We start from the raw sequence: 122,449 nt of genomic DNA, 5'->3' as shown, positions 1-122,449 counted from the left end.
GTTTACACTTTGCCTGAAACTTTCTGTGTCTCTCTCTCTCCCCCTCTCTCTCTCATCTACTTATCCATCTATATCTGCCTATATCTACATCTATCTATACCTATACCTAGTATCTAAATGTTTTCAAGCATCATATACACAAAAGATTGCAATCCCCCTCTCTCCCTCTCACCCATCTAGTTAGGCCTCATGTAGCTCTGTTCTGTTTAATGTTGCTTTGCAGCCCTCCTTCTAGGTAAAGGTAGCCCACCCTCTCCGACCCCATAAAAAAAAGAAAAAAACACGGGCCTTCCATTCGTAGCATTTTCTAAACAATGACAAGTGACAGAAAATATCTCCCATTGTGAGCACGGGGAGTGATGGAAGGCAGGTGGCACAGGTGAAACTACTTTCCATTTGCAGACCGGCTGCAGCGGGCTGAGGCCCAGTGCCGTAGCAGAGCGCAGGAGTGTGCGTGGCTGCACTCCCCAGCCAGGTCCCGTGTGACATCCCAAGGCAAGAGGCTCGGCTCCGCGCTCGGACGGCAGGCAGCGACCCGTCACGCCTTTTAGTGAAAGGATGGGGGAAAAGACGGCGAGAAGACAAGGAGAAAAAAGAAAAAAAAGGCGCAGCGCGTTATTTTCCAAAAGACCAAAAATAGCAGCGCGCTGCCGCGCAAGCCTCCTTATTATTCCTCCGGCGTCGGCATGCAACCGGGGATGCCGCACCTCGCAGGGCGCCGTGCGCTCCGCCACCGCCGACTTTAGCCGCCGCCGCTCGCTCTTCCACCCTCGCCTGCGCTGCCGCTGCCGCGAGTGCGGCTCCGGCGCAGCGGTAGCGCAGGCGAGGGAGGAAGAACGAGCGGCGGCGGCGGCAGCAGTTTCCCCTTTCCCCAGCCCTGGCTCGGCGGGCGCATGCTCACTTGTGCCCGCAGCCCTGGACCATATTTGTCAGGACCTACTCGAGAGCCGGAGAAAAAGAGAGAGAGAGAATTTGGGGGGGTAAGGAGCGGCGGGTTGCGAGCCGGAGCCGCCGGCCACGGACAGGGAACGGCGTCGGCGGCCGAAGGCCGGCGGTGGGGTCGGGTTCGGCCGTAGGTGAGGATGAAAGTTGGAGAGCGAGAGAAAGGCAGAGGCGCACCTCCTCGCCCTCCCTTACGAAACGCCGCCGGGGAAGGGAGGGGGCTTCTCCCCCCACCCGCGCGGCGGGGATGGAAGTTCGCGCCGGGGAAAGTGGGCAAGTGACTCGCAAGTGGCGGGGGAGCGGCCGGGGCAGGGGGTGCCTCCCCGCGCCCCAAGTGTGTGAGTGAGAAAGAGGAACAAAAGAAAGAGAGAGAGAGGTGCCTGCTATTTCTTTTTCTCTCCCCAAACACATGACGGGAGTACGCGCATCGAGCCGTGCCGCGTATCTCGGCGCAGCCACGGGCACGCACGTATGTGCATGTGCATAGAGCTCCGTATGGGGGAGGGAGCCGCCGAAACGCGCCGGGGGGGCCTTTTTTAGGGGGGGAGGGGGCTCCGCAGGGAGGGGGAAGGGAAGGGGAGAGACATTTTGCGGACTTGCCCCACCGCCGAGCCGCCGCTCGGCTCCATTTAACGCCGCTCGCGGGGCACCGCGGGGACAAACGCGATGGGGCCGGGGGGGGGGGGGGCGCGGGGCTGCGCGCTGGAGGGCGGGCAGCGGGGGGGATCCTGCGCTGCGCTCCCCCCCGGCCCCGGCTCTTTGTTCGCGCACGCCGAAGGACGGGGCGAGGTGCGGGCGCGGGGGGGCGAGGCGCGGCCGAGGGGGGGGGCGGTGCGAGAGCCCCGTTTTTTCGGTCGGAAGCGGCAGGCGGCGGCCGGGATGGACCGGTTGAATGTGCCGCGGATCCCCGTGCGCGAAGGCCGCGCTCAGCGCGCAGCGGAGAGTTTGGCGTTCCCGTCGCTCCCGCACTTTGTGTGCCTATGCGCGAGAGATATTTAAAATATAATCATCTCCCAATTTCCGCCATTTTGGGGAAAGTTTGCACACACATGCACATACCGAAAAAAAAAAAAAAAAAAAGCTAGCTTTTTTTTTTTTTTTTTTTTTTCAAGAGGCGAAAAAAAAAAAAGTCTTTAGCTCGAGTGCTCCGCGCCCGCCGCTGCCGTGCGGTGCGCGCTCCCGGGCCGCTGCGGCAGGCGGGGGGCGAGCGCGGGGCGGCCCCTGCCCGCTGCGGGCCGGCGGCTGTCACCCGCGGGCGGCGCCGGGGCTCCCGCGGGACGGCCCCGCGCTGCCCGCGCACGTGTGCGCCCGGACGGGGGGGGCGAGCGGCCGGCGCGCGGCTCTGCCCCGAGTTGCGCGCTCTCGGCCCGAGCGCCGCCGGGGGTGCGGCCCCGTCTCCCCCCATCGCTCTGTCTCCGCAGCCGGTGCATTAACAACAGGATATAGGCACACTTGTTCTCGCTAACGTGCGTGTGAGGCGGCGTTTTCGCGACGGGGGGAGGGGGAGCGGGATTTTTTTTATTATTATTATTGTGATTATTATTTTGGGTGGGAGCGGCCGCCCGGAGCGCGAGGCTGGAGGGAGCCGGGGGGTCGGGAGCCGCCGCCGCCCCCATTTTGTGGCCGCTTCGTCGGAGCGGCCGCACGCGACAGCGTGAGAGAAAAAGTTGGAGCGCGGGGCCGGGCTGCGGGCGGGCGGGGGGCGACGCGGCGCTGCCCTCCGCGGGAAGGGGCACCTCTCCGTCGGGCGATCTTCGCGTCGAGATTGGCTGCGAGCGGCCGAGGAGCAAATCCCGCAGCCCCCTCGGGAAAGAGAGCGCGCCCCCCTCCTCCTCCTCTTCCTCCTCCTCGCTGGGGGAGGGGAGGAGGGAGGAGAAGGTAAAATTTTCCCCTTCCACTCGGAGCCAGCCGCCCTTTCCCGGATCCCCGTCTCGGGGGGGAGGGTGGTGGTGAGGGGGGGGGGAAGGACCCGGTAAACAAGCGGAGTCCCTCTCTGGTTGTGCAACTTCCTCAGGAACCCTCGGCACCCAGTTCCTCTCCCACCCTCGCGCGCACCGCGCTCGCCCCCGCGCCGACCGGGGGTCCGTCTCCTCCCGCGCGCTCCCGTCGCTCCGGGCCGGGGGGAGGGGGGGGAAGAGAAAACAGCGGAGAGCGGCGCGGGGCGGCGGGAGAAGCGCGCTTCCCCCGCTCGAGCGCTGCCGGCTCGCGGCCGTCGGAGCGGGCGGCCGCTTTGTCTCGGCGCTCCTGCCCGAGCCCGGGCGAAACGCGGACCTGAGCACTCCGGGTTTTCTCCGCCAGAAAGTTTCAAGTGCGGCAAAACACGCCGCAAAACTGGCCAAGGAGGGACCTCTGGCGGTAGGCCGCGGGCAGCCGGCGGCCGCGCCCGGCGGGCCCCGCGCCGCTCCGCTCCGGCGGCCGCTCCGCGGCGCGGCTCCAGGCCGAGCGCGGCGGGGTGCGGGGCTCGGAGCGGCCCGGGCCGGCCCCGCGCACCGCCGTCGGCCGCCGCGTTCTTCGCAGCGCTCGGAGGCGCTGAGTAACGCTTCCTGGAAACGCGGCCCCGCGGGATGCGGCGGGGAAGGCCGTGACGCGCGGAGCCGTGCGGTGACCTGCGGGCAGCGGGACGGGCTGTGCGAGCCGTGAGCTGACACGGAGCGAGAGCCGCCTTCTCGTTGTTGTTCCGCTCGTTTTTGAGAGGCGCTGGGCTGAGCGCGTTCGCTTTTTTGTTTCTGCGCGTGAGTCAACGCTCTGCAGCGAGCGCTAACAATCAGGTGGAAAGTGTAAATACAACTCGAGAAGCGAACGCTCGACTTCACGCTGCTTTCGGAACGGCTCGCGTTCAGAATCAGAGCAGAACCTTCCCGCTGCGGCGTAAAGCCCCTTCGGGAAAGCGGTTCCTGCCCCCAGAAGTTCTCCCGTTCCCAGCAGCTCCGGTGAACATCCGCGCGGGCGGAGAGCTGCGGCTGGTGCGGTGCCGGTGCGATGCCGCCGCGCCGCCCGGGCGGCCCTTGCCGCGGGACCCCGCCGCTCCGCTGCGCTCCGCCGGTCCCAATGGACGCAGCGCGCCAGTGACGGCGGCTGCCGCAGCGCTCTCATTGGAGGGCGTTTCTTGTCAGCCGGGCAACTGTAGCGAACTTTGGGTTTGTTTGTTGCTGTGTATGGTTCTTATTAATTTCTTGAGTTTTTCTCCACTGTTGCTTTTAATAGTTCTGTTTTTCTAGAAAATGGTGGCGCGGTGAGCCCTTTCCCTCTGGCTGGTTCAGTGTTGTCGGGCATCACTCGGGTTGGCGTTTGTGGGTTATTCCCGTTACCCTTCATATTTTAATACCGCTGACAGGTAGGATTATGGAATGTAAGCAGTGGGTGTGAGGAACCAGGGATTACGTGGATGGGATTTACTGAAGACAGCAATGGTGTGCATGTAGCCACAGCTTATTATTGCTTCAGTAGTAGCGCTACTCATCACAATGGGAAATAGGGGCTCTTTGTGAACTGGAGATAAGGAGAAACGTAGCGACCAGTAATTAGGAGCTATGAAAAAAAAGTGAATTAATGGTTTAAGGATTGCAGACCCCGTGGAGGCTACTGAGAACAGGCAGAAGGGAGGAGAAGGGCATGAGCCAGGCGTGAGTGTGCAGAGGGGCTCACTGGGTGCTAACTTCTCTTCAGGACAATTTGACATACATCAGGTGATGCACAGTGTGAAGAACTGCATCGCAGTTCTTCCTGAGATGTCTGCAATGCAAATGGAAGGAGATGGTAGTTTTCTGTCACTCTGTGCCCAATTCAAGGAAATAGAAGAGGTTAACAAATGGGAGTAAATAAACTGGGAGTTGTATGCCAGTCTTAGTATCTGAGCGTCTTTAACCCCTATTCAGGACTGCACAGAGAAGGACGGAAACAAACAAGGTGTTGTAGAGGAGATCCTTCCTCAGAGCTCCTCAGGTACAACTTCTCTATAAACAAGTTGGAAGTTAGTGGTGAATTTCATTATTTGATGGAACAGTATCAGTATTGGTTATTGCAGTGTTCTGTGGATGTTTGAAAATGACAGAGTAGACAAAAGCTGTCTGTAACTGCAAATGTTGCCCAGTTCTGAGCATTGGTACCTGTGTTAGCTGCTGGCAGAGACCAGATTCAGATTCAGAACCCATTCTTAGTGCTGGTGCAGGCTCGCTCCTAACAGAGAACACAGTCTGCAGTTTGTAATGCCTGTGGCCAGGTTCCTTCTGTAAGGAAACAAATTTTAAGCCTATCTACGAGGAAGCAAGGCCAAACATACACTGTGTCCCTGGAGAGTGCAGCAGACAGAGAAGTAGCAAGAGATAAAACAAGAGGAAATAATAGTAAGGAGACAACATTGACAGGAAATCTGGTCCAATTCCTCTTATGAGTACTAAGGAGGGCAAAGAATTTTAAGCTTAGGTCCCCCTGTGAATATAATTCCTACCTACATATAGCTCATCTTTAAAGTAACTTATTTGTAATAAATTTCATGAGCAAAAGGCAAAGTAGTGGAATTGACACAAACAGTCCTTCAACACACAGAACAGTAGAGTAGTAGAACTGGTAAAGTCGTTTTTCAAGGATGAAAAATGAGATTTTGAAGGAAGTATCTGCAGATACTTATTTTAAGGCAACATCAAAAGAATTAGAACATTAAAAGAATTAAAACATTAAACAGATTTTAAAAGTGCATATTAAAATGTAGTGGGTACCCTCAAAATGTTTCATCGTTTCCTGCACTGTTCCTGTTGGGGTTGTTTTTGTTGAAGTACATAATCAAGAAGTGCAAGAAGTGGAAGGGTGAGAAGGAGACAAGTGTGTGGTGTGTCCTGCTTGAGCAGATAGTCATGAGAAGAAAAGTGGGCTCTCACTGGTTAGTTTATAGTGAATAGGAAGTAATTCTGGTTTCTCTGTGCTGCAGTTATGAGCAACTTTCCTTTGCTATAACTGTTGTTTTAAAGCTAGATTAAGCCTTAGTTTGCCTAAAATAAAAGGGGAGATGTGCTATGTGGGGTGGTTCTCTTGTGTTTGGCCTGAGTGTTATGATGATTCAGCCCTAGTAGTTTTCCCACACATATGTGATAAAGCAGATAAAGACAAATGTACCAGATCTGCAACCGCATCGGCTTCTAGGCAGTAGGGCATGGATATCTTTATCTGCTTTGATCATCTCCAAAGAGGAGGCAGTTCTGATACACACTGTCTCCTGCTGATCAGCTTCATTTCCCCTATGTACATCCCCTCCAGCCTGTGGATTCTCTGCCAAAAGTCTCCTCATTGGAGGTGACCAAAATAGTCATCTGTGGTATCTAGCTAAAAAGACTTGAGCCTTTGTTTCTGCATGTCTGTCAGGACTGGTGTTTTCAGCTCCATGCATGCCTATAAGGCATATGGGACATTGCTAGGGGCTGTAAGGATATCACCTCCTTTGATGTCTCTTTTTGTCTCTTGGACCTCACCCTCCTCACCTGCTGCTTCTTATAATCATGGAATCATGGAATGTCTTGGGTTTGAATGGACCTTAAAAACCATCCAATTCCAATCCCTTGCCATGGACAGGGTTGCCCCCCACAGGAGGTGCTCAAGGCCAGGTTGGATGGAGTATCTACAGCTTCTCTGGACAGCCTATTCCGGTGCCTCACCACCCACTGAGTAAAGAATTTCTTCCTCATGTTTAACCTAAACTTCCCCTCTTTTATTTTAAAGCCATTTCTCCTTGTCCTATCATTACCAGACTGAAAAAAGTTCATCCTTCTCATGCTTATAAGCTCCCTTCAAGTAGTGGAAGGCTGTAATGAGGTCTCCCCAGAGTCTTCTCCAAGCTAAACAAGTGCTACTCACTAAACCTTTCTTCTTAAAAGAGATGCTCCAGCCCTCTGATCACCTCTGTGGCCCTCTTCTGGACCTGCTTGCCCTGCTTGCCAACCTCTTTTGATGCAGCCCAGGATACTATCAGCTTTCTGGGCTGCAGTGGCACACTGCTGGCTCATGTCCAGCTTTTTGTCCATCAGGACCCCTCAGTCCACAGGGCTGCTCTCAGTACATCCTTCTCCCAGTCTGTCCTTATCTCTAGGATTGCTTCAACCCCAGTGTGACACTTTGCACTTGGCCTTGTTCATCCTCATTAGGTTCATGTGGGTGTACTTCTCAAGCCTGTGCAAGTCTCTCTGGATGGTGTCTCCCCCTTCTGTTCTGTCAGCTGCACCACTCAGCTTGGTATCATCAGCAAATGTGCTGAGGGTGCACTCCATCCCAAAGTCTATGTCATTGATGGATCTCTGAGGGACAGTACTCATGACCAGCCTCCACCACAGAGCCATTGACCACAATTGTCTGGCTGTGATCATCCGACCAATTCTTTATCCACTGAGTAGTTCAGCATTCAAATCCATAATTCTCCAGTTTAGAGACACGGGTGTGGTATAGGACCATGCTAAAGTCCTTGCACAAGTTTAAGTATCAGAAATACCAGCTGCCCTTCCTTTGTCCACTGATATCTTTGCTTATTCATAGAAGGTCATCAGACTGATCAGACATAATAGGGCCTTGGTGAAGCCATGCTGGCTGTTTAGGATCATCTCTACATCTTGCATGTGTCTTATTATCTCTTCCAGGAGGACCTGCTCCATGACCTTCCCAGGCACAGATGCAAAGCTCACTATCCTGTAGTTCACCTGGTCTTCCTTTCTCCCTTTCTTAAAAATGGGAGTAGTGTTTCCTTTTTTCCAGCCACCAGAGACTTGATCTGACAACCATGACTTTTTTTTTTTTTTTTTTTTTTTTTGCTCAGACCTCCTCTGGCTCTTTGTGTCTAATTTTACTTCTCCAAGAAAGAGCCATTAGCCTGGGGTGGGAGCTGGCATTAACCTCTCCTGGAGCAAAGCAACTCGACTGTCCCGGCGCCGTGTTTTCAGAATTCCTTAAAAGTAAAAATAAAAATACAAAGGAATGAGTAAATAGAATGGACGCACTGATCCAGATAGGTTATGCCAATCTGGTAATGCTGACTACTGGCTTTGCTTTTGAAAGCTCCTTTCTCTGCTGCCCAGTGACCTATACTGAATTGAGCCCGGTGGTTAGAAGTCACATGTGGTGCTTCCTTGTGTATTTCACAGGTGGCATCTTAGACTTTCAACATTTGGGTAGGTGTCGGTTAATTCTTTTAAGCACCGACTGAAATAAAAAAATCCTTCTATTATTACTTTCTGACGTACTCAGTACATAACCTGTAATTATTTCAAAAAATACTTGTAAGTTTAATTGGCATATTCTCTCCTATTTCTTTGCTTTAAGTCTTTAAATAGAGAATCTTTCACCAGGGGAATCTATCTCATTTTTAATGCTGTTATTCTCATTAGGTATCTTTTCTGTGAGCTACTCATTTGTTGCTGAACCAGTTGGTAAAATCTAAGGTTTTTTCTAAGGGATGTGTTTGATCTTATTTTACACACATGCTTATTTTAACGTTTTTCAGGGTTTTTTGTTTTTTTTTTTTCTTCACGTGTGTATATCTAGAGCAATGTCAATATTGAAATATTAAAATACAGTACGTTCCTCTCTAGATCTTGCAGCTTATGGCTCCTAGGACTAAACTGCAGTTGCATTCCTAACAGTGGATTTTGGAAAATGACTGTTTCAAGTTCGTACTAGGATGGCCTTACCTTCATGTCAGATGGCTCTTGGTGGCAGACGCAGGCACAGCCCTGTAGTTGCTTGGCCCTATAGTCATCTAGTATTTTAAAAACTTTCTGGAAGTGTTGTAGCAACAGAAATAATAGCAAATGAAATTATTATGGAGGGAGTTATACTAATTCAAAGAGCTACATCGGAGCTTTAAAAATGAAAATGAGTAGATAAGACATTCTGTAGTTCTCTTTCTAAAGGATTTCATCCTTTTTTAGTATCTCACCGCTGTAACAGTGTAATTGGTCTTTTTCTCCCTCTTTCTTATCAGCTTTAGATAGATGTAGACCAATCTTTCATCTGTGCAAGCTCAGTGAAGCCGGAAACAGATATTTTGTTAAGTGTAATTCCCTTTGTTAAATTCATTTCTATCTGCATTGCCCTGTGACCTTTTCATCCACATCACCAACATTTCTGAAAGCTGAAGAGGATCAGTATATAAAAGTACAGATTGTGCCCCTAATCTTAATTTTAAAAGGAAAACAATATCAAATACGTTATCGAACAATGGAATGTATTTTTATTGCTGATTGTTACCTGGGGTACTTTGTTAGGTGTAATTAATTAAAAATTGTTTTCTTGGGAGAAACATGTACCTTTCTGTTACAAAGATTTCACTTGGACTTGGTCTTTTTTTTCCCAACTGATTCTGTTCTGAAGCACGTCTGTAACACCAGTGGCACTATCAGAGGTGCCAGGACGTGCTGCAGTGCTTACTGTGGCCCACAGGTCAGCTGCCACTACGAGGAAGTGCTTCCCTGTTGCCTCCCTGGCCTCTTTCCACTTTTCATTATTCCTTCTGCAGGAACCTTTGGAATGTGTTTTCCACAATAAACAAACCACAGAGTGGCTGAGTAGAGCATCCACTAAATAGGGTTAGAAAATTGAGTTAATATAGAGCACAGCTTTGTCTGTGCCTAGGCAGGCCAGTTGTGGGGAGGATGTCATACCAGCAATCTTGGAGAAGTGTATTTTGTGTTCTATTTCATGGATTTCTGGGTAGATCAAATTTTCAGCTATTTCTTAGCAGCCTGGGTCTTGTGTTTTGAGAGAATTCTGGTGTCCCTGCCATTGTACTGCTTTTGAGTTTGGTGTCAGTGCACACGAGCTGCTTCCTTGCCTTGCTAAAGACTGGCTTCATGGTGGGCTTGGGATCTACAACATATCGTACTCTGGGCTCAGATCAAATTCAGTTTGTTTTGTGGGAGCTGCCCTGAGGTTTGCCTGGGAGAGTTTTTAAAAGGCAAGGTCTGGGGATTTAGGGAATTTCATAGTTCATAGTGGATTTGTTTGGTTTTGTTGGTATATTTTAATTTTTTTGTGCATTGATGATATGTTTTTCAGTATTTTCTCATAAAGGAAAACTACATTGAGTGATTGAAAAGACAAATTAAATGATTTAGTTCTTACTTCAGATGCATCACGTGGAATATGTGGCCTTTTGTCAGAGAGCCTTCTGTAGGCACACATTGTTGTTGGCCCATTGCTGAGACCTACCTGACCCATGGAGCAAAGGACAGTGTGGGCACTTTCAGTGTGAGCAGTGCTTACTGCTGAAGTCCATCTTTGTCCTCTTAATGTCATGTGGTAGTCATGGCAGTGAAAGTGCTCAGTGAGAGATATTATTCAAGGTGGTAAAAACTGCACAGTCCTGGAAACAAGGATGAAACCAAGGAGAAACACAGGGGAGGTCACACTGTTGACACAGTGCTGGAATAGTGGCTGGTTGTAGTGGTGTTCCACTGACTGATACAATTTTTCTAATGAAAAAAAAAAAAAAGAGTAAACTTAAATATTTTTCATACCACAAAGTTGATTAGCTAAGTGTTTTTCTCCTCACACTTTCAGTCAAAAGCTTCTGAAAGATCCACATTTACTTGTGCTTGGTTTGTATCTTTTTCTGTTGACTGAGAGGAAACAGATGTCACCCTCAGTCTTTTTGGATGTTCTAGATTTTCAGAGCTTTAATAGGTATTTGTGGAAATTAAATTTTGAGAGTAGGACCTATGTTAAATATTAAGATTTTGGAAAATAAGGTCAAAGAAACCTACCTGCCTATTTGAATTTCAAATACTGATACTTACAGGAAAAGTTTGTAGTCAGTCTGCAGATGGAAAATGAGGCTTAGAAAGTGTTAAAGGGTTCAAGGAGTGTTAATTTGAAAAGAAATAAGCTTTTGCTAATAGCTCACAACCTGAAGATATGACTCATTTTTGCCATAAATTGTTTCAATTGCTAGGCACAACGCTGAAGTCCCTTCATAGAGGGATTTGATGATTCAGATTCCACATCCAACAAATACTAAATGAGGTGCCAGGCCACAAAGTTAAAGATCACTGGATTGGTAAGAAGCAGAAAGGAGCAGTCAGTAAAGAAGCAGTAAGCTGGTGCCAGTCACAAATGGCCAATATTTCCATTTGCAGTTCAGTGCAACTGATGTCGACTTTGTGATAGAGAGAAGTGCTGGGCCAAAGCCAGGCACCAGTGGCAAGTGTGATGTGGTGGTGTTGCTTGTGTAGATAAACTTTTGCCACAGGGAAGAATGTCCAAATCCAGTATTTCTAAAGATAAGTATTTTCTCCTCTGCTTTCACTGTACTGAATCAGGGGGATCTGGTAAAATATGGTCTTGTGAAGCTGGAATATGCTTTCCTGTGCGTGTCTACATGTAAATGAATTTCACAAATATGAGCCAAATACGTGGTGAAACTCTGTGGAGACAGGCAAGGAATACCTGGGTCTCCTGAGTCAGAAAATGAAAATGAAAGATAGTTTTAAATTCATTTTGCAATTTTAATTTGAACTTGGGTAAAGCTTTCATATCATGTTATGAGTTATTCAGGAAAACGTAATATCTTCTTAACTTAATAAGCCCCTTTTAATAGTTCTTAATATATTTCTGTCTCATTCCCCAGAACAAATGTTTTTCTTAGGTATGCCTAATATATGTTTTCCCCATGCCAATTTGTTTGCAGTTTGAGATTTTGCTTTTCTTTCCAATTCAGCCTCATTACTAGCCTCCTGCTGTATAAAGGAGGGATTACTTTTTAATGTTTTCAGAAGATTTTCCCTTCCTTGTTGCTTTTACACTAGCTTATATTATCAGCATTGTCATCAGTTGTCCACGTTGTCTCTATGCCAAGAAGTGTTTAATACTAATCTATGAAGTGCGTTTAAAGAAATATCCAGTGGAATGAGCATTTTTAATATTTTCAGTTTAAAATCTTTTTTCTTTTTCCTTTTTTTCCTTAGTACATGCATCATGAATGAATCTGCCTCCAGCGGAAATGGCCAGGAGTTTGATGTATTTAGTGTTATGGACTGGAAGGATGGCATAGGTACATTGCCAGGAAGTGACCTGAAGGTAAGATTTGCAATTTTTGATAAGCAAAATACAAATTTTATGTGCCAGAGGAATGTATTTCACAAGCTGGTGTGTAGGTATCTGCTTCTATGAATAAAACATGAATCTGCAGCTCTGAGTTAAGAGACTGTAGCCTGTTAGCTTTTAGCTCCGGAGTCTCTTGATTCAGTTTCTGGTGCTGGCAAAGACAACAGTTATCCCTGTAGGAAGGCATAAATTAACACTGCCTCACTATACAGACAGAAGTAATCAAATGCACAAAATGCAAGAAATTTAAAATGTAAGTGTGAATATTCAGTCCATTTAGGGTATTATAGTGCTGTCTAACTAAGAATGCCTGTACTGTCACTGCTTTTCACAGTCTCATATTCTTAGTTCTTTTTATTTCTAAAAATATTTTATTTTTTCTGTGTTTTGTCATGTGGATGCCTAGCAAAATGAATAAAGTGAGTGCTTCTGAGATTGGTATAGTTTAGCGATTTGAATGGCATTGGAATAGTACTTCTAATTAAATTTTTCACACTGCATGTATTTACCCAAGTAAATTATAGCAGGGCGCTTTTTTGTTTTTGTTTTAATATTTAATGTATTAGTTTGGTTTTTTCTGGGGGGAGTGATACATTTTACTACGTCTTCAGGTTTCCCTGTCAGCATTAGCTAAAGGTGCAGCTTTGGTGTTAGAGGCTTCTTGCACTTTTTTTCCTGTTGATTATAGTGGATATTTTCCTATGATTCCATTTAGACAAACATTGATGATGTTTTCTAGAAGTCTGTTTTTTGAATCTCACTAATTTTTAGTTTCACAAATTGTTTTTAAAGTGTGTTTTTAAAGGCACTTTATATTCCTTGATGCCTAATACTATTTCTTGTGTTTGAAAGGGTAAAAATGTGTGAAACTCAGGATATGTATGTTGCAGGTGTTACTGTTTTCTTTGTGTTTTTGTTTGTTTTTAAAACACAGAATTTTAGAATAGAATCACAGATGAATTTTCTTTGGAAAAGACCTCAGGACTACCTTGTCTTGACCCCTCACTTTGAGCAAGATTAGGCTATTCCAGGCCTTTTCCAGGGCAGATTTGACTATTGTCAAGGCTAGAGATTCCAACATCTCTGGGCAGCTTGTCCAAGTATTTCACTGCCCTTATGGTGTTTGTTTGTTTGTTTGTTTGTTTTTTCCTTCTACTGATACTTAATTGCAGGTTCTTTCAGCTTTTCCTTACCTGTTATCTGTTGCAGCATCTGTGGGACTTGCTCCCATATCATAGAATCACAGAATCCCTAAGTTTGGAAAAGGCCTACAAGATCATCCAGCCCAACCATCCACCTATCACCAATCGTTCTCACTAAACCATGTCCCTCAACACAACATCTAAACATTCCTTGAACATGTTGATGTTTTTTCGATACGGGACACGGCAGACTATATCTGCTCTCACCAGAACTGTATAAAGGTGAATAACCAGATGCTTTGACCTGTGGGCTATCCTCTTGCTGAAACAGCTCTGGATGCTACTGGCTTTCATTGCTGCCACAACACTTAGCTGTCTTGTGTTCAGCTTGCCTGTGGGACCCACGTTTTTTTTCTGCAAAGCTGCATTCACACAGACAGCCTTGGGCTGTAGTGTTGCACAGTCATTCCACCCCAGGTGCAGGCTTTCATTCACTTCTGTAGTACTTCATGAGGTCCTGTTAGTCCCTTCTTTCAGCATGTAGAGCTTTTCTGAACAGCAGCCCAGCTCTCCAGTGTATTGACCCCTCTCTCCAATTTGGTGATTTGCTTTTGCTGCCTGTACACATATATACTTTTCTTGTTGTCTAATTGTGCTAGTTTGTTCTCCACCTGAACTTTCAGTTTCCAAATGCCATCATTGTATGCTTGGGCAGTGTCTCTGTATATCTTCTCTATGTCTCCTCAGTGTTACCTTCTACATATTTCCTCCCTTTGCATTTAAACTAAGTCAGAAGTTATCAGTTCTTTCCTTCTGGCCTTCATCCACATTTGCCTGACTTCTTGTGCATTGGCATGCATCTTGTGGTGTGAAAAGGTTGACCCTGGAGATATCTAAGTCTCCTGAGCCTGTTTACCCTTTAGAACTGTCTCCTATATGATCCTGCCAAGTAAATCTCTGAGCCAGCCAATATCTGCTCTCCTGAAATTCAGTGCTGTTATTTCAGGGTTCATTTTGCTCCCTTCAGACTTCACTGTCTCATGGTCACTGCTTTGAATGCTGGCATCAGCCTCTACATCCCTAACAAGTTCTGTATTTTTTTAATAAGATCAGAATTTTAAAATTCCTTTACTTTTTAATAAGCAAAGTTGTGTGAAAGGTAAACATAATACAAAAATGTTTGAGGAAGAATTACAAAAGGGTGAAAGTCAAGAAAATACAACTACATCTTATTATTCACCAGTACTTGCTTTGTTCTTTTTTCCCTGTGTTAAAAGAAACAAAACAGAAGCAAAAGTTGGCTCATTAATTAGTAGAGGAATAGGAAAGTTTTCATATGAAGCAAGCAAAAAAACTGAGAGATGTAATTGAGCATAATTTCAAGAAATCATGCAAGATACTACATTCTGAAAGAAAGTCTGGGCTTCATTTTGAGGTTGTTCTTATGGCCAACTAATTGTTAGACACAAACCAATAATTGATTTTTGGATAGAAACTCTTTCTTTTGTCCAGGCGTTGGAGAAAACACTGAGAAGTGAGGTGGTAATGTACAGAGAATAATGAAAGATTATTCTTCAGAGAGAACAGGGCAGGTAGCTATTTTTTTTAATAACATAAGATGAAGGGGATACTCAAAGAAATCTAAGTGGAACCATTCTAAAAGTGAGTGAAGGAAAAATATTTTCTAACAAGGCAGAATTACCCTGAGGAACTAAGTGGACTAGAGAACATCAAGACTCAGCAAAAGGCTAGACATTTATGTAGATAAGAAAACAGCTGGGAGTGTTAGAAAAGTCAGGATTTTAATCTTCTGAGAGAATTGTAACAACTAATCTTTTGGGAATTGCTTCAAATAATGATGGTTAAAAGGGTAACTAATCCCATGAAGCTGTAAATGTGATCATAAAAAAATATGTTATACTCTTTGTGGAATTCACAGAATAGGGTTGATTCAATTGTTTTTCCTGAACTGTCCTGATAAAAGACTATTTTAGTACTGTGTTCTGGACCTCAACAAAGTGGCCTTGTGTAGAAGTTGCTTCTTGTAAACTTGCATGTGTCTTCCAGAATTTACAGTAACCTCATTCCACTAAAGATATCAAATGATTGCCATTTATTTAGACTGAAATACAATTGAAAAATTCAGTGAGAACAGTGTAGTGGCAGTGTGTACAAATCCAAATATTGTGTTTTTCTATACTGGTAAAAAATTGGAGTTCTTGTTTTTTTATGTAATAAATAATATGCAATAGCTGAACTGTACAGTGAATTATATGTTGCTTACATCTAGCATATTTTTCTCTTTATAAAATATTGGAAAAAAATGTTGTAGGTTAAGCACACCAAATTTTGAAATGCTGCTTTTTAATATAGAGCTACTTGAACTCCTTATTTTTAGTCACAGGGTATTTACCTGTCTTTCTTGCTTGCATGAGGAAGTTTCATACTTACTTTTCCATACAGATATTCTAAGAGAACTCTTTCCTTGTGTGTCATATTAACACCCAACCTCATCAATAGAAATTATCAGGCAAGTATAACTGATGTAGCTGTAGTAAGAACAACTTTTTTTTTAGAACCACTTCAGTTTTGTGAATACAAGTTCTTCTGTGAATGAAGTGAGGTAAAAACCATTTTAAGTAATGCCAGTGCTTGAAACATTTACAAATCATTTTTCTCAATATTTTCTAAACTTTGTTTATTTAACTTTTCTAATGACACAACCAGAACAACCAGATATAGATAATAATTTATTCTTTTCTTTTTATTACGAAGTCCTGTGGCCAGTTTCATGCTAACTGAACTTCATGGAGAAATACTGCACCAGGGGGCAGTCGGTTCCCAGCTTAATGAACGTAAGAGAGCTGCATCAGACACCAAGCCTCTGTTCTCAACCAGCCCATGGTCTCTTATCTCTTTTAAAATTCATAAAATGCTAAAAATGTTTTCTTCAGTGATTTTCTGCAGTGTTAGTTGTTAGATTTTTGTCAGCTGTAATTGGAGGAAACTGTACAAACACGTTCTCATGACAAACTTCCTTAAAAGTTCTTAGTAAAAACAGTCTTAAAGTAGTTAATATTTCTTGAATGTTACTTTGAGCATGTGACAGATAAATAGTGAGTGTTTGTGGAAAATGCTAGAATTTCAAATTATTCAAGAGAAAAAGAATTATGATTGTACAATATGATGCACTGAGGACCGAGAACAAAAATTTTATGTTAGGAGTTCTTTCAAGATGTATAAACCAGAAAACTTGAATTCCAGTAGTGTTTAAAATAGTTTACAAATCACAAAATGCCTTCATGTGGCAGATTAAGTAATACATGCTCTTCTGAAAAATGTCAGTGCTTACCAGTTACTCTGCATGGTGTGAATGTGAAATACATTTTTTTCTTGAAGTCTGAGTGCTGAGTGCAGGCAGTAACACCATCACTTCAAGATTTAAATGTACTCATTAAATTGGAAAAGCTGTAATAATTTATAATTACATCCTACTGTACTGACAGAAGTTTATGAAGTACTTTGTAACGAGTTTGTTCTGCAGTGCTTGTGTTTTGAAAGTGAACTGTTACAAGCTGCATGGACAGAGTTTTGGTCATTGATTCCAGTTTGCAAATTGTGATTGAACTGAAAAAAAAAAGACAGTAATAAATTTGATGGTGAAGAAATTAACCTGTAAATAGATCTGAGCAGCTAATCTCATAGAAAACTGGCTATAACAGCAGAACAGGAATGGCAGAATTCTGGCCAGCTAAGCAATAGTGCTGGGTATTTTGAGCCGTGAAGTAAAGAAGGTGGCCATGACTCAGAGTGTTGTGTTTTGGACTGTGCAGATAGCCCAAAGCAGCAGCCTGCACCTTTTCACCTGCCTGTTCTGAAATCCACACACACTCGCTTGAGATAATTAACGTTTTGAAAGCAAGTTACTCTTCTTTCGTGTGATTATATGGCAGAAATACTAGTGCAGCACTTTCCTTGCATAAAGCCAGCTCTGCTTTCCTGCAGTGTCATGGGCTACACTTCGAGTCGAGATGGTGAGTTCTTCCACAGGGTGCAGGTTTCTGCAGGAAACATCATCTGTGGGGTGCCAGTTGTCCCTGCCAGGAAGATACTGTCTGAGAGAGGTGCTTGTTCCCCTTCAGGGAAGCTGAGAAGAGGTAGCTCAAGGAAGAAAAAGCAAGTATTGATAGACTTCCTTAGGCCACAAGTGAGTCCAAGCAGATCTAGTGGTCTCTTGCCACGTGGAAATGGCTTTCTTCTGTTGCAGTCTAATGTAATTAATTAGCCTATGTTGTGTCTCATTGCCATGGATTTTTTTACTAACACTGTGCCTTGTGAAAAAGCTAATTTTACCTTTACCTTTGTTAAAAAGAAAGACCAGAAAGGAAATCTCACTATTAAAATTGCTAAAACTCCTAAGTCAAGGAATGACATAATTAAATTTCTCTTGGCTCGTTGTGTGTAGAGCCTACTGCACTGAAGAAATAGGATTGAAACATGCATGGTTAATTAGTTAATAGCAATTCTCTTCTGCATCATTTACTGTAGGTGCTGTGAGTCTTGTAAATATCCAGGCAAAAGACTTCAGGAAGAATAAGGAATAATTAGTGAGTGGTGCAGGTGAGTCCCACACAGGAAGGTTTGGTGCTGCGTTTGCTGGTACCGCGGCCTTCCTGCGTGGTGCTGAACAACTTGGTGAAACCAAAATTTGGCAGGTAGCCATTCATTATCTATTTGTCACTTGTTTGAGTCCCCTGGGAGATATTAGCATCTGGTACTTAGAAATACTCTGACTGAAATAATTCAGAGCCAGGAGTGCTTTGCAGGTCAAGTTCTGGATCAATAAGCGTGTTGGCAGACAGGAGTATAAAAATACCCAACAGAGCCTTGACTCCTGACTCTGGCACGGGTTTATCTGTTACCTTAAGAAAGCCTCTTTAGTTGCAATTTCCTCATCAAGTGGAGATAAGGCAGTCTGAGGAGCAATTGCTGAGAAGTCCTAAGGCGCTAAGATAATTCTTGAGTAGTCTGGAAGGAAAAATTAAAAGAGACTGAAGATGTCTAAGAATCAAATAGCTGAAGTTTACTCCAGACAAGACTGAGAGTTGAGAAATGTCCATCTCTCTTACTAGAGGTAAATGTTTACTGATGATACCTGGGCTTTCAGTTGAGAAGTGATGATGTTCCTATTATCGTTGGGGATGAGTTGTAATTTGATAGTAAACCCTTCAATTGTTTCCTGCTTGTGCCTGCCTGGGTAAGGGCATTTGGATAAAAATTGTTACTTCTTTATTACTTCTGGATTACTCTGTTGCACTGTTACTGAAGCACTTTGAAATCAATTATGGATCGCTTTAAGTGCTTGAATTGTGCCAGCAGTGATTCCAGTGGAGGGGGTCTGGATCTGCCAGTTGATAGTGGTGTGTGGAATTTAATCTATGATGGTGATGATTTAGGGAACCCTAAGTATGAAGGGATCCTTCTTAGCTTGTTTGTTGTTTTTGTTCTGTTTTTGCCATGCTTGACAGAGCTGCAGCGTCCAGGCTGCGTTTGCCTTTACCTTCAAATGAAGGGAATAGCCAGGTGCCAGTACACATTTCCCTATCCTTCTTTATATATGAAAGAATCAAAATGGTGTGTCCAGGCAAGCTGTAGAAATCAGGTGTTTGTCAAGGGCTTTGAAATGAGCTGTGAGCAGGGTTCTCAGAGTGATGAAGAGCTAGTAAGAGGTATTCCTGTTTCATTTGGTGTGTGGCTAACAGCAGAGGTTTTGTTTCAGAAGTTATTTCCCACTGCATTGTAACAGGTATTGTTAGAGAACCTAAAGCTTTTGGGGATACATGCTCTTGTTATTTCAAGTTTGTTTGTTTGCTTATTTTTAGAGAAAATAAGCAGTCATTCTACTTTCAAACAATGGAGAGTAACCTCAGTGGTTGAAAAAAAAGTATAAAATACCTAGCAGCTGCCTTGTTTTCTGAACACTATCCAGTTTGTAGCTGAGGCAGTGTTTCTGTGGAAGAAAATAGTATGTGGTCACACATGTGAAGGCTTTATCATACATATGCACTAAGAAAAAGGTAGTGGTTGAACGGACAAGTTCTGGCACTTACTAACTCAGTCAAATAATATTTTAAAATCGTTTGGCATGTAGTGGGATGTGGTTGGACATATAATGTTTATGGGCGATTCCTTTGCTCTGAAGAGAGGTGGAGCTGTAAGATGCCTGAACGCCTCAGTATGAGCAGTCCTGCTGAAACCACTGGAGATGTCTATGATTAAAATCAAGAACGGTGATAACTGTTTGCTAGGTAGAGATTCAAGTACAGTTACTGGGATTGTATGCCTGGAGGCCCAGGTGTCCCAGTGCCCTCTTCACAGACTGCTTTTTAAGTCACTTAAGTTCAGTTACTTTGTAGCCCTGATGAACATATACTCAATTTGTTTTGGATAATACAAATTTTGAGGTTTTCATCTGAGTCAGTCTACTGTCACACTGCTGTGTGGTCAAGGTAGGTTTTATTCCTGAAGTTATGGTCAGAGTGCAGGAACAATTATATATATTTCTATGAGCTCTTTGTCCTAATCTTGCCCAGTAGATGGTACTGTTGGCCATGTTTTGTAATTTATTTTGAAGTTGTTCATTAGGTGATTTTTTTTTAATTTGTCTTCTGCACTTCACCTGCTCTTCCTTTTTCATCCTTTTTATTTCTGCCTGCTCTCCTAAATATCATTTTTACCCTGTAGAAAACAATAGTAGGCTTTATTCTGATTTGATCTCTGTGAGGTCTTGTGCACTTTTGAAAAGCAGAAGTAACAGTTGGTTGCAATAGTTTGATATTTGTTGCTCTGGCTTAGATACATACAGCAGCAAGGAACTAATTTAAAAACTGAATTGTGTATATTTTTTTTCCCAATAGATTTGCTTTTCTAAGAACTGATTTGTCATGTGATCGACTGTCCTCATTCTTTGCAAATTTATTTGTATTTCACATTGATTGATAGATATACTTAGCATTTTTACCAGATGAGGAACAAGATAACTAAAAGCCCTTTTAACATATAATTCCCCCTAAATAAAGCTAAATAAAACTACAGAGTGCCTTCCAACCTGCATGACAAAACAGAGAACCTTTATTAGAAATAAGAAAGTGCTGAAGCCAGTGGAGAAGGGATAGAGGCAGTCTGCCTGTGATGTTATGCGTAGTCAGATTCTGGTCCCTTTTCACTAAAAAAAGTGAATTTCTGCAGTTGAGCACATGGTGTGCAAGGCTGATCAAGGGCCTGGAGTACCATTTTCACAAGAGGAACAGAAGCAGCTTGTGTTTAGCATAGTAAAATGAAACCTAGAAGTGCAGAATCCCTCAAATCAGAGGTATACCCAGAGAGTAAGTGCTGGGAAAAAGAAAGAACAGAGTAATGTTGGGTTAAGAACAAATGAGAATAAATTGACTATATTGAATAATAATAATAATAAATTGAATATATTTAAATGGGAAGTTAGAGGAAGGTTTTTCAAGTAAGAGCTTTCAGAAAACTGTTTTTTAGAAAGTATATTTAAGAAAGGGGATTTCATTAGAGTTTGCAAAAAGTGCATACACTTCTGTTTTGCAGCTGAAGAGTCTATGAAGTACTTTGTCCGGTACAATTGCCTGCAGAAAACAAAGGTTTTGTTACAGTAATTCATTATATTATATTCTAATTCTGTGGACATTTTTATGCAATTTTAATTTTTAAAAAAAATGGTTTATAGTTAGCAGTTTTGAATCCTGCAGAAAAAGCTAACATACAAATAGTCAGAAATGGTTCAGAAAGTATTTGTAGTGTTTGATCATTGTATGTTTAAACCTTGATTTTCCTGAATGTATTCTTTTGTTGAATGAAAATTAAAATGTTCCCAGGGGTTGAATTGGCACTCAAATAAGCTGAAGTGCTGGTATATCAGGAAATCATTTCCTGAGGATGTGAAAATGTATCTCAGCATCAAGTGGAAGTAATGTTTGGATGGAAGTTACTGTTTAATTTCCTTTTGATCCTTTAGCAGGAAACTACTAAGCAGGGCAGTTAAGTGAGTTCTGTGTTGTATACTTAATCACTAACAATTGTACTCATTCTGCCAACACAGTTTACGATACATGTTAAACGAAAAGAACTGCAGTAAGTTTAAAATGTGCATTTTTGCCTTTGTGGCTCATCTGTAGGAAGCTCTGAAAGTGAAACTTTCTACTTAATTGTTACATTTATTTGTATTTATTTTACTGTAGGTTTGCTCAGCAAAACTTTTGAGATTTCTTCCTCTTTTTCTTCTTATCTTTTAAGACCATTGTTTTCTCTGGATAGAATAGAGGATTGATTTTCTTTTTCAGAGCTTACTTAATGTTTGCAAATAGGCATTTGGCAAAAGTGAATTAAATTCATACTCAGCAACATTTCTAACTTATTCTTTTAAACACTGAAGTGATAAAAATTAAGCTACTTTATGAGATTATTTTAAAAGTACTTGGTAATTGTCGGACTTTGTTTCCATCTGTTTTACCTTAATGTTTTCCATCCATGTTTGCTTTACTGAAGACAGGTTTAAGGAAAATGCCTTAATCCAATGCAAATTTATATATTTACTTGAGGAATTTTGTGACTAAGAAAGAATTTTTTCCTTTTTTCCTTTGTTCTTTTTTTTTTTTTTTCTTTTCTTTTTTCTTTCTTTCCTATTATCTTCTTTAAAGATAGAAGAGGCTTAATTTTTTTTATATGGACACAGACACCACCACCATTAATATAAATCCCTTTCTGTCATCCTTCAACAACAGACATGGCAGCTCTTGTTCTGTGAGGCCTTTGTGCGATATGTTACTCTGCACAGATATCTATACTGTTTTCAAGCAATTAACCTGTGTCATAAGTTTTCCATTGCTGTTCTTCCTTGACTAAAACCAGAGCATGACTTGCTAGATCTGAGGCATTTTTCTGGTCAGCTGTTGAGAGCTCATTGTGCAGAGGTTTTAGTTTGGAAAACAGTGAGCTAAACCAGTTCTGTCTGCTGCAAGTTCATGGCTGAACGCTTGCGAGGGTTAAGCAGGAGGCCCTTGGCATCCATAGAGACAAGGCTGTGAAAAAAGCAGGACTGTAGGAGTCAGACCTGGCTGGTGGCCTACAACCAGTGTCACGCTGTCCTGCCCAGTGAGACAGGGAATGGTGGTCATGCCCAGCTTTAGCCCTAAAGCCTAAGCCCAGTTTAATATGCTATACTATTTCTGCTGTGAGCATCCTCAAGTAAAAGAGTATCCAGGAGCAGCCTCTCTGCAGTCATCTATTTTTAGGTATTTGAGGCGTGTCAGTCAGCCCCCTGGAGTCCGAAGGGCAGGCTAGTGTCAGAGTGGTGGATAAGGGCTTAACACAGATCAGGCCATACAGGAAAGCTTTGGATATCAACTGAACTCTTCAGAAAGACCTTTAGCGTGTCTATGTTTGTTGTGGCCAGTCAGCCACTGAAGTGCAGCACAGCATTCAGGTCTGTACCTGTGTCTTCCTGCTGAGCCAGCTGCTGCTGTAATGTGCTTTGTAGAAACAGTGAGGTTTTGCCTCTAGTATCCACCATTTTCTGAGGCAGCAGACAAAGCGCAAGTAGCAAAAATTAGCTCAGCGAAAGTAGGAACCAGATGGGGTGCTGAAGTCAGCTGTGAGACACAGGGATCCTCTTCCAAATGGTAACTCTGTTTCTCTTCATTGGAGCAGCGTAAATGTCTGTCCACAAACTTGAGTGTGAGCGTGTGGTGTTAGGGTATTTAGTGTCCTTTCAAAGCTGAACTCGTGGTCTTTCAGTCCAGATGGATTTGTTGGCAGCTTGTCCACAATTGCATTTCTGTTGCAAACATAGCTGATTTTAAGCAAAAAACTTGGCTTTCATTCAGAACCACTTGCAGACCACAGCAGGGCCCAGTATAAGTGGACATGCTTCATCCTATACTCTCCTGAGGCGCGGAGGGGCACAGTGCCAGGACTTTCCTGAGGCACAATGCTGGGCAGTTTTTCTCCTTATTTACTCAATGTAAAATTGCCTAGTTAGTGATACAGAAATATGCTTAACGCTACTGCTCTGAAAAAGCATTCCAGGAGGTAGGTACAGGGGAGCTTTGAAAGACTCTCCCAGACCAATTTTTTTCTGTTGATCTTCTTTGATCAGAGCACCTCACTTCTAGAGACCTTTGATAGAGCTCGCATAGTTACACCCCCTTTGCTATTTAAAGTAGACTGTCACAGACAAAATACTGCCTTCAGTTCAACCCATACACCCAGCTGGGCCTGGAAACCAAATAGTGGCTGGGAAGCGGGAGGTTTATTTTCGTCTGGTAGCACAGTAATTATTACGGCATTTGGAAGACGCTTTTCTGCTGGCGGCAGGATGGTATAACTCACAGTGATGCTGTGTAAGCACAGCATGTGGGATATTGTTGAGCCTTGCTTCTGGCTGACAGTAATATCACATTCAGTGTGTAATTAAACAGTTCATAAACTGCCTTGAGATGTTTGTTTATGGGCACTTTATAGCAGAGAAGTGCAGTGTTTTGCAGGATGCTGGAATTTTTGTGCTCTGCAAAGCATTTGTATTTGATGTGCCTTTTCTTTGACACAAATACTTAGTGACTAGAGTGCATTGTTTTGCTGTTGATGAAAGACGTACTGCTAGGTGATTTTCCTGCAGATTTCTGTTACTGATTTTTGCTTTCTGATATTTTAGCTAAATAGCAAACTACCTGTATCAATACTTTAGTAAACTATAGTTTTAGATAACAAAATGAGTTTGTGTTTTGCTTTTCAGAAACAATGCTTGTTTACAGGGGGATAAGCAGAAACACTTAGAAATTGGGTAATATGGTGATGATGATGTAAGAAAGTGCTAGTAAATTTTTGCTGCACTTAATGCCACTTGTTTTGTTTCTACCAGTTTAGAGTGAATGAATTTGGAGCCCTGGAGGTGATTACAGATGAAAATGAGATGGAAAGTGTTAAAAAAGCCATGGCTACCACCACCTGGATGGTTCCAACTGCTCAAGAAGGTCAGATAAGAAGTCACTGAAGTTTTCTGTTGTAGACTGTAGTTTATATAATGTACCAGTTTTTCTACAAGATTGCCCCCCAAATTAAAATGAAAATGAAAAACTTATTTGCTTAATGCAACAAGTATCTCTGATGATCCTACCTGTTTCATTGGATGCTGATAATTATGAAGTAAATGTATTTTAAGGTAAAAGGAAATAATTCCATTGTTAAACATCTGAAGTTGAATTATGGCCACAGTTTTCTCTTACAATATTTTTTTTTTTTTAAGTTTAGAATTAGTATTTTTGTGTTTAATTTCAAAAGTAGTCAACTTCTTACTCTAAATTGTTCAGATTTTTTTTGCTGTTATTTTTATTAAGCTAGTTCTCCAGACTGCTCACAGACCTACCTGACCTCCTACAGTGTTCATTTCTGTCTGTAAACAGCCTTTGTGTAACATTAGTTGCTACTCAACTACTACCACCAAGCTCAGTTTATGTCTCTGCACTTTTTCCTTGCTTCTGCTGACTATACTTTATCACAACATTAAAATTAGCATGTAATAACCATTTACATTTATCATGAGTGGTGACATTCTAATAGTTTTGTAGTGTCTGTCTACATAACAAGGTGCAAAACAAGATACAGTGTGTCCTTTTAATAAAGTATTGATGTGAGAAAACGTTTCTAATGTCCAGGGGAAGTTGGTTTACATGGTCCACAATTCTGAAAATTTTGATACAATGATGGAGCAGCATGAAAGAATATCACAGCTGTTTTTGTGGTTGCTTACAACTACTTTTTTTTTTTTTTCCTTCTTTTTCTATATTATATTTTATCAATTTTCTTTTTGAATATGCATTCTGCAAGTTGAGAAACGGAATTTGAAATTCTGTTTTAATAATCATCAGTAGCCTTTCACAAAACAGAATAAGCAAAATCAATGAAAGTATTCTTCTGCTGTTGCCCCATCATCATGTGACTTCTATAAATAACTGAAACATTTATATCAATGGGAAAGTAGCTTGGACCTCAGCAAGAAGGTCTGAATCTTCACATTACTACTTTTGGTCTATAGGTTTCCAAGTCAGTACTTTTAAAATATTCAAGATTCAGATGTGTGATGAGAGTGACAGTGACATAATAGTGTAGTAGTGCAGCAGATTCTCTCTTGAGAAGACTGAGAGATTACAGTTGCCTACAATAGAACATATCTTCATCCCCTACTGTCCAATAAGCCTGAAAAATCTTGCTACTGAATTCAAGTGTGTTTTTGGGCACATAAACATCTTAAGCAATCATCACAGATATCTTGCACAGTCTTTGATTAATTCGTTGTTCCCCAAAGATATAATACTGCTAAAATTTTCAGTTATGTGAGGAAATGGTTGATTTGGACTGCTAATGACTCTGGAGAGTAAATATATCACATAAATAATATACTATTTGAGTGGAGACAGTCTGCACACAAGAGTTCATTTGACTCAATTTTTAAAGACAGTTTTTGGTGTTCAAACAAAAGAAATAGTGACTTGGAATTTACCTTTCGGGAGTACAAAGTGAACAGCCTGCTTTAGGAACTGGAGAACTTCAGTGCTGAATACTTGACTGTGAGCAAAAGTAACAGCAAACTCCCCTAGGCTACAGTCTCCCGAGAGGAAGTCATAGCTTAGGATAAATTACTAACATACTGTTTTAAAATCTATTTGCTACAAATTAGTTGTTTGTTTGTTTGTTTTTCACTTTTGGTAGACCTCGAGGTTGTTGAGCAGTAGCTGCTACAGTAGAAGACTGAAATGCAGTTAGTGATTTATTTCCATAAGTAAGGTATAAACTATTAAAAGATAACTTCTCCCCAGATGACCCTACATGTCAAAAATGAGTCATGTCAGTGCAACATGAGGTGATGAACTCTGCAACAGCAACTCTCTACATAGTCAGCACAGTTCCTATCACAAAATTCACTCTTTCCATGAGCAGCAACTTCAAGCAGTGTCAGTGTGCCAGTGATGCCAGGAGAATGAAATCAGTAGATTCCTTCTGGTGTTTTAATATGAAAACTTATTGGGAATAAACCCCATACAGACATCAGTTTTCTGTTCTTCATTCTAACAAAAGTGGCATGACTTCAGTTTTTTGTTTGCTTACAAGGCTTGCTAAACATCATTGGAAATGTATCACCTCTACCTAAGTGAATTTATTTTTTCATTGTGCAGCCTTTTCAGAAAAGACAGGGATCTCCACAAAGTTGAAGGAAACTGCAAAAATGGATGGACTTGTTTTCTGTGAAAACTGTTACCACTATGGTACTGTAGAAGAATTTGTTCCTGAAGGGAAATTTTGCAGCCAAAAATGTGCCCAGCAAGTAAAAAACAAGTAGGTACTGTTATAAAGCATAGAAACAAAGAATTTGGCGTAAATGCAGCATGAGATAAAAGTGGTGGGATAAAACATTAATGGTGTGGCAGCCATGTTTTGGTGAGTCTCCAGCAGTTTATAATGTTCTTTCATTGTTTTTAAATTCAGTGAGTTATGAAACATTTGCTTTTTGTCTAATGCTGATGTTGAAGGCGGTCTTCTTTACTCAGAGAGTGCTGTGTTCTGCTGTCAGATGCAAACAGCAATACAGTCTACGGGATGTATGAATCAGTGTCAAACTCCCACCCTGTTTCATAATCACTGGAATTAAGATAATCAGTAATTAGATGGTTGGTGTGGTAAGTTAATTGTAATTAAGTTCAAGAGCTGTATTATAGATGACAGTGAGTAAAAACATGAATATACTGTGGTTTCTCAGTTCCTTTTCTTTGAGCTACTGCAGTTCATCTCATCATAAATGAAGCCTTGACTTAGTGGGTCCATTCCGTGTTGCATTCTGCATTACAGCAATCTTTAACATCTATGTTTTTGTGCATTTCCCCCATTTTTAGTTAATTGCTTCGCCATTTTCTATTCTGATTGCTTGTTTAGCAATTTGTTCAGTCATGTATCAACTTTCTCCAATTGGATTTGTCAGTCTTAATGATTACCTTTTCTTTCCTTTCTGTAAACTGCCTTGCAGTCCTAAACATTTCACAGTTTGCTTCTTTGCCAGATTTGGTGGTATGTGAGAAAAGACTATTTAAAACATGCTAAACCTGTTCAGTGCAGGCTGACAGCTGTCCTTTTGCAGTTCTATTGTTTGTCTTTCAGCTTAATTTTTTGACAGATGTAATTTTCAGTAGTTTTTCTAAGAACATATTTTTCATAATGCCATAGGACCTACAAGCACTTTACCTTTAGATTTACTTACATTTTACTTCTGTTATGAATATGAGAAATGAAATAATATTTTTTTTATCATTGTGTTGCTCCTGTAATAGAGAACCAAAGGAGGAAAAGCCCAACATGGAATGCAATGGGGATGATGAATCCAAAGTCATTCGGAAAAGAAAAACAAAATTACCTCTCAAAGAAGAGTCCAGGGATAATGAGGAGAAGAAAGAGAATCCCGATGAAACTGTTAGTATGCATCATAAACACATTTCTGCAAACATTTTAGTAGGAATTTTGCCTTATATTGCAATATCAATAGCTGTGTCACTGTGCAAGTAGAAGTGACTTCGTTACTCCATCAAAGACACAATAAGTACTTTGTTCACTTTTAATTATGCCTCCTCAGCACATTCTAACTGTTGACAAGTGTTAGAAACTGCTTTTTTTTCCTCTTCCTTCCTTTCTTTTTTTTTTTAAGAACAGAACAAAAGGAACGTAAAGGAAAACTGATGCCAATCCAGAATTGTTAGAACTGTAGTATAGAAAAACAAAACAATGTATTTCCCAATGCCTGTTACTTGTTTACACATGAGTAAACAATTATAGACTAGTAATTTATTTGCAAAGAAAGTTCTGTTACAGTTAAGGAGAGTATACTTTTGATTTTTGTAACGTAATTTGCCTTGGAAAAGCATAGCCAACAGTTACCAAGACTTTCTTTGATTCAGAAAGGGACATATGCCAATTGTTTGATTTTGGTGTTCTGACTTATGGTTAGTGGTGATTACCATAATCTCCACGAGTAATTCTAAAGATATAAAAACACACTAAAGCAAACAAAGTATCCATGTCCTGCTCTGATTATACTTATAGAGATGAGTAATCTAACCTCCAAGACTTCCTCACTACAAGGAAATTCATGTGGCTCTTGCTGTCATTGCCCTAGCTTGTTCTGGAGACTCTGGCTTGTGGTGACAGTTGCTACTTAAAACTAAATGCTGGAACTTAGGAGAAACATTTCATCTGTGCTTGAAATACTTTTCTGCGCCAGAAGAAGCAGCACACAGAGTCTTATCTGCTTTGTTATTTTTAGCAGTGGATGGGTTTAACAGTAGGAGTTGTTGTCCACTGTCAACCTCAAGGTGGCTTCCACATTTACACACACGTTGTCTTGTTCCTTGAAGGCCATACGTGCAAAATTTCTCACTCCTCTGTTTGGATATGAAGTATTTCCTGAAGGAGTAAAAATAGAAATGACAAATTGACTGGGATTTGGGTTTGTTTTATGCTGCAGTGTAATGCACTTTGGGGCACCTTTGTTTTTTTCCTTCTGGAGTTATTTTTCATCTGAGAACAAGATTTGCAGCAGCTTCCCGTAATGTTTGTTTTCCTCTCAATAGCTGTGGCATTACTGAGAGGAGCACTGTTTGGAGGGAGAAGGGGAAAACACTTGTTACTTGTTACAAGCTTGTTACTACACAAGCAGTAAAATAAATAAAAAGGATCAGTGCCATTTTATGTTTGCTTGAGTAATTATACATTTGAACAAAGCAGAAAAAGCTATGCAAAAGGTTTGCCTTCACATTATTTTGGAAGCACGAACATATCAAAGGTACAGCTATTTATGTCTATCTCAGTTGGTCCTACTGAAGGCTCACTGATCTGTCCCTGGCATAGACAAAGCTATGCTGGCTGAGAGCCAGGTGCTGGGAGTGTTCTGTCATTTCCAATGTGTTTGCTGTGATTTGTCACCCGTTGCTTGCTTTGTTTTTATTAGACATCTACAGGTTTGTCAGAGATAACAGATATATCTGGAAGCCGTTTAAATGAAGTCAAAGTTAAACCTCGCATGTCTGTTTCTTAGCTGTTAGACTTCTGAACTAACGTTTGTATTCTTTTTATTTAGGAGGATAAATCTGAAGGCAGAATTTTGAGGGTCTCGCAGAGAGCCAGAAGAAAACGAAAAGGGGAAATAACAGTTTTGAAACAAAGTAAGTTAAATTATGAAACCAAATCTCAAGTGTCACTTATTTATGTGATACCCATCTCTTGCTGTGGATTGCCAGCATTGCTTCACCAAATTTTTATCCACTATTAAATACAGTTTTGCCCATCTGCAAAAAGACAGTGTCAGTGTTATTTGTAGTAATTAAGTTGTAAGGACTGAAGAACTCTGAGAACAGAGTGGAAATGTTGGGGATATAAAATGACTCTCGGAGATTGATTGCCTTTTACAAAGAGCCAGTTTATATATGCCTGGCAGCATGGAGTCATATAGTAAGCGTAAATGTAGCTGATGCACAATTTAGATTTTTTTTTTCATCCCTCTAAAGAGTGCCAATATTAAGGGAAATCAGACCCATTTTGTTCCCAGATGTTGAAAGACATGTATTAAGCAGGAGTGAAAGTTTCCTTTTCTTTCCTGGGGGATCAATTTTGTATCTATGGTATGGCTGGAAATAGACACATTTATGGAACTGTTTAGGAATAATTGCTATAATCAGTCCAAAGGGAAATATACTGCATGAAGTGGCATAATAAAACATTTTTTAAATGAGCACTGTTTTTTCAAGCTGTTCACATGATAGATACTTTTTGGAAGATTCAGAAAATCAGAACTCACCAGAAAGCTACATCTTTGCTCTCCAGGGTGTTTCTTTTGGTATGCTGGGAGCCATTACCAGAAGTTGCCAAGTAGCTCTGCTGCACAGTAGGTATATGATACACTGATCGAGGATGCAATGTGTAAAAAAGTTACAGAAGATTCTCTTCCTGAGCTAGAATTACTCCTGAAATATAAATACCATTTCTGCAGTTGTATCCAGAACAGAGACTGTGTCAAGTATATTGGGATACAAGCACAAAGCTGATGCTGACTGGATGCTGCTGTCCACTGACAGAATGATTTGTATAGATTTGTCTTGTTTGTTTGTAGGGAAAATATGTGTTCAGAACCAAGCGTATAACTGTGTATTATTTTGCCAAGCAACACATCTCTTAAATAACAGAACAAGAACCCAGATAACAACTGGGTTAATCACAAGTAAAATGCTTTAAAAGCATTGAACGATCACTGTGGTTCTGAATTTTGTTATATTTTGGTTGAATTATGTCTTTCTTTGGGAGAGTTTGGCATCACTATTGTTATGGTTCACATTTTAAATAAAAAACACTTAGCCAGAGTATTATTTAAGAGGCTTATTTCTCTTGTGAGTAGCCTGAAATCAGAATCAGACCAGGATCACATTGTAGTTGATCAGAAATTCTCCTGCTGACATGAGCTTATGATCTGAATTGCTAAGCTACGTGCATGGAGGAGGCATTTTAGACAGTGAGCAGCAGAGCAGAGTGGAGGTATATGAAAATAGATGTGTACATGGCCAGCCTCACAAACCATCTGTTTTTGAAGTTCCTGGCTTTTGCTAGTGCAGTTAGTGCCTTATTTTGGAGCCCTAAAACCTGCTGCTCACTGCTGTTTCCTTAAGATGAACTATAATCAATAATGCATATGCAAGTATATGCAAATGTACATACTACCTAGTTTCTCTTTTATGTTAATGAAAAAAATGAGGCTGGAAAAAAAGGACTGGTGAAAGTTCTGATGGTCTGAAAAAATTACTGTTAAATCACTGCCTTTCTGCCCAAAAACATCAAACTGCATAGTGAGTACTGTCATAGAATAAAGTGCTTCAACTAAGGTTAAAAAAAGAACTGACTGCTATCGTGACTTCTATCCAATTGAAAATGCTTTACTGAATTGGAATTTTCTTTTTCTGAAGAAATTTTTTAAAATATAGACCTACTTTGTATGATTTGATCTCATCTTCTTAAGTGTGTTTGCAAATTGTACATCTGAATGCTTTTATAGGAGCAATAAGAGAAAAGAGGCAGAAGGCAAGATTATGTGTATTGTTCTCATCACATGAATGAACTTTTTCTTCTTACTAATCAAGACTGGAACTGATGGAAATGATTCTGTACAAACCTGCACGTTCATGGTGCCTTAAATCTACACAACTACTGTTTTCTTGAAATAAGTCCCAAGAAATACCATGAATGCATTTAATAAGACATAGATTTGAGATAGATATGCTATAAACATTTTTCTTTTTTTATTTTCTTAAGAAATTAACAGAGAAATCTTTTTTTATTCTATCTTTTACAGCTGTATCCTCTAAAGGGAAGCAAGTATGGTGTTGGGCATCCTATCTAGAGGAAGAAAAGGCTATTGCAGTACCTACTAAGCTTTTTAAAGAGGTATGACTTCTGAAGTTGAGATCATCAACTAGTGAAGATCAGGAAACTTCTAGGGAAATCAATTGAAATAAAAATAATGAAGTGTTACACTTCTCTAGTGATAAATGTATGTGATTAAGGCAATGCATCAGCAATCATCGAAGTATTCAGTGTGTAAAATTAGTTATATTTCTCTGCTTTTTCAAAGAAATGTGTAGTTTTAGTTAAATGCTGTTAGCTGAGACCATAGAAAACAGCTGCTTTTCCAAAGTCTGCAAGTTCTAGTCTTTCTTTGTAATATCTGAAGCTAAAAATCTGATATGTATCCTCATTTTTATGTGACATATCATTCCCTTTAAACATTCTTAGAAAGCTGGTACAAAGGTCGTCTTTCAGCTTGTTGCTTTGATTATATTACCTGTTTTTTTGTAGCTCTTGCTGAAGTTATATCTTTTATTACATCTGATACTAGTTTGCCTTGTTCCCATTTTGCCTGTCATCTGATTAGATATCACACCATCACCTCTTGCTTGTCCTTTGCCTGCTACGGTAGACTTTGTCGTTTGCTATTTCAGTGGTTTTGCTTGTGCTGTCTCTTGCTCAGATGAGAGCTCTGTATGCAAATCAGCAAAGCTTTCGTGCTGCTCTCTTTTGCAAAAGCTGGCAAAACATACGAACATTCTCAGCTACTGTACTTCTGCACTGTATAATTCTATCTATAATTTTTGATAATTCTATCCTTAACTTGGAGTCTCTTGCATCCATTTGTTTTTCTTTGCTTTACACTCCAACTATTAAATCTCTCTTGCACAGAGATTAGCTTTTCAGCTTACATGTGTGTGCAGCTGATCTTTAATTGGTTCTCCTAGACATTGCTGAGATACAAAATTGATTAAAAAAGTAAAGAATATTGCAGTGTAGAGAATCCAAAATTTTCTAAGTGCAAGAATGACAGTTACCTGACCATGATTTGTTGTGTCCCCCTGTGCTGTTCACTGGTTGAAAAACTGACCAAAAAATCCTGGTAAGTAGTGTCGCTATCTGAAATGTAGATTTCAAAAGTGTTGCTCTGCCTGTCTGAAGTTCCACGAAACGCTGCTGCAGCACACAGCTTTTTATTTAGTGTACACTACTTTTAACCCTGTAGCAGAGAGAAACTTCTTAATACCAATGAGAAGAGGCCAGGTAATATTACTTCATTTTACAGAGGGACAAGCAAACCACATGAACAATAGTGTTAAAACAAAAACAAACAAACAAAAACATACCCAGCAACAATTTTGAATCCTTGTTTCTTGTTTGGATTTTGAGAATTACTGTGTTTTTTTCCAGTTCAGAAGCAGTAATATTCAACAGGATTTTTTGTACTCTTTGTTAGAAATGGTTAGCATAATGGAGAAGCCTTCCCACTACCTGTTACTTAAATCTCAGACTCACTTCAAGGCTGCAACTGACAAGATCTTATTGTTCTGAAAAAAGGAAATTAACTGACCGTTGAGTTTTGTTTTTCTTCAATCTCCAGTTCCCCTAACACAATCTTCTGGGTTTTGTCTATGTTCTTGCACCAAAGAAAAACATTTCTAATTTTCATTTGCAAGCTGCTTTTACATTTACTCATTGTTCTTCTTTCTTTCCTTAATAATGTATCTTTAAATGTTTCTTATAAAGGAAATGCATGATAACTAAGTTTGTTACAGACTTTACCTCCGGTGCTGTATGACATAAGCATAATGTACAAAATTGAAATCTGTTAAATAGCATTAAAGTTATTGGGCTACTCAAAGTTGCTTGTTATTTTACTGTAACAGAAATAGTGTGTTGCCTTAAAAGTTTTCAATTTGACAATGGAAAGCATTGTGGATAATTCATGTCTCATATTTCAGAAAATAGCTGGGTGATATTTGTGTAATCTTTGTCACACTGTTTGTAGAATTTGAAATTTACAATGTATAATATACCCATGAAGGAAAAAACAGATCTGTGTCTTAATTGTTTTTTTTCTTCATATCTGCTTTTGCAAAAACTCTGTTACCTTTTTGGGTACTGTTCCTCAATTTCTTGCTATTTCCAGCATTTCATTGTTACATTAAAATATTTTGTTGTGATGCAGTCTGTTGGAACTGCACGACTGTTATATCAAGATGAGCTTGAAAAACTTCAGTTTATTGATTTAAAAAAAAAAATTACTGTTTTTACTTTCATCTTGAGTAAGTATCCAGAATTATACACATAGTGTAACTTTGTTAAATGTTCACAGGGAATAAAAACCTCAAGCATGGCATTGCTAAGATGAAATAACTTTTCAAATCCTTGTACTTTAGTCAGCCACTCTGATCTCTCAAACTGAGCTCTACAAAATCTAACTGGTTTTTAGGACTCTTCATCTATTAGCTGGCCCCTTTAGGCTGATTTCAGCTGGTCTAGTTCTTCATTTACCTTCCCCTTGACTCTGTATTCCTGCCCCTGTGCCTCATACTGTATTTTTTTTCTCCTGGACATATTATTCAGATGAATTGCAGCCAGAGCCATCAAAGAGAGGATTCTCATCCTTTCGTGTAGAGACCTACAGAGGTCTCACCTTTCATTGACTGTAGATGGCTGGATAGCATGTATAACTTTTAGGTAGCATAAGCTAGGTAAAACAGATCCTCTCTTTGTGTTTCTCTGTATTCATTTGCCAGAAGAGTTTTGGATATTTTGACACAAGTGTGCTCTGTATTTTTATTCACTTTCTTATTCCTCTACATTTCTTCTTTTGCTTCTTAAGATTTTGAGTGAATGGATTGTATGTTAACTGTATTTGATTTTCATTTGGTAATGCATATGTTCTTTTTGTATAAAAGTTTTTTGTTAGTATTCTAAGTTCAAGGAAAATCTGTGATGAAAGCATGCAAAAATAGTTTTAGCATCTAACTCTCTTCTATAAACAAGCATTGCCTCTTAGGGTAAGAAAAATACCCTGTATCTTGCTAATCAAAGACAGCAACAAAAAGAAGGCGGAGCACATGTAATACTTCTCTTGTGTTTTATCATTAACTGTTTAGGACATAAAAAACTCTGGATTTAGTAACTCATAGAAAACTCTTTCTGATTTTATTCAGCTTTTTTTTCTGATTTTCTTCTTTTCTCCCTTCCTTTCTTAAATTTAACCTTAATATCTGTAGCTCCTTTCTTTAATGAAGAACAAGGAGCATGATACAGGGAAGCCAACACCTTCCTGTTGAAAATATTCATTTCACTTTTTTTTTTTCCTAGTATGTTTTTCTGGATTCATTGTGATGTGATATAAGAATCATAGAATGGTTTGCATTGGAAGGGACCTTTAAGATCATCTAGTTCCAGCTGCCCTGGTTATAGGCAGCGACACCTCCCTCTAGACCAGGTTGCTCACAGCCCCATCCAGCCTGGCCTTGAGTGCTTTCAGGGAGGGAGCATCCACAACCTCTCTGAACAACCTGTTCCAGTGTCTCACACCCTCACAGTAAAGGATTTCTTCCTAATGTCTAGTCTAAATCTACCCTCTTCCTGTTTATAGCTATTTCTCTTCATCCTGGCACTACATGCCCTTCTAAGAAGTCCTTCCCTAGCTTTCCTGTAGGCCTCTGAAAGAGTAATAATGTTCCACTAATGCAAAAATCTTCACAGAAAATGAGGATATCTAGATTCAACACCTAAATGAGAAAATGGTGTTAAAGAGGCGATCCTTGTATAGAAAGGATACTTTGTATTTCTGCTTTACAGTTCATCTTTGTTGGTCTGAGATGGAGAAAAAGGCAATGTAGAGTATCATTGTTGTGATTATTATGGAAATGCTTACCACCAGAAAGTTGTGAAAGTGTCACTGCACAGGCAGAAAAATAAATAATTTCATTGTTAGAATATTTTATAGGCAGTTATTGAAAAAAGCTGGGGGCTAACTTTGTTCTCTCATTGGGTAACTTCTTCTAATTCCTTATAGATTTCCTAAATACTCAAAAGTTTTGCGTCATTCTAATATCACTGTGTTTTTCAATTTCTCTTTTCCTCAGCTATGTTTTTAAACACGAAAAACTTACTTTAAAATAATGTATTAATTCCTTCAGAAACACAAGTAATAAATAATCACTGCTGTTTTCCTTGTAAAGATATTCTGCTTTTCTTAGGTACTCTTTCAGAAGTATTGAAACTGTTCTTTTCCATTTCAGTATCAATCCTTCCCATACAACAAAAATGGATTCAAAATAGGGATGAAGCTGGAGGGTGTGGATCCTGAGCACCAGTCAATCTATTGTGTTCTCACTGTAGCTGAGGTAATCTCCTGGCAAGTGTTAGTTTGCTAAGAGCAACCATAGTGCGTAGTCACAGAAGAAACTCCACTGGATGAGTAGCTGCTGGAAGTAGAAAAATGTGAAGTTTCACAACTTATTCTTAGTGATTTTATAGAAGTTTATTAGTATTTTAGTTGGTGCATTCACTGATAAAAATATTTAGGGTTGTTTTTTTGGGTTTTTTTTTTTGGTTTTTTGTTTTTTTTTCATTGCAATCGTGCTACAATTTTTTTTTCAGGTATAGTGACTCAGAAATTGACTGTACTTACAACCTGTACAAGTTAGTATACAGTATAAATGCTTTTCATCTTTTGATGTCTTATGGTAATATTTTTCATGAGAAGTTTCTTTGCTTTTAAAAACATAGATGAGAACCTATTTCTCAATTACAATTTTTGTGTCTATTAAATGTACATTAATTTTTACAGTTTTACTAAAGTTCATTTTTTGGAGAGGAGTTGTTCTGTATAGTAAAATGGGGAAACAGAAATAGGTAGATACTCTGCTCTGTATCGGTGGTAAACAGCTGTAATTTCATTGTTTATATTTTAATAACTTAGGTTTTTTCATTCCCACTTCTGAATGACCCATGGTCATATTCCGTTTCTGTAGATTTCTTCTACTTTCTTGTGGATGCTGTATGTCAGTAGATAAGTATTGCCTGTGTACTGGATACTTATCAGTAAGTGACAGGTCATTTTTTTATGGCAGAATGACCTGTCATAAATTCTGAGGTAACATAAATCCTGTGTAATTCTGAGGTGACAAAATGAAAGTGTAAATTAAAAATATAATAGGGTGACTATGATGTTAAAAGAATTTCACTGATGACAGCAGGAAAAGTTATGGTATTTGGCACTCAGGAAGATGTGGATAACTTTAGTCTGGAAGAAAGAAAGTCTCCTATTTTTCACTTGTTCAATTATTATCTTATTACATTATGGAACAGTGATGCTCTGGGGCATCTCTCAGAGTTGACTTTTCATCTTTAATGACAGTTCTGGAGATCATGTTTAATATAGTCATTTTTGGAATTCTAGCAGTATTTTCTCTCAAACTGGTGAATCAGGATAGCTTCAAAGCATCATTATCTTCACTGCTCTGTTGACTGTATCAGATGCATATCCATAGTCTTTTATGGGATTTCTGTTTTATTCTGATGTTGGGCTGGAATAATTTTAAATTTTTAAACAGTAATAGCGGTATATAGCTCTTAGTTAATGCTAATTACCAGAAGATGCAGCACTCAGATTGAGAATACCTTTACTTCTTTATCACATTTTCTTTTTTACTAAGTTATCCAGTTCTAGCGTGAGCAGAGATAAAAGGCTGACTAAAAACACACTGTTAGTATGCATAATGCTGAACATAAGCTGTTATGCATAGGGTGAGGATCTTAAATCCCAAGTATTATATGCTCTATATTCTTGCTTTTAGGTTTGTGGCTACAGAATACGACTCCACTTTGATGGATACCCAGACTGTTACGACTTCTGGGTGAATGCTGATTCTTCAGACATTCATCCTGTTGGATGGTGTGAAAAAACAGGTCACAAGCTTCATCCACCAAAAGGTATTCTTTAGTTTGAATTGAATGCATTTTCTCAGATTGAGACTATCTTTGTAATGTTGTAAAAAAGTTTTTGGCAGAAATGTTTTTGTTCTTTTAGTCAGAATATTTGAACGTATCAAATTAAACCGTGTATTAAGTCTTGCTAAAATCTTTAGATTGAAATCTTGCCTTTTTAATTTGGTGGAAATTTATAGAAAGCCAGGAACAAAATGAACCAGAGAAGTAGTGCATAAGGCATTAGGAGAGAAAGTTAAGCAACAAATGTAGACCCCAAATGAATTATTTTTGTAAGTAAACAAGCAGCAAGCTTGGCAAGTGAGAATCTTTTAGCAGAAAGTCTCAGGACATTTTCATTATTACGTATTAACTGTGCACATACATTGTTGTAGACTAATAAAGATAGTGCTTTTGCCTTAAAGAATAGGCTTTTAATAGATACAAAAATAGGAATGAAGAGATTGAGAGTGAGAAAAAATTTTACAACCTGAAAATGTAATCTACATGTAGTTTAAGTAAATGGCACAAGTGTGTTGAAATATTTTGAATTTGCTTGTTTAATTATTTCATTTCAGGTTATGTAACTATTTCATTTTGTTTTGGAGTGTGTCTCTATAAAACAGTACTATCACAAAAGAACTAACAGACTCCTTTCTGGGGAGGGAAGAGAGTGTGTGTAGAGAAAGGAAGCAAGCCCTGAGTGCAGGAGAATGAGATAAATTAATGGGGTGTTTTGAAATAGAGAGAATAGGGTAATAGGCCCTAGAACATTTGCAAAATGATGAATATAGAGAAAAAGATGTACATTATGAAGTATTAAAAAACTGTGGATGCAAGTGCTCAGATGCAGAAAGTAAAATTAAACCACCAAAACGGTATGGGCTGAGGGCCTGCCAATGAGGAGAAGGTGGCATTTCTTTATCTGAGCCTTGTAGGAATATGAAGGAACATGGGCTACAGCTCTTCTGAACTCTTCACAAGCTGCTCATTGGCTTCAGGGCAAGACTGCTCCATGCTGCCACTTTCGTACGTGCCTTGTTCTGCATAACTGGCTGTGTAAAAACAGTGATTTCTTGAACACAAATCATGTTTTTTCTCAGGAAGTTGACTTCCAGTAGAGTAATATGTAACAAATGAGTTCTAGAGTTATTGATGTTACTAATGCAAACTTTGTACGTTTTATTTTTGTGGTGAAAATTTGACATCTTTTTCATCTTAAATGCCTCATTTAGAAAGCATAATCTGTTAATCACGAATTGTTGGTATTGGAGGAAAGTCTTCTTCCAAGTCACTTTAATGAAATTTCTTCATTTTCTAGTCTTACTTCGGTGAGATTGTGTTTAGTTTATTTTTTCACCACATTGAACCAGTGTAGCTCTTTTACTTAGGAAAGTCATGGAGCCTATCAGAGGAGCTGAGAAAGATACCCCGGGAGAAATGTGGAGGTACTTGTCAGGAATCTGTTTGTCACCCTGCACAGCTATGTAATCCTACTACCCTCGAGAACATCTTAACTTTTGAATAACAAGATCGTTCTCTGGTATTTTATCAGAGACCAGCAAAATATTCTGCCCTATATGTGGCTTAGCTACTTTGCTTCATCTCAGCAGTAAACTCTACAACTATTTATGAGGTTTGATTGCTGAAACCTGCTCTCATACTTTTAAGACTTCTTTGTTGTTGTAATGCAATCTTAGCTTGCATGTGGAATGGAAAACAAATGGAAAAGAACAAGTGGTATTGTAGAGTCATACTTTGGAAGGAGATGGAAGAGAACTGGGTGTTCATCAGTTACAGATATTTTTTTAGTTTTGCAGCAGAAGGACATCTGTGATGCCTTTGAAAATATGGGATTCTCAGAAGGTTAAACAGAGCTATTATACTCTGTGACATATTTGAGCAGCACTTGAAATAGTCAAGAGGTGACACATTTCACATATTTCAGTAGATAAGAAAATCACTTACCAGAATTGATGGTGTTTTACTGGATTATAACATATGAATTAAAATAAGTGTCCCTAAAACATATTCAACAGATGAATAAAGGAAGAAAGCACTATGTGCTTACAGCTCTTTATCATTGCTTTAGTGATTAAATATCTAAACAATTCAACATGACCAATTTATGCAGTTTAATATATTATGAATTATTTTACTTTTTCTCTAAGAAAATATTAGAAGATGCAAATTATCAACAGAATTTTAGATTTCTTTCTAAGTGCATAGAATAAAAATATGGAAAATGCATGTAAGGGACAGTTTACCCTATGAGTCCATATGGGAATCTGTGGCATTGACGATATAAACAGCTGTTTTGATATATCCTAAGGAGTTGTTTTAGAGCCACTTGTGATCTTGCTGAATCAGTGGTAAAGTAAGGTAAAGTCCATAGGAAGTGTGGAAGTTTCTTTTGTTAGTCTGAGCTTTTGGGTCTTCAGAGCCTTTGTTGGTTCTGAAATCAAAGACACACACTAAAAATCACAAGAGAGCACTTGCTCTGGGCTTATCTGTTTTGAGTGTCAGTCAGTTCATTAAAACTGGGGGTAGCTGTGGGGCAGAGAAAAGAGAGGTGGTGAGATGTGGCATTCTTGCAGAAAGAGGGGTGGCTTGTAGCATGTGCTGCTTGGAGAGTTTTGTTGGAAGTCAGAGAAATTATAATATCAAACTGCCTTATTGCAGCTTTCCCCTAAATGTTCTTTACATTGAGGACCTTTGTGTCAGGTGATCAGGACAGAGATCAGGATCAGAGGCCAGAGATCAGGAACAGAACAGTAGTTTTGTAAGAGGTGCTCCCTGCATTACTTTGAAGGTGAAACTGAAACTGAGCTGAAGTCTCATGAGTTGATGCCTAGCACATCATTTATATGGCTACTCTTCTAAATGAGAATTAGGAACAGTTTAAATGTCAGTCCTAGCAAACTACAGGAAACTAATAATGTTCAGCAGTACTTTGTTCAGACAGTGTAAAGAAATCTTGACATTTTTGTAAGGATGATCTTCCTGCCCTAAACAAACAACATGATTCCTCCTTGTAATACCAATAAATGGAAGAGCTTAATCAACTTTCTTTTGAATTCTGTAAGCTACAGTGTGTCCAGCTTCAATTTCTAATAATCCAACATAGTGATCCTTCAGAGATTCATTGAGTTCATATTAGGGTAAAATTAATAGTTTTGAAATATTTTTTCTTATGTAGTCTATATGAAATGAGAATAAATAATTAGCAGTGGATAAGGTCTTCAGTTTTGAAATTCTATGAAGAATTTTACAACTGGGTGGAAAAAATAATTTCAACAATGAAGATCAAATCAACTGCGTTCACCTTGTGTCTCATGCCTGTCTTATTTTTGCCATTCTTTTATGGTGCTTATTAGGATATAAAGAAGAAGAATTCAGCTGGCCTTCATATCTAAAGGCGTGTAAGGCTCAAGCTGCTCCTAAGTCTCTGTTTGAAAACCAGAATGCAGTAAGTATTCATTTGTTACTGGTAGTGTGGAAAGTAGTTAGTGTGCTCACATATGTGTTAGACTTACTGCGCATTTCAGTGGTGGCAGGCTTCACTTCAGTTCATCTCTGCAATTCTCATCTTGTAATTTCTTTTATTAATCTGTTTAAATACCTGATACATTCAAGAACTGTATATTAAATGAATCCTAACAGTTTGTTGTTCCTGCGTCTCACATCACAACGTTGTGGAACGAGCACTGTCTTTCAGAGAGAGCACACAAGACAGAGTTGAAACTGATATATTTAATTTTAGCATCGTGTTCAATACTTCTTTTTTATTTTATAAACCGTGAGTCTCTTTGTGTTTGAGCATCTCTCATGTCAACTAATTAGGCTGGTGCCACTCTGTTGGAGCAGCTATTTGGGAAACTTAGAAATGACATGAATATATTGATTGTGAACAGTGGGGAGATTTCTGGATTTACAGTATTTATCTTTAATTAAATGTCTTTCTCTATATAGACAGTGATTCCATCGGGATTTCGAGTAGGGATGAAGCTGGAAGCCGTAGACAAAAAGAACCCTACATTCGTTTGTGTTGCTACGGTAACAGACATGGTGGACAATCGTTTTCTGGTTCATTTTGACAACTGGGATGAGAGTTACGACTACTGGTATGATGTTTTTGATAGACTCAAATTTCCCTTATTGGGTTACACATGAAAAATTTTCAGAGACTGTGCTGACTGTTTGTATGTGCTGCTACATCTAGAGCTGTGATCTGATTTCACATTTCAATTACATATTGGGGTTAATATTTTTAGTGAGGAATGTGCATCATCATAATGTGACTGGACTTAGAATTAGGTCTACATATAGTTGTAAGTAGAAAGTAAGACCGTATCTTTTCATGAGACTCGTGATCCACCATGTTGTTCAGCCTGAACTTCAGCTGTTTTCTGTAATGTATCAGGATGGTAGCAAAAGCTCGTTTTATTCTTATATATTCTATGATTCTCTGTAAATTGGGATCCTAATGTCCTTCCCTGTATCAGAGATGACCTGTTTATGTTGTACAATGGAGGGGCTTTGTGAAAAGTCAGTGCAAGCAGCAAAGACATAAGCATGAAGATCTCCAAAGAAATTCAGATTTTGGCTGTTACAGCACAGGTTTTTATTTACAATTGCATATTCTTGTAGTAGATCATTTAGAGCAAAGTAGTGTATCCTACATTCTTTTAAGAGTGAATTAGTACAGAACAGGTAGGTCATTGTAAGGCTGCATCGTGCTTCTGCAGTGGTAATTGAATTCTATAGCTGAGTAAAAATAAGTGAAGAAAGCTTTCTTCTGTATTTGATGACTGCTTGGGCACTGTGTCATTAAGAATGATGTGAAGAACTTCAAAACTTTGCGAGTAACTTGAAATAATAATTGTATGGGCTATCTGACAAATAAGCTGTAGGAGAATTAATTTCTGACAAATAACCTGTAGGAGAATTAATTTATTGAATCAGCAGTGAGCAGGCATTTCAGGGAAGAACTGAGTGACAAGATGATAGGCCATATTACTCAAAGAGTGGAAAGATTAGTGATTAATTTCATGACAAAATAACACAAAGCCTACATTTCCTCTACAAAGTAGCTGGAGACTGGAAAGTGGTAAAATATATTCTGAATTCCTGGTATGTACATGCTCATAAATAACAGTTATGCCATTAATTAATAATGAAAACAGCATTTAGGTAAGGCTTTTATGACAGGTGAAGACAATGTAATATAACCTGCAGTTTGTTCAGAGATGGCACAGGTGCCTCTCCAAAGCATTGCACTATGTATAGCAGACATACACACTGAATTTCAAGCATAGTAATGTTGTCAAGTCAACAGGCCTCCCTTTCTGCACTGTTGTAATTGAGAACAGAAGTGAATAGAGGAGGAAGGAGAGAAAATAGAAAAGAATAGTGAATGAAAATAGTGATGGAATGTCTGACCAAAAGAGAACATGAAAATGCACCTCATTTATCTTTTTAATTTCGATACCAGATTTAGAGGGGCCTTAAAGAATCTTGAGTGCATAAAATTCTCATCTATCAGTGTCTTAACAAAAAATGAAAAGTTCTGTTGGGATTACCCAGAGTGAAGGCCTTGCAATTTCCCTAGTTCTGTATGTAAGTTTAAATCTCAGAATTACAATGGTTTCAGTAAGGAAAAATGGTGTATGTTGTATATGTAGTTGAGGATTTTCAAACAACTTTATTTTTTGGGTTATATTCAGACAAGCTCCGTCTTTCATTTAGATTAGGCAAATTGAACTTTTTCATTAATTATAAAAAGTCTTTTGTCTTCTTGAAAGAGTGAGATACAGCTGACTAATTTTATTGGACTTCATGAAATAAATATGAAACAACAACCATGGCCTAAGCATTTTAGGCTTCCAAGTTTTCAACCTGAAGGTGGTTTTCCTAACTTTTCTGGAGTGTAAGGAAATTCATGAATGGTTGCAAAAAAATACCCTAGCTAGAACTAGTCATTGCTAACACTCTTTAATGCATAGTGGTGATATTTTCAGTGTATTATAAATCCCATTAAATAGCCCTCTGGCAGTGTCTTTTAGAGGGAAGAAAAGTGAACAAAATGGGCATTCATGATGGAGGATTTTGTTCTCTGTTCCACAAGTCTTCCAGTCCTTTCCATCTATCCTGTAGTTTTTGCTGAAACAAATGATACTTCTTTGAGAGCCAAAGACGTTCCATTGGAATGGAATTTCCAATTGCTTTTAAGGTTGGAATAACTCTGGAAGTGGTCTTTTGGTATCTCCATGAATTAACTGTAGATCCAATCTGGCTTTCAATTCTCCATTCTCTTATATCTGCTCTTTGTACACGCAGATTTCCAGAGCCTGAGCTTCCTAATTTTTTTTCTAGCAAAAACTGAAGCACTCAGAGCTTTAGCAGAAGTTGTGCTAGCTTGTTACTGCTTGCCCTCAGGAGAGATTGTGTGGTGGTAGTGCTGAGTGCACTGCAGCCTAGCCTCACTGGGTTAGAAGGTTCTGACTGCCCTAATCCACTGCTTGGTCTGAGTATCCCCTGCAGAAAAGGTGCTACATCAAATTTTGGGATCAGCTTGCCGAGGGTGTGGGAAAATGTGCCTCACTCACTGTTCTGCTCCTGTCCACCCTGCATTGAAAAGCAATTTCTAATGCTCCTTGTGAAGGTAAATCAGTTTTGATTATCTGAATCTTTGCCTTATCTGTGTGATACACAGGTAAGACTGGAGACAGATACAGTCTGGATTTTTGTGTGGTACAAAATAAGTGGCCAGTTCAGCTCTCCACCAGCATCTGCTACTTTGCTAATAGCAAAGTCTTTAAAAATTATGGTCCAGTTGTTTCTTTTTTTGAGATAATAAGTTTTGCTGCACTCTTTTGTTGAAAGGAATGATCTTTTTGAAGTAATTATAATACGTCGAAAGAAGGATAAAACAGTCTTAAAGAACTGAGGGTCACAGTACATGCTTTTAACTACCTGAATGGATAATAGACTAATGCATGAATCTAAAGCTGTAAAATGTTCTGCAAATCACCGTGTGTCTGTCTTATCATCAGATAATCAGTACAAAATATGGCAATGTGACTTGCTGGGCTACCTCTGGATACATACCTTATGAGTCACATTTTGGGAGGTCATAACCTAAAATAATACCTTCTTGTTAACGATGAAGTGTACTCATTTATTCACTAGATGGGGCTGCAGGACGATTTCTATGTTTTTCTTTCTTTTTTTCCTTTCTTTTTCTTTTTTTCTGGCTTTTTTTTCTTTTTTTTTCTTTTTTTTTTCTTTTTTCTTTTTTCTTTTTTTTTTTTTTTTTTGCACATAGTTAAATGCACTGACATGTCACAGTCGAGAAGTTGTATTAGCAGCATTCCTGAGGGCTTAATATTATTTCTGAATATAATGCATGTATGTATGAGTGTTCTGGGATAGCTAATGTTTTCACTGCAGATTGTATCTAAATTTAATGAAGTGAAATTCAAAATACCAAAAGGTTTGTTTCCCCAAAAGTGAAAAACAAAAATTGCCTCAAAACAGAAATTGAATATAATATTTACAATTTAATTTAAAGAAAAAAAGCAAATGAGTAAATAAAAAATCTTCAAATCTTCAGGTGCAGACTCATTTTGGGAGCATTTTCCTAAGTACTGAATATTCTTTTTTTCTAACAACCAGCATTATCATCTGTCTGTCTTGATCTGAATTGAACGAACTGTTTATATGAAATGGATCTGGGGGAAAAATTAACAGGACAGCTGATTTTAGCAATAGAAAAGAACTAATTCTGTTTCCATAGCCGTGCCTGCCATTCGGACTCCTCTCCTGCTGTGAGCTAGCAGTCGTTTAGCTGCAGGCATGTTCCTTTCCTGTAGAGTGCTGCACTTGCCAGGGCTCACATTCCCAGCTGCCCTCAACTTTTTTTACTGTGGGAAGCTGTGAACAGTGGAACTTCTTTCTGACCTTTTACATCACGTAGCTCTTTTTTGCATTGACATCCTTTGCAGGATGTCATTAAGCTGTTCATAAGTTAGCAGAGCTGCTGGCTGTTCTGTCCATCCATGTGGTTCAGCTGTCTCTCTGCTGCTTTTTGCTCCACTTCAGCTGCCTGGATTAGCTTCAGTTTCCAGTACAAACAATAGTTGTCCTTTCCTGTCTACATTCTTTCTAAAGAGTCAAAGAATGGATTGTGAGTGATATTAAATTGTGTGAACATTACAACCTTTCTCTGTGAATGGAGCCTGCCTATTAGAAACCAGTAGCGTTCTGTTGCAGTCCAGACATAGGTAGGTGTGGAGGTACAAAATTCCGCAGTTCCTGCTCACAGTGGGCTTAGTGAGCATCTTTGCAATTCATGGATCATTGTGATTTATGAGGCGTGTGAGCTGGGTGTTCTGCGATCTGTTTGGGAGTGAATGAGAGAAAAAGCTGTGGGATGCCGCAAATTGATTGTGAAAAGTCAGCATAGCCTTTGGCATTCCAGCTGACGCATCTTGGACTTAGGCTGATAGGCTGTAGTTGTTCTTCCAAACTGGGTACATGTGTGCATGAAATAACACATTTACGCATAATAGTTTTGCTTTAAGTTGTGTGTTATTATTACTGAGCTCCAGTTTTTATTGTTAAATGGACTGTTAGAAGCTGAAAGGCTGTGTAAAATCACTGTGCAAAGATGGACTGTGTGACCTGGTTTTGCTGGAACAGTGCTGTTGTTTTTTTCATGAGGCTATTGTGATTACAGAAGCCTCTTACAGGCTCGTTTGAAATGACCAGGTTTTCTTGTAAAGCAAACCAAAATGTTGCAAATGTTTTATAATGCTGTTTTACAGTGCTGTTCTGTCAAGCATTCATTGCTATGCATTCCACATAAACTCTCATTGCTGCAGTGTCAGAGCATCTTCCAGTAGTGCATCATCCATTGTGACAGACTTTCTTCAAAGTGAGAAATGTGTTAAGTGGCATTTACTATTCAGAATTCTATAAACATGTTCAAATTGTGTGCTTGCAAAAGCAAAACAGAAGTAATTCTTTCAGGAAATCTGTCCTGACAAGAGTTTTTACACATTTAGCCCATTACTGTAAGCAAACATTGATCAGACCATAGTGGCTCATGAGCATGGGTCTTGATCCCAAATTTACTCAGGTCAATTTTGAAAGTAATTTCTGGACTTTACTACAAAATATTTCAGGAAGTACTAAGAGTGTGTCCTTTCCATGTGAAAGGAAGTCTTGTCTGTGTAAAGACTTCTATGTAATACCCTTCTTTTGAGAAGGATAGAAGAGAGGAATGCTGCCTCCCATACTTCTAGCCTCTCTTCACAGTTACTGTAAAGAGACAGGAAGAAGGAGACAGAGTGAGGCATTCACCTTTTCTCTAGTTTCTTTGGGGAGTTGGAGTACTGAGTTTCATCAATGCAGAATTATTATTAAAGTCATATTCATTCCTTTTGTTAATAGTGATTTTGGTTATCTAGCAAGTACTTGGTGTGATACTATAAATACTTATGTATGTACAATATAGCTTTATATATTGCATAGGGCAAAAGGTTGGTGCTCCTGATGTGAGCTGAATTCTCGCCTATTGTCAGAGCCATTCCAGAATCTACTGAAAGCAGGTTTTATCCACTAGAAAGGGATTTATTTGGCATTATTACCAAGAAATAAGAGCACAACTCTTTTAAATATAAACACACAAGATAATTGTAGTAGGTTGTCTAATATTTTTCAGCATTGGTATATTCCTTTTAGGTACAAGGCTAGAGGAGTGCTTATTGTGATAAAATGGTTTTGAGACATTCATCTTGTATTTCAGTTGTTGAAATACGTCAATACTGAATTTTAGTAACTCAGGGCTCATTCTGCAATCTTTTCTATTCTATGTCTCCTACAATCTTTAAAACACACTTGTGTTCAAGGTCTGCAGAATTAGCATTTTGACCAGTACATTAGGATGTTAGGGTTCCTGCTAATTTACCTTCAACTTTTTTTTCAGTTCTTTGCACTGCCTTAGATATTACATATTATCAACCTGTGGCGTTTTTATGATGTAAATTAGTACTGCGAACAAAGGGAGATAATAGTGTATGAGCTTTCAGCATGCTAATGCTTTCCAAGTAGATAATGGATAGCGGTTCTGTTACAACAGTGGGGGGGAACTCTGTTCAGGTATTTTGTATTAGTAACTCCTTGTCTGGAGGGAAAAGGCAAGAATAGAAGTTAATCTTCAGCCTATAGTTTGAAACATTGACTTCAGAGAAGGATTAAATAGAAACTGGATCACAATGACTGATTCAGTATTTTATGCAAAGACTGTTGTGTACAAAGTAAGATGCCTTCATGCATGGATGCTCTCTGCATGGCTTCTTCCAGTAAATATTTGCAGAGTGTTTGGAAAGCAGCATCCCTTCAGATAGAAGGGAGAGATGATGTTCCTATCTAGTCTGCTTACGCTTGATTTCTTGATCCTGCCTTTGGGAAATGGGAAACGAAGGCTTTAACTATTTTAACTTTCATAGACAAGCATACAAGGTGGTCATCTTGAATACTTGAATACTGTCTGCTTCATAAAAAAACACTGCTGATTATTTAGCAAACTGAAAAAACAATCTCTGATTTTGCTGCAGACATAGAGATGGTGGATGTTTCATAGCAGAATCTAATGGCTTTTTTTTTTCCTGTAGATCAGTCTCACTTTTTGCCTTTCCTAGTAATACTAAGAAATAATATAAGTGTTATATTACATAGGATATGCGCTATATTATATACACCCTATATACATTATATGTTGTATATAAAATATGTAACAAGTACACAATAATATTTTTATAGATTATTAATACTGAATATTAAAATGATTTTTCTCTCATCTGCTGATTATGTTTTTACAGTTCATTTGTTGTTGTTTTCCACTGCTTACACAACTTAGTAGCCAACTTGGTAGCTTTCTTCTAAGCATTATTTGCCCAAACAAATGAATAGAATGAGATTGACCTCTCTTTCTTTCAGAAGATGCCAGCATGTCAATTCCAGCTCACCCTGCCTGTTAGACTTTTGTGGTTCTTGTGGTGCACCATAGGCAATAGCACTTCTGCAAAATTTGGTGCACATAATAGAAAATATAGGAAGTTGTTAGTCTCCTGAATGAGAGTGTTTGAGCAGCCTTCTTAGGGCAATTTCCAGTCTTGGTTCACTGATTAGTCTTGCATTCTTTAGGCAAGTTGGGGTCTAAAATCCTGTCTTTTTTCGTTTCTTTTTCTGACAATTTTGTGCAGACTAGTGCTTTTTTTGTATTCTGCTGGGCTATAATAACATGTTCATAGCTCCATTCAAGCCCCTTAGAAGCTAGTATTTTTGCTTGTTGTTGACAATCTGTTGGAGTTGCGCATGATTTTCTGATCTGCCTCCAGGTGCTCTCAGTTCTTTAATCAAGGCCTTTTAACTTTTGGTTTAAAGTTTGTCTTGATATTGAAAAACCTCCTGTCTAATGGAAGAATGTATTCTTGCAACCAAGCAACATGCTTCTTCCAAGAATCTCTACATATGAATTTTTCAGGTCCACCATTATAGCTTCTCAGTAAAAGTCTACTGACTTAGACTTGATTTATTGATCTCATTGTTAAAATTTAACAAAAGTCCTATGCTTGTATAGGTGGCAACAAAGACTGTGTTAAATGTATTCCTATCTTCAGTTATATTTGCAGTTTTAAGTATAAGTTGAGTGTATCACAGGCTATTTAGAATTTGTTAAATCTTTATAGTATGTATTATTTTCTAAGCATAATAAGATCTCTGAAGAACTGCATTATTTTTTTCTCCTCTCAGGTGTGAGGCAGCTAGCCCACATATTCATCCTGTTGGGTGGTGTAAAGAACATAAAAGAACTCTTATCACCCCACCAGGTTTGTATCATGTTACATATCTGAAAGATATAAGTAATAGCCAGCTGCAGAATTACATCTTACAGTGAGCTTAGTGTCACCTCTTCTGATTTTTTTTCTCTGTAACTAAGAATTGCTATTACTGATTTTTATTTTTTGTTGGACATAATTTATTGTGAGTAGAGTTACAATAGACATTAGCTATTAAGTATGTACATATATACTACTTCAATAAAGACATTCATTTGTTGTAAGGCTTACATTGTGAAAGTGCTGATAATATAAATTCTAGATGTGTGAGATTTTCTGCGTAAGAAAAATAATCTTCATGTGAACTAAATTGTTTGGATATCAGGAGCGGTGAGACACTGGAACAGGCTGCTCTGAGAAGTGGTGGAGTCACCATCTCTGGAGATGTTCGAGAAACATAGATGTGGTACTGAGGGACATAGTTTAGTGGGCATGGTGGGGATGGGTTGGTGGTTGGACTAGATGATTGTAGAGGTCTTTTCCCACCTTAATGATTCTATGAGTCTATGATTCTAAATATACATGATGAGACAATTACTTTATGTAATCGAGGAGTCAAACTTGTTAAGGCTCTTTGGGACTCAAGAAGTGAGAGTCAACCATTACGAATGGAAATGTACTAATTGCTAGTAAATACAAGGAAACCCCTATTTTTCAGTATTGATGTGTGTATCTGGTTTAGTTAAATGCCCTCCCTGTCAAGAGAAAAAGAAGATGCTTGTATGGGAAGTAGTACAGACCATAGTGTTTTAAAAGAATATGCTATCTAACTTATATCTCTTGTTATATCTCTTATGCCTTTCGTGCCTGTAGAGCTTTCAGACATAAATGACTTTAGAAACCAATATAAAGACTTGATAGCCTAGTACAAAAACCTGACAGAGTGAAAAGCACCTGTGCCATTGTGACAGTGGTTAGTCTAGCTGTTATAGTATTGCTTTGGTAATTGAAGATATAAAAAAAAATAGAATCATAGAATGGCTTGGGTTGAAAGTGACCTCAAAGATTATCTAGTTCCAAATCCCCTGGCAGCCTTTAGATCAGACTTCCCAGGAGCTCATCAAGTCTGACCTTCAACACCTCTAGGGATGGGGCATCCACAACTTCTCTTGGAAACTGTTCCAGTGCCTCACCACCCTCTGAGTGAAGAATTTCTTCCTAACCTCTAACCTAAACCATATCAGAAAATTTGTATGCTGGGGCTTACACTGTTTTGTCTCAAAATGCTTTATATGATTTAAGTAAGGTTTGAGAAGATGTAGGCATGACAACAAAAATTTTGCATGCTTTGTTTTTTCTTCCTGTATTAATTTTTAGCTAGATCAGTTTTCTGACTGAATCATCCCAGGATCACTCAAATACAACTTCTGTTACAGTAAGCAGGAGGGAGTGATTGGGAAATACAAGTTTCTCTTAGAAACAGTGACTTATGCTGGCTGCTTTTTAAGTAACTATTTTATTTGTTCTTATTTGTTAGTTTCATAGCGAATTGGAGTAGATTAGTTTCATAAGCACAACTTGAGTTTGGAAGATAGGCACCCATGCAAGAAATAAAGAGAAAATATTGATAGAGTAGGGGGATGCTTATAGCAGTACTAAGGCAAAAGACCTAAAAGGGAAAAACAATAAAACTAGTTTTTGAAATGGATTAAAAAAAGCATCATAACTTTGATGAAATGTGTGTGGGTCTAAAGTTCACATATAAGGCCCTCATCACTATTTTCATGCTGATAGCAATGAAGAATTTCGAAGAGAATAATCCATTTATAAAACTCTAAGCAGCAGTTTTATCCCGTAAAATGCAAATTGGTCAACTCTATAGCTGAACCAAGTTGTTCAACAGCTTGCTGATGAAGCTGAAATCTTAGGAGGGGACTGTACATTCTGGGTCTGTAGTGGAATCTGAGGCATAGAACAAAGCAGTGTTATAAAGCTAAGTTAGGCATTCTGTAAATTATGCATAATTTTTTACACTGCAACATTTAATTTTGCTAATATTTCTTTTGTGCCAGACTACCCACATGCTAAGCATTTTTCTTGGGAGAAGTATTTGGAAGAAACCAGCTCGTTACCTGCACCTGCAAGGGCTTTTAAAGTGGTGAGAAAATGCTTACATTTTTATCATGCCTTTAAGTGCATATGATTAATTAAATAAGGGAATATATATATGGTGTTCTTATATTTCCCAGTGTATCCAATTAATTTGTTGCATTATAGGAGGTTTACTTTTGTGCAAGCTCACTGTTCGCTATTAGAAATCCTGCAATTATTAATAATAATTGCTATTACTTTATTATTTTAATTGTTTCAAATGGAATTAAATGCAACTAAATATTAGTAATTCATGTAATTTGCTATGTGAAATTAGTGCTTCATTATTAGAAATAATAAGATAGCTACTGAATCATCATATCATAACTTGAACTCATATATTTTTACCCTTACATTTTAAATGGTGCAGGAAATACAGTGAGAATGTAAAAATGTAGGAGGCCAGGCTAGTTGCCTATCTAGTCCATTCTCTTACAGTAGCCAAGAGACAGTTTGTGTTTTATATGTTTAGTAAACCTTTTCATCTATGAACCAGTAAACAGGGCATTTGGACAGAATCCAGTGATAGTTCCCAAGTTTTTGAGAAGACTGTACTTTTATTTTGGTTTTGGACATGCTACTTTCTTTCAGTGACATCTATCTTCCCTGTCAGTAGTGGCTTGATAGGATTTTCAGTGAGAATGCTGAAGACCTCACTGGTAGGAGCTAACATCAGATAGTCCATAGGTCCTAACTCCTTGCTTCAGAGCTCTCAAGTTGGTTTGTTTGAGCTTTTCAGATTACGGTTACTAATTCTAAATTCTGAATGCTTTGCTAAGAAGTGAATTACCAAAAGCAGAAATGTCCCTTCCAACCCAAGTTGTTCAAGTCTTGGAAAATTGGTTTGAATTTTCTTTTTATATTTGTATTTGTCAGAGGAGAAGGGCAGATTTGAGAAAAGAAGGAAGTTTTTGATGGATTTTACACATTATAAGATTGGGTTTGAGTTTTTCTTCTGTTTAATGTAGTTTTTTTTCTTTCCTAGAAACCTTCTCATGGCTTCCAGAAAAACATGAAACTTGAAGTGGTCGACAAGAGAAATCCAGTATTTATCAGAGTAGCAACTATTGTAGATACAGATGACTATAGAATAAAAGTAAGTTTCTCTGTCTTATTGTACCACCTCACTTCAGTTCCTAATTAGTGCTTATAAACCCAAAATCTAATAGTTGTAAAATTAAGCAAGAATTAAGCTGTGTCCGGCTAAGCTTTTACTTGTCCTTTTTCACTTATTAATATGCACATAATTCCTTTGGATGGGGTTGTTCTCTTATCCTCTTAGTTACATTTGCTGACATAGGTAATTAGTAGAACTGAATATGAAAATTACTTAGGAAACAGTTGATACAAAACATTTGCCCATTTTATTGAAAGAAGTGAAGATTTAGTAATTAGGACCCTATAAAATATTTGGCCTGGTTTAACTGGATCTGTCTCTGTAAAGGTTCAAGAAAGGAGAGAGATACAAGGGAGAAATGAAAAAAAGAACCCTGATCTCTTGTGTTTTGTCAGACACTTCTGCAATTCTGAAGTTTGTGATAATTGACTGTTTATAATATAATAATATATAATGGATTTAGACTGGAATAATTTCAGATAATTTTTTTTTTAAGCGCAGTTTTCCAGAACTTTTATTATTGTATTGTTTTTGCTTTGTTTTACAAAAGCATCTTCCTCTCTGGAGCATTTGACTGTGAAGACTGGCATATGCCAGATATTCAGTTAGGTGGATATGAAGGATATTTGTGTATGCATTTCATAGAGATTTATTCAGTGTACCTGTACTTCAAGCAGTGAATGTAGCTGACATTTCCTTTTGAATCTGAATTAGTCAGGTAGGGAGTCAGCAGATTTCATTTTCCACCTAAAGATTATGTTGATCATAAAAAAGGAGGGGGAAAGAATCCTCTCAAGTCTAACTTATTAATATGGTGGATTTGTAGTTTCTTGAATGGCAGTTTAATTGACTCCAGAGCATATGTTGAAAAGGGCTCCATTTGAACATATGTGTGTACATGAATCCACATGTGTACATGAGAGATCTGAGCCATTTACAACTACGGAGGTTAAGTAATATTCATCTTTTGTTTAAAAAAAAAATGTTGTATGGCACAAACTGGTGTTTTTTGGGGATACCTTGATTTCTCTTCAGCTTCAACTTTTACCCTGTATGATCTGATTTTAATAAATTATTACTAGTTGTTTTTTGTCTTTTTTTTGTCTTTTCTTTTTAATGGATAAATGCCTTTTTTTTTTTTTTTTTTTTTTTTGCTTACCACTCTACTGCTCTTAAATTGTTTAATTTCTTGCTTAGGTATTAAAGTGAGAACTAAACATGTTCTGCTGTAGGGATTTGAGTCCAGTTTTGTAAGACACAGTAAATGACCAAATGACACCTCTCTCTTTTCTTCACTCAAAGTGTATTTGGGTCCAAAATCTAATATATATGTATTTTCAGTGTAACATCCATAGTTTTCTTAAAATGACTTCTCTAATGAAGATAGCATTTCTAGAAATTGCTCAGGGAAACTGATTTAATAGGGAATCTTTTTAATCTAGAATATATTTTTCTCTTTTGTAAATGTAGGTCCATTTTGATGGCTGGGATAGTATTTATGATTATTGGACGGATGTAGATAGTCCTGATATCCATCCTGCAGGCTGGTGTACAAAAACTGGACACCCTCTTCAGCCTCCACTGAGTAAGTGAAATTGCATTATAATGTGGTGATGTTAAAGGCCTGTGTACTAGCTGATGTTTCGTCTGCCAGTGTTGTCCAAAGAAAGGTAGCAACTAGGATATGCAAAATAATGTAAATGTGACATTTAGTGCAAAATCAACATAATTTAAAATGTCACTAATTAATCACTTTTTCATAGATAGCTTTAATGACCCTTACTGTAATGAAATACATTTGTCTGTATGCATAAGAATTAGAGTCAAAACCTGAAGTATTAGTAAGGATTTGTTGCGTGAGATCCAGGCCCTCTTGAAGCCAATGATAAAACTGCTGTGGTACTTCTACTGGGCCAGGGTATTGTTCTTAAGATCTTATGGCTATATCTTCTTGAAAGTTATTGTGCTTTTCAGCATAGAGTCCAGACTGCCCTGAGAAGGTGCTCCTTTCAAATGCTGCCAAATCCTTAAAATCAGCTAACTTCTTTTTCGTCTTCAGCTGCACAGAGTAGACTTAATGCTGCCCATATTAAAGATAAATCAAACAGAAGCATATTACTAGTAATAAAACTGTCTTTATCAGTTTGCCCTCTCTGGGAATTTGTTTAACTTGTTGAAGTTGGAAATCTGTCATAAATGAGACTTGAGGTTACAAGGAGAAGAGATTTTGATGGTAAAGATATCCCTACTGTGCTGCTGTGTTTTTAGGCACAGTGAAGTCACTTTATCCAAACTTTGAACTGATGATTTTTAACTGAGTGCTCTTTTCTAGACTTGCATTGTAAATACTTGACTTGTGACTCTGAGCTTTGCACAAGTGCGAGTGTTCCACAGCTATAACTGAGATCAGAAAAAGCTGTGCTTGGAAAATAAAAAATGCTGAACTCTGAGAAGTTACATGCAAAATAACAGGGATAAGGTACACTCAGAAAGTGTTAATTTGTTACCTGAAAATCTCTGTGCTTCAGTTCAGCATTTCTGAAATGTCAAGAAAAATGTTTCCTATCAAGACTGTGATAAGAATATATTCTTTAGTTTTCTCTGCATTCCAATGGTGCAATGATGACTGCCTGTTAGGAAGTTAATTGTTCTGCCTTCAAAGCAGAATCTGAATAGAATGCTGCAAGTACCAAAGCACAGAGTGAATAATGAGAATAAAATAAGATGCTGCATATCTGCTTCTTAAATTGAGATGTGCATCCTGTGTTCTGAATGAAGGATGAGTCTAGTGGGAAAAGGTATTTAGCCACATAAATAGAAAATGTATCATACAAAAAAAAAAAAAAAAAAAAAAAAAGAATAAGATTGTGACATTTCTTTTACCAGTGATTGAAAATATATATATATTTTAATCTAGTTGGGAGTGCAAAATATGTAACTTCATTTTGATGGAGGTGTTTAAAGAAATAAAACTGCAGATGACCTTTACATACAGGACATCATCTCCTCTAGTTGTTGATGTAGGGACCACCGTTCATCTTTTCTAGGGTGTGGTGGGAGGTAGTGATATTTTTATGTAAGTTTAGATAGAAAAAGGAAAATGGACAATATGACAGAAGGAAAAGTAACTATTCTTTAAATTGAAAAATAATAATTCATTGTAGGAATACGATTAAAATAGTGTGATTACTGAATAGTACAGTAAGACATTTCTGTCTAATGGTGTGGTCTACATATCTGTCTTTAATAGCAGGAGCTTTATGTGGGTACTGGGTTATGCTACCAAAATTAGCCTACAGCAGACATCGTAACAGCTCTATGAGTGTCAGAGTGTTTTATCTTAAGGTATAGTGAAGTCACCGTGATGGAATATGATCTTTCTGGTACTAGTTAGGGAATTAGGAACCACGCGTTGGTATTGATTTTAATATCACTTCACAGTGACGCAGCAGCTTTCTTACTCAATTTTCTCAATTTATTAAGTGAAAGGAAAGCATTTGTTAGGGAGCTAGTTTGTGCAAAACCATAGCATCAGTGTACTGGTTTGTTTTGCTTCTAGCATATACCTTCCAATTACATTTTATTTTATTGTTGAGCTTAACTGACTCTTTACTGAAAAATTCAATTCTTTTTTTACTTATTTGAGGGGGAAACTGAGCTGCTTATTCAAGGGTTTACACAAGTGTAGATATTCCTCAGAACAGAGAGGAAAATATTTTATATTTAGATATTTTTATTTGTTTTAGTAAGTTTTTCTGTGGTTTTGGATGTGTTTTTTTTTCCCTAGGTTGTGCATGTTATCAGTGGATAGAGGCAAATTAGGAAATTTTCATACAATGCCGATTCCCTTTTTAAAAAAACAACAAAACCAGAGCTTTTTGTTTTCTTGCTTTAACTTAAGTTTTATCTTTTCTGACTGAATTACTTCTGAATTATAGGAAGAACTTTTTTGTTGCCATTGAAGTTGTAGGAAGAAATATGGAAGAAATATTGAACTGTACAAGGAAGTATTTTGCTGGTCAAGTTACTGGATCAGTTTTCTTGAGTATCTGGCGACAGGCTGGCTTGGTAGGCCTCATCCTAAAGAAGATCCTTGTAGAAGATGAGATTCCCTGTAATATGCATGTGCAAACAGAAATGGATAAATTGCTTTTGAACATCAGTAGATCATAGAAGAATCATAGAATTGCTCAGGTTGGAAAAGACCTTAAAGATCATCAATTCCAACCACAACCGAACCATACTACCCTAACTCTTAACAACTCACTGCTAAATCATGCCCTTAAGCACCACATCCAAACTGTTTTTAAACACATCCAGGGATGGTGACTCAACCACCTCTCTGAGGAGTAGCTTAGTTGTCTAAACCTACTCATTTTTGCATAATTTTCCTGCTTATCTAATTTATTTCCAATTGAAGTGTCCTACCTTACTTAGTCATTCCTCATAAGAACACTATTTCATACCTGGGTTGAGAGTAGGTCGAAACAGACAAAAAGATTTCAGTTCTGTTATACTAAGATACAGTGACCAGAAGAGCAGGCAATAGTTAAGAGATCAGTAGACAGAGAAAGTAGAATAGTGTGACATCCTGTCTTGTTCTGTAGTCACTTTCATTGTAACTCCTTCTATTTTGTTTGCCTCCTGAACTGTTACTGGTCACTTAGCATGTGTTTTCATGGAAGAACCTGAGGCCAGTGGTAGCTTGTCCTGCTTCAGATATGGTGTGGCCAGCAGGACTTGGGAAGTGATTGTCCACTTGCACTGTCACTGGTGAGACCACACTTCCAATATTGTGTTCTGTTTTGGGCCCCTCACTACAGGAAATATGTTGAGTTGCTCAAGTGTTTGCAAAGAGCAATTAAGCAAGTGAAGGGTCTAGAAAGCAGGAGTTATGAGGAATGACTGAAGGAATTGGGATTGTTTAGTCTGGAAAAGAGAAGTTTAAGAGGAGACCTCATTACTCTCTACAACTGAAGGAAGATTGCAGTGAGGAGATTTTTTGTCTCTTTTCTCAGACGACAACTGATAATAACTTTAGTAGTATTTTCAGCCATGTTTTCACCTTTTGTTTACTGGAAAATTTAAGCTAAAAACAGAGATCGGTACCCATTATTAACAGATTTCTTTTTTTTAGGAACAACAGGGTAACTTATTTTGAATATGCTCTTGCAAAACTACTTGGTTCTACTTACAGTTATTTAAGTATTTAAGGAGAGAGATTAGAAGTCTTGCAGTTCCTCTAAGATTTGCGTTGTTTATATAGATGTAGCCCTTCTAGAGATTTACTCAGAGTAGTTTTATTTCTCCATTGGAAGAGATCGTTTGAATCTCCATCTTGCTTTTGCAAAATGTATTTTGTTAAGTACATTAAAATTACATATGTCGTATGTAATTCCTCTGACATACAGGTCCCTTGGAGTTAGTGGAAGCTTTGGAGCATGGAGGATGTCCCACGGCAGGATGTAAAGGAGTTGGGCATGTTAAAAGAGCAAGACATATTGGCCATCATAGGTATGTGCAGTGAAAATGATTTTTTTTCAATTTAGTAATGTCTGCATGCATTTTTTTTAATTGTTGTTCACAAGAAAACTGATCCTGTCTGGAAAAAAAAAATACTAGATTTTGTAAAACCAAATAGGAAATGATTTCAGTTGCCATGGTGAGCATACTGAAATAAACATTAGCAATCTGTGGCTTCATTTCACCAGATGAGATTTCTCAAACATCATTTTTGTCACTATTGATAGATTCTGCTAATCTGGATTTTCCTGTGAAGATTCCATAGCTTGCTGTTTGATTTGCAAAAGGTTATAGACGAATATGTATAAAGCAGTAACTTTTGAACCTTTTGAAACCAGGTCACTAATGTTTTTTATCACTTGAATGTTTTGTTCTGCTCAGCAGGGGTAAAGATTTGCTTGTTGGCTTGAAAAAAATACCAAAATGAAAATTCTGATTCACACATTCCCAAATTACAGCCTGAATAACTTTCTGTTTATACTGAGTGTTTCTAAAGATCATTTTGTTGAACACTTAAGTGTAATACAGAAATGCGAATCCCCCAGGCTCTCCTGCAGTAGAGCTAACCTAGAGAAAGCAGATGTGTGGGAGAATAGAATGATTCATGAACACACCGGGACACGGGAATATTCACTAAGCCAAAATTTTACAGTTTTTGAAATGTTTATAGTATGAGATTAATCTTGAATATTTCAGTAAAGAAAATACAACTACTGTAATATGTTGAGAATTGAATATCATAAATAGCATCAAATAGCATTTTCACAAATCAATTTCCAAAAATTTTCTTTGAATTCTTTCCTTTGAACAATCATAGGATTGTTTGTGTTTGCTAATGTTTGTCACTTTGTGCTTTCTGCTCTACTGTCACTAGAGGATTTCTCTTGGGTAATTTGTTTATATTTTTCAAGAATATTATCAGATTCTCATGATCCAAGAGATAGTGCAAGAGATTGACATTTTTGGTGGCAGAATTACATCCTGTTGATGAGAATTAGGCTACAGGATTTTGGTGGCATATCAGCACTGGTTCAGATTATTCTCACTTTTTTCCTTCTGTCTTTTTCTGTTCGTGTTCTTTTTTCTTTTTCTTCTTATTTGTTTGTTTGGTTTTTGTTTGTTTTATGCCTTTCCTTTTCAAAGGCTTTGTGGATCTTAGTAGGGTGTCTGCTTAAATAATCTAATCAGTACTTAAGAGGTACTTGCTCTTTTTTTTTTTGTCTTGCTGAAAAATCTTCCTGGCTTCTTAACTGAAATTCATTTCATATACTGATAGAGTGAATCTTGTATGATTTCTTAATATGTCTGATATGTAAGGCAATAACGTCCAATTTAGGATATTTTCCTTAACATGTTTGCTATCTCATTATTTATAGTCACATGAACATAACCACCATTCTCAAACCAATGCTGAAACTTTAAAAATAAAAAAATAGGAAAAAACTTATGTGAATGTGTCAGAAAAGTTCTTCATTTGTGATCTTCTCTCTAAATACATTTTGGTATTAAAAATTCTAATGTTTCACAGGGAAAGGATGAGTAAGAGAGGTATGTTTAGTTAGTCCATGTATTCTTTGCTTTTATAGCTATATTTTCCACACTATTTAAAGTTATTATACTTACTCATCCTGAATACTGAGAAATGGCAATCTATTGTGTTTTATTTTTATTACTGTCTTAGCAATCCTGTTATTTACATATGAACTGATAGTTCTAAGAGATAAAAATATAACCAAAGAGATTTTTTTGATTGTAAAATAAATTTGCTTTTTCATAGCAAATAAATTAGCATCATAAATATCGTATACTGCAGTTGTATTAGTTTGCTCTCTGTGTTGATGTTTTTTGTGGGTTTTCTTTTCTTGAGTGTTTATGAGGAAAATAATGAATTTCTTGTTTATCTGGGGTCTGCAAATTTGAGGGTCCAAGTCACCCAAAAAATTCTACAATTGTCCTATTACTTTTCTTCTGAAATAACAAAGACATTTTGAAATTATTGTAATTATCCACATCAGGTTCAAGTCCCTTGGGTCTCTTATCTTGGCAACCCTGAAATGTACTTAACTATGCTTATCTCTTTTTTTTTCATGATGAGGTATGTCTGTCTACAGCATAAATTTCTGAGTGCAGAAGAGATTGTAATTTAAAATGCTAAACAGTTCTGAAATCATGAGAACTTCTTTCTTAGGAAGCAGATAAAAGCCTAGATGATTAATTATGTAATGGGACTAAAGCTTTTTTTTTTTTTTGAAAGCTGATAAGGACTGTTTACCAATCACCAGTTGATCTAGATTTGTTTTGCTGGGCACTTGAAACAGAGACTGGTGTGCATGTCAGTAGCATGATGCAGATTACCTGCATATTTATGATTAAGTTGTATATTGTATGCTTTCTAATATTTAATATATTCATTAAGTCTGAGCTGTAATGCAAAACATTTGGTTGCAAGCCGGTCATTTCTATTTTGTATTAACTCTCCATGAGTAAAGATCAAGTTTGCTTCAGCCAACAGTTCTCAATTGCATGATTTTCAGGCAATTGGAATGGGAAAAAAAAATTAGTTTGTAGTTCATAATTAAAATAATGCACATTGCTAAAGAACACAAGTTAAAATTTGTGTGGTACTGTTTTCATAGTAGTTAATACGAAAACTGGAAGTTTTCTCCTACCATCAAATAAGGATGACAGGAAGTAAACAGTATGCTGAACTGTTTAGGAAGCATTAGGAGCAAAATGTAAGCATTGACAGCATTTTATTAGAAACATCATCTGTTATGTGAAAGTGAACTGAATGCATCATGATGGAGACCATGTTCTCAGAAAACTGTGGTGCACTGGAAGCCTCAATTCACCAGTATGTTCCACCTATTTGTTCAGTGCCCGTTGAACTAAATCTCATTTGATATTTTTGCCAGTCTCCAGTTTCATTTTCTTTTACATTAAGGGTGTTATCCCCAGACAAATAGGTTTTAAGCTACTGTTGACTCAAGTTTATACTGTTGAAGCAACTTTATGCTAAAAAAGGATGCACAGATGATAAACACATTGTAAGTTGTTGAGAGCATTTGTATCATTTGTTACTAGGATAGTTAAAAATATTTCCATAAAGTCAACTGAAGTAAAAACATCACTAAGTAAAAATAATTTTTTAAAAGAGCTTATAAAATAATTTTTTTCTTTAATTAAAAAAAATAAAATCTAAGTAAGACAATATTCAGGAATAGTTTTGCTATTATTTCATACCAATACTGGTGATACATAACTTGGATAGTGGTTCTACAGGTGGGAAGTAAGAACACAAAGTTTCCTGTGCTGCTTTCTGTACTTTTTGGGCAGTCAACAGGTTGCACTATACACGCTTCTTCTCATTAATAATCAGTGCATTCTTTGTTTGCTTTTTTCAACTAACACAGTGCTCACAAAATAGTAGCTCCCTTTCTTCAGTATACAGCAGATAGCTTAATTGCTGTGATTTGCTGATCCTCCAGAGTTGAAAGGTAGCTGATTACTTTCCTGTGGGGGGGCACGGAGGATGTTAATTTGGGTATTTATTTACTGAAACATGGGTTGAGCCTACTAAAGCAGCTCAGATGATAATAAATTATCTTCATGGTTTCAAAGATGTGAAGCAGCAATAGAAGATGTCTGACACCATCAGACATACAGTAGGGATTTTAAATGAAGCTGCCACTTCTTGCCATGCTGCCTGTTCGTCTGGAAGAAATCAGTACCCACAGGTCAAGGATATCTGATCAAATTGTAAATGGGCTTTGAACTTCTGCTGTTTTCTGTTTTAACACTGGTTGTGTGTTAAGGCATGAAGTGAAAGCTGCAGCAGAAATCCATGTACAAGTTGAGAGAAGAGTTAAGAATCCTAATTTAATTTTTAAATAACCTAATGATCAAGACTTCTGAGCACTTGAGTTGTTTCTAGAACTTAGTAATGTATACATCAAATACTTCTTTATGCGTGAATAATAAGATTAACTTTTTAGTCTTTGTAGTATACAAGCTCAACTGTACTGAAGGCTGGAGGCACTGAAATTCAGGACTGATTGATTGATCTAAAGCCACCTAGCTCATACTGACTGTTCATTCATGCTGTGTTTTGTTGCAACAAAGCTGACAGAGGAAATCATGAGCATTTGTTTTGTTGCTCCAAGTAATAGAAACATCAAAGGACTGTCATGGATTTTTTTTTAACCTGATGTAGCAATTCAAGTGATTAATTATGAAGAAAAACTCATCTGAATTTAATGCTGTAAAATTTCATTTATATTATAACTGTTGTTGACTGAGATTGTTGTTGTTCTTCAGTTTCTGTTTTTGAAGAAAATTCTAAAGGAAAAAAAGCAAAACAAGCAAGTTCCAATGAAAAACTGAATTTCAAGGCTCCTGCTAACTTTTTAATTTAAAACATACTACTGGTTTTGGAAATCAGAAGATCTACTAGAGATGAAATTGTACTGTCAGATTTCATTGTGATGTAAAGCCTATTTAATAATAATAATACGTAGCTGAAGTTAAATAGCTATTTGTTTGTGTTTAGTGGTTCCTTGAGATACTCCTTCAAAATGCTCAAAACATCCCTGTGGGGGATGTTGGAAGTTGAAAGAAGATTACATGCTTTATTTTATCAGTGGCAGAACTGATATTGACCAGTATATTCCCAAGTTTCTGATAACTGTATATTATCACGGTGGTATGGGTTTGTCACAGTCGGTATATAAATCCCGTTTGTGTTGGTTCCATAAAACCATTTTCCAAATAAAAGCCTACATTTTGCAGCTTATACTTCATTTGAAAGTTAAAAAAGATGTAATTGTGATGCATGCAGTAGTATAGAGGATTAAGAATATTGATCAACATTCCCTAGTCTTCCTCTTTTCTCCCTCATCCTTTAGTTCATTGTTTTTAATTGCTTTAAGGTGTCCAGCAGACACCAGTTCTCAGATAAAAACAGTAGGTAGAAAATGACAGTATAAGTATATAAACAAATCTATAGTAAATGCCAAATTCTGCTTAAATAAGTTGATTAGAATAGCACGAGCTGTATTCTACTGACATGCTTTTCCTCCATAATTCAGGGTCAGCATAGCTATGTGAGGATTTTAAAAATGTAGATATTGTCTTGCTCAAATTAACCAACTGAAAAAAAATCAAACATGCTGATAGAATCTTGTTTTGATAACCCCAGCAAGATACGACTAACTTGGGTAGTGTAGCCCTAGGGACTTTCCTCTTTTTATGGTACTGCTGAAACATAAATTGCCACTAGCTTTCTAGGTAGGTTGGTACGACCAAAATTAGACCTTCTGATAGGAATTGATTCATATTTGCTGTGAATCCCAAGCTTCATGGGTAAAAGATCAGGAAGATGTACAGCATATTTTGAATAAAAGGCCTTTTCTAATGCTCTGCTTTGTAGAATTAGCATGATACTTAAAGCTGATGGGTTTTTTTTTTGGTGGTGGTGGTGTTTGTTTGTTTGTTTGTTTTTTTTTGTAATTCAGAGGTGGCAAGGCATGTTGCTGGCAAGGTAGACTGTTGTTTCTATTAGGCAGTCCTGTTTGGAAGTCATTATCACTGAAACAAAAGATTGACACGGGTTTTGGAAAGACAGTTGTATTCTTGAAAGAAAATAAGCAAAAACCTAGAATGTAGGTTTTGAATTTTTTTACATTTTAGCATTATAGAGGTTCTTATAACAATACAGATAGGTAGGAAAATCATAATTTTATAGTTAGCATAGTAGCCTACTAAGATAAACATGCTTTATTTTTGGTTAAAGATATTTGAAAGCTGGGCTTTTTGTTGTTCACTGTCATGACATATATATATCTTTCAGAATTTACTATATTATCTTTGAAGTATACCTCAGTGTGTATTATGTATTTAGGATATTATACCTGTGAGTATGTTGACTGAATAACCAGTTGGACATTCCGTAGATAAAATTTTAGTTCAGTCTGGTGTGTTTTGCATTGCTGTTGTTCCATTACCTAGCTCTTGGGCAAGCACAGGTTTTATGACATTGAGAGGTATCACAAAAGTTTTCACATTTGTTCAAGTCATTATCAAAAGCACAGTGTCAAATTATCTCACAAACGGGACTGCAGTGAAACAGGGGATGCTGAATGATAGAAAAATGTATGAAAAACACACTTCTAATGCAGCAAAAGTCTTATTTGAAAAGATGGGACATTCTCTCTCAGCAGTGAGAGAAAGTAGCCATACCTCATACTGCCTTGCTTTACAGTCTCTTTGTGGACACTATGTCTTGCATGGAAAATAGCCATAGGAATGTGATTGTGTTATTTGGAGTAAGAAGTTTATATCAGTGGCATCTTGTATATTATGTATAAAATGCCAAGAAAGCTTTGCGGGCACTCTAAACATTCATCAAGCAATTTTCCAGAACGTATGCTGTAATATAAATTAATATAATTTATATTCCATAAGTTGATGTAGAAATGAAATAAGAAAAGTGTTCAGGTTGCAGTTTTTAATCAGTATATTTATTAATATTTTCATGTCTGACTACTTGCATTTTTCTAATCTTTTCTATGTAAATTGATTCCATCCGCTTCTAAAAAATTGGTCTCAGATGTCATTTTATTTGAACTAAGTTGAAGTCTGCAAAGTGAATGAAATTAAGGAACCATTTCTCTTTTTCACCTTCTAGTGCAGTCAGCTGCCCATACTCCGAGATGAACTTGAACAAGGAAAGCCTCCTACCTGATCGGCTCAGCGGGGAGTTGCCTGCAGCCAATCATGTCCCCAGAAATAGAAGAGTGGAAGCAAGGGAAAGATCCCCCTCTCCTATAATCAAGTAATTCTGATTGGACCCATGCCTATGACCAGCTCTGGTGCTTTATTTCAGAGTTGTGTAGTATAGTTTGTAGTTGTGTAACGGCTGGATAGTTTCAGGAAAACCTGTCTATTTATCTGCATTTTCATTTACAGGGAAGGAATGGTTTCATCAGTGCTCACTGAAAAGATCACTGACTACTACTGATTCTACTATGTGTGATTTAACAACTTTTCAGTTTCTCATTCAGTTTAACTATGTAAGCTGGAATTTAAAATGGGTTGTTTGCCCATTGGTTTCACTTAAGAAAATGATTTATTTGCGTTTCTTTTATTTGCGGGGGTGGCCTTACTGACATGGATGTAAATTAATGTTACTCTTTGAATAACCACTATAAATTCTGCCATTATTGTTGGAGTGGGGAATTGAATTACTGGGTGTGAGTTTTGCAAGAATACGCATAACTCCATTGCTGAAGCTTCTTGAAGGAGTACTGTGAAAACACAAATGGATGTGATGCCAAGATGATGATTTCTAACAGAAATTGTGAATGCAAACTCCTGTGCTCATTTTGTGTTAGAGAGATATACAGTTTTAGAAGGAATGGAGAAGAGAGGCTTCTTTTCACGGGCTACATTAAAGTAAACATGAAAATGTGAATGTTTATCCTGAAGATTCCTTCTATGTTCCTCTGTTACGACCCAGTATTTTCAATGGTATTTCAAATGAGATTCTTGGAGTTGGTTTCAGCTACATGCGTTAAAAGCAACATATTCAGCTGTCACTGAGCACTGTTTGGTTCAATTGTTCTTGAACATCTAAGATTGTAGAAATCTGAAGTAACCCTAATTACCCTAATTACCTTCTGGCAGCTAGCCTGAATGTGGTCCCAGTGAAGCCAGTGACAGTTTCACCAGTTTTCTCTTTAACAGGGACAGCATCAAGCACTTCTGTTTTAACAGTCCCAGCTGACAGACTGCATAACATTTGTAGGGTCCTAAATGAGTCACCATATATTGTAAAAGATGGGATAGGAGGAAAATATGATACTTCGAATTCTTCTTATGTTACAAATATTTGAAATGGAGAGTTTATTATCAAAAATAACATTAGGCAGATTGAACAGTAATGCTGTTGAATTTCCTGCAAGTTTTACCTTTAATAAGAAATACTTTGTGATTTAAAGTTTTGTGGTTTTTTTGAGAGTCTGACATCTACTATTCTGTTGATGCTGAGTGAGAAATTTCTGTGTATTCTTCAAAAAACAAAACCAAAAAACCCACAACCTTATTTTTTTTCAATTACACTGATGATTCTTTATCCATAAAGAAAATAAAGTGAACAACAACTCAACTTCTCTCTTTTTAAAACATTTTGTTAATTTATTCTAAACAGTGACAGAAAATGCCCGAGCCCTGGTCACATAGGCACAAAATCTGCAGCTCATAATCGATCATCTGGGAAAACTGTATCAGAAACAACTAAGCAGGAAGACAGAGAAAGTGCATCTCCTTACAAGAAGTCCCAGTTATGTGATGTGAAAGAGAAGAAGCCACCTGGGTAACTATCAGTTCCTTTCAAAGTATGGGTTGTTTAGAGACTATTTAAAATGCAGCTTACTATAAATGCAGTACAGAGGTTTATCTGTGGAACTCTTGGAAGCAGTGGGGAGGAAGAAGAAAGTTCTTCATATTGGAAGAGATTCTATTGTATTAGAACTAGAAAGCAATGGTGTATCACAATTTATTTAAGAAATAAGTAATACATATCAGAAAGGATAGGAAAAATACTGCAAGTCAGAGGAATTACTGAGAGTAATCTCTTAACTCTCATGCTTAGAGTCTTTTTTTGACAAAGAATGGCATGAGATAGTAGTACATTGGAAAATAATATTTATGATATTATATGTCATTATATATATATATATAATGAAATATATATATATATATAACTGAAAATATATATATTTTCAGTATCAAAGATAGCCTATATATATATATATATATATAAATAACTGAAAATCTAATACACTTCTGTGGGGAAATATGTGAGGCAACAGCATTCCTTTCCCTATTTAATTAGTTATACCGTCAGTGCATTATTTTATTTATTTTTCTTTCCTGAACTAGTATTCACACTTTCCTTTAAGACAAAAGGTCCTGCAGTAATATAAGGTTAAACTTTTATTATGATTATTCTTTGCTGTCATTTTTTCTTTAGAACATTCTTTCACATTATTTCTACCATCTTTTGGAAAAGATCTATTAGGAGCATCAAACAGTGTTAATATATCTTTATCACAAATAAATAGCTTTAGTTAGTCACACTCCATTGAATTTGAACAGCAAAAAAAGACAGAATGACAGTAGTGTAGTTTGTGTTAGTTGTCATTCTGCATTTCAGTCATATGTATAGTAAATTCTCTTCTTTTTCTTCTGGAAATAACCACTGACTTTACTGAATATCTCTAAATTAATTGAAGAACAATGTGTATGGTCTTTTTTTTTTTAGAGGGTGTTATCTTTATGAAGCCCTAAAATAGCAGATAACCGTGCTATCGGTTCTCTCATTTTCATTCAGAGAATAACAGATTTGTGCCAACTTTGAACTGCCCAGAGGCCCAGAGGCTTTTTGAGTTGTTTGAAGTGTTTGAATGCACTGATGACTCTCTGCATTTTATCATCTAGTTTTCCACATTCTTTATATTCTTTATATCCAGCATAGCCAGGGAGAACTTTAAGTTGACTAAGCTTCCTTTTAAACAGGTATGAGAAATGGTATTCACAACATTAGGTATATTTGAACTATGAGAAATGGTATTCACAACATTAGGTATATTTGAACTACTAGAGTTATTAAATATTGAGCATCTGGTTATTACAATACCCAGAGGATATTTTCAGATGTTTATTCAAAGTACATATGCATTATTGAAGACAGATATGCCTACTTTTGTGCTCTTCAGCAGCTGAGCTCATTGTATGGATTTAATTATGTTTGTCTTCAGTACAATTGTGTATGTCTTTATGTTCCAGGTAGTGTCATGTTTCATAGAAGTACTTGATTGAGGAACCAACCACATACACAACAAACCATAAGATTTATTTTGCTGTAAACCTAAGTCATATTCAGCTAATTTCTAGTTCCTCTTTCTTTCTCTCTTCACTTTTAATAGATATAAATGTAAGCAATGGAATTAAAATGGAATTAAATCGTGTCTAATGTATTGTGTGGCAACTCTGTCTATAGCAGAGGGTTGTAACTGGATGATCATTAAGGTCCCTTCCAATCCAAGCTATTCTGTCATTCTGTGATAAACAGATCTGTTTCTTCTATGGTTTTGTTTTGAGGTTAGCTAATCTTGATGGCTAACAGGATGTTAGCTCTAGTTTGGTTTTTTATCAGTGGAACACTGGTGAAGATATTCTTGTTGATTGCTTCTCTGTTATTTAGTAAAGCGTGAGTTCATATGGGTAGGTTTCTTGTAGTCTTTAAGGACTTTTAGTCTGGTGGCTGTTTTAACAAAATGTTCCTTATGTACCTAGTATCTCTGAGAGCTCTACATCTGTGATGATTTAGCAAGAATTGGCCAATGTCCTCAAGTTACTGAAAGAAAGAAAGAATGCACACATAATGTTAGCATGTTCATATAATCTTCATTTCTATAAGAAGCCAGGCTGGAAATATCTCATGAGAGTATGAAAAAGAATTTCTCAATGGGTGGCTTTAAAATGAAAATATCCTCCTCCCTCCCCCCCACCCCCTTTAAAAGATCTCTTATTTTCATTTCTCTTGCCCCATTTTTCTCAATAAATTTCCCCTCTTTGCAGATGTTTGGATTGGCAAAGCTGAGGGTTCAGCCAGAATTATCAAGCGAAGAGTGATTCTATAAGAACCACTCAGTAAGAAGTAATGCAAAAACTAAAAAGTAAAATACTTCCAGTGGGGTCATTAACAGCTGCACAGTGATATGTCAGTACAGTACAGGAGCTGGGATGGAAATGATGGTTGAGTTGAGAAAAATAAATAGATAATGTTTAAAACAGCTCATGAAAATGGCCTGGATAACCAGTAAGGCTTCATAGGAGATATAACTGTATATATGTTCTTTCAGTCTATCCATCTTCTGCCATGGACACATCTATTACTTTCATTTGCATGGCAATTTTCTAGTTTCAATTATAAAGAAAAATGTATTGATCTGATTTATGTAATTTTAGTTTATACTACCCTTGAGCCTTAATTGCAAAATTCATGTCAGTAGGCATTAGTGTTGCCATCTGTGTAAGTCAGAAATTAGATCCTCTTTTTTTGATTTTATGATGATACGACATCCTTTGTGTGGGAATTTTGCAGTGTTAGTAATGATCTAGCATTGTTAGCAAGCAATGTCATCATGCTTAGTGATTTTTATGAAGTATTAATAAAAATTACGTCTTATTTTCGTCAGAGGAGTACAGACAAAGGACTCTGTAAAGAACAAAGAGTGTGAAGAAAAAGAGACAGGAAATAATCTGCTCATTTCAAATGAAATTAAAGGTAACTTGTCAATGCTTCTTTCATTTGATATTAAAATCTGCAGAACTAAAAAAATTTCTTGTAATTCTTTATAAAACTGCATTGCAACTTACTTTTTACATTTGCTCTTTGTATCCAGTTGTTGGTGGTGTTTTTTTGTTTTATTGTTTTTTTTTTTTTTGACAGTAGCACTTCCAGTGTTGTGTTTACCTTATAATCATCAAAAGGTTTCCTAGGAACTTTATTGCAGTTGTAAAGATGAGTGCAAACTGAATGCTGACATAAAATGTTTCCTTTCACTGACTTTTACAAATAGATAATTAAGCCAGTCTGAATGGTTCATTTATTGCTTCAAAAATGTACTGGAAAAAAGTTGAAGATGCAGAGTTATACATTACAGTTATAACTTAGTGTTAAGGTGACCTATTAAGTTCCATCTCAGTCTGTTGTGCAGTTTAATTTCTAGCAGCTTGTGCAGAATGGGTGTTTTTCATGTAAGTTAAAGAGGGAAGGCTAAGATCTTTACTTCATTAAAAAACTGGAAACTGTCCAGTTGAGGACCACCAAGATCATTAGGTGGTGGTGCATGGTGGTAGAGTAAGAGGCATGCTCATAAGTTGCTTCAGAGGAAATTCTGTCTGGATATAAGGAAGAATTTCTCACCCTGAGAAAAACTGAAATAGGCTACCTAGAAAAGGACTTAGTTTGGCAAGATCCTTAATAGCCTAGTCTAATGCTTTGTTCTCAACAGAACATCATAAGGTCTCTAGAGATCCCTTCCAACATGGATGTGGTTTTTGTTATCCCATTTTCTATAGTTACATATAGAAATGCTTCATAAAGCATTTTGATTTTGTCAGAAAGGACTGTTGAAGTAAAATTTCACCAACAAGCTTTGCTTACTAGTTACGATGCTTTTCTGTGAAGGGTCCTGCATTATTTGATTTGTAAAAGCTGGAACACTTCCTTAAATTACTGTTTAACAAAGTGATCCTTTGTCTCCTTTCTGTATATATGTTTAATGCCTGTTTCATGCTATAACCAAGGAGCAGTAGGTGGGGAGTTTTACTTCAAATAGGTGCTCCTAACCTGACCTAAAACACTAATGTAATCACTTTCTATGTGGGATAAATTATATATTCCAAACCAATCATACTGTGCTGGCAGAAATCTGTAATAGGAATTTTAGTCCTAGCTGTTGGCCACCAATCTATGAAAACTAAAACAGTAAGAATGCAGATATCTGTGAATAATAGCAGCTTCCTGGAACAGAAATAGAATGGAGCCATAACAGAAGTGAGCAATCCAAACAAGAATATCATAGAGATTTGTGATTGTATGAATGATTGCTAATAAGGAATACTAGATATTGATTTGTTGTTGATTGTTTCATTCAAAAATGAATTCCAGAGGTTTTCCACAGTTTTACTCAGCAACTGGGAAGCATTCTGTCCTGAGTTCATAGCAGACGTTGCTTTTGCATTTGCAATGGACCTAAATAAACATAGATGTCTTATGTAGTTTGACATCATTTAAGGTGTGACTCTTCACTCCTTCCTCCTACGCACATCTGCAACTGCTGCTGCTCTCCAGACAGCAGCAGCAACAAGCAGCATTTGGCTGAAGCCACTCTCCCACCTGTGCATTACCTTTGAGGCGAGTGGGATGGGATCCTCCTTCCTTCCATGACGGATAAGTGATATAAAAAGGGAAATGTCCTTGCAAAAAAACCCATAGAATCACAGAGGAGTTAAATGCTGTTTTCTAAATAAAACATTCAGTTAAACTGGGAGCAGGGAATTTGCAGACATTTGTGGGTATTTTTCCTCAGAAGAACTGAAAAACTTTTTGTTGTGGATGAGACATAAATGTGTGGGCTGGAGCTGTTCATCTGATTCACTTAGAATTTTATAGCAGTGCAGTGCTGGTTTTGGTAAAGTTTTACAGCTCAGCCTTGGCATTTAGTTAGTTCTAGTAGTACTGTATAAATGTTATAAGTGGGTGTTATTTATTGTATCAAAATATTTAAAATTATGTGACCTATGGTGTGATAGGCTAACAGTTGTGTTGGCATAGCATTATGTTGTATTGAAAGAACTTTTTCCCTTGTAAGAATAGTTATATTTATATAGAACCAATATAATCACAATCATACTGAAAGAAGTCTTAAGGTACTTTTTTCTGGTGTAAGCAAAACCGTACAGCCTTGTTAGGAAGGCCCATATATATTAAAAGAAATGAATATGATTTTACTGTGACTGATCTCATCACTGATTGAGGGATTTAATGCTTGTTTACTACTTTCTCTTGTTGAAGTTATTGAAGAACCCAATACCCAGAGGTTTCTGTCTCAACCAGTTGTTGTGTCGTCAAAGCTGCAAATCCCTGGCCTACCCTTGCGCTGGGAACAGCAAAGCAAGCTCCTGCCAAGTGTAGCTGGGATCCCAGCCAGTAAAGTTTCTAAGTGGAGTACAGACGAGGTAGGTTTTCCTTGTATCTTTTGTCTCACTGCCAACATCTTCAAATTCTTAGTTGATTCAGAGCTACAGATTAACCCAATAAATTACAAATGATACCTCAGAAGATTAAAGTCAGCTAGACCAACAGATCCACAAAATGCCCATTCAGCTGCCATCCAGTCCTGAAAGAGTATTCATTTTGTATATGTATAATATAGGTGTAAGCATACCTAGAGATATGTAGATAAATGTATATGTATATATATAAAAACAAGTAAATTTATGTGTATATTCACTGAGTTTAGAGAGGGAAAGAAAAGTGCTAAGTGTATGGCCCAGCAGGTGCTCAAGGTCTACACTGACGTCTAGCAGCATCACAGATATTTTGTGGAAGAGTATACTGGTCAGCTTGAACTGAGGATTATTCCCTATACATAGTTTGGATATGACACACTGTTCTAGAAAGTTAGAGTGTAGTGTGGAGTGTGATAGTATTTTGATGGTCAGAGCCCTACCACTGTTCAGGTGTGTAGTCATGCTTGGGCAGAGAAGGTCTAGTCCCTGCTTTGTTTTCAGAGGTGGCTGTAAGTGGAGCACCTTTCTGCAGATGAAACAGTTGGATTTTCTTTAACCAAAGAAAAAAAGAAAATTGAAATTTGATCAAGGATTTGCTAATTCTTCTGCTGTAAAGAGAGAAGAAGAGAAAAGGCAGTAACTAATCTAGTTTGTGAAAAGAGAATCAATAATAGAGGACTTGCGATTCTGGATCTTCCTGCTAGAGTAACTGAGTGATTTTGAGGGAGTATCTATATTCCAGTCTTGGATGTCCTGTGCACAACAGTGACACGTGCTCCAGTTTGCTAATCCTTCTCCTTACATGTACAGCTCTGAGACCCCATGCATTGACAGAATGTGGAAGACTTAAACTGAGGATGCAAAAACAGCTAAAAACCATTGCTTTAATGCTTGTCAGCATTTAAGATTACTTTGAGAAAACACTAGTCTTACTAAATCTGTCATTTTATTCTTTGTGGCAGGTCTCTGAATTTATACGGAGTTTACCAGGATGTGAAGAGCATGGCAAGGTATTTAAAGATGAGGTGGGTACATTTTATTTCAAAAAATTACGAAGTAGAAAGCTTATTGGAAAGATTAATAAGACACGTAAGAAGTGTTTGGATGAATTTTATGTTTGAAATCAGAAGCAAGTATATGGACTGTCAGGTTGTTTTGCAGCTAATGGGGTAAGAAGAAAGAAGATAAAGCTAGCTAAGTGTCTACCAGGTCTTATCTGATAACACTTAATCTTGAAGCTTTTCCTCCTGACATAGCCAGTTTATCAATGTGATTTGAATGCTTGTAACTAGGTTAAAAGGAGTGCGTTCTTACTTTGTGAGCATGCCAGGTGTGAATTTCTGGAATCTGAGATAGTTATACCTTAGTTGTCATTAGCAAGTGTGAGGGCTTTTCAGTACAGTAGGCCTTTATAATCTGTATTGGCTTTTGTGTTTCCTCTCAGAGGTTTGTTACTCCTAGTACTTCTTCATTCCAAAAAGGCTAATTGATCACAGATTGACAGTGCAAATAATTCAGGTGTTTATCCCCACCAGGCCATATGAATGGGCAAAGTGTGAAACTGTAATACCCCATGTCATCCACCCTTGCTAGCGGAGAATAACTGTGGTACTTAAACTTGAGAAGGTAAATGCACCTCCTGAGTATGGCCCTGCTAATCCTCTCCTGTGACAGAAGTTTCCAGGCTGTGATATAGATTTTAATTATAGTTTCATATCTAAGGACCAACAAGTTGCATCCCTCTGGGCATTTTGCACTTGTTTAGATTTTAGGCATTTTACAATTGTATCTGCTATGCAGACCTAGTTCATCTTGCGTCACTTAGGAGGACTCTCAGAGAAGTTTAAAAATCAGTAACAGCTGGGGCACTACTGATTGAATCAACAGATGGGAAGTGCCACAGAGATGGATAAATCCCAAATATTGTTGTTTTCAGACACGTAAGAAAATTCTTGCCCCCTCTAGGGGTTAAGCTCCATTTGTCTCTCCAGGACCATCATCTGCCAGTGGACTGGCTGGCATCTGTACAGTTCACAGAGAAGTCATACACAACTACTAATTCTAACTGACACACAGGCATGAAAGATGCTCATTCTGGAATGCCCTATCAAGCTTACAACAGAAGGTCTTTCACTAGGTGGAAGGTGTTGGTTCAGACTTCTGCTGTGGAGATGAACCCCTATCCTTATGTTATGAAGTTGCAAAAAGCTGGGCACCCCCACACTGCAATGCTTCTGGTTCTGAGCCCATCCAGTTTGGCTTTGTAAACAAAACGAGTTGAAGTAATCATGATAACCATGTGGTGCTGTTCTCACTGCCGTGCTTCTTAGCTTTCAGTGCTGCAGTGTTCTGCCTTAACAGCATGTCTGATTCAGAAAGCTCATGTCCTGGTCCAGGAAATGAATTACACTAGTTCTATCTCAAGTCAGTATCTCTAAATCTAAGCAGTGTTCCCAGTTAAACACAATTGACTTTTAGGCCTAACTGTCCTGCTTACACTGAAAAGTTGCTGAAGATACCAAAGATACTGAAGGTTACCAATAAATATTTGCCCCAGTTTGCTCTGGCATGTGAGGGCTTTGGTTCTTCATGTTCTGATTTAGAATCCTGGTGACAGAATGATTTGCTTACAGGAGAATATTCTCTTGTAATGTTTATTACAAAAAAAAACCCAACACAACAAGAGAAAAAAAAGTGTTTTTTCAAAAGTTGCATTTGTATCAGAGGCAGTTTTACCTAGTCTAACCCGTGTTTACATTTGGGGCATTCATATTAATTTCCTATTGAATGGACAGAGAAAAGTGGCCTGAAGAGGGATCCAGTTCTTGAGCTGGGAATTAAATCTGTAGGCTTGCTTTTGAAGGCTTGCATATAAACAAGGAAAAGCTAAAATGGCAAAATTAGTTACTATGTTGCAGTACTGCTGAATTCTACTTCATTGACCTATTTTACATTTTAGTAGCTTTTATTTTATAATGTCAGTATGAAAATAAAGACTGGCTAGCTAAAAATTAGCCAGATAGTTGTTTTCAAGCAGAAAGAGGATCATCATCCTGTTCTTTTGGACCAGCTAATCTGTCTAAAAAAGTTATAGCAAGGCTATCCTGAAGTTTGAAAGCAATTGTATTCAACTATTCTTTTAGATTGTCGGGTAAATTTTCTCTTTATGTTTTCTGAAACATCTATACTGCTTCACTGTCAGACCCGTTAATAGCTTTGTGTGTTTTTCTTTTAAAGCAAATTGATGGAGAAGCATTTCTGCTAATGACCCAATCAGACATAGTCAAAATAATGAGCATTAAACTGGGACCAGCCCTAAAAATCTTTAATTCCATTCTGATGTTCAAAGCTGCAGAGAAAAACTCACACAATGAACTTTGAAGATAATGGAAAACGTGTACAAGCCAGCTTCCTCCACTGGAGCTCATGTTTTATTCAAAGCACAAAGACTCACCAGAATTATTGAGTAAGGACTCTCAGAAAGGAAGAAAAGTATGTTCTGCACTGGTGGACTATTCATATTCTCCTAGAGCCAGTATACATCTGAATCCTTCTGGGAAGTGCTCACGCTTTTAAGAAGGTACTTTTTAACAACCAAGTCAGCTTGTCTTATTTACCAAACTAATGCGCTAATTCTCCATGGAGGGTTAGGATCTCTAACGTTCTCTGGTCATCAAGAAAAAACCTTCATTGATTATTTATGCTGTATTATATAAGGGAACATTAATATTTTCTAAGAATTCCTGAATTCTGCTTCGTGTACCCATTTCACTTTTTGGTAGCTATTATTTCTTACCATCGAAATAAAAATTGGTTAGCCAAAAATTAGGCTATGGGTAGCCAGATGAGACTGTTATGGCTAATGCAAATTTGTGCCATAGTTTAAAATGAAACGGTTAATGTTACATATGTGACACTTTATGCTACAGCATATAACTTTACAGATTATAAAACTGTCTGTTTGCTTGTAACAAAACAAACCTTGTTGGGGTTGAAATTATAATGCTTTTTTGATAACTGAATGTTTTTACTTTTGCACGATTACAAAAATGTTATGTGAGTTTTTCCACCAGCATCTTTAATGTATTTTACCAAAAGATCGGTATAGAGAAGGCTGCAACTGAAAAATAAAGTTTGACTTCATAGAAGACATTCATTTATGCACAATAGAGCCCCAGCCTTTTACATGGGAGTCTGCTTACAGTCCTTCCACACATGAAGGAAAATACATGTATTTTGAGGTAAGACTATTAGCAAAAAAAGAAAATATATTTATTCATGTCTGCACATGCTAGTCTCCAGTATACTTACCAAAACAGTGGAGAAAAACAGTGTGCTAAAGCTAGGACTGCTACTCTGGCTTCATATGCAACATAAGCTTGTATTCCTAGTGGTGGAAAAATTATTTAACCCACCACTTTCCAGTTGAAAAATCTGATTTATAAATGAAGCATAGCTGGAAAGCCAAAGCATGGAGGGAAAAGCTACTTAAACACATATCCTGCGTAGGCATGAACTAGGTAAAAGGCATGGGTTTCACCAGGTCATTAGCAAGGCTGCAGATTCCACTAGCAGGTACTTGGAGGCTTATTATGTCAGGGAAATTTGTTGCACTTGGTATATATACGTAAGATGTAAACCAGATGCACTTTACACTGGAGAAAGCCTAGTTACTAATATACCAGAATTTTGCTTTTACAAGAAGAGAGAGAGGAGTTGAATCAAGCTTTTGGCAGCCTGCTTCTTAGTACTGAGGTGGGCAGTTGCTTAGTCTGTAGTTAAGAACAGTGTTTCCATTGCACAGAACTTGGAGAATTTTAAATCTTCCCTCAGATTTCACTAGGCTGTTCTTTGGCTGAAGTTCCTTAAGATTTCAAGAACCCTTTGTGCCCCTTCCAGATCACACTGGTGACTGGTACCTGCCATAATATGAGGTAAAACAGGGTCAGTATGAAGTAAGTTGCATTGCTCTATTAATTTCCTTCCATAGCATTGCATAAATAATATTTTTACATTTTTTGTTCAATATTTGTACAGTCAAATTGCACTCTTATTGTACTACAATACAAATAAAACCTGAATTGGACCTGTCTGTTACATTCATGTATGCCCAGGATTCTCAAATTAACCTGGATGTTTCAGAGGGTGGTGTGGAGTAGTTCTTCACTGTAGTTTATTGTGTTCATGCATCTGAAAGAGCAACTCAGCTACTGCCAGCTGATCTCACCCAAAACATTTCCTAGATCCATAAACTTGAATTTTGTCATTGACCACAGCTGACACGGAACAGAAAATGTTACATTCTTTAGTTTTCTTTCCTTCCATGTAGTTCACTTCCTTGAACTCTCACTTTCGGTGTGTATTTTTCTCTCATGTGCCAGCTCTGGAGTCTTCAGGGAGAACCCAATGTTTTGCTGCTTCACAGTAATCACTTATGAACATTACCTGAATTTTTATATACCTACTTATAGCATACTATGGCTTAATGAAATGGTGTAGTTAATTCTCTTTACAAGATGTAGAAAACTTCATTTGAATGATGATCTCTCTATTTAGCAAGAGCATAATCACTACATTCTTCACTTTTGTATGACATGTGATGAGGTAACAGGGCAAACTCTGTTACAAAAACTACACCCAACAAAAGCAGTAGGACATGAAAATTACTCCAACACAGTGGATCTTTGAAATGGTAATCGCAGTGGTTTTCAATATTGTGTTGGAGATGACCCAGCAGTTACATGGCTAAGAATATCCCACAGTTTCCATGAGAGACAAGTGAAAATCCTGAGACTTCTTTCTGCAAGAGTCAGGCCGTTTATTGCAGTATTCTTCTCTCATGCTGCACTGTTCCACTGTAGTCTCTGAGTTGGACTCACCCTTGTGCAATCAGCACTTAAGAAAATGTCTGCAGCTTTCCAAGCCACATGTTTGTGTGTGCAGAATACTGGTGAATGTAGATACTGCTTGGACTGCATCAACATTTCTAAAAACGGTGAGAAATGAAACTCTTTAGCAGAATATAGTGCAGTTAGGTTTTTTTGTTTTGTTTTTTAAAAAGCTATTTACCATCCTGTATATGCAACTAATGCAGTGGTCAAGCTTGCTGGCAGCTGCTACTGTCCATCGCTGTGAGCTTATCCAGAGTCATTCACTATATCAGGATTTTCAGATGTGCAAGGCACTTAAAGAGTTAAGAGGGCTATGGGAGGAAGAAAAGGAGACCGTGGAAGAAGAGAGAAGGGCTCCATTTTGTGTGGGCAGACAGGACACGTACCATGTGGAGAAGGCTGATCTGTTATGGGGAAAAAGCTCAGATGGAAAATGAGGCATTTGTTTCCCAGCACAAAAGCTGTTGTTACAAATGCACATGACAGCATCCCAGAAAGTCATTCTTGCTACTTTGAGAACTGATCTCAGAATCCTTATTTAGCAAACTTTGGATTAATGTTAAAAGAATGAAGAAAACATTTTGTGCATTGAGAAGAGCATGAAAACTCATCATCCTCCAAATTATAAATCAAGCCCAGTATTTTAAAACAAAGAAATACATTCAAGCACTCTCAATGATCACATGAAGATAATATAGTGAGAGAGGTAACAAATCTTTAATTTGTGTAAATTCAGAACATTAAGTGCTCGCATTAACTTATGAATACATTTTTAAATTCTGATGGTAAAAATATTGTCTTCATTTGTAAAATGCTCTGGGTGGAAAACTGATACATAACACATGTAGTAAGTAAACTAGAAAATCTTATTTTCTCTAATGCTTCCAGAACTGCTTTAGACAATTTTAGATTTTTTAAAAAGTAGCCAGTACAATTTTTAAAAAGCAGACATTGTTAAACATAAATGTTAGAAATATACAGATGCTTTCACTAGAACGAGTGCGCTGATTTATCTTCACAACAAGGAGATTTGACAAAATTCCAAACGTTCCTGAGATGAGTACACTAGCAAACACTGGGATGTTTAGGCATCTCTAGCCCTCTTTTTACCTGACCTGGGAGGAATGCTTGAGGGATGTTCATCTCAAAGATCAGGGACACCAGGAATTTCAGCGTCCTTTGGATTCTGCCTGGGCACTGGATATTGAACACGTGAAATGCAGCCACCAGTGCTGCCAGAGCTGTGGTGCAGTCACTGAGCCGGGCTACCTCTTGTTTTTCTATGTACAGAGCAAACCCGCATGAATTCACATTGAAGGGATTTTTAACTTCCAACACTGGTGTCAATACTTTCACCTAAATTAAGAAAAAGAATATTTCAAATGATATCACAGCATCATTTGGTGAACTGTAAGTTGTAACATCAAAAAATTCAGTAAGCCTAGTAATACTGCTTTGAATTTAACCAGCATTTCTGCGAATATTTGCCTTTCATCCAAAAGGCAGGAGAATGTCATCCTTCTCCAGGCCACCAAGAGGCTGAGGGATATGCCCAGGCAGCTCATAGGAGCAAGACCACAGCTGCTGATGCTGTCTCCTACCTCCTCGTTCACTGCAGCAAACAGACTGGAGTCATCTCCAAAGACATCTGGCAGAAGTAAACATGCAGCAGTCATCTTCATATCTGTGAAAGACAAGAATTTTCTGAATTACAAATGAAAACATTCTGGCACTGTGGCATCATCCTGGAAAAACAGACTGTGGCTTATGAAATAACTGACAGCTCAGCAGTGGAACTGCTGCTCAGTTCATTTTGAAGAATAGCTTGTGCCACAGTAAAGGTTTAGGTACCTCATCTGGAAACTGGCCATAGTATTCAAACTCATAAAGCTATCACAAACTCTAGGTTCCAATTGGGAAATGCATATCTTCCTTATCCTTTAGTGGTCCTGGCACCAAGCTTGCTAGAGTTCAAGAAGCATCTGGACAATGCTGTTGATCATGTGGTCCAATTTTTGGGTGTTCCTGTGTGAAGCCAGAAGTTGGACTGCTTATGTGCCCTTTCCAACTCAGGTTATTCTATAATTGATTTGACCTCCTGGAATTATGCCTGTTTGGACAGCAAATGACACTCTCAAGAAGCACTTCTCAAAGATTTTAGCTCAGGTGTAGGGATCTACAGCTGCAGTTCAAGAAGAGTAAATTTTACAAGTAACTCCTTCAAATGTTTTGTCCCTACAGAACTAACCTCACCCCAGTTTTCAGATTGAAAGAAGGTGAGTGGCAGCAGTTTCTTACTCCCTTCTCACAGCCAGGAAGCCAAACACAACATAGAGCTGTGTGTGTGACTCAGATCCCTGCTTTTCAGAGACTTTATGCTATACCAGTTTTTGCTTTCACTCCTGAAGTGTATTTACTCCTGAAGAGACAGGTTACTTGAAAGACAACAGTAAGTACTTCTTACATTGTTTCACTTCCAGCTTAAAAACAGTCCTTCTCTTTCGAAGGGAAAATATTTTTTTACAAGTGTTCTTCTAAGTTCTTAAAGAAAAGATGTTAACCTCTTTAAAGGCCACAACCCCTTTTTTATTGCTGAGCATGTTGTATGGCATGGAACATCTCTTTGGCTAGTTTGGGTCATCTGCCTGGTTGCCCCCCTCCCAGTCTCTTGTACATATCCCCCCAGTTCTATTCACTGGGAGGAAGAACGAGGAACAAGCTGCCTTTAGGCTGTGCAAACACTGCTCAGCAACAGCTAAAAAATTGGTGTGTTATCAGCATTGTTTTGGTCACCAATATAAAACACAGCACCATAGCGACTGCTCTGAAGAAGGTTAATTCCATCCCAGCCAGACCTAGTACAGATATTTAGAGCATAGATTTGTACTGACATTTTAGAACGTTTTCCTCTGTGTTCTGTTTCAGATGTTCTTGCAGCATAATGTTAATTGGATTATTCTTCACCAGACATAAAGATAATATGCTTTCTGAATAAATCTCCAAAATCTTAACTGTTTTCTGATAAACATCCGTGTGTGTGAGAAGCTGGAACTCCCTAAAAAGCTAAAATAAAATAAAGTAAAATTGTTATTGCAGTGCTTAAAGCCCAAACTGAAAACAAGAAATGAGGTTCATGTTTTGAAGGCAGGGTAAGATAAACAAAAAAAAGACTGTAGGTTGGATGATAGCATTTCTTTTCAAAACAGGGAAGAAGTACATGAAGTATCATCAAAGGACTTCCAACAACCCACTGCTGTTTTGTGTGGCATGGTTAACACAGGACTGATGCAAAAATATGTTAAAGAGAACAATGTTGATCAATACTTCTGCAGAAACATCCATGAACACCCACAGTTGTGTCACATCTATAATATAGATCAATGCCATTATTAAGTACAGTTCTGTTACCTGATAGGGGCATCTTAAGAAAGGAAATAGTCTAAGAATGTCTTTTAAAGGTGTCTTATCGCAGATCATCTTCCTTCGTATCTGTATTGTTGCATTCATTTTATTATTCACTTCTTTCCAGTTTCTCAGAGTTTTCATATATTCTTGCTTCAGCCAGTTAATGTGTACATACATTGCATCACCTTCAAGATAAGCAGGTTCTTCCTAGCAACAAATCAAGGACAGAATTGTAACAAATCACTTTTCATCTGATGTGGGATATCTTGTCAGTTCACATTGGAGTCCACACCAATGTGTAGTTAAGCTTAGCAGAAGGGACTTAGAGGGCAGCTTGAGTACTGGCTCTGTGAATTGACTCTGTACTGTCACTCTATCATATACATAGGATCTGTCTTCATGGGGTTCTGAGCTACCAGAAGGTCTCCCAGGCTCAAATTACAATTAGAGGATATGCATGAAGTTCATGTGCCTAGTTCGCCTAATTGTGGGTTGTTTGTTTGTTTGTTTGTTTTTGTTTTTTAATTAACAGGCAGTTCTAATAATAATAGAATGGCCTGGGTTGAAAAGGACCATAATGATCATCTAGTATCTCAGTGTTACTCTTTAGCAATATTAGCTCTGTATTGCCAAGAAAAATAGGATTTTCTTCTTACTCATCCAGGTGCTAAAAGCAGGACAACAAACTTCCATATTTATACAATTGAAGTATTTACCAGTAAGGAAACCAGAAGAATTAAGAGAAAGAAATCTCTTAATGGAAAGCATTATTTGAGTTGCTTGACAGACAATGTTATTGCATACTGAAGATTTAATTAATGATTTTCCTCAAAATTATTATTATTGTCTCTGCTGTAACTCCACAAACAGTAATTACAAATAAGAGGGGTAGCTATCCAAAGCAGTGTGGCTGTAGCCTGTGGCTTAGTTTCTACCATAGGAAGCAGTGAATGTGCCCATTGAAGCAAGCTGAGGAAACATACACATGCTTTGTTAGTGTCATTACCTCTCTCAAGCTACACTTCAACCAGCTTTTCCCAAATGTATCATTACTAATGCAGCTGTCATCTTTGCCAGTAGTGGCCTGTGGGCCAGAGCCAATGCAAGTTGAGACAGTTTGTTTTGTTTCCCAGAATATTTAAGACATAGCTGAAAAAAATACAACATTCAAGACTGCTATGCAGAGCTCTCTGTATGCAATTTAATTTTCCATTTTAACATCCTTTTTTTAAATTGTGTATGTGAAATTCCAAGATTTTCATGTACAAGATATAGAAGTAAAACATTGTCTCCTTCCTACTATATGCCCATGAATTTCAATAACCAATGTTATCAAAGAGGAAAGACAGCCCTGAATGCAGGACAGTTAATTACCATGATTCCCCCAGGTACTCCCCAACCCTTGCTAGGCCACTGTTACATCAGCACAGTCTGCTCTCATAAAGGACTTCACTGAACAGTAGTATTTGTGTGTGACTGATTAGAGCAGGCATTCCTGTCCTCTTCCTCAGTGCCCAGGAAGAGAGGCCACGGATCAGAAGAGGGGCTCATGGATTTCAAGCATTCATGTTATATTTCATTGCTTCCAGTAAATTTTTTCTTCCATCATTTCTTCCAGTCACTTTTCCAACCCAGGCAAAATTGTTCCTTCTGCAACACCCTGCATTATGTTCAGCAGTTTAACTACTGTGATGCCAAAAGCTATGCCTTCATCTTCTAATGATCTTACAGGATTCAGTAAGATAGAGGTCAAACTGTTCGTCTCTAGTTGTATAGCAACACCATATTCTGTCTTCAGTTGTCCAGACAAGAGACAAGATTGTCCTAAGCTATTTAATCATTCCATGCACAATAGTTGTTCCGTACTTTCAAAAACCCCTGTTATTATCTTTGCATTTTGTCTGATTTCACTAACGTCTTTACAAGACAGGCACAGTACAGCTTAAAACACTAGCTGAGATACTGTGATACCACAGGTGCGTACAGGGGAATAATGCGCTCCCTTTTGTTTCTTTCTTAAATAATTCTGAGCATTCAATGTATTTCTTCAAACAGCTGCTTAGCATTGTGCCAAATGTTCTCCAGCATAATATAAAAATATCATTTGTGAATGATAGTAATAAGCTTAGAGGCCATGATTATCTACGTTATAAGAACTGGGTTTTCTCCTTGTACCTTATTGTGCATCTCTTGGCATTGAATTTTACCAGCTGTTGTCCTGCCCTATTAACTCAGTAACATGAAGTCTTCAAAGACAACCTTTGTCTTTATACCCTTAGTACCATCAGCAACTGTGGTCAGCCAGCTATTCTCCTTTTTCCACACTTAGAAATGTATTTAACTGCATAAACTAAGCATTAGCAATCTTTTCCACAGTACAACCAAACAATTTCTGCTCAGCTCCTGTTTATCCCCTTAGATTATATCTTTTAAGAGCATTTCGAAGTCATGTGGTGAAATCTCTTCTGAAGTGAACTATATAGCTGAATTTCTGATGTCCTCGGGGTTGCTGAATACTTCAAAGAACTAATACCTTTATGAAGCATGACTTCTGTTTACAGAAACTTCACTGATTCTTTCCTAAGTTATTCATCTCTCAGCTCTGCATTACAGTTCTTGTTAATTTGGCAAGTAAAAATAGTAAGTTTATTGGTCAACACATTCCCAAAATTTTGGAAACTGGCATCAAATTAGCTGCCTCCAAGTTGGTACATCACAATTAAACAAGAAGTTTAGCTGATTTATCCTTGAACACATCTAAAATGTTTGCTCCTTGGAATTTGCTACTGCTCATTTGAATGACTTACTGTGTAACTTCTTTACTGACCCCTTAAGACACACCCTGACATTGCCTATGAAGAGTGGTCCTAGCAATGTGATCTCCTGCACTCCACTTCTGAGGATTCTTACAAGGCCTAACTAATTGCTTTTTTTGTTTGGTTTGGTTTGGTTTGGTTTGGTTTGGTTTTTTATGGCTATATACTGTGAACACTGCTGTGCCTGCAGAGTGCAGAATTACAGTCACAGTTTTTACTCTGGAATCTCTGGCTCCAACTGTTGCTACAGACCTCTCTGGGGGCCTGCTTCCCAGGCCCCACTGCCCAAGGAGCAGGAGCCTGCTCAGCTGCTGGGCCTCACGCCCCGGGCTGCCTCCCCTCAGCAGCTGCAGACGCAGGAAAACAGAATAAATCCTGGTGCTTAGCACAAGCCCTGCTGCTCCTAAGACTCTGGTGCTCAGCAGCAAACACCATGGTGAGCCAGTTGAGACCTTGGCTCTAGTATATCTCCATCTGCCTTGGCTTTGCGTGTAGTCAGCCAAGTCCTGAAGAATAGTTAGGTTAATGACATTATTAATTAGCTAGACGACTCCATACGACATTTTTGTAAGCAGCAATGGAAAGGTACCTGTAAAAATAGAGTGTAAGAAAGAAACGCTGTCATTACCCACTAGGAAAAAATAAAGTGATAGCAAGTCAAACTTTGTTGTGTAATTCATTCATTACATTATAGGGAACATGATCAGAAGTAAGTGGTTTTCTTGCAGTGTTCTCCCTGCCTAGAGCAATCATCACCTGTAATCTTTTCATCTTTTTAAGCTGCACTCCTAGGCTGAAGAAAGCTATTGGTAATCCTAAATTATACCTTGTAAATATACCTTGTTTAAACTAGTAATCTGTATAATGGATAAAAATACCCAGCCGTGAAGTACATCTAACCAAACAGTCACATAACAGAACTTCAGAAACCTACGAAGTCTGCACTAGTGCCATTTGGATAGAAAAGAAGGACAGTTTTCTACTGTCCTTAGTAGCCTTCAGTATTTCAGAGATTACTTGGTTGTTTAAGCACAGTAGAAGACAAAGTTTATATAAAGGATGCTTAATGATAAGTCTGAAGTAGAACATGTGGTGAGTGCAGAATGTTTTTTGTAATGAAACAGTGTTCTGGAGTTGGCATTAGACACCAAAGTTGCTATGATTTTGGGTTCTTCTTGTCTTCTACATACAGCGACAAGTCTATGCCTCTGTATCTAAGCAATTCATTTCATTTTGTCTCTGTACAGTTTCATTCCAAGTGTGAAATTATACAAACAATATAAACAATATACTGTAATATACAAAGCTACAGAAATACAGATTAGATGGTAATTGAGAGGCTAGAATTACTGCATCATTGCATGTTTCTATTTCCAACTGATTAAGTGCAAGCATGCATGTTTATCAGTCAGGAACAGCATAGAGCAGTGAACCTAACTGGTACATTAAGGCTAACAGCAGTGGCTGCCTTTAGCAGAACCAGCATGGAATTTAAGAACGGCAAACTCAGATGTTTATGGATGAGTAGTTGTTTACACAGGCAGCCTAGCTGAAAATGTGAAGGGAGAAAGTATCCTAATGTATAACGTTCATTATTTCTAAGCATGGTTCCATTCACATACAATCCGAAGGCTGTTAATTGAGAGGAAAGTATGTCATCACTTGAATTTTACACAAATAATTTTGAACCTCAGGATTTATTGGATCCTAACAGCAAGATAAATTTTGTCTTTTATGTATATATAAATTTACAGGCTATCATGCTAAGCAGCAAGATGTGTTCAGTGCATAACTTGCCTTATAGCTGAATTTTCATAATCTTCCAACTGTGTTCCTATTTTCTAATTTGCTTTTTTTTCTGGAAAAGTGTAATAACTGAACATTAACTCAGTCACACCTAAATGTGGGACTCGGAATATTTTTATTTTTTTCTGTTAGTTTTTAATTTGTGAACAGGTTGATTTTTAAGGTAAGTAGAAAGGTAACAGAGAGGTGGATTTATTTTGGGAAAAAGAAGTTACCTCAGAGGGACAACATTTGGCAACCTATTTTGCACTAATTTCAAATGAAATGTAAAATCTTTTAGAGTTAGCTTCGACATTTGGGGTGTGAATGGGAACAATCTGGGTTTGGAGAGTTGGCTACTGAACTGGTATGCCATCCCATCACATTCTAACTTTGGGAGAATCTTCTCTGCCTTATCCGTCAAAGCAAGAAAGCTCATCCAGTACAGCAATATCCCAGTAAAACTGTGACAGTAACTTAACCTCTGGTTATTTCAATGCACTGTGGAAAAGCAATACTATATAGACTGAAGACAGATCTACATTAAAGATCTCCTCTTTCAATGTCTAATTAAATAAGTAATCCTTCCCATGGCTTGATTTTCAGTCATGTCACCAGTAACATCAATTTCCATTGCAGTGATAATAAGTGTTGGTTGGTGATATTTAATGTTTTTCTGCATAGGATTGTTTTAATGGCAGTATACATACTTGCTGAATAATAGGAAGAAATTCCTTTATTTTTAAATAATATGGGTTGGATTAAAAAAAAAAAAAAACTTTCTGGAACATGAGAATTTATTTTGATACCTTTAAAAAATGAAGTTTTGGGGGTTTTTTTCTTTTGTTTTTTTTTTCTTTTTTTCTTTCTTTTTTTCTTTTCTTTTCTTTTTTTTTTTTTTTTTTTTTTGCTACAAGCAGATGGGAAATACTGTGGAATAGAATAGAAAAAGAGGTCAAAACTATGCAGCAAGAAAGTTAATGAGGTAAGCAGGATATATCCAGCACTTTTACATCAGTGTAGCCTAGACCTTGCCTGAGGCCCTACGAAAACTCTTAAGCCCTTCCATAAGGGAAAAATGACAATTCTAGGGGACAAATCCTTGAGTGCCTATGCCCATTAACCATTAACCACTCTTAACTTCTTGCCATGTCAAGAATCTGTGACTAAAGTCGGTGGATCTGGGACCCACACAGGTCATAGGACTCTGCTTGTGCTGCAGATGGCTTTTGACAGTCACACTTCCCAGAGAGGATATCCACAGCTTTACTGGAACCGCATACAAACAGATTGTTTTAAGATGCTAACCTTTAATCAGTGAAGCATACACGCAATTAAACAACTATGGTCCAAATCCCTCACCTGTCACACTTCCTCAACCATGAGGATAGTTAGTAGTTTGGTAGGAAATAGGTGTTTAAGCACAGAGCCCCAGTTCCATACTGTCCATTTCACTAATTTTGGTTTTTTTTTTCTTTTCCCCACAAGATATGGCCAGAAATACTAGTAAAAATAGCAGTTAGGATCTTGTTAAAAGCCCCAGCTTGTACACTGTAGCACTTTATGAGCGTCCCAGTCAGAGAAGAGAAGTTGCTACTTCTCTTTGAGGGAAGGAAGAATGCATGATGTGCATTGCCAAGGTATAAAAGCTTTCAGTTACTGTTGAAAGCCACTGTCATCAATCCTAGAAGTCATCAATGTCAACACCAAAGTAAAATGACTGACTAATCACAGAGTGATGAAAAGTCCTCTAGCGAGAACAGCAAGCATTTCTTGCTCCTCACAAGAGTATACCCAGTTCCTGAATGGTAAATGTAGCCTAGCTGTTGCTAATGACAGTGACCAAGGTCTCTTTCATAAAGAATGCCAACAGAACCCACTAACTCTTTGGTTTTCGAGAGTGAATTGAGATAAGACCAGTAGACAGCCCTGCACATGACTGGTTTACTCACTGCAGACCACAGATTCAGATCTTTCACCTGGGAGAGATCTGAATCTCAGTTCGGGAATATTCCTTTGAGGGTCTCCACTAATCTGCTCTCTGGAAAGGGCAGAAACTGTTAGATGGTAATAAAAATCACACGGGCAGGACTGGTGATGCCAGCATGGGAGCTCCTTTTTTAGACCATACTGATATTGGGACCATCTTGCTGACCAGTGGTAACACTGGTGTAGCTGTTACATTGCCTTTCATTGTGCTGTTTACAGTTATCTTACCAGCTCCCAGCAACTAATAATAAGATTTCCTTTGAAAAGGCATTCCTAATTTCCTTGCTCAGTGCCAGTGCAAGTTATGTTATTGCTTAGAGTATTGCTACTGCTTAACAGTTCTTGATTGCTGAGTCTACTTCCGTCAGAGTTGGCACCAATTCTCAAATTACTGATGCAAGCAAGCCTGGCAGTAGAAGTTTCAGTGTCTTCTCTTTGCCTAAACAAAGAAACGACAGTTGCATGCTCACTGGGAGTGTGGTGGAACCATTGCCTGGGCTAATCTTTTCTACTAAATGGGTTTTATAACCTCTTCAGAATAAAAAATGGCTTTCATAGGTAGCTACTCATGTAATAATCTGAATCTTGTGTCTTGATGAAGTACTGGAAAGTGGGTCTTACTATTCTTTTTGGAATACATTCTGACACATTGTATCTCATGAAAACAGTGTATAGAGGAGTTTTTAATCCCAATACTGCAAGAATCAGCCTTTTTTTTTTTTTTTTTTTTTTTTTCCCTGTGGTGACTTTCAAGTTCATTGTAATGATGTTTAATACAAAGTATATTTTTTGAGTTATTTTATTTGGGAAAGGAATGATCAAGTGAAAAAGAAAATCTGACTAATCTGTAGCAAGTTTGAATCTGAAACATAAGCAATAAATTATGCAGCTCATTGCCCACCTTCTTGCCCCAAAAAGTGGGAGAGAACTGAGAAAGCATCACAATCATGGCACCCTTCATGTCCAAAAGCTGAACACAAGACTGGGGAAACAGCAGAGGCAGATTGCTCTCATGCAAAATGAACGTGTAGCCTTCTGAAGGATCCAAACTGATTCGTATTTAATTAAAGCAGGCTCTGCTTTAATTATACATAATTACCCTCTTGAGCCAGGCATATACTTTCAGAGCTAGACTTGCATGCCAATATTAATTACAAACTTTCAAAGCCATATAAGTCCTTTTATTTCTGACCACAAATGCTTTCTAATTTGCAAACTACAAAGCAGCAAAAGCAAAATGGGGTAAAATCTGTTATCCTCTGCCAAGGAACTGCCCATACTTCACCCCTTCACATTAACTCACAGAACAATGGAGATATTGAATGATATGATAAAGGGTGAGGCATAATGTATGCACTAGGAATTTGTGCTCAAAGGTGTCCACTTGTCTATCAGAGTGCATTAAAATATTAACTAAGCAATGTTACACACTATGTGCACACATCAAAGTTTTAGTAGAAAAGCCACATTACATCCATACAACCATTGAATGATCATTTGTAAATTCAGTTTCACACTTCGGCTGTGCGTACATACAAACACATGATTTTGAGATTTTTAATCTTAGAGGAAAATAGGCTGTCACTCCTGCTTCACCAGTGTACAACATTCACTGCATAGATGCAACCTAATTCCGTAGCTGCCAACAGCATCCCTCAACCACATGGCTCAGAGAAGAGTCTCTGTATCTCCTGCACATCAAGTTAAAACTTTGAAAATCTTGCACTTGTTTAATTAATTTGGTTTCCTCTTTTACTTTCTAATGGCTTTTCTCCCCTTCATTTCTCCCTTTCTGCCCACACCCGGGGATCTCCTGCCAACTCCCACACTCTCTGCATTCCTTGAAACCTTGTTTCAAGTTTCTGGTTCATGCAGTGGCATAATCTCATTGATGAACAAGATGTCGTTTGTTTTAATCACCTCAAAGACAAACATACTCCTACAAAATGTCTACAAGGGCTTCAAATCTAAAGTTGTATTGAGATAAAAGAAACTCCAGCTCAGAGTTGGCAGTACTCGTTCATGTTTACTTCTTTCATCAGAAAAGACAATTCCTGATCACAATGAGTGGGAAGCCAGTGGAGTGCCATGAGGCATACAAAAGCTTCAGCTTCACCATTTGCTTCCCTGCAGTCAGCCCTTAGACCACCCCCAGAGCCTCCCCAGCTTCAATATCAGTCTGACAGCGGCAATATTTTACACAGACTATGAGTCTAAGCAGAAAAGACAACAAAGATCACCTGTTTCACCTCATTAAATGGTTGATGTCCTTCAATAATTAGCTCCCCTATGCTGACTTGTAAAAAAACTGTTTCTTACATCTGCCCTAAATCAGGTTCTTTATGCAGGTTAAAGCTTCTAGTCTTCATCGTTTAATTTGGCTCTGGTCACCCACGGATTTTGACCAAAGTCAGAAAGCCCATCACACTGCTTTTCTGCAACCTTCCTTCTATTTAAAGATAGGAAGCCCATCCATTTTCTCTGAAGGAAGCTTTCTCTGAAGTCTCATCAGTGAACAAGAAATCTCAGTCTTATGACAAGACTGTTCCCACCACCTTCATTGTTCTTGTATCGCACAATAATGTCAAAACAATCAAATATGTTATCACATGTCTCAGCTTCCACCTGGGATGCTGCCTGGGCCAGAGGCATCTTCTCTAGTTTTCATCTGATCCTCTTGCCATAGAATTTTTGTATATTCACCATTTTCAACATTGCTGCTTATCTTTCCTGTACATGAATAATATTGACTGATGTCCAACTGCACGAGCTTAAGTTCCTGCAGAATCCTTCCACTTTTCCCATTTTAAGTACTTGTCAAAATATTTCATCTCTATCCCATCAACACAAAAAGGAGGTGGCCTGCTGATGCCTTTTTATAAATGATTTTCGCTGTGTTTATTCCCAGTTCTGCTGAGTGTAACAAATCTGTGAAGTATATGCAATTATCTACTCCTATTTTAACGCCTCATTTGTGCTTATTTCTCCTTTTCACACCTAGCACCAAATTTACATCTTTTACAACTGCTTTGGAGAAGCCCAGCTGAGCACACCAGCAGTATTCCAGAGACTGTAAGAAGTTGTAGGCCTTACAAGAGGGACTGTGGTCTCCTCTCTGTTCCAGTCACTCCGAGTCTAGGGCTCCTCCTGTTACGTTTGGCTGGAAGTGGTTTGCATCAAGTTCCATTTTGATTTTCTATCCAACAAAGGCTCACTCAGCCTAATGACTGTTTTTAGGGAGCATCATTCTGAGTGAATCTTCCATCAGGGCTATAGTGACAGGTCAATCCTGCATGCCTTTTTGTGTATTCATCATGGTTATATGGCCCTCAACACTGCACTTGCTCAAAACTTTAATTCTAGCTAGGAACATACTAATGATACTAAAGGGAATATACTCTTTCATATCATTGGATATAGTGCTTTCTAGGAAGTAGCACATAAGCAGTATTTTAAAGAGTCTTGAAGATAAAGCTGGGTGCTGCATTTGGAAGAAATACCCTACCTATATAGGAGGCCAAGTAACAATCCTGTTGTGTTTGGAGGAGGAATGCCTGCTGGTAGGTGACAGGGCTTGAGCAGGCAAAGTGATAAAGATCATCTATGGCTTCCAAAACATCACTAGCAAGCAATTTTTAATTATTTGTTTATGCTTGGTGAGATTGGAAGAGCAGTCAAAGACTTTAGTCTTTAGTGAGAGTAGCAAACTGTAGCAAACTTTTTTTTTCCTCTTCTTTTTTAATGTAAAAGCAAATACCACCTATGTCTCAGGGGTAGAGTCTTTTCATCACATTCATACCGTTAACAATTCAAGGTTATACTGACACAACAAGCATTCAGTGGAATTGCACCTTGTGACTATATGGAGCTTTAGTTTCTGAATAAAAGTCAGCTGTGTGACTGGTGTGTATGTTATCCATTGATGTGCACTTTCATCTGCACTGCTTCCCCATTGCATTTGACCTATGATGCCCCAATTGGCCTACTCTGCCTATCTAAGGGAAAGCGTGGATGCAAGGTGGTTAGAAATCTTCCATTGATCATTCTCCAAAAGACTCCTTAACCTGGAATTCACTTCCCACCCTTAAATAATCCTGATGGGCTCACCAACCTATTCCTCCAAGCTTGTAAAAGGGATGAAGGCAAGGAGGGCTGACTAATAAAAATTTGAATATTTTGCTTGTGGTATTGGCTTCTACACCAAATATTTATTTTCTGAGGCTATGATATTCTGTTTAGCATTTTAAATTTATCACAAAATAGTTATCTCCAAAGATAAGCAGGAAGTTACTGTTATATATTTTGCTAAATATAGGAAATGCATTTGTTTGAAAGAATGCTAAAAAAACATCTTGTTTAGGTGTGAACTTTTACCTTTTGTAATAACAAACATCTGACTCTAAGAGCCCAAGTTATTTTGTTTCTACTTAGAAACACATTTAAAACTAAGGCATGATTCCCTTTGTCTTATAGGATTAGTTCCCAAGCCTAACAAGTGTTAATTCTTGCTTTTATACCTCCCTGTTGTTTAGGATATGGGGGAAAATGTGCACGGATAGCTCAGCATCCTGTCACCCTCTAGTTTCACCCTTACTCATTTACAACTTTACAGCCAGCAGGAAATGTCTGGGAAGGTGCTTCCTTCTTCAACTTCTAGAGCAAGCCAGGAGTGACCAGTGATGGCCTTGGGCAGCACAGGGAACAACATTCCCAGCTTACAGCATAGACTGTGATTACACCTCATCTACAGGAGATAGAAGTTGAGCATGCATTCCCATGGGATCACAGCAGGGCCTTCTCAAGTAGCTGATGTGATAAAGACCTAGACTTGCCCTTTCCAAGCATTAGCAGATAAATTAAGGCTGACTTGATGCACATGTGAAAGCTTATTGCTTCTCTTTTATCACGTGCAAGGCTGTTTATTATTTTGCACCTAAATTTTGTTTCTTGTTTCATAAACTCTGCAAACCTTCCAACTAAAGCAGGCAGGAAGAAGGAACTGTTTGTTCATGCACACATTACTTAGGAGGAGATATCCAGAAATCACTGAAGCCTCTAATAAATATATGTGCTTTTTAGGTAGAAAACTGCAGCTAAAGGTGTAACTTATGCAAAAATGGGTCAGGCAAACCACTCTTGCTTCCCCAAAGACAGATATATGCCTGGTAAAGAGTTAGCAGTATGGACATAAACTAATTGACTGAATAGCTTTTTTATCATATTCTTGTAATTAGGTTTTACCATATTTTAATTGTAGCACTGAAAGGAGTGTGAGGTGTGTTGCCAAAGCATAACTGGAATGTATGAAAGTGTACGAGATAATTAGTGTGCTTCAAACACTTACTGGGCATTAATAGCTCTTTGTAAGTTCTCTATTTAAAGGGAAATACTGCATCTGCATGTATATATTTGTAAGCATCCCTAAGTATATTGTGCATTAATGCAAATAGCTAGTATATAAAAAATGTGACTTGGTAGTAGGGTATGGCCATTTTATGCCTTCTTAAACATCACTTTGCATTCTTATTTTTACAGGTTTCAGCTCTTAGATGTAAACCTCTATTTTTCACTGTAACTGGACATGTATAACCTAAGGCAGAATGGAAACACTGCATTAAAAATAGAAGAATTTTATGTCCAATTGGAGACATCTATAAATGATATCAAGTGTACAAAGAATTAAATGTTGGGTTCAGCTCTACTGTTGATGCTCAGTTCTCCAGGAAAAAAAAAAAAAAGTCCAAAATCTGGCTACAGAAGAAACAATTTGAGAAAAATGTAAACAGGATGATATCACAGAAATCTTACCACTTTCTGTGCTTTGACGTCATTAGGTTTGTTTTCAACAGATGAAGATTTCGTGCTCTGTCCTTTCCTATGGCCAAACTTGCATTTGTTCTTCAAAACTTGCTCATCATCTTCAATGGCTCTCCGCACATATTTGAAACGATCTTTAAGCGCCCGTTTCCATACCAACTGCACAATAAAATAAACAAATAAAGATCTGTCATTGCCAGTATCTTGTAAGGATTTGCTCCATTCCTAAGGCAGGTTACTTAGTTTCAATCTAATTCTATTATTCTTTTTTAATAGTTTGCCACTAAACAGAAATATGATGAGAAGGCTCATATTTTGGCATTAGCATAGTGGTAGCTTCAGGATGGAGGGATGCACAAGAACCTGTGATGATCTGCCTCAATGACTGCTAATCAAAAGGCCTACTGGCACCTACATAGTTCCCCAGGTACCCCAGTCAATGAATCTAAGGATAGGGTTAGATGTAGACATGATCACCAGGGCTGTCAGCAAAACCATATCTTATTTTCCTTTTCTAGCTCTTTTGGATATTATCTCTCTGACATCAGGTAACAAAACTATGTGGTGAGTCAGATCAGCTCACTGTTGCCCCAAAAACCTAATATTTTGCCTCAAACAGTACCTGGCTGGTTGCAAAACTCTGTGAGTATTAGATCTAATACAAGGGAGCAGAAAAATAGTGACAATTTCCCTTTTGCAGGGAGCCAGCACTTACAGTGGATCAAACGTGCTATTAAACTGAACTTACTGCTGCTGAAGAGGGTCAGTTAAGTAGGTCCTAGTGCTTATGAGATGCCTCAGAGGGTATAAATTGCAGCTTAAAGGCACTTCCCCACTCAGCAGCCAAAGATAGAACTGATGTGCTCCCTACTTCTGTGACATTTTGTCTTTTTCATTTGGGAAGAGAAAAACCAGAGCGCATGCTACTTCTGAGAGCTGGATGGACAGCAATACCCATGACATTATAGTGAGACAGCAGCCCACCTGTCCCCAGCTGGGTGCTTTGCAGCAGGACACAACAACTGCAGTCAGGCAGGGAGGAAGCCACTAAGCAAAAGCTATTATGCATTTCTGCAGGCAAAAGCCTGCAATTGCAAGAAGTGAAAATGCTTTTAAAGATCTGACAAAACAACTGATTATTTTAGTTATTGAGGAGTTTTCAATAGTCATAAGAAACAAACAAAACAAGTGACAAGATGTGACAAAAAAGATTCAGATAGTTATTTCCTTTTCTAAAATGGACTCCAAGTTGAGCTATACTCACTGATGCTGAAAACCAGTATAAACATAAGAATTATTCCAAGCTCCCTACCAAAAAGGTGTCCTTAATTATGCAAGGTCGACTGTACTCCTACTGAACTCAAGTTTGCACTAGGCAGTACCGTACCTTTGCAGCAGGAATCTGACATACCAGCCTTTCTCACCCATGGGGTGACTGGGAGGGTATCTCTTAGACAGTAGTGTGACCTTGCCTTTCTTCTACTACTCCCACCTCGCAAGGGTGCTAGTTGATAATAGGTTCTTTTCTTAAAAGCAACAGATATGTTAATGGTGAGAAATCTCAGCAGCAGCTCATGCACAGGCTCTGGGCCTTGTGGCATTTCCCTCAGCTTTTACAGGGCAGACTAAGGCTGATGCACACTCCCAAGGGGGCACTTTCTGCCACCATCTGCATCCCTCACAGAAGTGTCCTCTTTCTGGCAGCTGTGCTAAAGCTTCTGAGAAGTGGAAAGCAAAGAAACCCATCTGTGTTTCCAGTGTGTAAAGGTCTGACTTAGGATTCTGGCCTCACTTAGTAAAGAGAAAAAATAGAGCACAGACTTCTCATTCTGTGCATTTACAGCATCAGTTTTATTATGTCCCAGTACTGGGTTATGGTTCTGAAAACCAAGGTGACCACTTGCCTTGGAAATCCCACTTCATCTGCCTGAACCACTAGTGTTCCTTAACACCCTTTCTAATTCTGACCTTATATATTTACAGTTGGATCCAGATACCTTAGTGTTATATGCCCAGCACAATTTATTTGTAAAAATCTTTATTTTCAAGGCTAAAAACAAACCTCATGTAATATTTCTCTGGTAAAATATTTTAAAAGATGATCATCTCAGACTATATTAACAACTGAGATTTAAACATTCTTTGTGGAGTTCTGTGGAGTTTTGCTTTGTTTTCTTTTGAAAGCCTTCATTTAGCTAGGAGATATTTTAGCTTTTTCTTCCACGTGGATGAATATACTGATACCTATGCACAGCTTTAAATATCTCACAAAGTTCAAAACATTCAGCTGTTTTAGCCTGTCCTCAAATAAGTTAAGAGTTTTAACTAAATCTATTTCTGTAACAGGATTCTCATAATCTCATCCAACTCCCTTCTCACATACCTCTTTCATGAACAAGACTGCTAGGACATACGTTTATGTGGTTTCCATAGCAGGTAGTGGATCTTCTGAAAAGGATGGTTTTGTTGCATTTTTGAGCCAATTATTTTATTTTCTATGAATACTGGAGGAAAAAAAAAAATAGCAACAGGAACGTTTACCATGCTTATAAAGTAGTACAAGGATTAGTTTGTGTGTATCTGCCATGGGAAGGAACGGATTACACACAGATTAAAAGCAGTAATTTACTAGAGAATAATCATTTTGCATGCAGCAGTTGCATAATCAAGCATGTCAACAGTGTGATCCTGGGTATCACTGGGATCAGAGCACTGCTGAACTCCAGGAGTGGCTTATACAGGAGTAAGCATTTACTAACCTCCCCCTGCCTTCCAAATAAAAGAGTACAGTTTTCAACATGAAATAGAGTCAGTGACTCCTTCCAAATAGTTTCTTGTATACTCCTGAAGTAGGAGGAATAAAATATAGTAATGCCTTGTAGGTAGTCAGAAACTATCACCCCAATCGTCTTCTGACTGCTGTGGCTATGAAATGGACATTTTATATTAAAGCCTGTTTTTCCTGTAATTACCTGAAAATAATGCTTTTGTTACATCATAGATCAAAAGCCTAATAATTTATCTCATGACGAAATCGAGATAAAAATTTATTTATTAATATTTAAATGTCAGTGTGTTAATTTGCAGTAACACTATTCTTTATGTCAAAGAAAACATTATGGGAAAAACTCTTCCAGTAATCACTTTAAAACACTTCTTTCCAAAAGCCAGTCTGAAATGGGGATAGAAAAATTGGTTTCATTTCAAGTGCTCCAGACCTTTTAAGTGAGCTTTTGCTCTTATTTTTTTTTTTTTTTAATGTTATGAAAGATTTATCAGAAATCTTAAGTAATTCCCAAGGTAAATAGCCTTCTTAAAGTCATGGCACACAGGTAAGTTATCAGTAACCTTATTTTAAAACTTACCCAGTTATATTAATCATAGCACAGAAAAATATCTTCCCCTACTGCAAATTCAGATGGAAAATCATAACCAAGAAAATAGGATTATAAATAATCTACAAATAAAACTTGAAACATTAAACCTTTTACTAAAATCTGTCTCTTTGCAATGGAACGAGATTGATAATATTACTCAGTTTCTACTTTATGCATACAATGTTTACATTATTTAAAGTAGTTTGGAGATGAAAATTGCATCCAGTTTTATGGGGAAAAAAACCTCAATGCTTTATGAGGAAATCTGTTCCTGTCACAAAAAGGTTCTATTCACAAAAATTTAGGCAATTTTTGGTTTGTTACTCCATTGCAGATCTTTCCTCTGTTCAAATTCCAAAGCTGTTTCATTTCCATGAATGTTTAACAGAAGTTGTAACACTCCCAATATGAAATTTTCTATTAAATCAAGCTCTTTACACTTTGATGTTATATTCTTGATCAGAAGCAAAAAAAACTGTTCTGAAATGTAAAGATCTCTCAAAAGATGAAATGTTTATTTTCTCCGTCAAAGCACAACTGGCTGCCACTGCTCACCCAAGGCACGAACATACACACATGCTAGCCATGGACGAATCCAGAAAAGTTTCCACTGCATCATTCCAACAGCTAAGACACAACCATTTCCGGTGGAGGGCTCCAAACTATTTGGCTTGAGAGTTAAAAATAACCTGCTCCTGATAAAGTTTCCCAGTGTATGGAAAAGAATACATGTATATGATGTTGGGTTCATTTTAAGCCTTTGTTGTTGTAGTACACAACTATCTGTGATTGTGGAGGAACTAAAAGAAATGTCTTATGTGAAGTGACCAGTGCCCAGTGAAAATACTAATTTGACCTTCCCCTTCCCCAAACTCTGGTATACAGACCTACACCTTTAATACGTTTCTCTATCTCAAGTCAGTCAGTGGAGAGGCTTGCCCAGAAGCATTATATTAGTGATACTGAGAACTGTAATTCCTCACTTACTGATGGTGAATTTTACTGCATTTGCTTTCTACTAAGCATGAAAAAAATATCAAAAGGCACAGAACAACTGCTCTGAAATCTCTGTGCCACCTCTTGGAAGATTCTCCGGTAGTTTCCACGAGCACCACTTTGGGGATCGATCTGCAAAGCTACAAGCTAGTTATTAAAGCATGGATTTATAGGTGGGTTCAGTAAGTCTATTCTTTTCCTGTAATGAAACTCCTCTGAGAGCCCATCCTTAGAATCTCTATTTTAAGACAGATTTTTAAGGCTGTAAAAAGTTCTTTGGAAGAGCGCAGATGTGCACTCCACGCAGCCCAATGGAGCCATGACATTGCCCAGAATTGGGCAGTGGTTTCCCACTGAGACATGCAGAGAGATCTTTTGGATGAAGCCACAGTGATCTGAGGCTCATTCTTCTGTTGCATTTTTCCCTTTCATGAACTGTTTGTTTTCTTTCATCCCTCCCATCTTACAGATGAGGCTGAATCCAGACCTTGAATATCCACCATCTAATCCTCACTTCTTTTTTTAATTCTCAAAATCATTTGCTTTTTAAGTTCTCAAAATTATTTACTTTCTGCAGTAACTGTGCATGTTGTATGTATGTATGTTGAAAGTTAACAATCTCCTCTGAGTCTCACAAGATTTTTAAAGAAGTTATAAAAGTATCACATTGCAAAGCAATGGTGAGAAGTCAGAAGGTGAATGCTGTCTTTGTAGACCATGGACATATTTTAAGTCACAGGGGAGTGGGAAAAAATGTGGTTCAAATTTGAGTTTTCTTCTTCCATTGCTTTCAGTTATAGATCAGAGATCCCAACCAGTGTTTAAAAGCTTTCTATTTTTATTTTTTTAATCTGTACCTAGATTCCTGACAAACCTAAAACTAAAACATTGTGTTGGTGCATATCTAACATTCATATGATTATAACACATTGCAAGAGGGTAAGTCATCTGTTAGTCAGCATACAGAAAGGTTTGTTTCTGTTTTGTTTTTTTTTTTTTTTAATTTTATTTTTAAAGACTTGACTTCTTTTTAATTTAAAAAGGAAAAAAAAAAAAATCACCACTATTCAAATGTATCCTTTGGGGGAATTCAAATCAGAAAAAAAAAAAACTGTACACAATGAGCAACCAGGGACCCAGTGACTGTTTTTATGTTCCTGAAATTATCTCAGGGTAGCTATGAGAAGTGGCACATAGTTGGATTAACTTTTCATTAACGTAATGAAATAAGAATGTGGTTTGGCAGGCATGTCAAAGTGAAGCTTACAGCTCTGAACTAATCCAGTATACAAGGAATTGATATTGATTTGCTCTGAAGTGTTATTTTCTTGTGATCGATTATGCTGGGAAGAAAAAAATTAAAAAAGGAAGAGTTATTTCAATATTTTAATGATAGATTACAGTTTACAATACTTACAAAGCCATTCCCATCTTCATTCAGGAAAGGGTATGCCTGCATCAAAGCCCCGACAACAATGTTGTACTGCTGGCTGTTTGGATACCTGTACAAACAAGATCAAAGAAAGAGTTGGTGCTCTAAATGGTATTTGACACTGTCTGAAGGCCGTACTGATGCATATGAAACTGACAAAATGGTCCCGAAGTATTTCTAAGACATCAGTTCCCCTCTAAATAACAAAGAGAACACCTTGAAGATTTCATGCAAATATTACTATTGGCTTCAACGGGTTTCCAGCCTTAAGCTTCTTCTGTGTAAGAAAGCACATTAAGAATATTTTTACTTTCATCTGAAAATTTAATTCTGCACCCAATTAGTAATGACCCAAAATAAACCTAATAATGTTTACTTACAGCGATCCTGCTAGGTACTTCGTCATGTCCGCTTGCAAACAGTCAACCATCCTTATTCTCATACTGTGGTCAGGGTATTTTTTTTCTCCTAGTACCATCTTGACATCGTAAGGAAAATTTGGTAAAGTATAAGAACACGTCCTACATCTTGCAGAACATAATTTCAGATTTCCACTGAAAAAGATTATATAATCATGAGCACTTCTTTGGTAAGGCAAACAAGAACGAAGGAAAAATACAATCAAAAATTCAACACGAATGAAAGTTATCGCTATACATATTCAGCGCTTGCTGTCTTCATCTCTACATTTTACGTAGTACTCACAAAAGCTGCAATTAAAACACATGGTACTAAGATCAGATGTCAAACATGAAATGTTACAATCAATTCACATTACACGAATTGCCACTAAGTGTTCACTAAATGAAAGCAGAAGGCACAGCAAAAGTAATCACTGGGGACTCACTACCACTGCAAGATAACCATCACCTACCTTCTTTTATAGTGCACTTCCTACAATCCTTCTAATTTACTAGTGATTTTTAAATGAACAGCTTAATAGAATAAATTATTATACAAGATATTAGCCGAGATCGTTCTCCCAAAGGGGAAAGCAAAGAACAGGATAAGGACAGTTGTAACGACTAGAAATAAAGCAGAAGTAGCCTGTATGTCACCCACACCTACAACTCCAAGAAGAGCCATCAGCACTATGTGCAAATACCACACCTTAGCTGGTGAAAGCCTGTGACAGGAAATCCTCACTAGCTATCAGGAGTGCTCTCCTCTACAGAAGTTGCAAACTGATGCTGGAAAAACATGGAAAAGTAGAGGATAACTGAGCTTGAAGCATCTAAAAGATGGTCCTGGCATCCTCAGACAGCTTCCCAGTACTGGCAGCCCAGAGCCAACAAAGAAATTTCAAAACGGGAGGCGTCAAAAATAGCTAAAAACTCTTGTTATGCATATAGCTCTGCAATTTATGTTTGCTTTAATTTAAATTGCAGAGAGTGATTTGGAAGCAACTAACAAGCTTATAGAAACAACAGTTTCTGCCATTCAAACATTCTCTTGAGCAACCTGCTCTTGGTGACTCATGCTGTAGCATGGGCCTTGGAGTAGGTGGACTCCAGATGTTCCTTCCCACCTCAGCCATTCTGTGATAATAATAATAATAATCTTTAAAAATGCTATAATTACAGATGATAAAAGTATCTGCTCACACAATATTAGTATACAAATATCTACATCTGATCTAATGATCTGGACTCCCTTTATATTTAGGGAGGAAACATTATTGATAGATGATGGAACAACTGAAAGACATCTAAAATCAAACCAGATGTTCTCACCTATTTCTCTCCAGTCATTTTTAAGGAAATTAAAACAGTCATCACAGTTATTGAAATCCACACTTTATTGACCTAAAATTAGTAAACCACCAATTGGTAAGAGGAAGCTCCCATCATAGGAGTCCCTGCAAAGAAAATTATCCCAGACAAAACCATGGCACAGAGGAATACACTGCTATACTTCAGTCAAATCAGTATTTAACTCCTAAAATTCTCTTTGGTAGCTTCTAAACAAGGTCTGTGGTCTTCACTGGGAGGTTTTTCTGTCTAGCCTCTTTCAGGGAAGAAAGTAAAGAAAAACCCATAGCAACCAACATCTTAAGGGTGTTAACTGCAATACCAATGGACCAAATACCAAATACCAATACAAAAGCATCTGTAATAGCTTAATTTATAGCACTTTGAAATACTATTCTTCTGGGAGGCAGCTCATTTTGGGCAGTAACTCCCTACCTTTATAACCTTTTTATGCTACCACATCTTGGTGTCTTTTAATTTATGTTGGTAGCTTGCCGGCTTGTGAAAGCTCTACAGACATTATACAGCTGTACCAATTTCAGCACTACTGAAAACTGTGATGCAAATCTGAAAAAGAAAAATTTAGATACTGTCATCTGATCCTCATATATATTAATCACAGTAGCTAGTAGTATTCACAGCACTACTATTTACCAATCCAGAATTGGTACAAAATGGTCAGGGACAAAGCATCTCCAAGTTCACTAGCTTTTGTGGGACACAGATGGTTAACAGTAGATACAAACTGTAGCATGAGTACTTTGCAGTCTAACACACACACAGAAAAAAAAGACAAATTACACACATATCCATGCAGACACATTCTAATGCTCTTTTTTGGTTACAAATAATTACAAAAATTAAAAAGTGATTTTGAAATGACTTGGAAATCCTCACTATGCAAATAAAGTTCATATGTTCAGTGTAGCATCAGTTAGGAAATTTAGTGCCTACAGGTTTGAATCCTGCACTTTCACCAGCTTCACTGAGGACGCTGATGCAGCAGACAGTCTGCCAGTAACTAAATATTATTTTCAACAAACTGTCATGTAAATAATAAAATGGCATGGGTTGAAAGTGATTTCAACGATCATGTAGTTCCAACTCCCCTGCTGCAGGCAAGGTTGCCCAGAATTAATGACTGAATAATTTACATTGACAAACTCCATTTAGAAGTGTGGGGGGTGACTTACTTGAGTCCGAGGACATTCCAAAACTCAGTACCACTACATAAAAAAGCAATTACTAGGGCAAACTTGAGCCCAATGCTCATCCTAAGTTCCTGATAGAAAACTGAGGAAGTATGCTAAGAGTAGATTGGATGAGACTTGGGCTTCTGCATACAATAAACTTTAGACTACTAACTCTGAGGGAGCACGCTTGATTTGTCAAGTCACCCAGTATGTATCTGAGGAATAAAGGAATGCCACTTTCTAATACTACATTGAAGTTAAAGAGTTTTCTTCCTGGAATTTGGATGACACAGAATATTCCAGTTTTCCTTTACCACCTCAGCTACAAGTTAGTTTTCCAAATAATTATAGTCACTTAATTAAAAAAAATAAAATGTTGTGTTCCATTTCCCTAACATACATATAATATGCTGTGCGGGAACTGCTGAATCACGGCCTGAACCTCTGATTGATAACCTGAGGCGAGCAATGAGTCAGCCATGGGAGCACAGGTGAAGGCAATTCACCTGTGCTGCCAGAAGAGGTGGAGCCTGGCTGCACCTCTTCTAGACCCATTTAAGAGCTGACTACCAGTGGGGAAGGATCTCTTCTGGAGATCCCTCCTCTGGAGTTTCATAGCAAGCCCAGGATACAGGTAAGCATTCTATCTATTCTGTTTTGGTATAATAACTGCTTAGCCAAACTCTCTAGTATATTTCATAACTATAACACCCGTACATTCATTGATTATATGTGTAATTTTAATCTTTACAGCCTTGAATATTAATGTGCAGTTATTTCTACCAAAAGAAAAAATAACAGATGATTAAACACTATTTCAAACTACAGCTCTATTCTATTTACAGTTTTGAGGTCTGTATTTAAAGCTTTCTTCATGGCTTTTCTTCATGTTCCTCACTATCATTTCCTACTTCCAGCACAAATACATAGTTTCACAGCTATTCCCTAGAACTAGGGGTTTGATGATACCTTTTATTTTTTCATTTGCAACTAACCATAGGGGCAGGTAGATTGAACAAACTACTTGTAGCAACATTATGCTTCAGCCAGCTAGCAGGAGCTGAAAAATAACACAAGATTGCTACCCATTTTCCATGGCAGTTCCAGCTTTTTCTGCAAATCCTTCCTACAGAACTCAGACTCAGCACGAGTGTGAAGTTACAGACATAATTAATCAGCTGAAACAAAACTTACAGAATGCAAACACAGGCTTCTTCTAGAGAGTTAAGATTTATTAATGGCGTATGTTCTCAAGAGTTCTATTACACAAGTGAAAACTCTGTGCTTTGGTTTCTGTACTAGCACAACAGTTGTAGGTTACAGACAAGGAAAGAAGAAATGCTCCTTGGGGAATTTGACTGGCATCTTGACAATACAGTGCAGCTAGTAGTTACTATTGCCTTCAAGTCTTGGCTTATTTCTAGTATGGAAGACAATTAACGAAATCTTCCTTTTTTGCTCTGTGTGTCTGTGGAAAACTCACATCATCATATGTATATCCAGAACTGCTGACATCAAGTGTTCAAAAACTGAGATCAGTTGTCATGACTTCATGTTAAGGCAAATATTAAGGCAGCAAATGGGAAATATTGAGATTTTTCGTTTGTTTGTTTTAGTTTAAGTTCATATTCTTAAGCCTCACTCTACAATGACAGGAAAATTGAATTCTCACTTAAAGTAGAAGACAAAGTGAAGCAGCAGAAATTCTTGCAACCTCAAATCCAAACCCCAAATTTAGACATCTGTCCCCAAATCCCATACAAACCAAACCCAACGTAACCCATAGATCAAATTTTTATGAAGCTCAAATAACAACTGAATTTATGATGAACTATTAAAATCAACCAAATAAAGTATAGTATGGTATGTGGAATCTTCTATTAAAACAACTTGTGGATTCAGAAGTATTAGAATAAATGCATGAAAGAAAAACTTAATCAAATGATCAAAATAATGGGTCAAATACAACTTATGCTTCTGGAATCTCTAAGCACTTTTTTTTTTAAAGGTGTAATCAGAGGAAGCAGCTGATATCTGCACTTCCAAATAAACTATAAAGTACTTCTGCTTCTGTCTGCCATCAGAGTCTTTGCTTGTTTTTTTTTAAAAGGACATTTTTCATGCTCATATAAACCAGCTGGAAAAAATATCATATCCACTGGAAATAATTCTCACAATCTCAACAATGCAGTTTCTGCATTGAAACAAAGAAACTATTAAGGTACATAAATGTGGGAATGTTCCAATGTCAAACTTCTTTTATGAACTATTGTTTCATATGTGCATGCTTAGAACACTAAATACACACCAACAATACTGATGTAGGGATAATGGCATCTTACAATTCTATAGGCCCACAATAACAATTTTAAATAAATTCTTTAAAAGTTATTAAAAATATAAATTATTAAAAGTAAATGAAGCTGAATTTAAAATAAATATTCCAATTTGTTCATGTATTAACACCTTGTAGGCCCAGCTTTATTTGGATAACAATCATGTCTTCCAAATCTGCAGCAAATGGGAAGTCCAAGGCAGTCAAGGCTGGATAGAGGGTCTGTTATCTTGTTTGTGCTCTCAAACCTGTTCTGCACAAATGACTTGAAGGCATGTGAAGCTGTTGTACTGCACTTGAAAGCCACAGAGCACATATTTATAGGAAGAACAAATGTACAAATAAAGCTGTACTAGGGCATCACTTAAGGCAAACATCTGGACCGTCACACTGGAAACAGCAAAAAGAAGTGATGTGTTATGTGTATCCTTTGATAAACAAGCACCCTGAGAAAAGGCAGAGAGGACAGAAACCAACCAATAAATGCTGGTTTTCACAGCAGTGTCAGGCATTTACAAGCAATGACAGCCTCTGTCTTAGCAACAAGATAAACATGAGACTGCCAGGAGCCATGAGGCTGCTAGTACTCTGATAGAGAAGGGCAGGTATTGAGGAAATGTATTTGTTGAGTTGCCCTCCACATGCTATGTTGTACTTTTCACAGCCAACGACAAGGGAACAAGAAGTTCTCCTCTCTGGAGCTCAATAAAAAGACTGCCTGTTGTATTTCTGTATGTGTTAACAAAAAGCTATTCTGCAAGAAAGATACAGCCATACAATTGTTGCAGCCACTTGCTGTGGTTTTGTATTTAAAGTCTTCTCTGCTCTCTTACTTAGTAACGCAGAAGATTATTTAACAGTTTTTAGAACTACCTATGGAGGTAAAATACAGATAAATTTTAAGCCAACTCACCAGCATTAATAATAAAGGAACACATTATTTCATTTAAAGCAAACCACACTGAAGCTATAACTTCACAGGTCTTTTCACAAAAAAAAAAAAAAAGCACAACATTCAGATTGGAGAAACAAGGAGGCGGAAGCTACAAGTCAATTAAACTGAGTTTTTAAACCATCACTGCTGAACTAACTTAACCCCTGCCAGAACAGACTGAAGGATTGCTCGTATCAACTGCTCTGCCATCAGATAAATGGTGTAAGTGGGAACGCCCATGAAAGAGGAATGGAAGTTTTCATTGCTCTTAGTTGCTCTTCAAAATCTAGCCAGCTGGTGAGAAATGAGTTTATATCTCTCTTCCAAAGACTACAACACAGAGTCATTAGTACAGCCACCACAGTTTCCCTATCCCCATTAGCTAAGATGAGAGAAGAGGATAGGGGTGGGTTGGGAAAAAAAATAGACAAACAAGCAATGCACAGACTTTAAAAATATCAAATTTAAAATAATATGAGGGGACGGAAAGAAGGAGAAAAAAAGAAAGGAAAAACCACTAGCTAATCTAACAAATACCAGATCAACATTATATACCAAAATGCAAGAAATAGCTTTAATTATTCTGATACAGAAAACTGCTATTACCGTGGCATGTAAATCCATAGACTAAAACTGGGTATGAGGGAAAACGTATGGAAAATCAGTTTCCAGAGTATATATATTAGCTGAATCAAGCAGGGATTACATTTATACTTTAGGCTAAGAACTCATCTTCATGGTCAAACCAATTTTTTTCTGTTCACTTAATCGAATTTCTAAAGCAAACACCTTGTTCAACTCTTCACAACCCGTTCATAACCAGCATAATTCCCTCAAGAATATAAAACATGAAATTTTCCATCAGTAGCTGAACATGCAATAAAGGAGTACTGGGGGTGGGAAAAGAACTCTAAAATAGCACATTAATCAGTGGGTCAAGTCATAGGCATACCTAAACTGCAGCATTCACCTCCAAAAATAGCACTTAACTAGGGATGAAGCTAGTGCAGCAGTTAATAGATGCCAGGGATGTTCAATTCCATCTGCAGACCTAATCACTTCATTAAAACAGCTGTTTAGGAGGAAGACATTTGCCAGCTACTCATCTGACCTTTAAAGAGAAACCCTCATATGATTTGCTTGGGTCTACAAGATTATAAATCATCAGAACTCCACTGATTTTCTACCACTTCACCAGGAGGGGCACTTCCATTTACAGCTGCCTTTCTGTCCTTCTCTTGTGCTTCTTTGCCCCAAGGTGAATTTGCATTGCTCTTTTGCAGTCCCTTTCCCTTAACTGAGCATTATGGGCACTTGAAATCTTTGTACTGAGAATATTTGCTGAGAACATTTCCCAGAGCCAGCCATTCTGGGTGAGGCTAATTCAGACAGCGCACTGGAAACTCTTTGAACAACACAAGGCAAATTACTCACCATTAATTAAAAATAAGCATTCTTTAAAAATAGAGGACAAAAGTCATCACTGCAAGTATTGGTTTGTTCCATGGATTTAAATTATTTGGACTTGTTTCGCTGATAACTGCACTGGCAGGATCTTTGGGATTAGATTTTCTTGTTGAAGTTTTATTATCTTGAAGGTCATAGTAAGACTTTATTTTAAAAGCATTAACTGTGTGATTCACCTTCTCTGTTCCCAGACAGTCTTATCCTTATTTCTTTTTTATTATTTTAAGTGATAAAATAGACACTTCTATGGATAGACCACTTGTATTGGAATGGTGAAGCTATCAGCCACGTGTGTGGGGGAGAATGACAGCTGGAGGAGAAATGATGGCTGAGTGGCAGAAGGGGATGAGCAGCCAGAGCCTCCCAGACAAGAAATCAGTTGCTGTGGAAGAGAAACTGGACTTTTCTCCAGTAATAGCTGAGCACAGGAGAAAAAACAAATCCTCATCTTGCTTTCAGATTTTAAAGAGGCTCATTTTGATACAAGGAAAATAAGGGTGCAAATGAAATGAGCATACCTACCTTCCCAAGCAATATATTGAAAGCACCCTGAATACATGGATTTTTCTTATAACCACATTCCACTCAATAATGAAGTTTGCAAGATTTTTACTGAAAGATATGGGGAAAAAGAGGATTTTTTAAATTAACCAATAAAAACAAACACATACTGTGCTGTTGGCACACAGTAACTGTAAATTAGTGAGCAAGCAAAGAGGATAGAAGACAGAAAAAAGCTAATCTGACCTTTTCACTCATCAATTCTACTGCAATTCAGCTTCTGCTCTTTTCTGAATATACATGATGTTGATATCATCTCTCAATCAAATTCAGTTCAATTACCCAACTCTGAAAAGTTGAAAGGAAAACTGTAAACAATAATACTGCCTAACAATATTCTAATTACTACACAGTAACAAAACCCAAGAAAATAAACCTCTGGCTTGCAGGATAACTGCCACCTTCATTGCCTGGCATTTCCCAGTCACTAAGCAAAACTGGCAAATACTGTATGCAGGGAGGGGGAAAGAGAAAGGGAATTACACAGAATTCAGAGGCAATTTATATTCAGCTAGAATTCTGGAAACTTTTTTTCCCCCCACCTCTCGAAGGCTAAGCCCATCTTGAACCTTTGAATCAGTTTTACATTACTCCAACCATCCTAACACCTCTGTGAACACTATCCATTCTCAAATTCCTGTTCCTGGTTATTTGCTCCAACTTCAGCTAGTCACTTGCTCCAAAAGCTTCTGATACCCGCTTCACTACGTGCCAGAAATCCCTAATCCAAACCACTTATCTTCAATTTCACCTTTGCATCCTCCTCTCTCCCTCCTCACTTTGCTGTTGTTTCTTCTTGTTGTGCTGATGGGAAGCAACATTTGACAGTTTTACCCTGTAATACAGGGGCTATTGGAATGCTGCCAGCATAACGACAGCCTTCAGCAGTTGTTTTTTTGTTTGTTTGTTTTTTGTTGGTGTTTTTTTTTTTTGTTTGTTTGTTTTTGAGTTATAGATCAGAAGAAGCTGGTGATTCTGTTAGGTAGATGCTAGAGACTCCCTACTTCCCTGGATTTTTTATTTTCATCATAATTTGCCTCATCAAAGTTAAAGCTATACAGAAAGAGACAGGATAACAGAAATTCTTCATCAACAGTACATTGTGTACAAGTTGTCCATCAACAGATTCACTCTACTATGAGATTCATGAGTCATTCTCTAGTCATTAACTGAACCACATAAAAAATATTCTGGATGAAGCCACCAATGCAATATTTCACTACTTTAAGCACTGCTGCAAAAGCCTCTCTAAGAATTGCTAGAGCTTGTCTTAGGGAAAGAATAAACCTATACTGATACACTAGATCTTCCACAAATTATGACACTTCTCTTTTTGGAAAGCGTAACTTTTTTCTATGACTTCTCTTCAGAAGCTTTGAACTACAAGAATGCTCTGCAGACTGTTCCAGCCTGAACTATACTCACATGAAATGCTAGTTGTCCTAATCCAAACTGCTGGAAATGCAATGTGATCCTTTACAAGGCCATTACTTCTATGCAGAAAGCATTCATTTACTGCACTTGGAACTATGTCCTGTTAACAGCTTTGATTTTGTTCTTAGGAAAGGAATTGAACTAAACTCAATGCAGACAGAAGATGCACTGAGGACAGGATGAAGTGGGCAAGCAGTAGTATATCCTCAAGTGCTAGGATGGCATTCATGAAAAAAATGTCAGGGAAATACAGCTGACAGTTCTTGGAAGATTAGCAGCAGGACAAACAAGGTAGTTTATTTTCAGGTGGACTCAGGGACCACTGTCACCGTGGGACTGCAGACTCAGCCACAGATGATACTAGCAGGCAACTTTCATGTGGCAACAATGCTCATCCAGTAAAAATTGAAATTCAGCCTTACATCACAAAGCAACACAAAATGTAATCTAATGAAAGCTGTGGGTCTATGAATTTCTGTTTCTTGTACAGAGAGAGTGGAATTATTACATTATCACAGAATGGCCAGGGTTGGAAGGGACCTCGAGGATCATGAATCTCCAATCCCCCTGCCACATGCAGGGCCACCAGCCTCCACATTTAATACTATACCAGGCTGCCCAGGGCCCCATCCAACCTGGCCTTGAACACCTCCAGGGATGGGGCATCCACGACCTCTCTGGGCAGCCTGTTCCAGTACCTCACCACTCTCATAGTAAAGAACATTACTACAAAACAACATTTCCTATATACTGTTTGAGTTAGAAGTCCTTAAATGAGGTCATTCTTACTGGACTGTGTTCAAAGAACATTTGAAAATAACTGCCTCAAAAGCTTAATACAGCAAATACAGAAAGTTTCAGCTAAAGTGAAAGTTCAAGAGTTCTGTAACACTTTGTGCAAGTTAAAACTGGGTTCTAGAGCCAGAACTGGTTAAACTAATGGTAATGTTCAGGAATGTTGATGCCTATGTGGTAATAACTGTATTTCACATTTAACATGCTGTTAGAGATCATTCAGAGTCTACATTTATAATAATGATTTTTTTTTTTTTTTTGAAGTTACAGCTATAGAGCTAGTAAATATCAGATCTAAAGTACTACAGAAAGAATAATTTCAATTAGACTGATGTTTTCTGCATGTACTCACCCACTGATCTCTGGAAGGGTTGGCAAACCTGCTTCGCAGACATATGCAAAAGACTGTAGCCCATGTTTTTGTTGCTTGTATTTATTAATCAGGTCCATTAGCACTGCTTGGTGCCCAATCTTCTTCACCAGCTGCTGCACCATACGATCATTCAGAGCCAAGAGAGCTGCTCCACTTACTTCTTCTTCTGCAAATTGAAGGGGATTACAATCACTGTGAGGTAATTTTGGAGCTATAGAGACATCCTACATTCCTAAAAACATGATGGTGTTTTAGGTCAAAGTCAAAGATACTTTCTACTAACGGTGTGTTTCTTCAACTGCTTTAAAGAAATGACGTCTTTTAGGTACTGTCCTTTCCAATGCCAGAAGCTCAAGTCAGTGTCCAGGGTTCTCTTACCTTCCAGTAAGAGAATGCTATGTCTGAAATGCAATTAGGATTACACTGCTTAAAACCAGACCTTATTTTGCCTTGTTGTAGCAGAATGTTTCTTTTTTTTTTTTTTCCCCCGTAATTAAGAATTGCAAGGAGCACACAGCATACAAAATGTTCTCCTAACAGTTTCTCCTGTACTGTTATAGTGTTTACGTACACGAACACTTTTAGAGTTTGCACCCTTTGAAATAACACAACTGTAGCAGTATAAAATAGGCCCCGTAAAGCTTGTTGTACTGCCAGCTGTTTCTCGAGAGAAAGTGCACCTCTTTACAACCAGCATTGGACTTTCCCCCCTGTGCTCCTCGAAGACCTCATAACGAACTTGCAGTTATTTTAGATGTATTATACGGATGCCAGCCCCAAAACAAGCTAAGCATACAATTAAAAGCATTTAAAAAGATAAAAGACACAGGAACAACAAGAATGCCTACCGCGAAACTTAGGAACTAGTTCTCCTAAATTGCTCTGTCTCAGCCAGTTGCAGACTTGATCCACAGACCAACTTTCCATCTTTATGTGTCGCACAGTTAAGTTTCACTGGGAAGCAAAAACAGAAGACAATTTTCATGCTGAACTAGAAAAAAAAAAAATTGAAAAAAAAAGTACTTTGCAAATGCACTTATGTTTACATGCTCTGAAAAAAAAAAAAAAAAAAAAGGTAAGGATAATCCAACAAATGCCTGTCGCGAGTGGCAGCTTCCTTGAATCTCTCTTTCTTCACCTCCTCTCCTTTCGCTGCTTTCCCTCTGCTTCCAGAGACAGCCTCATTCCTTATAAAACACGACCTGCTCCAGCACCATTAACACCCAGGTTTCCATACAGAGAGGAAAAAAAAAAAAAAGGTGTGAAATTCACCACCACCACGCTCATCGGGAAACGGCTGACATCTTAAAGAAAGACACACACACACACAAAAAGAAAGACAACCAAAAGCATCGGATAAAAGTCTGTCGTTTGTATGCTTATAGAACATCAGGCACATTAAGCCCCTCTGCACAATCAATACGTAGCCAGGCAAACACTTAACGGCCAATTAACGACAATTAGAAGCACTAAAGCTGCCGGCGCGGGGAGGGAACAGTTCCTGCTGGCAGCCTCTGGTCTCATTCCTCAGGCAACAGCACGCCCCGGGATGAGGTGACACCGTGACGGGACGGGCACATCCCCGGAGTGCCAAGTCTTTGACAGTAGAAAACTCTCTGAGAATGATTTTCTTGTTAATGTGTCTTTGCGCTACTTCATAAAGGAGCACCTGATGCGCCATAACTGAACGATATCAGAGCAAATCATACAGGCAAGATTTTTCAGATGTGAACACGAGTGTCTGTAATTGTCAGCCAAGTACTTCCATGCTCAAAACACTACCTGGTTTACTAGCTCCTAGGTTACTTAGTGTTGTGGTTGGTGCCCCCATCCCTGGAGACTTTCAAGGTGAGGCTGGATCAGGCCCTGAGCAATCGGATCTAGCTGTGGTGCCCCTGTGCATTGCAGCAGAGTTGGACTAGGTGGCTCTCAGAGTTCCCTTCCAACTGGAAGGATACTATGATTCTATGTCTGCACACACCCTGGATCTGCTGTCAGAGCAACATTGGTAAACCATTGCAAACCTTAGCAGGACCTGTGCCATCGAACTACCAAGAAAAAAAAATAAGTAGCACAACATCATTTCCCTTCAACAGCAGAGATCCCCAAAACAGACACGCTCAGATTGTGCTGGTACGCTTCAGCAACTTTAAAGGGTTAAGTTTAAGGGGAATGTCTTGCTGAATTACACAAGTGGATTTAATTTGATATGACAACAGTAGCCATACAACTCCTCCCCTAGGCTAAGCAGCAATAACAGGGTGTGAAAAAGTCATTATTTGCTGAGAACTCTGGTGTAAATTAAAAATCACACCTTCTTGTCACACTTTTTACTTCATTGCAAAGAATAGGACTCAAAAAGTCCCCAAAAAACCCTTGAAATATAAAACCTAACGCTAAGCAGAATTATACTTGCCTTACTAACCAGTAAAAAAGTAAAGAGATACATTAAAATGGTGGAAAGGTCATTACTTCACTCTAGAAGAAGGTTTGCATCCTGGAACAGTTCTTGCTAAAGCAGAGAGATGGAGATGTTAACATTTCAAAAAGCAACAAGCAAAAAACAGCCATGCAAAGCCACATCCACTTTTATCACTATGTGACCAACTCTACAGTGCAATGTCCATTTGCACATGGAAATGTAGGTTGTGCACTTTAGGGGGAATAAAGTGATGACAGTTTAGAAGCTTATTTAAAGAACGTAATATTAAGGGTCACTACACACAAACTTCAAAATGTGTCTCAAAAGTGCGTGCTCAATTCCTTGCAAATATTCCAGATACAGGAGCTGGGAAAATAGCACTCTAGTCTTCTATCAGCATTCACTTGTGAGAAAAAATCTATGGCATTGCAGACTACAGATACATTAATCCTTAACAGACCTCTACATGACTGTCAGTGAGGTCATAACGAAGGTTTTAGTGCATTTTAGGACAAGAGTGAGGAATGTGATGTGTGCATTCCTATATGTCACAAATATGTGACAAATTTTGCACGGAGTCAGATCTCAGCATTGCAAGTGTGAAGTTTAGGAATTGATGCATATCATAAATAAAGCTAAAGTGTTCCCTGTGTGTATTTTTGAATTCTATCTTAATTCATTTTTATCTTTGTATGCATTACAGAAATGTATTGTTTTCCTTCCACTTACTCCGAACCTACTACAACTATTTAAAATAATTAAATCCAAGCTACAATATGGAAAGCAGAATGTCTAATCTTGGATACAGTGCATGAAAATGTGGTAAGTTAGCAGGACATCAGTTATCCACCAACCCTTTTAATAGTATAAAGGGAAGTACTGCATGAGAAGCATCTCTGCCACCTTCCTAAGAATTAGGAATATACCAACAGTTTATTGCTGTCAGTTATCAGGTACACGCTAGCACAAAGCATCCATCTGAATGCTTACAGAAACAATTAAATGAAGCAATGTGAGAGAAGGGAAAGAAAATTCAAGTATCAATGCCGGAATAAATCTCAAAGTGCACACTTCTGTTCTCTTTCCCATGCTCTACTGTAGGATAGGTAGCTGCAACACAAACTTCGAGCAGACACAGTGGAAAATCTGCATCAATTCATAATACACGTGTTTGAGAAGTTCTAGGAAGAAAATATGCACAACCATAATGCAGATTCAGATGAAGGGGTAAAAGCCAGACAACACTTCTAAACCTTGATCAGAGGTAAAAAGAATACAAAGATTACTGGACTTGTCTGTCAGCTGAGCTGACAAATTCCTCTGCTGTAGGAATTAGTTCTGAAAAATATAAAAAATACCAATTTTCTCCTTATTGTACTTGCTTCTGATTAAATATGAAGCTTTTGCTATCCACACTTTCACTAGATGATCTTTAAAAGTAATTTTATCTATACTATCTATGGTGCTGCTGGAAAAATGTCATACTTCAACTCAAGTACCAAGTTCCCTCTGTTACACATGTGCAAGTTATTTGGCAATTTGAAAGCAATAAAAGAAAGTTAACTCGACTTGTTTTAAGGTGATTTAATACCCTTACAGATGAGACTCTGTCCAATCTATTGCTGGCAGCAGTGCACAAGCCATAAAAGAAAAATATTTTATTTTTTATGAACACAACTTCTGGAAATAAAGCCACTGTAACATCAGTTCCATCTTTTTCAACTAAAAAAAACCCTACCAAATTAAAATACAAGGTTACTGCATATTGAGAACAAGAAAAGATCAAGTAATTGTTAAAAATTCATAAACCTCAAAAATGAAATCTCATATATCACAGAAAATGTGATTGGACTGAAGTTACTCAGAACAATACAAGAACTGCTTCAAAAAGATAAAGAAAAAGCCATTTATTCTTGTAAGAGAAATCACACTGACTTCTTTTCCCTCAGAGTAGAGGTATGAATTTCTCAGCACAAGTGAGGACCACAAGTACTTTCAATCATGTCACTGTTTTCTTCGCAAAGGACTTCACCATCTATCCCTGAGCAGTGCAGAGACTTCTGACATACACCTTGCAACACAATTCCACAGAAATCTAATTGACAGCTGTCATAATCCTGCCTCTTCTTTGCAGTTGTTCATAGGCTCATGCAATCAGAAGTTCAGGCTAAGCTGAAAATATATGTGTACGTATATATTCTCATATGGGTAGTTTTTGGATGGATCAGTCCCTCTAACTCCCATAACAGGTGGGTGAAAATAAGTGGTGGAACTGTATCCCTAGATTCACTTAGAAGTTGTATAGGTAAACAATGCATTATAGCAATTGAGGTTTCTGTTTTAATGAAACATTGATTTATAAAGTTAGGCCATCATCCCAAATTGTGAGAAACATGAACCTCTGTGAAGTTTTTGAACTCTCCTGGTATTTGATCAGCTGCATGAATCAGAAGGCAGAGAAGGCAGAGAAGAAAGTTACATTAAAGACAAATGAGAACTCCCTGAAAATGAATGAATTGCAGTCACTGGTAAAGACAGATAGCTGTGTGCAGTCAGTATATGGTCAGCGACATCTTGCCCAAAGGTCCCTTTCAGGTAACCATTAAGTAACTGGGAAAACTAATGATTGCTGCACTTTATGAATTGACAGAATGCTCAAAGCTTGTCAGCTCTCTGAAAGAGTCTGTGTTTAAGACGCGGGAAAACAGGTCTGAGTAAGTCTGGTGCATCTCTCTTTTTTTTTGCCTGTTGGGGGCAGAAAGGTAAAGCCTTGAGGCTTTTGTCTGTCCCAAACAAAGAGGGTGGGGTATCAGGAAACAACCTGTGGAGCCTGCTGAGGATGGTTGGTTGTGGACAGCCCTGCAGCACCCTGACCTTGGGCCTGGAAGCTCTTGAGGTGCTTGGATATGACTGTGCTCCTCATTCTGCATGGATGGGCAGAAAGGGATATGTGAAATAAACAGCTGCCAGTATGCAGCCTGGAGAGCTCCTGCAAATCATCTTTGCCCCTGTTTTACCAACTTATTTTAGAAGCTGAGAGTGGGGTTGCAGCACTGAGCTGTGCATATCGCCTCCTGTATCTTTGACTTGCTATTTTAGCATCACCGAGAATCGCTGAATTATGTGATTACTAGCTGCTGACAGCACTCCTCCTCCAGTTTATTTATCTTATGAAGACGATGATGAATAACTGGGTTTTAACACATTTCATGATGCACATTTTTTTATTTTGCTTTCAACAGTTAATTCCGAATGACTGTTTCAGTCATAGGTTTTTGTGTCAAGGAGTTTTGTTGGCATGTTAAACCAGGTGAGTTGATATGATTAAGCTGAATAGTAAAAATAAAACAGGCTGTCACACTGGCCTATTTTACACACCAGAAGCAGCACCGTTAATTTGGCACCCTTTGCCACAAACTCTTTAAATAAGGGCATTCTAAAGGATGGACCAAGAAATGTATTGGATTTATTTGGCTAAGTTATGTCTAGGGTATATACAGCTCATTTCTTCAGGTTGTAGCCCTTATGGTTAACCAGATATGGCCACAACAAACCAGTCATTAATGCCCACAGCCTGTTATTGTCTCATTGCATACAGCTGATGAAGTTGCACCTGATATAAGAGTTTTAGCTGAAACCACCAGTAGAAACACAATCAGCTATTTCTATCTGCAAGATTGAAGGAGGAAACTGGGAAGTTTGAACATCACTGTTTGGGTTATGACAGTGTAAGCAGGATATAAGTAAAAGAATTCACAAAGCTTCTTCAGAGGACTGCTTTGTCCTACTTATCCCCTTTTCATCAACAGCTTATTTATGATCAATTGAAAAACCAACAACCCAACCAACCAAAACAAAGAAAAGGTCCCATACATGAGGATCATATATAATCATTCATTTGTTTTAGTGACAGTGGTTTAAATTTCCCAGTCTAAAGATATCCCAGCATTGTATTTTTAGACTTGCTTGTCTCAACTGGCAAATCTTCAGGAAAGGTTTCAGTGGTGGAAATTTTAAGGGAAAGTTAGCACTTCATCCTAGGCTGTAGATTGCTAGAAAGAGTACATTCAGCCACATACCCTTCATGTTATGGTCACCTAATGATGTTAAACTTTTTCCAAAAAGCTACAAGACATCGGATCTGTGGTTCAGTCTCAGGCAGTTACAAGGCATGTGGGAAAAGGTAAGAGTTCAATGATTTCACTTTGTTTCGCTCACTCTGTGCCTCCTAAACCTACACATTTTATAAATAAATCTTTTCTGAGTGTAGGTCTTGTTTGCGTTGCACTCAGTCAGACTGAAGCAATACAACACCAAAAGAGGTGTGAAATTCTTTGGGATGTCTTAAGTAGACTGTTAATTTCAAAACATCATTTCACTTTAAAAATGCTAGTAATTTTAAATAAATACATATCCCAAACAGCAATACATGTGTTATATGTATTTAGTTATACGCCTTGGTCAAATACATAAAAACGTATTTTGGTCTTGAAAATATAAAATGTGAAGTATTACAATGCTAGTCTATAAAAAATATCTAGATGAGTAAATTTCACATTTTCAGTTTTGAAAGTGGCTTACATTGCTTTATTTCTGCCCTGCCTCTCTGTATAACTGATCATAAAACAGACTTCTTTTTCAACTCTGGTGATGATATGGAAAAAAAAGAGCTTTTACTGAATTTGTACAAACTTTGATAGTCTGTTTGTTCAAATCCCTAAACTGGTCATGTTCACGTGGCTCAGCAGTCAAGGGGAAGTCATATATCAAAAGGCCTTTTTTCACTTTTTATTTTTAATCCAAAGCCTTTGTCACATTGGCTGTCTTAAGCAAAACCAAGAATTTAAAAAAGAATAATAATACTAAACCACTCTGCTTCCACTGCCAGTCACTTTTCCACTCAGCAGACAACACGGGGCAGCTTATTTGAGACAAGGTCAGTGTTGCCATGTTCATCTGCTTTTCATCTTTCTCTGCCAGAAACCAGAAACATTCTGTTTTGAAATAATTTTTCCTTCCTAAACATGTATCAGTATATTGATATTCCAGTCATTGTTTTCACATTTGTGTTATCTTTGACATAATACCAAAGGAGAGTATGGGCTACTTAGTTGCCCACATGCAGTGCATTTCTTTGCCACAAAGACATGTTAATGAGCATTTATAGATGCAGTAGTATACAAATAGGTATGCAGGCTCAAATTCATATTTAGGAAACTGTAAATTCATAACTTTTGTGATCAGAATGCAACAAAACTTATTAAAATTGTTCTGTTTTCATATTTGAATGAAAGAGCAGAAGAATAATTTCCTGTAAGACCTAAGATCTCAATAAAAATATTGTATTAACTTGATGTAAGTAAACTGCCTTGGAATTGTTATTCCTATGTCTCACCATATGTGTTAATAACAGTAGCTTCCAATTACAGCTCAGGTGAATACTGAAAATGACATTTATGAGACACGCTGTGACATGCTTATTGAAGAAAGATGTTCAAAGATGGACATGTTTTTGATCCAAGACTGTGTGATAGTTCACAAAATAATTACAAAATAAAACTCTTATTCCTTTTCTCATTGTTGGATTAAAGAACAAGTCCTCTGTAGTCCCTTTTCTTGGTGACTTCTTTCTGGATGCTCTGTTGCTCAGATGATGTAAACACTGGGGTGCTGTTCAGAACCAAGCCACAAAAAAGAACTGACCTTGTTCCCTGATGCTATTTCCTCATATTTCCTGCTCCCGCTGTCCCCATCCCTTTCGTGACTCCAAGCTCTCTATGACCTATGAGCCCCACTTGGGACAAACACAACCAAAAAAACTCAGCAGATGGTTAGTATTCTGTCAGGTCTGGCCCTTGTCCAGTCCATTGCAGTGTCACAAAAACAGCTCTACTGAAAAAAAGAAGGTGGTGACACAAAGATGGCAACGAGCTACAAGGGTTTTATGTGGGAAGACTTCTTCATTTTGGTAGCACTGTTGGCTTGAAAAATCTATCAAACTACTTCCTGATTTCAATAAGGATATAGACAAACAGCAGTTTGGGAAGGAGATGCCCTGATGTGAAACATTACCTCCAGCTGCTTATTGTTTCTTGGCAGGAAAGATGTTAAACCCAGGCTGTTTGGGTATTTTAGTTTAGCTATGCAGTAAGTAATCATTGACACAGTATGTGTGGTACCTTAAATTATCACAGCTGTCTTTACAGTGACTCTGATCAAACCTTAATGTGCCAAGGTGATGAATTTTGATCATATATGGAGTCATCCAGATCTCCATATTTCCATTAATTCTTAAAGATAACATTGGTGGAAAAGTCTACTAAGTGTGCAATGTGGAAAAGCTAGGCCTCCTGCAGACTTGGGTCTGTGAGATCCAATAGATAGTTCATCCTACCTATTTCTGGTTGTTTCTGCAGTCCTGGCATGGCTGTATCACAGTATTTCTGCTTTTTTGAGAGTGAGAGTGCTGCTGCTGTCTGCTCATACTAAGACTTCTGAAAACAGCATTCCTCAGATTCTAGTTCAAAGCAGAACAGACTCAGTCTTTAGGCTTGAGGTGAGTCGTTGGGGCTACATTTAAATATTTGCACCATAAATGGATTTCAGTACTTCAGTTGTGTTTCCTGCAGTTTAGGAATTCATTGGCTCATTACTCCCCTGTCCAGGACAGTCAGTGGAAGGGAATGTGTTCATGACCCTTGGTGACACTAACATGAAACTATGGCTCAAATCCTCTTTGTTAGTTTAATCCAAGCTGCTGGACTCTGTCCTGATATGCTAAAGGTGGGCACACAGCCTTCCTTACCATTCTGATGTGGATGAGATTGTCTTTAACAATAGGTGAGGAAAGGAGATAGAAATCAGCACTACTAGGCAACCTAAATACTTTAAGTCTGCTGGTATTTGGAATTTCTCACCTTACACTTGCAAATCTTGTAAGTATAGACAAATATATATGTTTTTTAAATTATTATTATTCTTCCCCACATTTTTTTTCCTCCTTAAATACAGTTGGAAGTTTAAAATCTTTACTTTCTTCAAATTCTTGAGCTGTCCTCCTGCCACAGCGTGGGTACTGGAGATCAGACATCCTATCATAACTCTGTGCCAGTCCATCATTGTGTAAAGTTGTGTCTAGGGTACAGCACAGGATGGATTCTTTGTGTACAGACTGTGATTCCCTGCAGAAAACAGAAGTGTGTTGCTCTTCATTTGGCATGACCCAGCAGTGCCATGGGTCGCCAATCAGCTTTGAACTCAGCTCTGGAGTCCAAGGTGAAGGTAGGGAAGATTCAGCATTGCCTTTGCCCTTCGGTTTGGCACTGAGCAGAGAGATGTTGGGGGAAGCACAGCTGCACAAGTAGCCTCCAATCAGGTCATGACAATTACTTGTGTCTCCTCCTTTTTACATGGAAAATCCAACAATATTAATATGGTTTTTTCTATTGCATTGCCTTACTCTATGTCAACTATCAAATGTGTTTTTTCTTGCCATTGATATAGATACATCATTGGCAAGTAAGATTAGATGGTTGAATGTATCCTTCCAACCTTAAATCTTATGAAATATCTAAAACTCAGCTATATCTTAAAATGCTTAAAATAATAAATGTTATGACTTAATGTAATTAAAAAGTGTAATTAAGGCAGTCAAAGTATAGCACAATGATTGACTGCTAAATGAATTTTCAAATGCTTCCATACAGCAATATTTCTATCATATTTATTCCATAATTTTTCGAAATGCTGGTAGATATGAGGTATATTATCAATTATGTTTTAGAAAGCTGTGCAAATCCACTTTTACTGAGAGGAAATGATTAGCTAAATTCCAGACTTTGTCTCTTAGGATCTCTTGACATTAAAGAAATACACCAAAAAACTCCAAAGAGATTAACAGCTCATCAGTTTTTTTTTAATGTGTGTCCCTGATAGGATGATGAATTCTGAAAGCAAGCCACTGCTAATCCTGCAATACTTTAAAATACTGTGAGCTATAAGCTTGGCTAGTTTAAGAACTGTTTCACAATCACTTCTACATTCTTTGCTGTACAGACCACAAATTTCAGAAAATAGACCCCTAAAAACCTATCCAGCTGTCTGTAATTATTTGTGTGTGTAACATTGTTACACAATTTTACTTACAGTAAGAGTTTTTGGAAACAACTGGATATCATTCTGTATTTGGAAGGATAAAGTAAGATAACTGGAATCAAATAAAGATTTGGGCAGGAGAGAATGTGAAATTTGACCCCATGTGTCAATATGAGAAAAAGGACAAATACAATGACTGATGCTGACAGGAACAAAAAGAACAACTCCAAATGTTCAAAAACAAAATAGCAATACAGAACAGAACTTTTAAAAATAATTGCAGTATAGCCAAGAATGCTAACATACTCATTTGTGCCAAACATGTCTTAAGCCTATTGTTAGCTTTGAACAAGCAGTGATTAAATTTTATAGATTTTCAGCATAATAAAATGTATCATAGAACACTGTTGGAGATCACTGACATATTCAACATAAGCAGGTGGTAACAAAACAGGTTTTCTATTGAAGTTTTTATGGATAATGAATTCCTATTAGCTATTTTTCCTCCATTTCTGATATTGTACAGTTGAAGGGCACCTTTGTGTCTTTTGAAAGTGACAGCAATAATAAACTGCTGGGCTCCACAGATTTTTACGCAAGAAAATAAACTAGCTTCTTGTATCTACCTGCTGGATCCTCTCCTGACAGAAAACCACCCTTTATTTTATAAATACTTTTTTAAAAATAGAATGGGTAATGGCTCTGGTGAAATTTTCTAAATGAAAGTCACTGCCAATTAGCAAAAATACCTTATATTCAGCTCTTGTTGAATACTATGCTTTACAGGCTTCAGAAAAGCGGTGTTAAAGAAAAAAGCAAAAGATTGGAAGTGTTGTGCTAGCTCATGTACTGAATGTAGCCAAACTGTTTTTACTTGAAAAAAATATTATTATTATGGTATATTTTTTATACAGCTGAGAATTTGGATTCCAGTGTGGCAGCACTGAAGTAACACCATGCAGTCTCCATGGCACGAGTAAGGCAATGTCAGTTCCACTGTTTTGAAGGCTCTATGGCTATACCTCATGCACCACGTGTAAGAGTTTTGGCTTTTCACATTTCCTGGCCTATGGGAAGGGAAGGGAACTAATAGAATGTTTGAGGGAATATTCTGGATAGCTGTCTCAGTCTGATCAGGAAGAATCAGTAGAGTTAGCTTTAAGCTTGTTGATAGCAGTCTGTGGAGATGTTTTCATTTGATACCTAACACGGTTTACTCACTGTATAGGAGACCAGGATATTTATCTCAGCTACGGATTTTATACCACAATGGTTTGTGTAGGAGTTAAGTGTGTAAGAACTTGTAGTGACTGTGAAGCAGTTGACCTTGGTGTGAAATCATGGCAATGATAGCACCATTTACGGAGGGATAGACTTTCCTCCTTACTTTTATTTGAAAATTTCATCCCATGTAAACATAAACTTCAGAGCAAATCTAGTCCCTCAATGGTATAAAGTGTGTCTAAGGGGTTGTACTAATAGTTGTCTTGCTGGGTAGATGGGGAGGGAAGATCTAACTTTTA

General features: G+C 38.0%; 2 protein-coding genes across 11 annotated transcripts; one reads left to right on the top strand and one right to left on the bottom strand.

Moving 5' to 3' along the window:
• Window positions 1-836: 836 nt before the first annotated feature.
• L3MBTL3 (L3MBTL histone methyl-lysine binding protein 3) lies at window positions 837-77,145 on the top strand. Of its 10 annotated transcripts, none has more exons than XM_031610443.2 (23): window positions 3,686-4,884; window positions 10,868-10,972; window positions 11,880-11,991; window positions 24,100-24,211; window positions 26,411-26,570; window positions 27,557-27,695; window positions 29,356-29,440; window positions 31,615-31,706; window positions 35,870-35,974; window positions 37,430-37,565; window positions 40,937-41,028; window positions 41,532-41,683; window positions 49,380-49,456; window positions 51,478-51,563; window positions 52,542-52,652; window positions 54,144-54,258; window positions 58,085-58,187; window positions 64,882-65,028; window positions 66,403-66,567; window positions 69,458-69,546; window positions 71,842-72,005; window positions 73,022-73,084; window positions 75,297-75,521. In XM_031610443.2, exons 3-23 carry the CDS (start codon window positions 11,890-11,892, stop codon window positions 75,438-75,440), a joined length of 2,439 nt encoding a protein of 812 aa, XP_031466303.1. In that variant the 5' UTR covers window positions 3,686-4,884; window positions 10,868-10,972; window positions 11,880-11,889; the 3' UTR covers window positions 75,441-75,521. The 10 variants fall into 10 exon arrangements, with proteins under 10 accessions (XP_031466285.1, XP_089991928.1, XP_089991925.1 ...); XM_090135805.1 differs by lacking the exon at window positions 10,868-10,972 and having other exon boundaries at window positions 4,157-4,276; window positions 4,818-4,884; XM_031610425.2 differs by lacking the exons at window positions 3,686-4,884; window positions 10,868-10,972 and adding an exon at window positions 837-980.
• Window positions 77,146-78,346: 1,201 nt separating this feature from the next.
• On the bottom strand, window positions 78,347-111,372 carry SAMD3 (sterile alpha motif domain containing 3). The gene is made up of 9 exons (XM_031614281.2): window positions 111,259-111,372; window positions 110,390-110,576; window positions 99,948-100,121; window positions 99,553-99,637; window positions 93,754-93,921; window positions 81,359-81,562; window positions 80,842-81,013; window positions 79,552-79,634; window positions 78,347-79,306 (listed from the first exon to the last, which is right to left on the bottom strand). The coding sequence occupies exons 1-9, from the start codon at window positions 111,335-111,337 to the stop codon at window positions 79,016-79,018; spliced, it is 1,443 nt and encodes a 480-aa protein (XP_031470141.2). The 5' UTR covers window positions 111,338-111,372; the 3' UTR covers window positions 78,347-79,015.
• Between the last annotated feature and the right edge of the window lie 11,077 nt (window positions 111,373-122,449).

Source organism: Phasianus colchicus, chromosome 2 (assembly GCF_987193195.1).
Source record: "Phasianus colchicus chromosome 2, bPhaCol1.hap1.1, whole genome shotgun sequence".
NCBI classification, from domain to species: domain Eukaryota; kingdom Metazoa; phylum Chordata; class Aves; order Galliformes; family Phasianidae; genus Phasianus; species Phasianus colchicus.
The sequence above is the reverse complement of the archived record's forward strand: the minus strand, read 5'-3'. Positions and strand labels throughout refer to the sequence as shown.

Bases quoted from the DNA above. Each gene is read 5' to 3' on its own strand.
- L3MBTL3 (XM_031610425.2), top strand. From the start codon at position 11,890: ATGAATGAATCTGCCTCCAGCGGAAATGGCCAGGAGTTTGATGTATTT. The intron at 41,029-41,531 runs GTAAGTATTCAT...TTCTCTATATAG, and splicing joins TGTTTGAAAACCAGAATGCA to ACAGTGATTCCATCGGGATT. The intron at 51,564-52,541 runs GTGAGAAAATGC...TTTCTTTCCTAG, and splicing joins CTGCAAGGGCTTTTAAAGTG to AAACCTTCTCATGGCTTCCA.
- SAMD3 (XM_031614281.2), bottom strand. From the start codon at position 111,337: ATGGAAAGTTGGTCTGTGGATCAAGTCTGCAACTGGCTGAGACAGAGC. The intron at 100,122-110,389 runs GTGAGTACATGC...AATCTTTTTCAG, and splicing joins ACCCTTCCAGAGATCAGTGG to TGGAAATCTGAAATTATGTT. The intron at 79,307-79,551 runs GTAGGAGACAGC...TTCTTAATTTAG, and splicing joins TTGCTGCAGTGAACGAGGAG to GTGAAAGTATTGACACCAGT.